The following is a 130,822-nucleotide window of genomic DNA, read 5'->3' as shown; positions in this document are numbered from 1 at the left end:
TACTGCTCTGTGTCTGAAGCAGTGCCCAGGCCACTCATTCCTGTGTCAACTGGAATTATTATTATTGTGAGATCTCTGCTTAAATGAGCCAGGGTTAGATTCTGTCAGTTTGCACCAAAAGAACTCTGAATCAGAGCCATTTCCTCCAAGTATCCATTCCAGATTTCCTGCAGAGAGAACCTGGCTTGATGTCACCACTGAAATGACTTTTTAATTATTTTTTCTTTACTTTTCTTTTATATATTTTTACATCATTTTTCATTTTTGCACAATGCATCCATTTTCATCTTGGTTATAGTCCCCATACAGTTCCCACCCCCCTTATTTTGACCCTAATCCCACCCCCCCAACTCCCCGCCACCCCCCCACCCCGGAGTGTCTCTGGTTTATAGTTGCTTGTTGATTTTGATTTTTACTTTATTATAATTAGTCTTTTTCCTGGTCCCTTATTTGGGTTTTCAAAGTTCCTGATATGAGTGAGACCATCGGGTATTTTTCTTTTTCTTTCTGGCTTATTTCACTGAGCATGATCCCTTCCAGTCCCATCCATGTTCCTGCAAATTGCATGACTTTTTCTGGCCATTAAGATCAGGCAGGGGAGGGGGAGCCAGGCATAAAGGAGATTGGAGGGAATCTAATCTGAAGGAAGGGCCTGCAGTGGACACCAGTGGCATTCAGCCTAAGCCTTAAGAAGTCTTCCTGAGACACAAGGAAAGGTTTCCCAGAGTCGCATCTCCAGCCAGCTCTGCAGAGCTTCTAACCTGGAGCCTGGTGTCTCGTGGGCTGCAGAGACACGTGGCTTAAGGTAAGAGAGCTGTGCAGACTAGTATGCTTCCACGAGAACTAACTTATTGGTTATTCAGAGATCTGTCCAAAGCTGCGAGTCTAATTAGCTGTAATATCCTCTTTGCAGCAAAACCTAATGTGAAAACACAGACACATGCGAGGAAAACACATTTGGTTAATTAGCCTTGTGAAAACAACGTTCCTCACTTCTGCTCCAGCTCCAGGTCTCTTCGCTAAGCAGCCAGAGCCAGGCTTCCTGGAGAGAGCCAGAGCTCTGTGTCTCTGATAACAAGAGTGGGCCCCAGGGAGCCCCACCCTGAGTTCCGAGGAGGTGCTGGCTGCTCTGCTCCTCTTTATCCTCCCAGAGCCACCTGGGTCTCACTGTAAAAGGCAGTGAGAGTGGTGGAGCCAGCCCTGGAAAAGTCACTGGGCTGCGCCCCTCACTTTATCATTTTCTCTGTTTATTTATTTAGTGGTGACTGTGCATAAACATAAAATCTACCACTTTAGCCATTGTTAAATGTGTAGTTAATTTGTATGAAGTACACTTACTCTGTTGTGCAAATGTCACTTCCTCATCAACTTTACCTTCATACCAAACAGAAACTATATCCATTAAACAATCCCCATTCCCAGGCGTCACAAGGGGATAAGTCTCAGCACTATCAAGCTATCTGCAGCCACTGTAGCAGGAGTTCAATCCCCCGCCAGGGAGCTACCCACGTGGCCTCATGGCACAGCAGGCCTCTCCTCTCTGCTGCTCCCTTCAGCAGTCTATTTCAGTAGATCCACCTGTTCTGCTCCCCGCTCTGTCTCTGGTGAATCCTTTCATCCCCCACACCTCTGGCCTGCACCCCAGCTCTTGTATGCACAAATAAATAAAAAAAAAATCTTAAAAAAAAAAACACAACCCTCATTCCCTTCTCCCCCAGCTCCTGGCAACTGCCACACTACTTCCTATCTCTAGGAACTTGATGACTGTAGGTGCCTTGTACCAGTGAGTCATACACTATTTGCCTTTTTATCACTGGCTGATTTCACTTCGCATGATGTCCTCACACTTTGTCCATGTTGTAGCAGGTGTCAGGATTGTCTTCCTTTTTAAGGCTGAAAAATATTTCATGGTGTAGATATACCATGCTTGCTTCATCCACCCACTCATCTGTGGGAGGACATTTGGGTCAATTCCTCCTTGGCTATTGTGAATAATGCTATTAACATTGGCTTACAAGTCTATTGAGTTCATTTTTTTTTTTTTAAGGTTAAGTTGGTTTATTTCATTGTATTTGTTTTACGGGTGCTAGATTCAAACCTCTACAGATGTATGTTTTCACACCAAAGCCGCAATAATCTCCACCATGCTCCCCCGCGCCCACCCTGCCATCCTCCCCTTCTGGTGCCTTAGTTTTCCAGTCAGATGTCAAGGGTTTGTTATCACTTTGTTTTTCTCAATCCTCTGTTTTTGTTTCTTTATATTTCACATAATTAAGTGAAACCATCTGGTATTTATCTTTCTCTTTCTGACTTATTTCCTTAGCACAAGTTTATTGTTTTTAAATTTTAATGTATTATTGAAACATTATTACTATTTATTATTACCTAGAGAACTTATGTTCATTGTCAAAATAATAGAAAATGCACTTAAATGAAAAAGCATATCAAAATAACCCTTAGCCTCAACATTGAGAGACTACCCTACGAACATTCAACATTTATTCTTCAATGTCATCTCTCTCACTCCTTCAGCTTCTTTCTCCTTCTGGCTATCCATTTAGATATATTTGCAAACAGATGGAAATTTATACTATAATGTTAGTCTATACACTTTTAAAGCTGATATTACCACGTACAGTATCTCCATTTCTCCCTCTCTTAATAGAATATTATTAGATAAAAGACAGACAGATAGTCTTACATAGACATGGGTACTGCTACCCAATTCTAAAGCCTACATTTAATACATACTATGGATGTGCCACTATATAATTTGTCAGCTTACCAGTATTGTTGCATGTTCAGATTATTTTCCATATTTTGCTGTTATAGGCAATGCTATGAAGTATCCTTGCAGCTGAGTCTTTGTGCACAGTCTTTAACTATTCTCTTAGGATAAGTTCCTTAGGCAGACTAATTAAGAAGTTTCTTATTTTATGAGTATGGAAACTGGGACCTAAAGAAGCAAAGTACTTCTCCAAACTTCACAGATATGACTTGGTCATTAACTGGAAAGCTCAGCAGTACTGGAAAGGGTGCAAGGTTTGTTTTCAGAGTCCCCTTTTGATCTACGAGGGGCACAAAAGGTTCACCTCTTATTGATCAGAGACCTCCACTGTGCTGACTTTCCTGACCTTGCCCTCCCCAAAGCCACCCATGAGCCTCTGGTCACCAGCCTCCCCTGTGCACCCCAGTCCCTTCGGAGCTGTGTGTGCCAGAGTTTATACATGCTGTGCTGATGTGTCTATGGTTAAGAGGGGCTAACTAGCTCTCAGCAGATGGTGTTGACTAAAGACTCCCGGGTGGTGCATGTGTGTAAGGATAGGAGAGGCAAACCCAGGTATTTGATACCTGGAGTTTCAGGTGTACTAATAGTCCTGCAGAGCATATGCTCAATAAATAATTGTGAATATTGAAGAAATAGGAAGGAAGTCACAAGTGAAGGAAGGCAGAAAGGAGAGGGAGGGAAGAAGGGAGACCTGGAAAGAAGGGAGCGGGAAGGAGGAAGACTTCTTGTTGTCAATTCCTAAAATACAAAACTAAAATATATTCTTTCCACCATGGATCTGGGGAGAGAAAACACACCAAACCAGTTCTCATCATGAGCTCAGATTGAGCTAATGTACCCATTAATAATGGTTAATCTAAAGGTCATAGTTGGCATGAACCTGAGCTCAGATTTCTTTCTTTTTCTTTCTTCTTCTTCTTTTTTTTTTTTTTTTTTGAGCTCAGATTTCTTCATGGAAGTCTTTGAAGGGGAGTCTCAATCCCTCCAAAATGGACTGATGACCCCCCTCTCTGTGTTCTTCAGAGAACATGGAAAATTAGGCCAAAAATTAAAATAAAATGGATGATTTCCTGATTGGACTTGGGACTTCTGAAATCTAGGGTGAGAGAGGAGAATGAGAATCTGGAGTTTAGTTCTGCCCCTCCCTAGTTTTATCCCCCATCCTTCACCCCACCCTTGCCCCATCCTTCTCCAGCATTTCGTTAAAGTGAGTTTTCCTACTGAAGAAACTGCCTAGGGAAGGAGAGATAAAGAATCGGCTCTGTCTCTCCCCAAGCTCCATATTCATTAGACCAGGAGCTGGGAAGTGCAGGGTGATTTATCGGGCTCGGAGCCACCATCATTTAAAGCAGCGTGATGAATTAGGGTGGTAATGCATTGAAGGCAAAGCTCTAATGCAGTGTGATGTTCCAGCTTAGAGAATTTATAGAGATAAAATTGTGAATATATAAGGGAAGTGGGGGAAATTGATCTGAACGTGGGAGAAACTGGGGAGAGAGAATAGCCTCCTGGGCTAGGCCTGCACACATACAGCTCCGCCTTCAGCCTTTCACTGATTTGATCTGATCCCCACCTGCCTGGCAATTCTGATCACACAGATCTAAATCTGATCACACAGATTCTAAATCACCTCTGTCCACAGTAGTGGCCTAGGGATAGCTAAGTGCTAACTCAGGGTCTGAATTCACGCAGAACCCCACCGACACCCCTTCAGGGTTGAGGGCAGAGACTGGATCTTAACTTTGTATCACCAGCATGTAGCCACCATGAATGGAACAGATCTGTGCTCTGTGTTTGCTAAAGGAATAAGTAATTCAAGTTTTATTTATTTACCCAAGAAATACAAATAAACACCACATACACAATATCCATGACTCAAACTGAACTGACAGTCCCACAGGAAGGTGCAAGGAGTTGTGCAAATTCAGAGCAGTAGGAAAATCATAGGAAGTGGCTCATGGGGACTTCACTGGCATTTGAGTGCAGCCTGAAAGGAGGAGTGGATATTTATTTGGTGGGTGTGAGGCTGGAGGACATTCTAAGGGAGGGGGGATCCCTTAATTTCCGAAGTTTGAAGAACAAGCACTGGCCAAAGGAAGGTAGCTCGGAGCAGAGCATGCTCTGGGGCGCTGGCGCACGATAAATGGGACAGAATGTGTGACAAGGAGACTGCCACCCCGACTGAGGAGTATGCGAGTCTACACAGACACAGGTGTGCTTACAGAGGTATACTGGCACTTAGGTGTGCATAGTCTTATACGTGTGTGTCACAGCTTACAAGAGTTCATGCAAAACTCTCTATCACATGATTGCTTCCATCGTACAGATGGGGAAATGAAGCACTGGCTAGACTAAATGAGTTGTACAAGAAGAACAAGCAGACCCAAATCTTCTGACACCAAGATGCTGGGGTGATCACACTACACAACAGTTAGCAAGCCCCAAATCAACCCAAAGCCCCGATGAATGGCTCGCCTCATCACCACACATGTGAGCCAGCCTGTGGCTACAGTGGGGTGCCATACCAGCTCTAGATGAAACATCACTGCCTCCAGCCCCCACTTTTTAATTCAAGTCCTCACTCTGTTATGTCTAGGAGCCTCCCAAGAATTTGCCCATCCGCCACCATTACCCTGTGGCAGGTCCGTTCATTCCTACACTCACCCTGTTGCAGTGCCTGCTCCCAACCCTTCCCCAATCTCAAACAAGGGTCCCTGGGACCCCACTCTGCTCTGTGCCTCACAAGCTCTCCTCCCTTGCAGCCCCTCCCCACAGCTCAGGTACAAGCCTTCAGGCCCTGGGCAGAGCCTTACCCTCCAAGATAGTCACAACTCTCCTCTCCTGCTTTTCTCTTCATCATCTCCATCCTCTTTCTCCTCCAGTGGCTCTTTACCCACAAATTATTGTCACAGAGAATCTGAGACTCAGTACCTTGTCACCAGACACACCTGAGTGTCTGAGGCCCTGTATTGGGCATACTTAGGCCTGAACTAGTGCTTCTGGGGGAAGTAGGCAGAGGGGAGATTATGCACTATGCTTGCAGGCACGTGCATTGGCTATTGGTTATTTAGGATACAATTTCCCCTAAGAACAATGCTATAGTTAACAGTCGGGTTTTTAGAAACCCACTTACCCCACAGCACTGAGCTCTAGTTTAGTGTTGTCTTAGTGGTATTAGTATTGATTCAGCATCAACTCCTGGAATCAGGGAGGCAGCAAAGAGGAGGAAGAAACCTTTCCTGGAAACTGAAAGCAATGCAAAAAATTATTAGCTGGACTTTGCCCCCAAATCATAAGGTAGACCTTCCAGAACCAGGAATGGTACAGTAAAGATTCCTTTTTCTTGAACAAAGGAGGCCTAGACAACTTCAAGTCAAACAACACAGAGTTAGTTGTCCACCTCCACCCCACACTCAGATTTGCCGTTCCTGTAGGAAGGAGACTCATGCTTGAGCCATGGGAAGAAGGGAGTGTGGACACGAGTCTGTGTCAGGTCTGGAGGTGAGAAGGCAGTGGAGAGACAGAGGAAGGGCAAAGACCCTTACTACCCCAACCTTGGAGGACAGGAGGACAGCAATCTGCCCCTGCATGTTCACCCTTAACCCCTGTCTGTGCTCCCCATGCCAGAGTTTTGAGCCCCTAAGAATGGGTCCACGCAGGTCAGCTCTCCTCTTATTTGGAGTGGAGTGACTTAGGAGAGGTGGGTGAGGCCCTTTTCCAGGCCAGGGGACCATCCCTTGGACTGAGGCAGCGTGCTGGGGTTCAGCTCATCCCATAGGTTACCCCAACAGTCCCTTCTGACAGCACTTTCTTTTCCTCCATTTCTGAGCCCACAGGGTTTCTAAGAACTCAGTCTTTCCCCATGACTCCCTGGTCACCTCCAGGCATCTTGCAGAACATACAGGTGTGGTGGGCTGGGGCTTCCATGTGTGTGATGTGTACACACACATGCGTGTGGTATGTGTTTGTGGGGTGTGTGTGAGGCTAACATTGTGGAGTCACATGGGGTGATAAATCCTGGGTGTGTGTGTGTGTGTGTGTGTGTCTTGGTTGGGATCTGCATGCATGGTAAGGGGGGGGGATTTGAGGAGGGACACAGGGACAAATACCAGGCAGTCAAGACAGGGAGACAGGGAGACAAGCACTAGATCAGTGATAACCTTTTGTATGTACCAGTCTCCTGTGATTATAGTCAGGTTTGTGAATCAGAAACTACTGGAAGAGAAAGAAGAGACAAGAGAAAGAAAAGAAAAATTAATGATACAAATATTTTACCTTAAACAGATCATTGCTTTGCTTGTTTGCACATTGTTTAGTCTTTACGAGCTCTGAAAAGTAAAACAAAAACAAAAGCATAGGATCAGGCTCAATTAGGTGCTTAATAAATATCTTTTGATGATGACAAATGGCAGTGATGATAATGAGGCTGCTCCCCACCACAGCTCCCTGCTCAGAGTGCCCTTGGCTCTTTAACACTTGGAGCACTTTGTAGTCACTGGCCAACCAGCTCAGCTTATTCTGCACATAGCAGCTGGTCCCGCACCTCTATCCTCAACCCAAGAGGGGTCACATCTCAAGGAAGCAGAAATGAAGTTACCCCCACCTTGGCCAGCCCTGCAGGTGCTCCCTTCTCCTCCAGGGATCTCAGAGGGCACATGCTGTGCACAGAGCCCGGAATTTCAAAGTGCGCTTCAGCAGAGTGTCCCTCTGCGCACATGTCCTTGGGATGTGTCCTAGACCCCAAGCTCCCTGCTGCCCACCACACCTAGAACACCCGGCTCATCTGCAAATCAGCTCCTGACTCCCAAACATAGGTACTAACAGAACACTCTCCCCAGACCTCCAGTGCGGCCTCTCCCTCACCGCATCCCAGCTGTTCTTGAATACAGATGCCGTGGCTGACACTGTGTCCAAAACAGTCTGTCCCCCTGCCTCATCAACTCACGATTCCTCTCCTTAGCTTTGTCGGGGAAGAGTGGAAGTTTCCCCCTACCTTTCTGGAACTATGGTGGGGGGGAAGTGGCCATGTTGTCCTCAAAATCATGAAAACAGGTGGGCCTCGCTCTAGTTTTTCTGGCTTTGACTCCCACCCAGTCTGACAGTTACGTGTTGGCCAATTAGTCTCCTTCTCTGTTCTCCTTTTTCTTACTCCCCTTGTAAATCAACCTCTTATTTCTCTCTGCGTGTCTGTTTTTGGGTCTTGTCCCTAGTTCTTAAGCACACAGGTGAGTACTACAAAACCAGGTCAGCTGTTACCCCCTCCCCACCTTGCCCGGTAACAAAGACAAGGTTCTCCTGTCCTGAAAGGGAATGCTTAGGCCTAAGGAGGCCTAAGGAGGGGGGTAAAGAGGTCTCCCCTTCTGTGCCAGGGGTGGCACCTACCAGACATTCATGCCCAGGAAGGCTGGGGCTCTTCGTTTGCATTTCAAAGATGATGAGGATTATTAATTGCACAGATGTTGTTCTCCTTCCCTGCCTTTCCAGTAGGGCTGCTAGCCCCCAGATGCCAGAAGCTGGAAGAACATGGATTCTTCATGATTGCTGACTCCCCAGACCCTGCTCCCTGTCATTCTTGGTTTGACTCCTGCACGGATTACCCTTTGGTCTTCTCTGGCAGGGAACTGCACAAAAGCAGCTCTCAAGCCCACACAGGCACAGGTCTCAGTGTGGCCCACGGCCACAGCCAAGTACAGGGGTGGCCTCAGAGGGCCCCCATCTCATCGGGAGAAAGCAGAACCCTCAGCTGCCTGTTACTGCAGCAAGAGATGCCACACACAGCACAGCACTGACTGCGGACACTCCCAATCAGCTGCAAGCCAGCCAGGCCCCACCTCAGGGCTCGTCCCCTCCACCCTTCCTCTCATTCCAATCCTTCTCCACATCTGTCAGGCCAGCACTGGCTTCTGTGCCCACCTCCTCTCACCATCTGCTCACTGTCTTCCTGCTCCCCAGACATTGCTCACCCTGTGCATCCCCTCCTTTTGCTCTGGCTCCTCATTTGCAGAAGTCCCCAGCTGGGTTCATTTCCCAGGGCTGCTAGAATAACAAAGCCCCACACAATGAATAGTTCAACAGCAGAACTCTATCGTCTTCCAGTTCTGGCTGCTAGAAGTCTGGGGTCAAGGTGTCAGCGGGTTGGTTCTTCCGAGGGCTGGGAGCTGGGAGGAGGATTCCAGGCTCCCCCTCACCCCTCACCACCACCGCCCACTGGTGTGTGGGGATCACTCTACTCTCTGCTGCGTCTGCACGTGGTGTTCTCTCTGTGTATCTGTCTCCAAATTTCGCTTTTCATAAAGACACCAGTCATATTGGATCAGGACCCCCTCCACTCCATTCTAACTACAACCTCTTCTACGTTAATTAATTGCAACATCTGCAACTAGCCTATTTCCAAAGAAGACTGCCTTCTCCTGTACTAGGAATTAGGCCTTCAACATAAGAATGTGGGGGAAGGGGAGGGGCCCAATTCAATCCAGAATGCCAGCTGTCCACAGAATAAAGGCAAATTCCTTAGGTGGCATTCAAGGTTTTCTGTAATCCAGTCCAGAATCTTGTTTCCAGCTGTTTCTCTCCTGCTTCTTCCCTACATGCCGCATGTACTATTCTCTTACAGGAAGGTGGGGTTTCTAAGATTAAGAAGAGCAGGGGGAGGGGTGGAAGGGAGGGTGCTATTTATGGGTGTTTATGAAACACCATGCTCTGACAGGCGTCTCGTCCACATCATTTCATATCATCCCCCAATAGTCCTGTGAGACAGGCATTATGCCCATTTTACCAGTGAGGAGGCTGAGGCTGCAGTGACTTGCTTGTGAGCACACCTGGGGTGAGAGGGGAGCCAAGAGCCACACGCAGGCTTGTGCCCCCAGCCCTGGCAAGGAAGGAAGAAGGAGGCCCGGAGAGAAGTGGAGAGAGGAAGACGAGGGAACAGAGGTAAGGGCGATGGAGTGTCTGGAGGTGGCTCCTTGGAGGAAAGGGATGGTCTGCCAGGAGCTTCTGAGTGCAGGTAGTTCTGAGGAGACACCTCTGTGGGGGAGCCCCGGGAGATGGCAGTGGAGGATTTTACTGCAGGGCAGGAAGTGTAGAAGCTCCTCTGTGGGTTCAGCAGGCTCCTGGGACCTGGATACTGGGAAGGACCTTCTGTCACGGGGCTGGGCTGTTGGCAGTTGAGCTGCCTCTCAGGAGGCCCGTTCTTGGTGAGCGCCTCACTCAAGACCATGCTCCCCAGGTTACAAACCCCTGGTGGCAGCGGCGGCAAAGGCTTCCCCACTAGCAGGAACCATAATCAGCTTAAACTAACAGCAGAACCACAGACGTTTTACTGCCAGATGTCTGGAGAGCTGGGAGGTTTCCAGGAGCCTTGGGTCCTATGGAAGGTCCTCAGGGACCCTGGGGACGGTGGAGAGCAACTGGGCCATGCTATGACCCCCACTCCTGCTATTTTCATTCCTGGAGCCCATAGAAAATTTTCTTTCAGGATAGGGTTTCTCTGCTAAAGAGAAGTTTAGAAACCACTGAACTGATCTTTTGCATTTTACAGATTATGAACGTAATCATGCAAGGGTACAAGGATCTCTTTCCAGGCCACAAGGAAGTAGAAACACAGACAGACCTAGAGCACAGGCACCCCCACCCCAGGACTCCCAGTCAGGAGTTCATTCTGTAATGGGAATGCTTTGGAGATTAAGAAGAGAATGAGTGATCACCTTCTCTATGAAGGAATAAGCCAGGCTTGAGGTATACAGCAGTTCCTCAGAATATACAACAAAAAAATTCCCATATAATCCAGTTTGAGTAAGAATCCTGCTAAGTTAGTTTAGTGAAAATTCCCCACCTGACCATTCTTCATAGCTGATCAAATTCCTTTTCCTCCTCCCTGGGCATCTCATCAGCCTTGGCTGCCTTCAGCAAGAATTTGTTGAGTTAGACTGCCAGGAATCCCCGTCCCCCTGGTGTCCCCTCTCAGTAATTCTCACACACCAACCTTGCTCCTCAGCTGTAAATCCCTGTTTGCCCTTGTAGGAGCCTCCCTTCCTACAAAACTTCACTGTTGAAGCCCCCCTTCAATAAAGTCTGCCTCATCATCTTTAACATCTGTCATGAATAATTTTTCCTTTGGTAACATTGGTGAAATATTATACAATCTTTAAAAAGGAGGAAATTCTGACACAGGCTACAAGAAGAATGAACATGAGACCATTATGCTAAATGAAGTAAGACAGACACAAAAGGACAAATACTCTGTGATTCTACTCAGAGGAGGTCCCTAGAGTGGTCACAGTCATAGAGACAGAAAGTAGAAGGGTGGATGCCAGAGGCTGGGAGTGGGCAACAACAGAGTGTTAAATAGCAAAAGGCATCCAAATAAATTTAGATCTCACTGGCTTTGTTAAAAGATTCATGAATTCATGAATTCATCCCATCTGCAAATTGTGTACCAAATGGCAGGTATTTACAGTCAGAAAGAGGCTAGGACAATGTTATTAGCAAAAGAAAGATTACTCCAGAGAAAGCCATCTTCCTAAGAGGGAAGGGGTGTGGTGTTCTTAACAGACCATCTCACTAGAGCTGATCAGGGAACGCCAGCTTGATTGGCACAGAATTCCACTTTGGGCAGTTTGGAACTGCAGTTAGATTACTTTGAAGTCTTGGTGGGACCTGGCATGAACGCCTCCATTTTGGGCCTGTTTTTTAATTTTGCCATGAGTTATTGATTAGTGGGTAGAGTTTCAGTTAGGAAGTGAGAAGTTCCTGGAGATGATGGTGCCTGCAGAGCTATGTGAATGTACTTAATGCCCCTGAACTGTGTGTTTAGACATGGTTCCAATGGTAGATCATTATGCATATATATATATATAAAATTAATTAAAAATGTAACAAATTTTTTTTTCTTACATCGCCGTAATCCCCATAGTTCTTCTGCCACCATATCACCCATGAATCACCACCATATTCCCTTGTGTTCAACCTGCCCCCCAACCATCTGGTCACCCAGCACAATCATCTCCAATTCTGTGATGCTTAGGGTCTCAGGAGTGCCGCCCCTAGAGGCCTGGAGTCTTCTCACAGCTAGGAGGAAGGTTGGGCTGGGAGGAGGGCAGCTCTGTGAGCTTTACCAGCTGCCCTGGGTAGAGCACAGGGACCCATGTGCAGCCTGGAGCCAGCCCCTGGGATGCAGGGGCTTTTCAGGGATAAGTTCCATGGGGTTGGAAGCTAACTTTTTGGAGCATGTGTGGGTAAAGGAGGGGTTTGGGGGAGGGTGGGAGAATGGGGACATTTTATGAATCATCCTGGTTCTCTAACCACTCTAAAGCTTGTATATCTCAATAGAAAAGGAGAAAGATGCCATCAGACAGGCTGATAGGGAGGTCACCTTAATCTTTCATATCCCACCAGACCCAATTCTAATACCTCTAACTTGAGACTTCTCCATTTCCCACCTCTGTCATTATTAAATGTCTGTCTTTGAACTCCCACAACATTTGGTCTGTAGCTCTCTCATGGCACACTGTAGTTATAGAGACTCCTGAAGGCAGGAGCCAGGTCTGAGACATCTTTGTATTCCCCTGCCTTGGCCCATGGAATATAGTAGGAACCATTTACTCTTGGCTGATTTGAAAGCTTACAATATTAACCCACACTTTCAACGTGGCAAGCATTTTGTGTGACCAGCTCATGTCTTCACAACACAGCCTCATAAGCAGGCACTCAGATTTATCCCCTAATGTCTTGGAGAAGGTAAGTGACTGCCCATGGCCTTTCTAGTGAGGGGTGCACTGAAGACTCACTCAGTTGGTCTGCCCCCTCCCACCCTCCACCCCGGTGCTGTGGATCAGCTAGTTCACACTCACCCCCACCACTGACTTGGGGAGCAGAGATTGGCAGGGGGAGCATGTCCCCTTGGCCTTTTTATGCCTTCTTGACCAATATAACAGTTCTGAAAATTCAGGATGCGAGTAGAGTTGAATCTAATCTATTTTTTACAAATAAAGCCAGCTCAAGTCCACATGCCTATCTGGTTAATGAGAAGTCCAGAATTTCTCCCCTGTTCCCCCCATGCCCCCTCCTGCTGCAGCTGTCCCAGGGACAGACTCTCTTGGCCCCTGGCAGGACTGTCCACTGTCTGGCACTCCCTGTGCTCAGCTCTTTCAGGCCACACTGGCCTCCTAGAAGTCCCAGGAGTCACTGCAGGGCTGGCTCAGGCCTCCTCCCTGTGCAACTCCACAGGGCTCCCCTCCCTGGAGAGCCACAGCTCAGGAGGTGGGGCAATGCTCCCCTTTCCAGGCCTTGGGACACAGAAGATGACAACCCCCTTCCCAGGAATGTGGTCACCCTAACATTTTCAGGGGCCCAACAGCCTCCAAACACAAAAACACCTCCAAAGATGAAGTCACTCACCCTTCTCTGCAGATACCCCAAGGCCCTCCTGGGGACCCCACACTCCTGTCCCTTTCAGGTGTGGGGGAGGCTGCCTTTAGTGTTTCAAAGATGACTTACCTGAGCAAGAAAAACCAACTAATTCCAAGATCAGGGCAAGAAAGAAGAAAAGGAAAAGGGGGGGAGCATGAGGGCCTCCTGCTACATTTTTTAACATTTTTCATTAAAGAGTAAATTCTTGGTGTTTCACTTGGGGTTTTCTTTAACTTTGTAGATGCTGCACATATTACAATCCCTCACAGATGGCATCTGCTTATTAGGGATCTGCTGAGGAGCGAGGAGAATGAACAGGGGAATTGCAGGGAAGAAACTAAGCTTCACCCAGGACTTCCTGCACAGCAGACACTCCCCTGGGTACTTTGTAGAGATGATTTCATTTAAACCTCCCAACAGACTTAGAAAGAAGATATTAGTATTGCTATTCCGATTTTACTGATTAAAAACATGAAGAAATAAATGAGATGAATGAATGTATGAATGACAATGCCATTTTCCTCTCCCTTTCTATCATGCAAAGATAGCTTACTGTTTCTGAATCAAAAATATTTTCCCAAAAGTCAGAGAACAAAAAAAAATATTAAAAAGTTTAAAGAAACGTAATTCCTCGATCATTCAGTAAAGGATGAAAATAGCTTTGTTAAACAGAGCCTGTCTTCATAAAGTCATTGTTTCCATGAGTCAAAACCACATTGACTCAGAAATTAAAACAATAGCCCAGTGGGGGACAAATTCTGAAGACAAACACTATGATTTTTCAGAGCTCCTATTGGTATTCTTCTGACCTTTTGGATCTGAATGGTTTACCCACAAGAGGATCCAGTTTAAATGTTCCTTTTCACAAAGAAAAAGTGAAAAGACGTTTGAATCTGAAAGGCGTCTGTTATATTCATTAGGAATAAAGTAGAGCTCTCACGTGATCAGTGAGTGCTGCCAGTTAGAAACAGGAGCAGAACCTCACACACACTCCTCAGAAGGTGTCTCTGCGGACAGTTCCAGAGCCCCTGAGGTGACAAGGAAGTCTCTGTGGGAGAAGGTTGTTCACAAGCCTGACTCTAGTGATGTAAACAGCAGCCACTGTGACAATTTTTAATCAAGTCTAAAGGCAGACTTATAAAGAAATAAATGTCATCGAATAAAACACACCATGCATTTTCTTGAAATATGTTATCATACTTTCTGGAAACTGGGATTATAAAACCAATGGAATTCTGGAGGTAAGTTACTGTGCCACCCTCTGAGTCAAAGCTGAAGGAGCAGCCTTGCCCTCCCCTCTGAGGCCTGCTGCACTGTGTGACACTCTCAGTTTCTGTCCTGGGGAGGCTCACTCTGGAGGGTCCCTTCAGAGTGGGAGTTTGTCACATGGTGAAAATATTTGGCCTTCAACTGAGAACTCTCAGACTTGAGCCCTTGTCTGAGTAGCTCAGCCCAGCCCTGTGAGAAGGACGGTCAGCTGCACTCCCTGACAGGTAGAGAGTAGATTTTGCATTATCTCAGACGGGTACTGAGGACAGACACCACCTGTGGAGAGTGCTCTGGCCCTGAAGGGGCTCATCCAGCATGCGGTACATTTGCTTTCTCTCCTGCCATTCAGAGGCCAGGGATGCTCCATCTGCTTTCATTGTGCTTTTAATATCACAGGCAAAGACAAGAAGGCTACAGATGAGCAAAGATTCTCCCACATTTGGCTTTAGACATGTCCTCCCCTGAGTTATCTGCAGATGGATTTCATTCCAGATCTCTCACAGCATGTACGACTGCACACAATGAAGTAAGATGGAAGGGAGGGAGGAGAAAAAGAGGAAAAGTCCAGGTTCTGAGAAGTGAGCTCTTTATAACCAGAGATCAAATACAAAACTAGAGGAGCAAAGAACTGATATTTCCTTCTTGTTTAACTCTCAAGGGAGATGGGAACACACATGTCCTAAAATATCCTTGCTGGCTTGAGAGCTCACATTGTCCCAATGTTGACCCAACAGGATTGTGCGATTGAGTAGATCCACAGATGGTTCATAAAAAGCTCCCCTCCACACACCCCAAAAAGCTAGTTTCCAACCCAATGGAACTTATCCCTGAAAAGCACCTGGGAGTCTGAAGGACCTTGTTGCCCAAATGTACCTGCGCCCCAGAGGCTGGCTCCAGGCTGCACATGGGGTCCCTATGCTCTCCCCAGGGCAGCTGGTAAAGCTCACAGAACTGCCCTCCTCCCAGCCCAGGTGTGAGGAGCCTCCAGGCCACTAGGGGCACCACTCCTCTGACCCTAAGCAGCACAGAATTGGAGGTGACCGTGCTGGGTGACCAGCTGGGAGGGGCAGGGTACAAGATTGGTTTTCTTTCAATGCTCCTGTTTGGTCCTTTATTCTCCTTGCATAAAATTTCATGATGGAGCAATCATCCCCCTCTTTAGGGGGATATTTGGTAATTTGAGCTTGTGGGGTGTGGGGGCCCTTATCTTCCTACTAACCCTTGTCTCAGGTAGCAGCCTGAGTTGCCCTATAGTTTAGAGCACAATGGAGCTGTCCCCTCTGGTCGCAGCATTCCATCTGTTCTGCTCTTCCTTCTCCAGGAAGAGGAAGTCCCATTGGGTCTGATGGCCATCGAGGTTTTTAGGTACCACCTGCAGACCTGGGTCTGAAAGCAGAAGCCTGAAATCTGCAGGGGTGGGAATGACTGGATCTCTGTCTGTCCCCGTTTCACACCCTAAGTCACAGAGAAGCCTGCTCGGAACAAGAAACAGTTCCATTCATTTTTCCTTTCCTTTTTTTTTAAACACTTATGTTCCATAGTAGCTAGTATTCCTCAATGTTTACTCTCATCATTATAAAGCCTCATTCCTTAAATGTTTGCTTAACATTTTGTAGAGGAAGCTCTATGGACCTCTGCAAACAAATGTTTCCCAAGGGCAAGAAAGGATATGTCCAAGAAATACTAAGTCCATGGGGTCTGTGGCCCCAGGGTCCTTGGATGAATCTTGGACACTCCCCAGGCAACCAGAGGGCCAAGGTTCATTGCAGAGGTTGTCACATGACTGCCTGAAGAACCCATAGGTTGACAAGTTGCTGAGGCTGGTGAAGGTCACAGAGGCTACTATAGAAAAGGTCATATCACCTCCCATCCAAAAGTACCTGGTGGAGAGAGCCCACAACAGTGGGACAGTTCAAATAATCCACACCCAGGGGGACACTATGCTCAGGGTTCAAAAAGCAAAAGGCTCTTTCAGGCCCTCTGAGAACAGGACTGGCTGAAGAGTAGCCAGATGCATCCCAAGCCAGGGATCCCCACATCTTCTACTTGTTGACTGTGGTGACTCTCGGATAAGACTACCTGATCCTGGCCTGGCCTCTACCACTTATTGAAGTGTTTCCTGGGGCCAATCCCATGTCCTCCCTGGTCCTTATTTTTCCTCTGTAAAGTGGTATTTTGGTATATACCTCAGAAAGTTCTTCTAGAAGATGCTGTTGAAGCCTCATCCAGATTCCCTTTGCCCAGCTAGGTAGTGAACAGCTCAATTCTGCAAAATTGTCTTTGTCCCCCTGAAGTCACCTCACCTGGAAGAGGCTACACCTCCCAAGCCCGACTCCAGGAAAGCAGGCTGAGGAGAACAAAAACACTTCCTCCATGCACAGCAAGTGTGTGGTCATCCAGGTCTGAGCCCCAGAATTCCCACAGGATCAGGCAGAGGCTAAACTCCAGCTACAATGCACTATGCTTAGCACACCCGCCCTGTCATGCCTCCCTCAGCACTACCACTTCTCCTGAGCGCACCCACGAATTAAACCACTTGCACAAGAATCCTCTCAAATCTTCTTCTAGAAAACTCAACCTCAAACCGTTGCGGTGAGGATTAGAGGGGACTGAGCAGGACAAACAGCATCTGACGTGTGGCAGGTGCTCAACAAGGGAGCCCGCTGGGGGCTGTTCCTTCAAGAGTACCTAGCACCTGGAGAACCCACCTGGTGTCCTCCAGCCTTGGCTGCATTGTCCACACAGGCAGATTGACAATTTATTTTTTTTAGAAAAAAGATTTATTACTTATGCATACAAGAACTGGGGGACAGGCCAGAGGTTTGGGTAGGGGGCGATGAGAGGATTCACCAGAGACAGAGCGGGGAACAGAACAGACAGACTGACAGAATACACTGCTGAGGGGAGCAGCGGATGAGAGAGGAGAGGTCTGTTGCACCATGTGGGTAGCTCCCTGCCCAGCCGGGGATCCAATTTGTGCTGCAGAGGCTGCGGATAGCTTCATAGTGCTGTGCTTAAACCTCTGCACCACCAGGGATGCCCCAATTTCAAGAGTTTGTTGAAGTAAAAATTTATTCAAATCCCACGGCATCCCATCTAGCAGATAGAAAGGAACACTGAGGAGCTGAAAGAATTTCATAGCCAGAGGGACCAGGAAAAATGTGGCCTGGTTACTGCAAGTTTCTTTCCTGAGGGGTCTCTCAGGCAGGTCGCCAGCCGAGTGCTAATCAGGTGATTAATTTCTAGGAAAGTCAAAACTATCATTATGTCTTCATTAAGTGACAGGGGACTGAACATAAGCTACTCCACTTTGGGGCTGTTTTCTTGTTGCTGTTGTTTTCAGCAGCACAAGGGGCTGAGGAAGCCGGGAGAGGGGAGGGAAGGACCAGCCTGTGCACCTGGAAAGGGCCACAAGGAAACTTTCCAGACCTGCCATGTTTCCAGATGAGATGGAGCCTTAGAAGCCAGGCACATGAGCTGGGGAATAAGAAGAAAGGACTTCATTTTCCTGGTTTTCTACAAGGACCTCTGAGCGCATCGCCTGTGGGTAGGTCTGTGTCAGGCCAGGCTCTGACAATCAGTCAACAAACAAGCATTTCCAAGTCTGTATGAGGTCCCTGGGGATACAAAGATGGGGCAGACCACCTGCCCCTGGATCCTGGCAGAAAGGCTGAAAGGTAAACGGATAGAGTCCTGTATGGTGGAAATTAGGGTGGATTAACCATGATGGGGTGTACTATGGGGAATTTTACCCAGAGGGGGTGATACTTTCACCTGAGGGGGGAATGCCTTCACTGAATGTTGAAGGGATTAGGGGCAGGAAGTTGGTTTCCTGGTGGTGGTGGGGATGTCTGTGGGGGCCTCTCACATTTCCTCTACCTCATTCTTTCTTTCTCTAGGATCCTGCTTGACCAACTACAGGCTACAAGGAAAATAGACACCCACCCCCCAGCAGGCCTTCACCTTGTCAGCCCACTCAGTTACCCACTTAAGAATTCAGCACATAATTACAAGACTAACTTGATGAGAACATGAAAGCTCTCTTGGGGAAGAACAGTCACCTGTGCGATGGAGGCACCCTCGCTGCAGTGGTGGGGCAGAGTGAACGGGCTGCACGTGTGCCTTTGTCTCCCCAGAGTATGGTCACCAGGGAGACCAGAGACTCGGCTTTCACTCCCCACATTGCTTAAGAACAGGACTGATGCTCCAAGCTGTCCCGCCAGAGTCCTCCACTCTTACACCCCTGATTACCTGAATTACCTGTTTCCCAAGGCCAGGTGGGGGGGGGGGGGGCGGATTTAAAGTGATGCTAAGACATCCAAGAGACAACAATGGAAATTTCCAGAGGTGAGGCGCTGCCTACCTGGTCATCCCGTGTCCTGCTTTGGACCTTGGTACTGGAAAAAAACTTCTCTCTTGGTGCGAGTCTAGGAGAGACTTGGCATGGTCATCTCATCGTCTCTCTCTGTCTCTCTCATTCCTTGTCTCTGACTTTGCCTCTCCTCCCTGTTTCTTGTTTCTGTCTCTCTCATTCCTTCTGTTTCTGTCTCTCTCCCCCATTCACTGTCCCTCCCCCTCTTCCTCTCTCTCTCTCTCTCTTCCCCCCCTCTCCTCCCCCTCCTACCCACTCACCTCTACTTCCCTATTCACCATTATCAAGTTTGATTTCCCCGACAGTCTTACAGCCATAATACAGTCCGTCTTTTGGAGCTTCAGGCACGCTTACATATCTCTAAGAGGAATACTTGATAGAAATAGTAAAACAAGAGGCAAGCACTATAGAAGAGCCTACGCGAGGTTCGGAGCCACAGAGGGAGGAGCTGGGGTCCAGGGAACTGATCTTTCCGAACAGAGGGGTTCGAACCATCGTCAGCCTGGAAAACCAGATGACAGTGGTGCAGAGTTGATGCGCCAGACTGGAGGGGCAAGGGGGGGGGCTGCTCTGAAGACCAATGTTTCTCTGGAGATGGTGAGAGTCTGAGCGCTGCCACCATCCTGAGGTGGGAGGAGGCAGGCCCCCCCGAGCTGCAGGGAGGCTCTCAGCTGGTTTCCTGACAGGTGAAACTGCTGAGGGGCGCATGGCAACTCACCTGGGCACCTGGGAGCTCCTGCTGCTGCAGCACCAGGTGGAGCTGGGACCGGTGCGTGTCCCTGGGAGGCCCAGATGTGAAGACAAGGGCAGGGCTGTGCTGGGGTTGCTGAGCAAAAATGGGGGTGAGGTTGGGGGAAGGTTAGGGTACGTGGGTAAGAGGGTCGTGGGTCACAAGTAACCAGAAAACCAGAGGGAGCGAGCAAGAGTAGGAGTGAAGCGAGAACGGCATGCACTGCCCGACCCTCTCCCTGCAGCCGTGACCTTGGACAGAGGAGCTCGCCCTTCCTACTCAGTGCCGTTTCCTCATTAGAAAGCCTGAAAAAACAATCATTATCTGCTTCACTTTCAGAAAGTCTTTAAATAATTAACATTTGTGGGATGGCTTTGAACTCAGATAGGAGCTGCTGTGAAAATATTATTATTGTTCAAAAAATAATACATCTCAAATCACTAGCAGTGGCTAAAGGGCTGTTATCTTATCCTAAGGGGTAGCTGTTTGCAAGCTCATTAATTAGAACTCCATTTTTCAGACTTTTTAATTTAGATGTTAATAAATTCAATAATTGTATCCATTTATTGTACTAGATAAGATCCTTTGGGAATAACTTCTCATTTATGATAGTGACCTGGGCAAGAAGTCTCATAAACTGTATTATAAATGTCTCCCATATGAAACGATGAAAATTGCCGTATGATACTGCAATCTTGCAGACCTCCAAATTACCAGACTCACTACCCAGCCTGAACACTGCTATTAAGTTGAATTAATATTCCTATAAGAACTGTAATGCTTGCATAGTTTGATTTTGTTTAATTTCTCAACTCAGTCCTACCGACTTTCTCATTTAATTGACTTTGCCTCAATCTTTACCCAAAGGAAAATGATATAGAAGCAGAGGGGAAAGGACTTCAATTGTGACCCTCTGTTCCTCTCCTTGGATTCTGTCTCCCTCCTACCTCCCCCCAAGCACACACTAAGAGGCAGGTCTTGGGAAGGAGAGACACAGCCCTCAGCCCTTAACCCTTAGCCCTCAGGGAAGCTCAGGTAGCACAGGAGGCAGTGAAAAGCATGCCTCACTCCCATGTGACTTGGGGGAACTTTTTTCTAATTGGAGGTATCTCAGAACAAACAGTGGTCAGAGATATGGGGACGGAGAGGCCAATGCCAGAGGCTTGGCACAAGCCAGCAGCCTCCCTGGACTAATCAGCCACACGGGACCAAACTGGGGAGTCGCCACAAGGTGTCACCTTTCTCAGTGAACCCAATGCCAGGCCTGTCTGGGTTTCTAAGCCCCTTTAAAGAGAACCCCAGCCCTCTAGCAGCTCTGCCCAGTCCCAAACTTCAGGGAACAGTCTGGTCTCATGCGCCATCACTACACCCCCTTCTTCCCTCCCACTCCACCACAGCCTTCCTCTCTGCTCTGCTCCTCCTTTTTGTCACTTGGCCTTGGCTTTCCTTCCTTCTCTCATCCTGCTCTCATTTGCCTGCAGGGTCTCCAAACTTCAGTTTTATTTCACGTTTCAAGTTGCACATATTCACCTAAAATATATAGTAAAGATTCACCTTTCTATACTTGGTTACAACCGCTGAAATGGGAGGCAACAGCACAGACCAAATAAAGCCAGGACCGCCCCAGCGATGTTTCCACCACAGATTTGCTTCAGGCTGGTTTTCTGGGCCCCATTCCCAACTCTGTTAGGTTACTATCCAAGTGAGCCTCATTCTGTAATCACAGGCCCCAGAGGTGGGTGTCCTATGTGTGTGAACAGACCCCCGCCCAAGTGCCCAGGACACAGCCGGGCCCTTGGGTCGACTCCGCTTCTAGGAGGTGCAAACAGCACCAGCAGACCCAGGATGGCCGATTGGAAGGATTTTCCTCTGATAGGGAGAGGAGTAATAAGGGCCTGGCCCCTAGAGAACTCCAGATTAATGGTGGCTGTAATCTTCGTTATTATTGTTGATGAATGAGGTGAGAGTGAGCAGCAGCCCCTCCAGGGCTGGGATTATATTAGTAAATCTTTAGGAAATCTGCATCCCCATGGACAGGTCTGGCTACATAAATTATGGAGGCTGGGGCAAAGTGAAAACTTAAAACTGCTTGTCCAAAAATTGTTCAGTGTTTCAAGATAACAACAGCAGAGCATCAAACTAGAGGCCCACTGTCCATGGGGCCAGAGCTGTGCTTGTTTCAGCTAAGGGCTGAGACTCTCATGTTTTGCAAGAGTCCCAACCTAGAGAAATCAGGAGGCTTGTGCCGCTTTTCTTTAGATCACTAGGCAGAGGGCTCTGGGAGCTTAGAACTCCTGAGGGCAGATCCATGTCCCAGTACTCCCTCCTGCTCGTCTGGGAACCCAGACACAAGAAGTACAGGTTCAGGCCATTCTTATCTTTGATTGAGTTTATTTATTTTTTAAAGATTTATTTATTTATGCATACAAGAGCTGGGGTACAGGCCAGAGGTGTGGGGGTGAGAGCATTCACCAGAGACAGAGTGGGGAGCAGAACAGGCAGCCTGACTGAAATACACTGCTGAGGGGAGCAGCAGGCGAGTCAGGAGAGGTCTGCTGTGCCATGTGGGTAGTGCCCTGGCCGGCCGGGGATCGAACTCATGCTGCAGTGGCTGTGGATAGCTTCATAGGATGTGTCTTAACCCCTTGTGCCACCAGGGAGGCCCGTCTTTGACTGAGTTTAGACCAAAAAATTGACATAGTGTCCATAGCCAATTGAAATATTGTTCCCAAGTCCTTACTCCTCTCTCAATCTGCGAGGCCTCCACCGTGAGCTGAGAGTACTTCACTGCCCTTGACTTTCAGCATGTCCACGTCACTTGCTTTGGCCGATGGCAGCAATGAGAATAGTCCTATAGCCTATATGCCCTTCACCATGGGAGAAACAGACCCTGTCCCAACAAGAAAGAGAGACAAGTGGAGCAGACCAGGCCCAACCTGCAGTCTACAGTCAAGGTCAGCTAGATTCAGTGAGACCAGCAGAACCCAGGCAACCTGCAGAACCTGGAGTGAGAAATAAATGTTCATTGTTTGGAGCCACCAAGTTTGGGATAGTTGATTAAGCAGAATTAATGTAGCAATAACTGATACAGTACCTTCCAACTCAAAGGGGCAACATTCATGCCCCAGAACTTACAAGATGGCTGAAATGTGTGTATAAACACACCCCTTCCCCCCATGCCCCTCTCCACCCCCACAGAGTCCACAATGAGTTAACTATTTAGAGGAGAAAGCAGACCTGCATAACCATGACATCAAAAGAGCAACTTTATTTTTGTCTCCCAGTTTTCTTTACATCGACTCCCAGAAGCCCATTTTCCCCTGCCCCTGGGTGAAAACACAGCTTGCCTCTTTTCTGGCCATTCTTGGGTAAAATGAATGGTTCTCCAGGGCTCACAATCACACTTCTCAGTCATTAAAATGCCAGTTCTGTGGAATAATCTAGACTAACCTTGAGGCTCAAGAACACACCCCTCTGCTCCTCCAGCCAGGAATGTGGAGGCGGGGAAGTGGCTGGGTGTACGTGGCCACCTTCCTCTCCAGTCTCCCCATCATGCGCTTCTACTCTTGGCATCTACTGGAGATGCCCTAAATCTGCAGCCCTCACGCCCCACTTCCCATGACCTGTGGGAAAGCACCTCTGTTCCATTGTTTCCTTGCCCTTTGCCCAACCTCTAAGCCACAAGTGACACTTCCAGCTCTTATTAGCTGTGCCACATCTGCCCCTTTTGGACAGGACCTAAGACAGCACCTCACTGCCCTCTGTCATACAAGGTCCAGTCTGGTCTTTGCTAATAACAGCCGTGATAGTGGAGTGCTATTCAGGTGGGACCAGGCAAACCACTCTTTAGACTCCTATTTCCAAAATCTGAAGTTACCAGAGAGCTAAATCAGGTGATGAATATTTATGTGATAGAAAGGATAGCTATTTACAGAATAATTCACTTTAATGATAGGAATTTCCAGATATATACCACTTGTCAAAACAGAAAAAAGGAATCCTAAAGTTTGAGAGTTATTGTGAGTTGGATACCAATTATTAATGCAGGAGAAATATTTCAGAAACAGGAAATCATCAAAGAATTATCTTTGGGATTATACATATTTTATGAATGTATCTTTTTAATAAAATAAGACCCAGCTGTATACACAGGTATGGCGTTAGTTGGTAAGTACTTTCCAGGTACCTAGTGGGTCCATTTCTTGTCTTCCAAGCATTCCACTGTCCTAAGGGGAAAGATTCTATTTTTCTTTTTTTTTTTTAGATTTTTTTTTTAGTTTATGTATACAAGAGCTGGGGAGTAGGCCAGAGGTGCGGGGGGGTGGGGGATGTGAGAGGATTCACCAGAGACAGAGAGGGGAGCAGAACAGGCAGATCTACTGAAATACACTGCTGAGGGCAGCAGTGGGCAAGATAGGAGAGGTCTGCTGTACCATGTGGGTTAGCTCCCTGGCTGGGTGTCAAACTCATGCTGCAGTGGCTGGCAATAGCTTGATACCATTGAGACTTTAACTCCTGTACCACCAGAGAAGCCCAAAAGATTCTATTTTCTGTGTGTTTTAATTAGGATACTCATGGCTGCAAGTAACAGAAAATCCCGACCAAAAATGGCTTAAACAATAAGGACATTTATTCTCTTACACATCAGAAAGTCTAGCCAGAGGAAGTTCTGGGGCTGGTTAATTCAGGGTGTGGAAGTCATCAAGGACCATTTGCTTTCCACCTTTACCTAGTGTCTGCCTGGTTGCCTCAAGGTGGCAAAATGGCTGCCAACCTCATGCAATTGCATCAGAAGGAAGGAGGAACAAGCTCTCGTCGCATTTCTATTTTTGACACAGAAAAATCTTTTCCAGAAGTTGCCTAGAGGACTTTTTTTGCTGACTCTTTTATCAAACCTGGGTCTCATGTGCACTTTCCATCGGTGAGGAGACCTGAAGAGTGAACAGACTGCATCTCAGTCTCTGAAGTGTGTAGTGTGCTCCACCAGAAAGGAAGCAGAAGGTTGGCAGATGTTATTGGTTCAGCAAGCACAAGTGATTCTGCTCTCTTAAAACCATAGCCCAGTTTTCTGCGCATAGTAGGTACTCAGTAAACACAGCTAAGAACTTAAACTTCCAAGAGCCAGCTGGGATTAGGACTCATTCAATTCAACCTCAGTGTCCAAAAGGCCATTTCCAGCCTCCCTCACAGGCTTCAAGAACTAGCCCTACTTTCCTAAATCCTGTCTGGGAAGAGGCTGGTAAGGGGGCCCAGGAAAGAAGGAAAAGGGCCAATTCTATATTTCATCATTATCTTTTTTATGCAAGAGACTCATTTGCCCAGGCAGTGGAAGCCTGGAGACTCCTCAGGAGAAGAAATACTGACAGGAACAAAATTGTCCCTGCAGAGATGAGAAAGCTTGTCCCAGGCTTGACTTCAGGAGGTCTGTCTTCAGATCTGGAAATAGAAGGCTGCTGTTCTCGTTTTTAGGGAAATTGAGGAGTTAAAGCAGATTCAGTAAAAACGAATGTTTCACACAGGGCTCTTCAGAAGAGCTAAAACCAAATGGCTTTCAAGATATGAGAACAGTAGTTCCGAGGCGAACAGTGTCAGACTGCCCGATTCCCCAGCAGGGACGGTGGACAGGTAGCTCCCTTTCACCACAAGATGCAAATGGACGCTCATCTGAAATGTCATGGCCTCGTCCACTTGCAGTTGTGACGGAAATCCCATTGATTTTAGTCGCGCCATGACCTCTTACCAGCATTCTCTCAGCTTTTTCCAGGGAACTAGAGACTTCACCAAATGTGAATAAAGTGAGGGGATAGGAACGGACTTGGCTGCAGCTCACGCTGCAGGAAGCCAGGGGAGGGCCAGAGGCCAGCAGACTCTTTGGGGCTGAAGCAGTATAAAACTGTTCATGTCATACCAGAGGATACTGAAAGCTCAGAGACAAACACAGGCACTGTGGCTCATTGGAGAGGTTAATGAGCCTATTCTCTGCTCCTAATTAATTGCATAATCTTGGACAAATCGCATAACTACTTTGAATATTGGTTTCTTCATCTGTAAAATGGAGTTAGTGCTGTTGGCTGCCCAGGGATGCAGGAGCTAAAATGGGATAAAACCTGTGGGGGCTATGCTTTCTAAACTTTGGAGTCTCTGTGACTATGTCCCTTCCCACCCCTCTCCCCGCTCTGCCTTGGGGTCTCTGTGGGCAGCACCAGGCTGGGCATCACAGACATGGAGTATCCCCAGTATGGACACTCTTCTCTCTGCCCAAGACAGCTGTGGGCCTACCTGCAGGGCACGATGGGGTAAGTAGGACCTGCCACCCATGAGTCCCCACTCTCAGAGCACCAGCAAGGAACTTCCTTGGTGAACCACAGTTGTGTCCCTGCCCCTCCTACCTGGCACCATCTCTTCTTTGCCCAGTCTCAAAACCTCAGAGATGTTGCTGTGAGGTCAGGACTCACTTCTCTTTTTTTCTCCCAAACCACCCACCTTGGGCCTACCATCAGGGGGTGCTGCTGTGCTGTTGCCAGCCTCAACCACCCACCAGAAAGTTTTTAAGGACCAAGGACACCAGCCATGCATCCCTCCTGTCTACCCCTGGGAGTGCCTGGCCAAGACCCCTATGTCCCAGTTGTGCTGAATGGGGACAACGGCCCACTTGGGTGATTCTGGAAGCATGTCCTCAGGGAAGTCCTTGCTCATAGGTTATGCTCTTCTGCCCCCAAAGCTCCTGACTCCTGCCATGGGCAATGTCCCTGGGTGTCCCAAGTACTGATTACTGTGTCCTGGCCAACACCAGCGACCCTGCTCCTTTGGTCCTTCTGATCACTCTGATTCTCCCATTTGAATTGGAAATTATCTTGCAGAGGAAGCTTCCAGCACAAATAGAGACATCCAGAGCTTGTGGGCAGTCCTGGGTGGCAGCCAGGATCTCTGCCAGTGACTTCCTGTGGGAACCGAGCAAGAAGCATGATGCCTCTGAATCCTCTAGAGCTTGATGTGTAGACATGCTTCCCTCACCAGGGAGCTATAAGGAATAACTGCACAGCAACTGTGTTTTTAAAGCACTTTGTAAAGCTCCACATAAATAACTCTTCCTGGAAGTGACTGTCATATATATAAAGTGCAATAGATGGGGGGGGGGGTGGTCACCTCTAGAGGCAGACACACACACACATTCATGTCAGGAAAGCAGATTTCTAGGAGGGTGGCCCCGGTGGTGTACTGAGAATTAAATGCCAGCACAGACACTGCTCCCACTGCCCATCACCAAGTACAGCCTTCAGGAGTTGTGTGTGTGTGCACTTTAAAAATTACCAGGAGTAAAATCCACTTAAATATTAAAACAGCCCTGATGTGGGCTACTTATGGTGACACTGATTCTACTGATGGTTGCCTTTAATTCTCTAAAAAGCATGAGATAATAAAACATAACCACTATTTTGCCATCTTATCTGTGGTTGCTAATTCTTTACTCCCTGGGTACCATGGAACATTCTAAAGGGAAATTTTCTTTCCCTCCACACTGTGGCATTAAGCATTGGAGGTTCACAGACAAGGGAAACTCAAGGACAAACTACCCTCCCCAAGCACATGGACACACAAGTTCCTCCACCGCTGATACTATAGTGCTGAGTCAGCGTCTGTTCTCAGAAGCAGAAGACGACTGTTGTCCAAGTTAACACACAGTCCTGAGTGGGCGACTTTGGTGTCCTAGCCCTGAGCTTGAAACAGACAAAAAGAGTCAAATTTTGGTAACAAGCCAATTCAGTTCCAAAATGGGACAAAGAATACGGACAGGCAAATGTTTTGAAACACTAAGAATAAAATAGACAAGACTAACAAGATTTGATCAAAGACAGAGAGGGTAAAAATAAAATATAATAGGAGTGAAACAGGATATAACTACAAACACGGCAGAGATTCAGACATTGTAAGAAACTGCATGAACAGTTTTGCACAAATCAAGATAAAGACTTAGGTAAAATAAACAATTTCCTAAGGAACGTAACTCACTAACTTAAAAATGGTGTAGGAGGAAGACTTCCGGGTAAAGGCAGTGGATCCTCTTGCATGGCCTTCTCATAATCTCCATTGAGCTCCTTATTTAAAAATTATGAAGATTTAATCTTGTTAGAGCAGACAAGATTGAGGGGAATGGACAGACATTTCCCATAAACCTCAAGTTCCCTCAAGAATTTTCTGTAGGAAGACAGGTTAAAATTTGGAAGCTGGAAATTAGACGATGTATGGTGAGTTAATGCAGTCTTAACAAAGTAGGGACTCACGAGGTGCTGGCCCAGACACCCTCCTTTTCTATGACCCCTGCCTGAAAGACACATGAAGGCAGCTTCTTGCTGTGGAACAGGCCCAACTATCCCTGGTGGGAAAGCCGGGGGAGTCCCCTTCATGCGCTCTCCAGATGCCCCAAAGCCAGGAAGACTCAGGTGCGGCAGAGATGCCATGTGGTCGCCATTCTCCCCAAACCATCTCTGGTGAGAAGACCCTCCTCTTGACATCTCACCCCTTGGCCCTCACCTCTATCTCCTCCTCTGATGTTGCCACAAGCTGGGGAGGGGACCAGAGCATAAGGCCAGCACCATCTGACATTCTCAATGCCGATGTCAAACTCAATGCCCCTCCATGTACACTTGTTCCCCTGAAAATGAAAAGGGCAGCTGTGGCACCCCAATCCCCACAACTCACAACACACACCTGACCCACTGCATCCCACAATTGAGCATTCCAGCCCCAGCGCCAGCCCCTGCTACTCAAGCAGGTTGTATTTTTCAATCTCCTGAGGTTTGGGGAAATAGAAAAATGGATTGTATCTAACTCATCTGGATTTAAAATGATCATATTTGTTGAATTAGATATCATGAATCCCTAGTCACATAATATTTTTCAATGCAGTAGAATTTACTTTTAAATGTTTTAAATCTTCATTTTAAATGGAGCTCATGGCATCTGAATTCTTCAGCAACCTGCTCTCTCCTGGCTTTTACTAGGTTATGAGAAACCAGCAAAAGTCAGAAGGTAATGAAGTCACCAACATTATTATAACAAAGGAAGTTATGTTTTCTGGACTAAGTGCCTTCCAATGTCAAAAGGGTAGGGGAAGAAAAGGTATTTTTAAGGAGTGTAAACATTTCTAAATTTCCTGAATGGGATTTTTGTTCTTAATAATGAGAAGAGCTAACATGGACAGTGTCTGCTCTTTACCTATCCTTAAACCCAAAGCCATTTGTGCATTAACTCACCCAAAGCTCACAGCAACTGCTATTAGCCCATTTCACAGATGAAGGGACTGAGGCTTGGGATTAAGTGACAATTGCAGAGTGTCTGGCACTTTATGGGTGTTCCCTTCCTCTGTCCCTAATGGGGTTCTGTTGTCTGCTTCCCACTCTAGGGGGGGAGGTTCCCCCTGCACAGCTTCAGGGGGACCCTGCCAGCTTGGGGAGGTGGGGGGAGAGAAGCCAATGAGCACACACAGGAAGAATCACAGGGATTCTGGGTTTGTCTTAGTCTGCATCCTCACCTTTTTCTAGAACTTTGCCTAAATTTTGTCTATTTTTGCTGCTTCTAAAATTTCATTTATATCAGATTTGAGAAAACCAAACTAGTGCTCAGAGAAAGCATCATCTCTCCATTCTGATGCTCATTTATTTCTTGGACCAGAATGCAAATTTCCAGAACTTAGTACTCTCTTGCAAGGAGAACTGAAGCCTGATGTCCCACTAGTGCATGTGGCTTGAGGACTGAAGGCCTGGTGTCACCTAACCTCACAGTTGGCTGTGTTTCCTGGAGATTCGTGCTGACATTGTTTGTTTGACCAGTGGTGATACTGAGGGAACTTGCTGAGCCTCAATTAGGCTGGTACCCTGGACTCTATCCAGAAAGCTTCTGAGATCTATCTGGACCCAGTCAATACCCCCTGATACTCCCACAACACCCTTCTCTCTTTCTTCCTGGGCACAGAGAAATCTCCCAGATTGTCTGTGCCCTGTAGTTACCAAGTGAGGTCTCAACTGGCTCCCTACTTTCAAGTGCCCTATTTACCCCATAAAAACAGGTGGCAGGGTGAGCACTTCAGAACTCATGCCACCCATGTTGGCCCTCCTGGTCACCCTAAACTTACCCATCTTCACTTCATATCTTGGCTCTGCCTCTTCCAGCCAGCTCCATGGTGACTCACATCTTGGACCATCCATTCAGCTCAGGCCTGGGACCCCTCAGCCTCTGCTTCCTGTGTGTGCTCATTGGCTTCTCTCCTCCACTCCACAAGCTGGCAGGGTCCCCCTGAAGCTGTGCAGGGAGAACCTCCCTCCCAGAGTGGGAAGCAGACAACCGAACCCCATCAGGAACAGAGGAAGGGAACACCCATAAAGTGCCAGACACTCTGCAATTGTCACTTAATCCTCACAAGTACTTGTCAATTACTTATCCTCCACTTTATTCCATAAATGGGTTAAGAAGCCTTATGAGACTACATCAAAGGCCGGCTAGCATGCATTGAAAGCAGAAGCAAAAGAAGAAAGAGAACAGAGCACACACACAGGGCACGACTGAAGCGCAAAGCGCGCATATGGTCTTTGCTCAGCAGAGTCCTGACTTGGTCTCTAATGTCCCCTGGAACCAATAAGAGATGGCAGGCCCGAGCAGGTCCTTAAGGCAGATATTGCCATATTGGGTTGACAGGTGAGGAAATAGATCATCAGGTTGTGTGACTTGTCCTAGGTCATGTGGCGGAGAGATTTAGATCAAGGCCTGCCCACAAGACACTTTCTCAGTCTAACTACAAGACTCCCCAAGTTCTCACCTGGGCCCAGCGCTGCTTCCTGAATGGGAAGTATCCTTGGTGGCCATGGCCCTTTCTCCAGCTACAGTGTTATCACCTGGGTGATTAGAGAAGATGACACTGGCTGTGATGGTGTGTCCTGCCAGGGGTGACCAGGGAAGAGGCCCCCACCACTGTCCTGTCCTAGTAGATGCAGAAACACACAGCCAGCAACACAACTAGAGGCCGGGGAGCCACGGGGGAAGCCTGCAAGGTGGTCCACGCATCTGTGTGACCCCTGCCTTCCCTACTTCATCCAAAGGCAGAATACAACTAATAGGCTTGTCATCTAGGGAGATAGCATTAGCCTCATTATTACCATTTTACTCAACGAGTGGCTTTAAATTAGTTAAATTAGTTACATTAGCTTTAAATTAGTTACATTGCACTCTGGAAAGAATTAGCTCTGGTTAACTATTCCCTTGCTGCTGATTATCGCATTGGCAGAATTCATTAGTCCTGTAGATAAGCCAGAGTGTTTGTGTGCACATCAGGTAGAGACAAGCTCACTGTCCCTATGCAGGTCAGGGCTGGACAGCCTGAGGGCATGAGGAAGGATGAGTCTATGGTTGGGCAGCTTGGCCTGGAGACCTCCAGCGACCGTTTCTCTTGGCCCCTCGACTCCTGTCATTACCCTTGAGAGTTGCAGGGCCTCCTCACTGGTTGATTTTGCCCTTGGCTGTCCTTGTAAAAGTCTGTGAATTAAGATGTCGGCTGCTTTCCTTTCAATGTAAAAGTCTCCAAGAAGAACTGGAGACATGTCCTGAGGGCAGAGGGAAGACACTCCTTGGGCCTGGACCCTGTGCAGAGCAGCAGGTTAGAGGGCTGTTCGGGGAGCACTCGGTGCCATGGAGTGGACTTGACGTCCACCTTGGCTACCACAATGGACTGAGTGTTGTGTGTTCCCAATGTTCATTATGTTGAAACTTGATGCCAGTGTGGTGGTATTAGGAGATGGGACGTCTGGATGTGATTATGTCCTGAGGATGGAACCTTCTTGAATGGGATTAGTACCTTAATAAAAGAGGCCTCAAACCAAATGGACAGTGGTGGAGGATTATGAGTGCTTTGGTGGTAGGTCTGGTGTGGTAACATATGCCTGAAGAGGTGTGTTCTTACAGCTCCGAATCACCTAGTGTTATATAACAACATGGCCTCAATAAAAAATAGAATTTTGTCTTTGGAAAAAAAAGGTAATAGATAAAAGAGGCCTCAGAGAGCTCCCTCACTCTCTTCCCACCATGGAAGTCTCCAAAGAGAAAGCAGCAATCTGTAACCTGGAAGAGGCCCTCCCAGGACTCATCCACCCTGGCACCCTGACCTTAGACTTCCAACTACCAGAACTGTGGGAAATAAAATCTGTTGTTTAGAAGCCACCCAGTCGGTGGTGCTTTGTTGCAGCAGCCCTATGAATAAGACAGCCCCTTCCTCTGAACTTGCTAAGCCTCAGCTTTCCCTGCTCTCAGAGGGGATAAGAGTGGTTACCTGGGAGACTGTCCTGAGGCCTGCCAGTAGTCATGTTAAAAGCCAGGTTTTAATGGAGTCTTTACCTTGAAATGGACATGGACCAATTCACTTAATCCTGATCATAACCCTCATATGAGTTAGCTCCATCATCACTCCCATTTTCGTATGAGAAAATGTAGGGACAAAAAAAGTAAATTATAACCAGGTGACCCAAGCTGCATAGTTGTTGTGCTACAGAATGGGCCTCCGGGGGCTATGGTCACCTCCACAGCCTTGCTCTTAGCAGCTGTGTCTTGTGAAATTCTGGCATTAAAAAAAAAACTCAGCTATGGTTAACTGCTGTTAATTTCACACCTTAGTGGGATGGAGAAGAAAGGCAAAAAGGAGGTATGGCCATGGAAATTTGATTGGAATGGACCTTGCTACCCTAACACATACCCAGATTATGTGTTTCCCACTTTAGCCCAAGAACACCCTCCTAAAAGGGGTTCATTTCAGAAGCCACTCCCCCCATAGACACTTTCATAATTTTCCAAACACAAAATGTTGAGTTGAAGACATAGAGAGGAAGCTGAGCAATATGCCAGCCCCAGTCCCTCACTGCAGATGAGGAAACTGAGCCCTGGAAAAGTCGCTGAGATGGCAGGACGCTGGGTCGCGACAGCCGGAGGCTTCGCCTCTACAGTCTGTCCTACACTCGTGTTTGCATATTACTTTCCATCATTTTACATACTGGGCTCCAGAGACCAAGCATGTCAAACAAAAGAAAAGAAATTGCAGGCACTTAATTCAAACTTAATATTTGACACACTTGAAATGCAGAACAGAGCCCCTAGCTGCAAGGAAGGGGCACCTTGGGGCCTGGCGAGGGAGGGCAAAGTGCAGGGAGCAGGGAGCTCCTCCGTGCACAGTCAGGTAGGTCTCCAGATGGAGGGATCCGATCCCCTGGTGACCAGAGGCCCCAGAGGCTGCTGTAAGGAGCCGCAGGAAGGGGCCCCTAAAATATCCCAGCAGAGCTAGGAAGAGATCCAGCTAGCAAGTACCCCTGTGGCAGCTTAGTCCCTCCCTAAAATAGTCCAACAGTTGACTCATGTCTTCTGACTTCAGGACTTATGGGAAGGCTACAGTAGGTCACCTTTGGGATGAAGCTACCTTGCATACCTGCTAAAGTGCAATGTTCCTTCCCTGAGGAAGCGGGGGAGCCCTGAGGGGCGGGGGAGCCTTGGAATTGCCACCAAGCCTCTCCTGTTTGCCCAGAGCTGTCCTGCCTTGGGAATTGTCCCCTTGGGAAACCCAAGGCATGAGCAAATGAGCCCAGGACAGACAGATAGGTGCTAGGGCTTTATGGGCCACGTACCAGCTGGTCTTCAGTCCTGGGGGCAGGCAGACTCAATTCTGGTGTGCTTGACCGGGGGGATGGTTAGAGATGGGAGTGGAATAAAAACACCCATAGAGCCCACTCAGGAAAGAAAAGCTAATTGAGCAGTTACCGCCAGGTTGGAAAGGACAACCAAGACTGATGGCCCGGAATACCTGCGCCATCACTCCTTTAGAGTCCAAGGAAAATCGAGGGTGACAGGTTAGCACAAGGTAGGGATAGGCCAGTCCCAGTAGGTGGAAGAGACCCTAGAAGTTTGCAGGAACTCAGTAGAGAGCTAAAGATGGGGTCAGACATAGCCTGAAAACCCTTCTCCAGTCAGCAGGTTTCCTTACAAAAACTTGGCTTATTACAGGGAATTGGCTGGTTAATTTCATGCAAGGATGTGCCCATTGAAGACTTCTCCAGAGAAGAAAAGACAGGGCTGAAACTACCTTTTGGAGTGGAATGAAACTGTGGAGTGGAATGAAACCGGGCAGGTGGGCTTTCAGCGGCTCAAGTTCAGACCGTCCCCCTCTGACCCATGTTCTGAGCCTGTTTTCTCTGGCTGGAAGGCTCAGACTAAATTGGATTTCTCTGTTTTGACATGTTAGAAAGCAGCAAAGAAAGTCTCCAGCCCCTTGGTCTCTTCGCTCTTCCTCAACCTTGTCATGTCTGCACTATTTTGCTTCATCTACTCAAAGTGGGGTTCCCCTGAGTATCCATTCAGCTCACCACCCCCCAAAATTTTCATATCCTTACTTCAAAGCCATCTTCTCAGAGGTCTTTCCAGACTTTGCTATTTAAAATAAAATTTAACACTTACTGCTCTACCTTTCTATCCATCTCTTTCTCTTTCTTGCCCTCTCTCTGAGAAAGATACTGTATCTATATATCTATATAATTTTATCATGTTTGTATTTATTGTCTAGTTGTTCTCAACTAGAATATAAATTGACAAAGACAAGGGGTTCAGACTACTTTGTTCACTGTTGTGTCCCCAAAGCCAGATAAGTGCTTGATATTTTGTGGGTACTCACAATCTATGTTGAATGAATGAGTGAGTATGTGCATCCAGATGGTCCCCCTGGACCTATGAATGATGATGGTAGGCTCCACAAACAGAGGGTGCTAGCAGCAGGGGCATCCACTTTGCCTTGACTCCCACAACAGTAGGACCTATCTCCTTGAGGCACAGCCTCCCCCTCCCAAGACACCAGCTCCCCAGGGGTCTGACTTTCAGTTCCATGTAGTCTCTCCTCTACATTTCTAAGTTTTAGTAATTCCAACCTCTTCCCTTTTCTCCCTCAGCCCTACGGGTAGTTACTTTCTACAGCTACTCCCTCCATGAAACCTATAGTTCTTTTCTTACATTCAATTACTAGTTACAACTCTACCTAGTTAGCAACTTGTTATATTTAATTCTTTCCATTCCAATAACTGGTGTGGGTTCCCTCTCCTGTGACAGACACCACCCACCACTCAGGATAACCACTATTACGAGTCTTCCTACTTGTCTTTCTACCCATAAGTCAGACACTGAATGGGGGTATGGGGAGCCTCCCGCCCTCACCATCTAAATAAGATTGGAGGGAACTCCTACTCCACACTCTCCTCTGTTCCACATAGCTTTGCCTGAACCCCAAGATGAGCTAGTGCCCTTGTGGCTCCCTATGGCTGGCTCCACCACTGCCTTATCACCTCATATTGAAGTGACTTATTTGTACCTGTCTCTCTCCTCAGACTGCAGTGACTTACCCAAAGGCAGGGATCAGATCTTAAGTCTGTAGCCCTACTACTGCTTAGCGTACTTCCCTACACATAGTAGGTGCTCAGGAATGTTTGAAGAACATCAAATATTTGATAATCCAGCTACTGGTCTTGGTCCTGATGACATGAATGAATGATATGAAAGCTACTCACTTTAATGTGCTACTCCACATTATATAAATATAAAAATCTGTGTGTCAGTGAAAACAAAACAAAGGAGGAAATGCAAGAGGCTGAAGTCTGCTTGAATCACAATGCAAAACGGGACTTTCAGACATGAAAACGTGTCCAGTCTGCAGTGAGTCCCTCTCCTCATAATGCTGGGCTATAATTATGTTTGCATCACATCTGCATGTTATTATTTACATTTCCATGTTGGTGTTTGCACAGTTGGCAGGGTTCCCAAGAAGTTACTCCTTCCGAGCACAGAGACCGCACGTCTCCTGGAAGGGCTGTTGGGGTCCGCAGACCGCTGAACCGCTCCAGATGACAGCCAGCTTCCCAGCCCAGGGGGGCCCTGCCAGCCAGGCTTCCTTCTCACTCTCAATCTATCCACCTCTCTCTATCTCCTTCCTCCTGTTCCCCTCCCCGGCCCCCTCCCTTCATCTCTCATTTCTGGGACAGCCTCTATTAGAATCACTTGTGCAATAGATAACGACCCCTTTATAGCTGCTAGTGCTTCCCCTGTGTAATTAGGAAGTGCATTGTTGTGTAATTCAGAAATTAATTAGTAGTAAACGTTTCAAAAACGCAGGTGGAAGTGGGAGGCCTACTGTGCTTTATCAACCATGTATCCGCACTGCAGCGCTGGGGTACATTCATGAGCTTATCCAGGACCTCACTCCATAAAGGCTCCTTCCTGGGACCTCTGTAGTTCTGGGGTAAGGACACCACTAGCCACATATCAAGGTACTTTGGCCAACTGCTAGGTGGCAGCCACAAAAGATGTCTCTCAGCTGCCCCAAGGGCTTTGGGGGGGGGGGTCCTTCCAGCCCAGAGAAGGGAGGGAGCAGGTGTTAGTTACCAAGCAACCTGAACCTTGGAAGGCTGTGGATGTTGCCTTATCAGGGGAACAGCCTGAAATTATTTCTCTCTGATCTAAAAAGGAAAAGTAGCATTGCAGGACCATGACCCAGAAGATGAAAATAAGCAAGAGGCTGCATCCTGGCCAGGGGGTCCTGCAGCAACAGCCTCTGAGTCAAGGCACAGCCCTAAATCCTCCAAAGAGCCCAGGTTTCTCCATGTAGCTTTGTCTTATGCTATTTGCTCCGTCTGTAATGCCTTTCCCTGTCATTTGCAGGTCTGCATAATACCTAGAACATAGCTGATGCTTAATAAATATTTACTGAATGAAGCTCCTCATATCCATCTTGCATGAAGTTTAATCAGCATTAAGAGCATATCTCTTCTCCTGACCTCTCTGTCCCTCTCTTTCAGCCCCGGTGTCACAGATTACTGTCACCTGTGACTGTGTCTCCCCTATTAAACTGCAGGCTTCTTGGATACAGGGACTGGCTTACTCATCTTTGTAGCCCTCCCAGCATCTCTCTGGGCAATTGTGTGGCTCTGCCCTCTGAGAGCCCACCCGCTGTTCTGGGGTGAGCTACTTCACAGGCTGTATTGAAATCCCCAGGACAACGCTTACCCGGGACTCAAGCTCCCCAAAGAAAATGCCATTTCATAATGATACTATATATTTTTGATAACCAGACTATCCGCTAAGGTAGTTGAAAGCCATAGGCCTTAAAAATAAAACTACTGTTACAAGTTGATTTTAACATAATTTAAATATAGGTAGCCATGCTACATTTGAAAAATAAAGGGGTGATTTATAGAATTTTCTTTTTAGAGATCAACAAAATTAAAAGGCAACCCCTTGAAATGGGGAAAAAAAGAATTGCAAACCACATGTCTAACAAGAGGTTAATATCCAAAATACATAAGGAACTCACACAACTCAATAGCAAAACAAATAATCTAATTTTTAAAAGGGCAAAGGACTGGCATAGACATTTTTTTCAAAGAAGATGTATGAATGGCCAACAAGTACATGAAAAGATGTTCAACAGCACTAAGTATCAAAACAACAATGAGATACGACCTCACATCTATTAGAATAATCATCATCAAAAAGACAACAGATGACAACTATTTTTGAGGATGTGGAGGAAAGGGAACCTTTGTGCACTGTTGGCAGCAGTGTAAATTGTTGCAGTCACAATGAAAACAGTATGAAGTTTCCTCAAAAAAATTAAAAAAAGAACCACCATCTGATCCAACAATTGCATTTCTGGGCACTTATCTGAAGGAATAAAATAACTACATTAAAGAGATATTTGCACCCCCATATTTATTACAGCATTATTTGAAATAGCCAAAACATGGAAGTAATCAAAGTGTGGACCAACAAATGAAGTTGTGGTATATAAATATACAATGAAATATTACTCAACTATGCAAAAGAAGGAACATTTGTCATTTGTGACAACATGGATGGGACTTAAGGGCATTATACTTAGTGAAATAAGTCAGAGCAAGACAAACACTGTATGATCTCACTTAAGAGTGCAACTACAGGGGAAAAATAGCTTAGAAAAAGAGATCAGATTTGTGGTTAGCAGAGGTGGGGTGGGGGAACTGGATGATAATAAAAAGTACAAACTTACAGTTATAAGGTAAATAAGTATTGGGGATATCTGTACAACACTATGATTACAGCTGATGCTGCTGGATATTTTTGTGAACGTCGTTAGAACATCCTAAGAGTAATCATCAACAAGGGGAAAAAACATTTTTCCCTTTTTTTTGTATCTATATGTGATCTTAAATGTTAACTAAACTTACTGTTTTGATCATTCCACAAGACATATCAAGTCATTATACATCTTACACAGTGCTATTATGTCCACTATCACTCAATAAAACTGGGGAGAGGGGAAGTGGGGGCAACAGGAAGGCAACTCAAGTTTTTTTAAACAGGGTAGTGATATGATCAATGAGAACAACAAATTTTAAAGGTTAAAAAGTAAAGAGGCATTAAAATTAGGTTTTATTTTCCAGAGCTGAGGGCTTATGGTGTTTTTAGATTGATTGTAAAGAAAGTTTCATTGCTAAAAAAAAAAAAAAAAAAAAAAAGGGAAACGGTAAGATGGGGGCTTGTAAGGGTCAGTAGGAGCAGAGGCTGGCCCCTGGTCCCTCCCCACGCAGCCAGGGGCAATGGAAGCTCTGGGGATGGAAGGTCCTTCAGACCCCCTTTTCTTCTGGAAGCCACAGGCTGCCAAAGTGAACAGACTTCCTTTGCCAGCATCACATGAACTGAATTCCCTGCACTGGCACAATCCCAGAGCCCGTCTCTAAGGGGTGAAACTCCACAGCTTTTACCTCCCCTTCTGTCAAGGGCCTGCCCTTATTCCCACCAGGCCCTGGGAGAACAGAAGGCAGCATTCAAGCTGCCTAGTGATATTCCATATTTCTGAGTGTGCTCCCAGCAGGAAGGCTCATCTAACTGTAGTTCCAGAAGCAAAAAGTTAATCTTTCATGAGACTAAAACAGTGACCAAGGCCTGTACATCTGTTTTCTAATAGTTCACCATTATGGTGGCCCCACGAAATTCGTATGGCAGAACCCTTCCCCTACATTACATGATGGTGTTAAGAGGTGGGGTCTTTGGGAGGTAATTAGGATTAGGAGAGGCCATGAGGGTGGGGCCTTCACTTAGGGGACCCATATCCTTTAAGAGACCTGGGAGGGCTTACTTCCCTTCTTCCTGGTCTACTTTATGAAGATACAAGAAGAAATCCACAGACTGTGACCTAGAAGAGGGCTGGTTCTCCCCTGAACCCAACCATACTGGCACCCTGGTCTTGAACTTCCAGCCTCCAGAACCATAGGAAATAAATTTCTATTGTTTATAAGCCACCCAGTCTGTGGTGCTTTGTTATGGCAGGACAACGACTAAGGACTACATTTCATTTCCAAAGTATGCTTATAAGAACCAACTCCCTCCCCATGCACCCATTACAATACTAGGCTGTGGCACCTGTTTTCTGACCTCAGCAAAGATCCTTGTGCTCAGCTGTGAGTCAAACTCACCTGAATTGCATTTTTCCTTAGTTTGTGTCTGGTAAAAATTCCCCTCAGCAGTAGCTCCTTTCCACAACCTCTCCCAAGTGCAAGTGAGAAAAAAAGCTGATTCTCCCAACTGCCCATGCCCACACCCTACTCCGGAGGGCCCAGCCAGCAGGTACCCTTTCCTGCAGGTAGCCCTGAGGCATTCCCATCTATAGTGGGCTGTTTCTCTGAAACTCACCCAGTGTCTACCTTTCAGCAGCTTTGAGCCATGTCACTTGCCAAGAACATCTTTTCCTAAAGCATGAAAGGCTGGGGCAAGGCATGCCCCAGGTGGCATCACTAGAGAGAGGGGCAGAAACCATTTTGGCCACAACTTTAATTAATTCTTTCCCCCACTGTCAGTTTAAATACTTCTGGAGAGATTCAAGGTTCCCCAGACTCTGGTAGGACAGGCTGGGATCTCAGGGAGGGAAGATATGATAACCAACAACTGCCACTTGAGGGTAAATGTTCACACAACTGCAAGGAAGCAGAGAAGAGAGAAAGGCAGACTGTCAGGAAGCATCTCGATGTCCAAAACCGTGGGTCAGACCAACACACAGCACAGCCACTGCAAGAGAAGGAGAAAGGTGAACGCTGGCTTCCCGGGAGCAGGTGCGACTTTGCCAGAGGCGCGCTTCTGCCTCACAAGGTGTGACCTTTTCATCTTTCCCTCCTCTGGTAGCGGCCGTGCCCAATAGCAGGAGGCAAGGAAACCCTTAACTAAGTCCTTAACCCCTAAGCCAGAACACCGTAGAAGTGTGACTTAGGAAATGCTAGAACTAAGAGGACTTCCAAAAATAGGGGTGTGTGTGTGTGTGTGTAATATATATACACACATGCACTCCATTTCAGTTTCAACACTATTGTCCAGGTGTGTGTAGGCATCCACAGATACATTTCTAGGAATGCCTTCCCCAGATCACTGAAATGCAGTGAGTGACATTCCTGTTGTAGAGAAGAGAAGAAAGGGGTGAACCCAGGCAATTTAGGAGGGACATGAATAACCTGGTGCTTTACTACCACTGCCTCAGAAGCAGATGGAGGGCAATGCCTCCTTCCTGGCATGGAGCCTGGGGACATTTCCAGACCTGTGTCCCCACAGACCTGTGCAGGCTCCTGGGAGGCTGCTTTGTGGCAGTCTCCACAGGGAAAGAGCCATGGTGTCTTCTGCATAAGACCTCGTGTGCCTTGTACACAGTGAAACACTCATATATTTTGCATTTTGATTCTACCTTGTTGCAATTTAATTTTTGTTTCTGCTATCCTTTTATGTCTATCTAAGACATTTGATCTTAGAAGTCAGATACTTTAAATTGTAACTACCACCCACAATTCCACTCAAATTAAAGTTTGTATCTTTGGCATGGTTTGATACTAAGCTACATTTTTTATTTTTAAGATAATAATAAATTAAATTGTTTGAGTGACTGCATAATGATCACATTCCTCTCCCTAATGCTTATCACAGAATGTGCATTGTATTCACATGGAAATAAGACAGGTGAATATGAATAAACACCACTGGGTACCTAGACTGTCCAAGAATTTCAAGTACCATCATCAAGCAGTTCATCAAAATGCAAGCCATTTACCTCTGCCAAGGAGAGATGGACAACACCATCCTGGTCCTTGTCCAGAAGCTTGAACATTTCTAAAATGCCAGAGAGAATGAAATTATATAGAGGTGTTTCTGGACTTTAGAACAGCAGACAGCTGCCTCTGTCCACCCACTCCTACCTGGCACCCTTCCCCTTCCCTGCACTGCCCTGCCAAGTGCCCACCTAATTGCGGGGCCCTGAGCAGTTAGCTCAGGATCCAGCATCCAGGTTGAGTTGTAGGACAGACAGAGGTTGCACTATTTGTGGGTAACCCTGTCCTTTCACTTCCTCTCTAGGTCTGCCTGACCTTCTCCATTAGAACTTAATATTCCTGACCCTTAGTGGAAGGAAATCTTCTCCCTTAATAGAATATTCAAGTAGGTGCCAAAGCCCAAGGGGGCTCCACGAGAGGACATATGCTCTCAATATGATCCCCCTGGAGCATAGATGTGAAGAGACACTAAAAGGCATTTGGGGCCAGTTGCTGTGCCACAGAGTAAGAATACAGCACTGGGTGTTGGTTTCTGAAGACTCCCAAGAAAGCAGTGTCTGACTTTGGGCATGACCAGCTTGAACTTCCTTCAGCCCCTGCTGCTTCTGCTTTGTCTCTTCCAAGGGTGCCACAGTTACACAAGTCTGTATCTATGGTTTCTTTAACCCCCTGACCTCCCAAAGGCACTATCTGCCTGCTGGCCCTGCCACTCCCTGCATCTTGGGAGAGACGGGGTGAGATTAAAGGAGAAAGTGACTCACTGAAGAGGGTCTCCAGGCGGATCATGCAGGCCACAAAGCTGTTGAAGTCCACACCTTGTTTGCTGCAGGCATATCGCATGGCGATGGTCTGCTGCACCTGGTTGTTGAGGGTGAAACCTGAGAACAGAGGGGCTGGCATCACAGGTGGCATGGAAGGCTCCCCACTGTCTCCAACAGAACTCAGGGGCTGCCTATGCAGGGACCAGGCCTGACCATGCCTCCTCCCAGGAGTACTAGAAGTGTTTGGCTATCCAATAGGTCGGGTTTAGCCTCTGCTCTTGTCCTAAATTAAGCCTCAGTTAGCTCCAACTCTAACTCAGCTATGCGTCATATTAGCCACAGCGAGAAAGCAGGGAAGGTGCCTATCTCCTGCCGATCTCCTTGATGGCTGCACCCTCGGTGATTGCTCTCCCCTTGACAGTTACAGGTCAAGTCCTTGGGAAAAGTCTTGTTATACTGTACAGCCTGCTCCTCCTGGGCAGGGAGGGTGTTCAACAACTTCTTGTCATATGGATATCTGACGGCAGAGAGCGGCATTGCTATGCTCAGCAGTCATCAGAGCTATTCAGAATGAGTACGTCTGCATCCTCACCTGCCTTCTTGAGGGCTGTCCTCATCTCGTGGACATCGATGGTCCCCAGGTGGTCATCATCAGCTTCCCGATAGATCTCCTAAAGCAAGAGAGAAATTTCACATGAAAAACAATTAATGCGGTCCTGCCAGGACCCTCCCCCGCCTCTCCACAGCTTCCTTAGAGCTGGGGCAGCCTGAAAGGAGACCACACTGACGTCTCCCAAGAAGTTTTAGAACAAAGAAAAGAGCTTGGACTGAGGGCCTAGGCCAGCCCCTCTGCCCTCTGCATGGCAGGGCTTTCCGGCACTGGGCATTGGTACAGAGGCTCTCATTGCCTTCTCAATGCTCCTGAGACAATGTGTCCAGGTTTTCTGTGGTTTTGACCATGGTTTTGACCATGGTGAAGGATCTGGTCAGACTAGGGTGTGGACTAGACTAGGAATGAGTATCAGAGAGGGTGAAGGGCTAGAAACAGAACAGAGGAGAGGGAGCAGCGTCCAGGAGATGCCCAGGAGAGAGAGAAGCGTTACCAGATACTTCCGAATCTTCAACCAGAGTATCTTGAATTCCACCAGCCCCAAGGTGCCTGTGCCATCGCTCTAGACATGTTAAGGACCAACACGCTCAGGCCCAGTTCTGCATGTGCCCATGCACTGCATCCCTGTGAGATCGTGCACTGAGCTCCCAAGACCTAAGTGAGCATGCAGAACTGCAGCAAGCAAGACCCTGGGGTCATAGTTGGATGTGTTGGTGGGAAGCAAATTCAAATAAATATTAAAAGTCAAAACACACACTAATGCCCTCCTTGGAGGTCAGGCACAGCCCTAAAAACAAAGGACCAGTCATGACCCTAAAGACCTCCAACAAACATCATTGATAAGGATCTAACAGCGTAGTCCTCCCAGGTTGGAGTGAGGGTTGAGCTGTGTGGCCTGTTACTGCACTTCCAGATTTAAATCTCAATGGTTGATAATTAAAATAGGTACAGCCGGTTAGAAGGTCAAGGGACAATTACCACAATCATCAGGGGCACATAACTGGGGGTCTCAGCCACAAGGTCAGCACACGCTGTCAGTACACCTTGAACATCAGTGGTCCTCAAGTCGGGAAGGAATTGCCTACAGATGCCCAGGCACCCCATCCAGGATCCACTAAATCACACCTTCAGGAGCGACACTCAGACAACTGTTTTGAAAGATGGTGGATAATGAAGCATGATATCTGCTACAGCAGGCATCATCCAAAGTGGAAGAATCCACTTACATAATGTATGATTCCATTTACATAAAATGTTCAGAATAGACAGTTCTACAGAAACAGTGCTTGTAATGCCGGGAGTTGGGAGAGCTGAAGGAACTGGGGATGCCTACTAATACAGATTCACAGTTTCTCTGTGATATGATGAAAATGCTCTAAGATGTATGGTGATATCAGCACAACACTGTGAATATACTAAAAACCATTGAATTATATCCTTTCAGCAAGCACTTTTATAATATGTGAATTTTAGCTCAGCCTTTTGTAAAAGGCTCCATGGATGGTCCTGTGGCCTGCCCTGGCTCAGAACCAGGGCCCCAAGCCACCCAAACCAGGGAACAGAAACACTCCAAGAGTGATGGGCCACAGTCCTCTTGCAGCCCTTCGGGGTGCCAGGACCACTGGGAACAAAGCATGGGCTCATGTAAGGCAACTCTCAAATCTAAATGGAAGTCAGTAGACAAGTTCAGAAGAATGATTCAACACTTAAATTTGTGGCCCAGGGTTTGTACTGTGACCCACACAGGCCTAACAGACACTGGCTGAAGAGCCCCCCCACATCTGAGCTCTGGGACCACAAGGATCGCACTGTCTCCCCATGACTGACCACCCTAACAGAGGTCGGGCCCCCTCAGCATGACCACAACGCAAATAAAAACCCTTCTTCCCACCCCAAATTCATCAAATATCACCATGGATCCAATCCTCAGAACTGCGGAGAAACTTCCAAGGCTCCAATGTTAAAGAAACCACCTTTGTGATCCTTACTAAGGAAAACAGTAACCTGGCCACGCCGTAGGCCAGGTTTAAGAAAATGCTGTTTCTCCATTAGCCCTCTGTGCCTTCAGGAAGCTGTCCCTTCCATGAGGAATGGCCCACCCTCTCCCACTGCTCCCCAAAGCCCGTCTGCACTCTTCAGTATGGACTGGAGTTAACCTCTCTCTAACTTGGGTCAAAGAGAAAAAACAGGTTTATCTCAGGGGATAATCTCAACTCTTGGCAGTGGCTGCCTGAGGCTGTGCACACACTCAGGGACAGAGCCGAGAAGTGGTGGGAAGAGCGGAGGCGAGGCGGGGTGCAGAGGGGCAGGGCAGGAGAGGAGCCTGAAGGGAGGAGCGCGGTGATGAACAAATGACACATGTTCTCTGCCTCTGAATTCAAGGACATTAAACCAGTCACTTAAGTGCTGCCTCCTCGGTTTCTTCACCCATAACATGATCATCTCAAGCGTACTGAGGAGCAAAAAAATGAGATGACAATTTTCTTTCCAGCTCAAGCAGGACCCTGACATGTGCTCAGCCAATGCTTGATTTTTCCATTTTCAATCCTTCCCTCCCTCCTCACTGGGAAATGTGGTGTTATTCAAATCACGGGGGAAAGCTAAGAATGAAGTGACATGTAAAGGATACGTCCATCAGGCTGATCATCTCCCTGCAAGTGTTGATATCGAATCCACTGAATTTCATGTCTGTTCCTGAAGATTTAAATAGAAATGGGCATGAAAATCAGGGTCATGTGAACACAGGCAGGATCTGCAGCAGCGTGGTGGGTGGGAGGCCCATGGATGGTGTCTTTGGTCCCCACAAAAATGGGAGAGCAAGATGGTGGCTCCCCAGCAGATTCCTAGCCTCTTGACATCCCAGGAGGCAGCACAGATGGACACTGACGTTGGATTCAGTGTCTGAACCTCCATTCTTACTCACAGGTCATTGTTCACTGCTAATATTTCTGAACTTTGGTTTCCTCCTTCAACCAGGGGGAACAGCAAAAATAACTTCCCATCTCTGAACTAGCTATTAAATAGAAGACATCACCTGGCCCATCCCAGACCAAATGAGGAGCCAGCTTCATGCCAGTTCAGGTGGGACTGAGGCCCAGCTGGGCAGATGTGTCACTTTGACCTCTGAGAGCCCCCAGGTCTTGCTAACATCTGCAGATGGGGCTCTAAGGTGGTCCAGGACATCAGATAAATCCCTTCCATGTGCCTTTTCCAAAGAGCTTCAATCTGCAGTTTTCCAAGCTATCAAAGGGATTCATTTTGTAGGATATTTTTGGTCAAGTCATAGGACACTGGACTCCATCCTCCAGGGCCCACCTGTACCCCCAGCACCCTCTCTTCTCCAGCCTCTCCTACCTGTCAGATACTCTCTCAGCCCAGAGGAAATCAGGACCCCTCAGGCGAGAGGCCAAAGGTCCCTCCATCCTACCTGCTGTGCTCCTGGCCCAATACCTGCCCCCACTCCACCCTCACCTCTACTCTCTCTTTCTGAAAGACCCCCCAGGAGACACTCACGTTTGGAAAACACTCCATTCAGGGCCATCTTGAGTTCACTGGCACTGATCTCAGAATCCTAGAAAGAGCAGCCCAAATGCAGTCACGTCAGGTCCTGACGGGTGTTTCAAGACGTTAAATTAATGTGGAGTCTGACCCCAGACCTACAGACTTTGTGATATTAAAAGGTTGTGACATCTTTAAAAACTCAAGTTTCCAATTTCTCTAGAGTTCCCCACAGTTTGGAGAGGCGTGTGCATTAAAGAGGTGAGCACATACACGGAACACCCCAAAGCAGAGGGCTGCAACACTGGGGCATGAGCCAGGGAGCTTGCTTTAAGAACAAAGTGTGGAGAGTAGAGAAGAAATAGAGGCTAAAGTGGCCTGAGCTTCTCCAGACTCCCTGCCCTTCACTCACCTTCCCTGCAAGCTTCTCAAACAGGCTCCTGAACTGGCTGTCTTCTTGATCCAGCTCACTGGGGTGTGGCTAAAAAGGAAGGATAACTACCAAGTTCAGATGGGAATCATGGAGGAGAATTAAAGGCAAAGAGTTTTCATTCATTCATTCATCATTCACTATATCTATGCACACCAATTACATGCCAGGCCTTGGCTAGGTAGGGGACACTGCGGTAAATAAGAGATGCAGGGTGGTGGCCCCAGGGGGATCCCATAGTCCAGCCAGGATGTAGGACAGAGATCAAGGTCCTCTGGAGAGATGTGGGGAAGTGATCCCCACCATTTACACTGAATTTCTAGTTTCAACACTGAATTGCTCTCAGAGAATAGCAGAAACAGAGGATGTCATTCTGGGTCTGTGGGCTCCTAAGGGTTTCTCTTCCTGGAGATTGTGAACTTCAGAAACTGCATGAAAATTTGGGGACACATTGACATATATTTTCATAGCTTTCATCAGATTCTCAAATAGCAACACACAATTAGAAAGTATCTAAAATACAACAGAGTAGAAATAGCAGAACAGGGAGCCAGAGACTGAGGTTCAGATGCTAGCTTGGTTACTTAACAGATTCCATCGCAGCGTCCTGGACAGTCATTTCCTAACTCAAACATTCAATTACCTAGGCTTGTGGCATGGGGTCATTTTGAGAATCAAATGAGAGCTAGTGTGTGTCAAAGTCCTTTTGAAAATGACAAATCACTAAGTGAATGACTGTCCAGAGACTCTCTGATAGGACAATGGGCTCCATCCCAAACAGAATGGCCTCCCCTACTGTCACCACCAGACAGAACAGGAAAAACTTGAAGAGTTTCCAGAAAGACAGATTAAGGCCTCCCAAAACCATCATGCAGAAAAGTATAAAAGGCCTGATAGGGCCTTATGTTACTGGATCAGTAAGAGTATAACAACTGTAGTGATAATATTTACCTTTGTCGGTACTTACTGCCTATCGGGTACTTTATATGGATTATTTTGGGGGTTTTTAAAGATCTTTTTTATTAGAACTGGGGTATAGGTCAGAGGCATGGGAGGGTGAGAGAATTCTCCAGAGACAGAACAGGGAGCAGAAAAGGCAGCCGGACCGAAGACACTGTTGAGGGGAGCAGTAGCCAAGGCAGGAGAGGTCTGCCGCGCCATGTGGCTATCTCCCTGGCCTGCCGGGATGGAACCTGTGCTGCAGAGGCTGCGGACAGCTTCACAGCGCAGCACAACCTGCTCTGCCACCTGGGAGACCCTATATGGATTATTTTGTTACTCAAGACTACACTGTGAGGGTCTCCCCTGGTGGCGCAGCAGTTGAGCACTGGGCTGCGAAGCTGCCCGCAGCCTCTGCAGCACTGATTCGATCCCCAGCCACCTGAGAGGGTCCCACATGGCACGTAGACCTCTCCTGCCACCCGCTGCTCCCCTCAGCAGTGTATCTCGTCGGTCTGTCTGTTTTGTTCCCTGCTCTGGCTCTGGTGAACTCTCTCACCCTCCCGTGCTTCTGACTGTACCCAGTGCTTGTATAAATAAATAAATAAATATTAAAAAAAAAAAAGACTACACTATGAGATCAGTCACATCGCAATCCACGTTCCACCTCCCCCTAGCATGACAGCCAGAGAGGATACCCTCATAATCCTACTGACCCTCAATTCATCCTTTCCGTCTATAATGTGGGGATGTTAATGACTACCCCACTATTTACATATATGATGCTCATTTAATACAATGAATTATACTCTGAAATCTAATGGGGAGCCCATAAATTCTGGACATGGAGTGATATTCTAATCTGGAAAAAAAGTGTAAAATTGCATGCCAAAAATAGTACCCAAACCAGTATATGAATATGGACACATCATGGTAAATAGTAGGTATTTTGCCACTGGCAGTGTCTTTGGACATGGGGTGACAGTGAGCAGGCTGAGCGGGCACCCATCTACAAAGAGGAGAAGGGGGCAGGAGGGAGAGTTCTGAGCAGCTTCCATCACAGAGAACCACAAGCACAGAAAGGGTCTCCAGTGCCAGGTAGCCTGGCCAAGCAGAGGCAGACGGTGTATCGATTACGGGCTTGACTATAAGCTTAGTTCAGGGGCTACGGGATGAAACTGATAAAGGGGCAAGCACTTCTATAGCATAACCACCCCCCCAGGCAAGATGAATCTGTATTTGGGACCTTCTCATGCATTTGCAAAAATATGATCTCACCCATTTAATATATGGCAAATAATAGAAAATATCCCCCCAAACCACCATTCAGCCAATGACTCAAACTCAGCAGCTGCAGGATGCTCAGTGTGGTATCTGCAGAGACACCTGCAGAGAATGGCGTGATGAAGGCAAGGCTGTACCCCCCAAGATAGCACTATCCACTCCTGGCCATGGACACAGTGTGGCCCCTGGACACAAGCCCACACAGAGCAGCAGCACGGGATGTGCTGCCTCCACACCCATCATTTGAGGAAATGCATAGTAAACTGAATTCATGAGGGAGGAGTAGAGGAGTGAGGCAGATTAAGTCACTCTTAAAACCCTGTACATTTATTCCTCCAAAGTCAGTTTTGATCTCACCTCCTCCATGGAGCCTTCTCAGGATGGACAGTCACTCTAGGACCCCTGGACTTCTCACAGATGCAGATTTAGACCCATTCTTGGCATGAGTCTCCTTTTTTCTTCTTTTCATATGCTTCCACCATTTGACCCCAACAAGACTGGTGTCTAGCTAAGAACGGGACTGGATCTTTCTCCTGCTGCCTTCTCTATCCTGCACCAAACTGCTTAAGCACACAGAGGGTATTCTAGCTGACTGAATGTGGGAGATACTCAGATTCCCCTACCCCGCAGGGAGAAGAGCTATGTCACAAAGCCTGAACTCCTAACGCTGCTTCTATCTCATCTTTATTTGATAAAAACTATGACTTAGAAGATGTGATCCTGATAAACAAAAAGTTACCATCTTCAATATATAAAGAGCCCTCAAATCAGTAACAAACCCCAAATGACTGCCATGCAACAGTGTCAGAATTTGCCATCCTAAAAGTTTACATACCTCATATGGGTTTCCAACTACCACATCCCCAATCTCCCTGAAACACAAAGAAAGAAAGGAAGAAATCAATGTAAGTAAAAAGTAAAGCTAATGACTAGATTTTAGGAAGTTTTTAAGCCTTCTAAGAGGGATTGACTTTCATTGAAGACCTTTAGTTCCTACTAGCACCAAACTGCATAAGCTGAATCTTAACCAGAATCTCTCCCCTTCATGGCCCCCACCCCCGATGCCCCCCCTGACTTTTTCACCAAAGACAAGAGCTGCTCAGTTCACTTGACCTTTCATGGAATCTAGAATGTTCACTGATGGACCACTCTTCTGGGAAATTTTCTCCCCACTTAGCCCCAATTACTACTATTCTCCTTCATTGGAACCCAGCTATGGAAATCCCTGCTGCAATGGCCTCTGGTGAATAAGCCAGCAAGCTCAAAGCCCATGTGTGCTGCATGCATGTACATGCCATGTGGTATAGTATGTGCATTGGGGTGTGGTGTGTGCATATAGTGTGCATCTGTGATGCATGTATCTATATAAGGTGCTTGTGTGTGCTTTGCATGTAGTATTTATGTGGGGCATGTGTATGGATGTGGTCTATATGTATAGTGTATGTGGCATGTGTGTGGTATGTTTGTGAAGAATGTAAGTGGTCTGTATATGGTGTGTGTGTATGGTGCATAAGTCGTCTGATGCAGTGTTTGTGTGTATGTGGTATGTGTATGCTGTGTGACATTTATGTGGTATGTGGCTTATATGCTGCCTGTGATGCATATAAAAATACATCCGTGATGTATTTTATATGTGTGGTGGTGTATTTGTGTGGTGTATGTATGTGGTGTGTGCATGGTGTGTGCTGTGTGAAGTGTGTATGTAGTATGTCTGCTGTGTTGGTGGTTTGCATGTGTGTATGATGTGTGTGTGTGGTGTGTATATAAGAGCAAGAGGAGGTCTCATCTAGATCCCACTCTCTACCCCTCAAGGCCCATCCCTGCTGGAAGGAAAATCCTTTAACCAGGCTGTTATCAGGGCCCTTTCTTTGCACGCTTGAGCTGCTTTTATTAAAGAAAACTCCCCCAGTGTCCTATAGACCAAAGTGGAGGGGGCAGGAGAGGAACCCCAAGTGCAGGACCCTTGGGTGTTTTACCAATTGGTGTTTTACCAATTTCTGCCGGGATGCATCAGCTGGGGGCTATCACCCACAGTGACAGGGTCCCTGAACTTGGTCCAGCCAGCCCCGTGGCTGTCCTGGGCACTCAGACCCCTGATCCCCCCACCACGGAGGCCAAGGGCACGCACAGAGCCTTGGCCTTCTTCTCCGAGAACACCCTCAGGCAGAAGTCGCCGTCCTCGAAGGGCTTGAAGGTAGATGGCACCACCAGGTACTCCCCCGGGGGGAGCCGCAGCCGGCCCGAGACCTCCCGCAGGTTGATGTAGGTGCTGGAGCGGGCCGAGGGCTGGTGGCCCAGGAAGAAGTCCCGGCCCAGGTGCACATCTGTGTGACTCTCCAACTACACAAAGTAAGAGTCAGAATCAATTTCTTCTGAAATCCTGAGAGATGAGGCTATATATAGTTCAGTTTTTCACACATTGATTTGGGGATTGTGGATTTTTAACGCTAGCCTAAGGGTCAGAGTCCTGGGTTCTGTCATGACTCAAATGTGTTATCAACAAGTGTATTTTGAGCACCTCCTGGGTGCCAGGACCTGTTTGACTCACTGACCTTGACCAGACTCTCTGCTCTCTTCCAGGTAAATGAAGGGCTAAACACTAGAGTCTCTTGTGTGTCCTCAGCTTCTCTCTGGATATCCATCTCCATCAATCACCTACCACTGAGTGCAACAGACTAACTCTGGGATGGTACCCGGAGAGTGGCATTAAGCTCCCTGGAACAGGCTTGTGGCTAGAGAAGCGAGCTTCAATCCTGATCCTCAGCAAAAGCAGCCAGAAAACCTGCTCACCTTTGCCTCTCTGGGAAAATCGCTTTATAAAGCAATGAGGTCAGTCAGGCTGGGAGGCAAGGCGGCCGCTGCTAAGGAGGCTGACAGAGCAAGTGGTCATAGCCAAGTCTGGTGTGGGATCCCCGGCCTCCCTCAGGGCCTCGGCTCACCTCAGAGAGGGGACAGCACCCCTGTGACCCATCTGTTTGTTGGAGGGAGAGAGAGGCTGTTGGGTGTGACACAGATTAATTAGTGACTGCAGAGTGCTTTGAAAACACAGGTGCTGGCGTTATCATTGCTGTAATTAAAGCTCTACGCAGCACCGTATCTTACAATCCATCTTCATCAAGGTGCCTATGACACAGGCCAGGTGTGCAGAAGCTGCCAGGCTGTGACTGGTGTGCAACCCAGAGCTACGATACCCACCCCAGAGTGGACAGTGTCCAGTAATGGTCACCAGAACCTCTTTGAATCACAGGTCTACTGAGTAAGGGATGAAAGCAGTGCCACCTGCCCCAATGCTCTGACCAGGTTCTCACAGGGACCACCCCCTCTCAGTGCTCTCTGCCCTGGTCATGTCTGCATGAAGATACCCAGTTGGTTCTTGCTCACCTGGACACCAGGGCGGCCACAGCCCATGGGATGTTTAGACTGGGGGTGGGAGAATACGGGGGCCAGGCCAGTGAGGCCATGGCTACAGCCTATAAATTTGCAGCTCACTGGCACATGCCCCATAGCTGGCCACGCATGAGAACCCAAGAGTCAGGGTAAGGCTGCAGCAGGGACATAAGTTTTATATGTTGAGTGCAACTGATTCCAGCTGGGGAGCCCCAGAGAGAAAAGAGGTTCTTAACTCAACTGCCCATTGGAATCACCCAGAAATTCTGATATAATTGGTCTGGGGTACAGCTTGGGCATCGGGCCCTCTGTCCTTCAGACTCTAAAAGTATGTGTTTGGTAAAGCTCCCCAGGTATCTCCAGCATGCAACCAGGGGCCAGGAGGAATTGGGCATGTGTGCAGGCTGCCTTCCAGGATGTGCTCTCACTCCAACCGGTGGCAGCCCCTCCCCAGGAGAGCTGCCCGGGGCTCCTCTCTTTCACTGACTGAGGCAGACAGGACAGCTGGGAGGAACCCCAGGTGTCAGTATGAAAGAGAGGGCATGTTGTAAATCACTGCAGAGGTGCAGGAAAAGCCAGGAGCCAAAAAGATAAAGTCGATGCTTCCTCTTCTCAGAGATCAGGGAACTGATTCCGCTGGCTAGGTAGCTAGGGACCAAGAGTGTGCTATAGGCATTCCACTCAGATCGGACCACCCGGCACCAGAGGCAAAGGTTACCATGTCCTCTTCCACAGGGTCCCAGCAGGTGGGACTCAGGATCATCCTTACCAAGTCTTGGGATTACCAGCTCACCAGATGCTGTGGGAGTCTGAACGCGAGACCGTGTGTGACCGAGGAAGCATGTGGTATGGTGCACCCCCCAGTGCAGTGCCATGCTCTTTCTTACCAAAGGGAGAACATCTCTGTGGGCACTCACATACCTCTTTGGGAACCTATAGGCAGGAGAAAAGAGCAGGTCACCCAGGAATGCTGAGGTTTTTCTCCCTCTGAGCCTCTGCCTCCCCCTCCACACCTTGCTGACTGGCTGTGCAATCCCAAACCATTCCTAAGTGCAATTCCTTGGGGAGGAAGCTCATGCTAACGTGAGAGACTAATCAGCACCCCAAACTGGTAAGTCACGGATGAATTTCAAAGCCATCTGTAGCCTACTAAGCTCTAGAAATCTGAAAGGAAAAAAAAAAAAAAAAAGGCTCCATTTTCTTTTACTTTTTTTTCCTGGTTGTATAATCTATACCAAGATCCTTAGTTCTTCAGGGGGGTAACCTTAGGGTTTACAGGAGAGCTAATACCTCACAGAACTATAGGCCTGACCTCAGCGATTGGTCCAAGAATAGACACATGAGCCAAGCTGAGTCCATCACAGACTTCAGCAGAATTTTTGAATGGAACTAAAAGAGGGGGCCTCTTCTTTTCAGCTGTGATATTAGGAAGACTAAAGAAAGCTGGACTGGGAGGATGGCACTGACACCAGGGAGCTGCAGAGAGAAAGGCCCTGATAACATGCCTGTCCCATGTCCCAGGCGTCCCTGACCTTCCCTTCGTTTGGTGACATGAGCAGCTAAATTCCTTTTTCACTGGTCTCGGTTCTATTATTTGCAACTAGAAATTCTGACTCTCACAAGAAACCAGCTCTCAGACCTAGCGAGAGAACCCTCCCTGCCGGGGCAGAGCCGAGGGTTCAAGCCCCCTTTGTCCTTCCCCTGCCACACAGTCTCTTTTGACTGGAAGAGCCGGAAGGACACTGTTTGTGGCTTAGGTCTTTGTGGAAAAAATTAGGGAAAATTTGCAGTCCACTCCTCTCAGGCGCCCCCTGATAATTGGCAGCAAGAGGTAGAAAAGCCCAAGGTCACTGCTGTTCCTCTAATTTTGAGTTTAAACCCTAAATCACCCATGCAGAGGCTGTGGCTATCCGGGAGAGCAGAGGTCTGCATGGGTGGGTGAAAGCCTTCACCCACCCAGGTCTAACCAACCTCTGTGTAACATGCCCACCGCCCACAGCAATGTGCTCTGAGTCCACCCTGCCAAGAGTCAGCAGGCAGGAGCTGAGCCAGCCAGGTGGGGCCACTGGGTGGCACAAATCCGGAGCAGCAAGCCAGGGGAGCAGGCCTTAGCCCTCGCCCACTGATGGATGGAAAGGGACAGCCACCTTTGAAAGGCAGGATACTGAATGCAAATGGCAGGCCTGCCTGGAGTGAGCCTGTTGTAGAATGTGTAGGAAGATAACAGGAGAGAGAGAGGGGACCAGACAAGAGGGGTTCTCCAGCCTCCAGGGGATCCCGACTGCTTTTCAATCAGCGTTGGATTTTCAATCTCAATGGAGACTTCAGTTTGCAGTTAAAGTCAGAGAAGGCAGATACAGGGGTCAGAGAATGGTACCCCTCCACAACCCCATATCCCTCATTACTACCCAAGAATCCCGTCCTTCAACCCCAGGGATGCCCCTTCAACCTTTAAGCCCCCCCCCCCCCCCACAATCCCAAGTACACCCTGTAAACAATATATACACCCTCTTCCTATGATACCCATACCCTTCCATACCACCCGAGGAACTCCCTACACTCTCCCTATAACCCTAGTTACTCCCTGCAACCTCCCCTACAATCTCTGTACCCCCCCCCAACAATCTGTACTCCCCTTTTCAACAACCCCAGGAACTCCCAACAATCCCTACACTGCTCCCACCTCCATAACCTAACTTTAAAACTGCTTGTGTTCACAGATGTCATGTTCTAAATGATATGCCTCTGGCTATAAGAAGGAGATCTGTGAATCACATACATAGGGTTATTTTACAAGCAACTGTAATTTGATGTCTAAAAAATTGACAAGCTTTTTATATTATTTATGAGAGCAAATGCCAAGCTAGTGTTAGCTCATGTCCCTTTGAAAAAAACGCTCTGCTGGTCTGGTTATAAAAGCCAGGGTTAGGACATCAGAACTGGGGGCCTACTCCCCATGGAGCCCACCCCTCAGCCATGCCCGCCTACTGCCAGCTGTTAACAGGCATATGACGATGCCTCTGCTGGCTGCAACGTTCTCTCTTTTCTACCTTTGAAATCCAGCTCATCTCCTGAAGTCCTGATGAAGTTTCCTCCATGCTGCTGTTCCTTTCCAAGGAGACCTCAGCCCACCACAGCAGACCTGCCCTGTCATTAATTGAGGGTGTGCCTGGTTTCCCCTTTTGCCCGTGAGTACCCTGAAGACAGTAACCATGTGCCAGGACTCTGTGTCTCCATTTTCAACATAGCCCTTGGCATGGCATGTAGCAGCTGCGCACTACAGTGTGTTGAGTTGATGTACACGCAACAGGTACCTCCTCAGGTTCTTACCCTAATAAGCAAAGAACTGGTCTGTTGCTATTTACATTCTAGGTGGAGATGGAAGGGTCCAGCTGGAGTAAAGTAAGGCTGATTTATTTGAAATTCTTTTGTCCTGCCATTAAGCAGCAGATATTTTCCAACTCCCATTTGTCCAACAAAAAAATGTGTACCTATATACACACCCTAAACTCTAAAGTCCTAAGTTCAGAATAGGCAGAAGAAAGGGCGGAGGTAGAGATCTTACTGGTTTCTTATTACAGTACTTCCTTGTCACACAGTAATTTATACTGAGTATTGGGCCTCCAGACAGCTCTTAGTCTTCCTGATTAGAATTGTATTTTTCCCAGGAAATTCATTTTTAACGAAACTGTATAAAAGCATCCACCACAAATCCCTCCAGAATTTGTTATAAGGCATCTTTTCCCATATAAAAATGTGGATTCCAATTTGTTCCTAGCTAGGCCTGTCAAAACGGGTGTGTTGAGCCAGGCACTGCAGCCTGAGACCAGTGTCACTTGGGGACCCCAGTCCAGAGAACCTAGAACAAAATAGGTGCAGCCCCATACCGCAGCCCATACTCTGTATGTTCCAACAAGTATCTCAAGGTTACCCAGAGAGGGAGAGGGGATTGGTATATGGATTCCATATCCAGTCTTTCTTCCCCCACTCTGTAATGTCCCTTACATCCCTTGGGTCACCTCAATTGCCTATGCCCCCCCATGTTCTTGTCCCTATCCAAGTATAATAAGCACTGAGGGGGGGATAAGAGTGTTTACACTGAGCCCTCAGTGGCAGGCAAAGTGTCATGAGCTACAGGTCTCAATGTTAACAGCAGGGACTAAGCCAGAGGAACGAATCTTTCATTGTGGAATTCCAGCCTCGGGAAGGGAGAAACATTTCAGGGAGCAAACAGAATGCTTGATTAGGAATACTCAAACAATAGGAAATATGTGTCCCCATCACTGGCCAAAATATTCCATCCAAAGCAGGTATGCAGTAAGGGACACCATGGTGCTCGGGTACCTTGTAGACAGCATAGCCGATGCTCAGCATGCCTTGGCCGACCCTCCTCTGTCGCCTGCGATTCTTCTGCATCAAACCCAGCAGCACGGTGCAGCAGGGCTCCCTGCCATTCTCCTCCTGGTCGTCATCCACCTCATCCAAGCAGATTTTGAACTGGGGATTGGTCCAGTAAGTGGCTGGTAGTCACCCAGGAGATGGTGGTTCCCCCCGTCATAGGGGGTGAGGAAATGGGGAAGAATAAAATGAAAGGGAAGAGCCTTGGTCATCCCAATGAAAGCATAACTCTGGGCCAACTGTGTCTGGGAAGCAGCTCAGCAAGTTTTCCTTCTATCCGCCTCCCTTCCACACACACCCGCAGACACATCGCACAGCAGGGGGAACTCAGCACATGTCCACTTGATCACCCAGACAAGCTTGACTGAGCATATGCAGGGTCCCTTGGCCCCAGGGCTACACTGAGAAGTGGGCTCCAAGTCTTCCTGGGGAAATGCCTAGCATCTTGTTCTCAGCTCCTGGCCTGCGAAGACAGACCTACCTCCTGGAGGAAGGCAGACGTCTGAGTAAACAAATCTGTCCCTGGGCCAGATGAGGACAAAGTTCAGAGGGGGTAGACTGCCTAGGAGGCCTCTGCCACAGACAAGAAGGTTAAAAAGATGATTCTTGGCCCCTGGAAAGTCCCTTCTGCTCAGAGAGGCCCTGGTTCAGATCCAAACTGAGACCGTCAGTCCCGGGGCCTCACTTGATAGCCTCGGTGTTGCCTCCCACTGATGAGACACACTCTTTCAAGAATAACACATTTAATAATGCAGGAAGAAGAATAATTGGCAATTAAGAAGCATGCCTGCCACACCACCTATAGAGACTTAAAAGACTTTCATTTCAAAGATGAATTTTTAGATGACCTCTCAAAATAGTGACTACATAAGCCAAGGCACGGAGAGGTTAAATGAATCCTCTAAGGTGCACAGCAATTCTGTAAGAGTCAAGCAGCAGAGGTGAATAGAGGAAGGTGGTCCCACAGGCATCTCTATGCCAGACCTCTGCAATTTCAATAATGATGATACCCTGGGGAAAGAAAGGCACTGGGGGGAGGGCAGTTTCTTCAAGCTCTAAAGATCCAACTTGAAATAACAAGGCATACATGTGACCACCAGCCACTGATGATTACATTTTCTTGACAATAAGATTACTTATCCAGTTCCACCTTCCCAGAATCTTTTTTTCCAGGTTCTTTTATTTGGGGCACAAGTGTGTGGACTTGAAAGCCAAATGTTTGTAGATTCCAGAGGAGGCAGAAAGTTCTGTAATCACCTATTCCTGTCTCATTACCAAAGAAGAAGATCGACCCATCTCTTCCCAACAGCTAGTTGGCAGCACAGATGGGATAGCGATTTCGGCATACCGATACCTTAGGCACCCCCTACAGTTCTGAGCTCCCAAAATGATCCATGCAAATTTCCTACTCATTTTCTAAGAGCTTGCTAATGGTGAGCATATTTTAATTTCTCCCAAATGCAACATTACTGCAATCTCTACTTTTTCTGTTTACTCCGTAACAGAACCGGAGAAAGAGAATGGGTCATAAAAATAATACATCCATTTGCACAGCATTACACAGTTTACAAAGCCCTTCCAGAGGTAGGTATTATCCCTCCACTTTGAGGATTAAGAAACTGAATAGAAAAGGGAAGGGCCCTTCCAGGACCCCTCAGCATTATCTCTGTCGCCAGAAATGGGAGCTCTGGGTTGAATGGAGGTGAAGGAGGAGAGAACTGGTCAAACCCAGGCCTGCACGTAGGTGGGATTTCAGTGCAAGCCCCACTTTCTCGGCACTGAGCACAGCCCTGCCAGAGCTCTGCCCTGAGAAGAAAGCCCTGCCTGCCTGCTTCCAGTCTAAATCTGAACCTGTCAACCTGGCAACATCAAACCCGGAGGTAGTTCGAGGCCTGGGGAGTGGGAGTGGAAAGAACAGGTTTTGCTTCCTTCATTTCTCGTTAGAGATGCAGGGTCTTTTTTTTTCCTTTGGAGTTTCTTCCTCCGGTGTTTTCTCAGCTGATTCACCTAGGAGGAGCCTACATACATACACATTAGTGATCTGCAGGGAGCCAGGAAAGGCGTCCCAACTTCAAAAGATGAAGGGTTAGTGCAGAGCCAAGAGTTGCACCAGACTATCCGATGAGTCCCATGGGAGCAATTCGTGGGCATCCGGCACCCGCACACTCAGACCCCTCCACCTCCGACTCAGGCGCAATGGCAAAGCAAAACCGCCACTCTGGTGGAAGGCCCGTGTTCCTCCAGCACACCATTAGCCACCCTGTCTCCGAGTTCAGTGGGGTGGATATCAGTCATCTGGGTTGAGTGGGGATGGATGAAACCCAAGAGAAGACCAAGAGGCCTTGACACCAGCTGCCAAGAACATGGTTAGTACATGAAACATATCCTTGTGAGCAGGGGGGCAGGTGGGTGAAGCAGGATCAGTCAGAACCCACAGAAGCTGAAGAATGCAGTGACCTGAGATGAGACTTCAGGTGGGGGCCGGCAGAGCCACTGCTGCCCCTCCTAGCGTCCAAGTCCGTGGAGACGCAACACTTCCCCAGATGCGCAGGAGCCAGGGACAGAGTGCAAAGGCACTGCCCAAAGATGCACATGTAAAGACACCCAGCCCAGGAGGCTAAGCCAGGAGAGGTGGGGCCTGTCATCCCTGTGCCTTACCTGGGTAGTTCTGGCAGCCCCCAGCGGTGGAGCCTCGTGACCAGCGGCCGTTGAACAGGACCAAGTCCCACTTCTGCACCTCCTCGCTGCTCAGAGAGTCGGGAGACAGGTTGCAGATCTCTAGCCGAGAGAACTGCCTCAAGAAATCCAGAAAAGACATCCTGGGGGCCAAGGGAGCAAGGGCTTTTGGTCAAGAGAGGTGGGCTGGGAAGGAGACCTGAGGTTTGCCTACTGGGCACAGGCAAGGGACAGGCCATGGCTAGCTCCAGTCTTGGCTGTGGCCCACTGTCCAAAAGTTCCTGGTATTGTTAGTGTCTCCATTCTTACTGGAGCATCCTCCCCTAACCCACCTACAAAGGGATGAACCATAAACTGCATGAGACCTCAAGAAATAATCCCAACAAAACCCTACCACCAGGTTGATGACATCCCAAGCCTACAAAAGGTTTTCTCCTATTTCATTCAGACCGATGGTCAGCATCGAGATGTGCTCTAAGCCATATATGCAAGGGTGTCCTTAACCAACCAAGGGAGCAAGTTACCTTATTTCAATGATAAGTTAAATCTTAGACTTAAAGAGATAGAGGTAGAATTCTCATTTCATGGAAAAGATACAAACAGCGAGGCCAGAGAGCTGTCCCATGCAGAGGGTCCAAATAGCATGGTTTCAGTGCTTTAGACAGGGGCACAGAAACAAATTTATACCAGGGCAAAAAGAAGGGGAAGAATGAAGCTGCCTCCTGTTGGGTACCATGTTGAATTCCACAAGAGCCAGAATTACCCCTCATCAGATCTGAATGAGCCCCCAGAGTCGGGGGCAGCTAGTGCACAACTCTCTCACCAAAACTCTCCATCCTCAGCTCTCTTGACCAGCTCTTCTTTCTGCCTCGGATCTATGTAACTCCACTCTGGTGCACTGGGGAAAAGAAATAAAATAAAATAAAAAAATTAAACGAAGTAGAGGTGGCCAATAATGAAGGGTTTGCAGCACGGCAAATGATTGGCTGCACCTAAATGCCCCCAAGGCACAGATGTGGGATACACAAACACCACAGCAGGCAAAAAGGCAGGACAGACACCAGGGAGCATGCCGCCTGGGGAGGTCCATGGGCTGAGGGCACAGGCAGGTGCTACACGGTGGCTTTGCTCTCCTCTCACTCTCCACAAAAGTTTTGATTTAGTGGAGACTCCCAGGCCCCAACCACAGGGAGAAGGGAGGAGGTCCAAGAAAGGGGGTGCGAGAATGCGGGCACCCCGGGGTCATTCATGAGTCCTCCTTCTGGCATTCCCATTAGTCTGGGGTGAAGACAGTGAGAGAGGGACCCTCTGTGGTCACATGGACACATCCATTTCCTGACAACTGGCTCAGTATTCTGGCAATTTCCCTAAGTATGTTAATTTTGAGGTCTCCTGCTGGTGGCCTTTTCCTGGCCACACCCACATATTCCGTTCAAATGCCATCTCCACCTACCTGACCTTTACAAAGTTAGGTTTTCCTCAAATGTGTGTGCAACATCTAAATAACAGCAGTTTCAAGAAAATCTCTTCTCTGGATGGTTTCAGCAAAACACAAAAACCCCCCTTCCCAGCATGAAAGTTGGGGAGCCCAAAGCCCAAAGTCTCTCCTGCAATTGGCTTCTTGAAGGCCAGAGGGATCAGACATGAGAGCATCCAGAGCCTCTTTAATTCACTGGAACATTTGAATCAAAACTAAATCTGAGGATGTGCTTGTTATAAACAATGGTTAGGATACAACTTAGAGAATCCTAGATCTGACTTAAACCTCCCAGCTGGTTTTTTGAAACTAAAAAATTATGCCAAAATAATTTTTTTTTATTAACTGAACATTGGACTGAGCTGAGATGTCACCTCGGAGGGCATCAGTAGATCCATACCCGACTGCTCTCCAGATGCTGGAGCCTGTGGCTTTCCAGTCACCACGTATGACCTTTGGGCCTGTCCCAGCCTGTTAGAGACTGGGTGGCACCAAAGGACATAAACGTAAATATACTCTTTCAGCAGCTTGGTGAATAGCTGTTGATTAAAACAGCCAAAACACAGTGTTTCAATTTCATTCAGCCTTGAGAGCAGTTGGCAGAATTCAAGTTTGGGGATTTTGCTCACTCTTAGGCAGGAGAATGAAAAAATCTTTAATACAGGAAGCCAATCCACGGTCCTAGGGATAAGTGTTTCTTCATGACACAAGCCTGAAGGGAAGGACTGCTGTTAGGAACAGAACAGGTATGTGAGTAAGTGCAGTATAGTGCCCTTCTAAAGTGCCTGTGGCACCACTGAATGTCGACAGCATGCAGAGGCACACTCAGAGATGTTCTGGAAAGGGGGGCTGATATTTTGACATTCCCATTTCAGGCAGCTCTTCGTCAATGACACCTGCCAATTCCATTTCCTTCCCCAGCCCCATCCTGCCTCTCCATGGCAGCACTGCTAACTAGATCCCTCCATGCTTTCTCCAGCCTCCGCACCTTGAGACAAAACCAAGACGCAGCTGCCCTCAACATCTTTGGGGGCCTCAACATCAGTCACCATCTCTGATGACTTCCTCTCTCTGCTGTCCAAGAAGAGGCTCTCTAGTCATTAATAACTTTGTCAGGAAAGATCAATACCCTCCTGGTAATGAGCTCACGGATAGCGAGTGCCTTCCCCATTCATCACTGCCTGCTGTGCCAGTTGACTCCTAGGATGGAGTTCCACTTTCTAAGTATCATTTCCTCTTGGCACTGAGGGGTTTGGCCTTTGTCAAAGTGTCCAGGGTTTGTGGAGTGGAAAGAATCTGATTGCAAGTGATTGATCTCACCTTTGGAATCACCATGGTGTGGTGGGCAGAAAACAAGCAATCCCTTCGGTGCTAAGCAACGTTCTGCTGAGCTGCCAAACTTTCAAATGCCAGAGCAGAGCTCCAGAATCAAAGACCACAATAAGTGGGTTTGGTTTTGCTTTTCCAAGCCTGGAACCATTTAAGACTGTTCTGTGCAAGTGTGGACAGAAAGTATGGCAGAACTCACTCTACTGTCTATCTCACAGCTGGGTTTTTTTGTTTTGTTTTGTTTTTGTTTTATGTTTTTTTGCAGATGTCTTTCAGCAGAGAGAGGCGAGGACTCAGTGAGAGAGAGGGAAGAACCTACTCATCACTCCAGGCTCCTGTCCACTCCACTTCACCCCACGGATTCCTAAGTCTGATCAGCTTCTCTGGGTGGCCATGGAAATCCACCTGCAAAATGCACACACAAAATTACAAGTGAATTGCTGCACTCTGACTACCCCGCATACAGGTCTGCACCCCACAGGATTTGCATTCCACAGTTTTCCTTTAATGCATGTTTTTAGGCATTGGCCAACTGCTCTATTTTTCACAATTCAATTGAATAAATAGGGAGTCTAGCATAAATACAAATTTATATCTGCTTTAACTTGGTTTTAGATTTTTATAGTCAACTCAAAATAGTAAATACCTTCCAAACAAATGCTAGTGTTGACAGCTCAACAGTTAGCATTTATTGAGCATATATTATTGACTATGCATAATGATAAGCATTTCAAATGCACAATTGCCTCATTCAAACCTCAGGGTAATCCCTTGAGCTGGGTATTGTTATTATCTTTATTTTATAGCTCAAAAACCTCAAACTAAGATAGGTTAAGTTATCTGAGAATAATGGGTAGATGGAAGATGGGCACTAGGTCTATCGCCAAACTCATACATATATACCACCTTCCCCACAGATTCTTGAACACTCTCCATGAGCCTCCGTGCTCACCTCTGCACCTAAGCACACAGTCATGAATTGTTAGGGCTCTGCACTTCCCTTTGTATCTCCCATCATGGCCTAGTCCAGTATTTACACATGTGTACTTAATCTGTACTTGGGACTTGAATTGATGAACAGCATATTCATGAAACACAAATATATCTAAGACAAGCTACATCTTTTTAATGAATAACAAGAACTGAGGCAACACACACATACTGCATTTCCCTTTTTGCCTTGGTCATCGGGAAACCCCAAAGTAAAATTAATTTCTCAATTGTAGCATAATCTTTAGCCTAAATGATCTGGTGTATTTCACTTTAGTTGTCTGGTTTTATTGTGTATATGCTTTTCCTTATAAACCACCACAAATCCTGTCTGGAAGTAGGTCTAATATAGTCAATAAAAATAATGAAAATTATAGCCTATGTTTTTTCCTTGAGAGTGAGGAATACCTGTGTTCCTTCCCATGATTATATACTACCCTGAAAGTTGGGGCAAATATTACTGCCCTTTTCCCCCTTTGAGGATCCTAGGATTTCCACAGCTTTACCTACATAAACATACTTCTTGGAACAAGCATAAAATCAAGTTGATAGTTTCTACAATTCTCCTCCATAACCTTCCTCTTCCTCCTGGCCACACCTCAGAGGAAGCCTGCATTAGTTAGAACCTTAGGGATGTAGCTTGGAGAGGTTGTCATCCATCGCCAAGTGGTGAGGGTCAGAGGGCCCTTGTAGTGAACAAGTGCTAACACAGATGCTTGGTGTCAGGGCTCTGGCAGCCAGGGAGAACCTGAACCTCAGCAGGGCAGGGAAGCTGTGGGGGCGATCCCCTCCCTCTTTATCTCAGGGCGCCCTAGATTTATGGCAATATCATGACATACTATCCCTCCCCCACTTTACCTCTTCGACTCCAGTGATAGAGTAAGCATGACTCTTTACCAGCTTCTGAGTGGTGATGGCTTCTGCTTCAGCTGCGCTGGAGATCTGGGGTGAGAATAAAGTCTACTCAGGGTGGCTGACCCTGACCTTGTTGGGTCCAGCCCTACAAAGCTTTCCAAGGACAGACTACAGTCACTGGGGGCCCAGTGCAGGACTAGGGGTGCAGGTATAGCAACGAGCCTCAGGTAAATGGAGCCCTCTCCATTCTAACCCTTTGGCATCAGGCACATAGATCCAGGCCTGCCAGCCTTTAAAATGCCACAGGAAACTGGGAAGTTATTTATTCTCCAAGAGGGACCCAATGCTACTAGAGAGGGCCATTTACCCATGCACTGCCCCGGACAAGTCCTTGTGTCTCCTGTTCTCACTGAGCAGGTTGCCAAAAGCCCTTCTTCTTTCATAGCCCCCCCCCCCACTTCCCAGCATGTGCCCCACATCATGTACCCACCCAAAACACACATCCCCTCCTAGGTTCTCTATAGAGAGAAGTAAAGAGGAAAGTTCTAAAGGGCAAGAGAGGGAGGAAGCACAGGCAGAGGGGCAGGTGGTAACAGATTCAGTCTGGAGGCCTCCAAGCTCTGGTCTCCAAGCCACCTTGGCACCCCACACTCTTCAGTCAGGCCATGACGCCTAGTTCCAAATCCCAACCCTTTTCTTCTCAAAGTCTATCAAGTGTTGTCAATCATCAGATCTGTTTTTTCTAAAATCCCAGGATTATTTAGCAAAAGGGCAGTGGCAATGATAACGCCTAGCATCCAAGGATCAATGTTATGTTCTTAGGGCAATTCTGGCAGAAATAAGGGGCTCTGGCACTAACAGAACTTGGGGCTTCTACAGTGGTACCCCCAGTTTTATCCTTTAGTTAGGGCATAACCAGTTATGATGTGATGGGGACCAATAGGTCACTGGATTTGCGCCATAAGTCCCAGACTCTGTTCTGGCCCAAAGCCTTCCCACACCTCTTGCCACCTGTCCCATCCTCCCCTACCACATATTGGGGGAAGGAGCAAAGAGAAGCCATCCTGGCTCACATCAATGGAGCAGGCCAACAGAGACCCTGCGCGGAGGGCCTTCCGGATGATCTGATACAGGTTAGGTGGTGGCTTCCTCAGGTCAAAAAACTCAGAGATGCCACCAGTGAAATCCTCAAATCCTTCCACTGTGGACCCTCCAGACAGAGCCTCGTATGAACCATTGAGCCTATTGGAAAAGAAGGAAAATGGGCATCACCCACAGCCATTACCAACCCCAGTGAGGGAAGCACGCAGGTGGGGTGGGGGTAGCACTAGGACATGGACAAGGAGGACCCTGCAGGAATGAATCTCAGGCAATTTTTCCCAAAGCCACCAACTCCTCTTGGGAATTTGGGGGTGGCAGCATGAACAGGGTTGAAAGGGATTCTGTCTCCAGTCTGAGAGGCATTCTGGGGCCTTCTTTGGGAGCAGGACTGGAAAGGATCTGAGGTTGCTAGAAAAGGTACCAGTAAATGAAATGGCTTATAAGGATCCAATAGCAGCTTAGAACATCAAATGCAAGTGAGGAGGACAACTCCTCATCATTCTTTTAAAGATTCATGTTAACCTAAGAATTGACTTTGGGTTTAAGGGAGGAGAAAGTTAAGGCGCTGAGAGGCTAAGCGACTTGCCCCTGATTCACATGTTCATGTGGGACAGAGCTGAGCTTAACCCCCGGGCCCAAATGTCTATCGGTTACTGAAGGAGAAAGTACTGGGATGTCCAGGTGCTGGGAGGGGTTGGGGCATGAGTTTGGGAATGGGGTAGGGGAGACCCTTCAGGGAGACCGTAGAGCTGCAAGGCCTCACTGCCCCCACTTACTTAGCGTAGGCTTTCTCCAGCAGGGCGCTCCAGAATTCATCCCTTTCTTCCGAATGGAGGAAGAGCAGCTTCCCGTTCTTGGTGGGCAGCCTGTCGTCTACGACCACCTCCACCCACTCTCCATACTGCCAGAACTGGGGGTGGGAAAACACAGCAGCTGCACCTGGAGTGAGCACCTAGCAGAGCGAGTCTCTCTGCAGGGCTCCCCGGGAACCTCCGCTGAGCAGGGTTCAAGTCTCCCAGCTTTAGTGAATGCGGAGCTCCTGAAAAGCAGGGTCTATCCTGCTATCCATGCACACAGGAGGGGCCAGAGGCAGCAGGAGAGCCAGTGTCTGAATTGAGAAAACTTGCCCAGCATCACACACTGGCAACTTCGAGGAATAGAGAACCCCATCTCCTGACCCTCATTCCCAAGCACCTTCCTCAGTGGGAGCTAGAGGAGGAGCCATGTCATAATTGGGTGGATGCATTAAAGTAGCACCTCCCAAACTCATGTGCATCCGAATCACCTGGTGGGATTATTAACACAGAGGTCCTGGGTCCCAAGCCAGGGCTGCTGATTCAGTGGATCTGGAACGGAGCTTAAGTGGGTGGAAAGCAGCAACCTCCATACCTGAAACCGAAATATTCCCGCGTAGTTCTTCTGGAAGTTCTGGTCCCTGGGGACCACACGGTAAAGCAGCTCTTCATTCAGGGTGAGGGAGGCAATGGCAGCCAGCAGCCAGCAGTCACCTGTATACATCATGGGGGGTGCACACTGGTCAGGCCTGGCCGGCTGTCTCTGACCCTGGCTGTCCTCAGAGCCCACCTCACACACCCCTTCTCCTAAGGAGTCAGCTATCAGACTCCTCTTCCAGAGTCCAGAGTCCAGGGGCAGCAGTGGATGCCTGGCGCCTCATACAAGTTCTCTGTTCCTCCCCTCCCAGCGCTGACCCATTCACATCTCCTAAGTACTCAGGCAGTGGTGCAGAAAATGGAAAGGAAGAAAAAAAGAAACAAAAATCTGTCTCTTTGGTCCCTTATTGACAACTCTGAAAAAGCATTAGGTTGGGGGAACATTAAAACTATCTGGCCAGCCCAGGATATGTGCATGTGGGAGTGTGTAAGTATGTGAGCATGAGTGTGAGTGTGTGAGCATGAGTGCATGTGTAAGCTTGAGTGTGAGTGTGTCTAGTCCACATGGCCTTGGGTGACACAAAGCTGGCTCTACATGTCTGTTTAGAGAAGTGACCTCTATGACTCATGAATCATGATGGCCTTAAGGCCTCCTTGCTTATAATCCTCTTGAGATATTGCTACACATTAAATCATCATAACTTGAGGCAGAAGAAATAAAAGTCAAGAGAGGTTAAAAATTCTAGGGATTGGGGCCTCCCCTGGTGGCACAGGCAGTTGAGCACCACACTGTGAAGCTGTCCACAGCTTCTGCAGTGCCGGTTCGATCCTGGCCAGCTGGCAAGGGTCCCACATGGTGCAGCAGACCTCTCCTGTCTCGCTCACTGCTCCCCTCAGCAGTGTATTTCATCAGTCTGCCTATTCTGTTTCCCACTCTGTCTCTGGTGAACACTCACCTTCCCGTGCATGTGGCCTGTACCCCGCTTCTTGTATAAATAAATAAATAAATCTTTAAAAAAAATTCTAGGTTCTGGTGATAGTCACTGTGGAGATTCAGGTAAATGCAGGAGAGGAGAGGAGAGGAGGCATCCTCCATGTAACTGGGGTCTCATGCCACTTTCTTGGAGACACTGGTTGGTTCCCTCAGGGTTTGATGTCAAAAGATTAAGCAAAGCCCCAGAGACCTCTTTTTTTTTTTTTTTGTGGGATCCTCATTGGCGGCTGGGGAACGAACCAATGCTGCAGAGGCTGTGGGCAGCCTCGCAGCCCAGAGCTCAACCTCCCACCAGGGGAGGCCCCCCAGAGGCTTCTTGCTTAACACCCCCGGGCTCTATCATCTCAGAATTGATGTAAACTTTGCTCATGTCCACATATATTTATTCTACACCCACCTCTGGGGTCTCGTTGTCCTTGTGTGCTGCTTACTGTGTGAGTACGACTTCATTTACTTGGCACCGTAGTTGTCTCTTTCCAGTTCCACAACAGAGCCCTGCCCTGGAGTCCAGGTCAAAAAGTTTTCTGACTTTTATTCCATTCAAATGGTTCCACAATCCTGCCTGTGTGTCAACCTTCATTTTCTCCATATAAAAAATCTGAGTCTTCTTAATGTATTTTCAGATGGAATCCCCTTTACTCTTTTAGAGCCCCTCTGAGGACCTTGTCTGTCCTTAGTTTTCCTCTCCATAGTCAAAGTTGGGTACAGATTCCAGGAGTTTTTCTCACCTGAAACCATGGTTTTCTCAGACTCAGAGTTCACAAGTGGTAACAAAAGTATGACCCAACAACCCGCCTCTGAGTTTCCCTCATCGCTCAGAATGGCTCCATCACCAGGTCACCCTAGAAAGGCCTTTGCTCTATTTACCTTATCTCTCTCAACAAAGAGGTTCATGATTTGTTCCCAACTTAATTGCTTTCTCCAACCAATATCATACTCATTTTCATTCTCTCTCTTTTTCTCTCCCTTTTTGAAATTTTCCTAATCCAGGAGGCAGCCCTGCTTCCCACTCCACCCTCTTCCCAGACTCCCCTTCACGGACAAACACCATCCTCCTTCCCAATTACCAAGTGAGACCAGGCCAGGCAGCCAAGGCAGCCAGAGTTGGTATGGACTGTTCTGGGTTATGTTGCTTTACACTCAGCGGGGCAGTTTCTCACTAAAAGGCAGTTTACAAAGAATGAGACAACAGAATTTCCTCCTTCTGATGGAAGAAAGAATAGAAAATCTAAAGAAAGCATCACAAGACTAAAATCTGACTTACACAAGGAGGTAGGGGTATAGGAGATTAATGTGACCATTAACCCAGTGTAGGGTAAACAATTGTCAGGCTTTTCTGCCCTCCCACCATTAGGATTGATGATGGATCCCTGTGGTCCTGAATGCATGCCTGATGGCGAGCACCTGGAGTGGGGTGTGGACATACATAGGTGAGTACAGAGGGGCTGAGACTGGCTTATAAGAGCAGTGTAATGGGACCAGAAGGAGAACAAACAGAGAAGCAGAGGCCATGAGAGAACACCAGAGAGCCCAGAAAGAGTAAAAACTCGCGGGGGGGCTGGAAGGCCTGCCAGCCTCCTGGCCCCCGGGCCCCCCTGCCTGGCGTGTACCTGGTAAACTCAATAAAAGCCGCCGAGGGCTCCAGGACTCTACCTTCAACCGTCTGCTCAGATCATAGAAAACCTGCTCTGTGTCCATCCTGCCACTACACCCGGCTATAGAAATCAAGATCCTTAGGGCCAGTGCCTTATCACAAGGCATAAGGCCCAAGCAGGTATCAGGCGCTGTAGGGAGTGTCCAAAGCACATACTTGAGGGTAAAGATAATACAGATTGGGCCCATGCTGGAATCTCCAGTTCCTTTTGGATTCTGCAGTTATCCAAAATCAGCAGCAAACAGGTCACTCCATAAAGAAGTGACCCTGCCCACAGAGAAAAAGTCTGTATCAATCTCTGCACTGGCTCGAGGCAGCAGTCCGTCTGTCCACCTGTGACTATACAGGTGCTTCCAACTCTCTCCCTCCACAGGGCGGCAGCCTTCCTGCCTGCCCCCGACCTGTACCATGCCAGGACTTTTCCTCACTGACCTCCCCCTGCGGAGGCTGCTCTCCTCAAGGCCACCCACCTGCACCCATGCAGGCCTCTCAGCAAACCTGTCCCTTTCGGGGAAGCTCTTCCTGCCCACTTGTGTCTATGCAAGTGTCTTTTATTTCTCCGTCCCTTTCCCTAATAAGCCTGCCCTTTAAATATAACTGTAGAGGCAGGACAGGCCACAGTGCAGGTTTTCTGATCCCATGCAGACCGGGTAAAGGAGGAGTCAGAGTCCTCAGTGGCTTTTTTGCAGGTCTTTTATTGGGGTTCACCAGTCGTATGGCAGGCAGGGGTGCTGGCTGGGGGGCTGGGAGGCTGGCAGCCCCCAGCAAGTCTTCACTCTATCTGAGCTCTCTGGAGTTCGTTTTGCTGCTTCTCGGCTTCTCTTTTCGGCTTCGGCTTCCACTGCTGCTGTTGGCGTCCCCTTGACGCCGCCCTTAAAAGCACAGTCTTAGCTCAGCTGAATCCCATCTACCTATGCCCACACCCTACTCCAGGTGCCCGCCATCAGGCATGCATTCAGGACAAGGATCCATCATCTATCCTGATGGCAGGAGGGCAGAAAAGCCTGATATTTTCTTTACCCTACAATAACTAACGTCTCTGTCTCGTGGAGAAACTCGCCTGGGAAACTCGCTGCGTGCTGCTGAAACGGGAGCTCTGGTGAAACCTTTCCCAGATTGAACCCAAGGACCCCGCACTCCAAACCCAATGACTCCAAAAAACATCACTTCCAAGCCATTCTTCTCCCTTTGCTCAAAAACTTTCAACTTCCTTCAGTTGCAACAAGAAAATAAAAGCTCTTCCCAGGACATCAAAACCCTTCACAGTCTGACCCCAACCTACTCCTCCAGTCCTTCCCCCATTAGCCTCCAGCAGTGAATCCAATCTCTAGTCAAACAAGGACATACACAAAACACCGCCAGCTTTTCCTCTGCTTTTCTCACTTGTTTCCTCTACTTGCAAAGTCCTTGCTGTGACATCACAGGTAGAATCTTTCTCCACCAAGACTTCCCTGATACCTCCCACATCACCTGTTTTCTTTGTGTTTTCTATTTGTCCATCTTTGTATGCTGATCACAAGCCACCTTCGCTCACAGCCATCACCGGGGCTGGACTCAGAATCTCCATTTCACATGGACTACTTGGCAGAGCTTTCCTGACCCAATCCCCAAGCTGCCTCGGTGCCCAGTGGAGTCCTCAGAGCCCCCAGCCCCTTCCTGAGCCACTGGAACACAACCAACTCCAGGCCCCATTCCTCTCTCGGCTTTCCCAGCAGAGCAGCGAAGTGAATGCCTTGGTCCTTGGTCATGGAGTTCCCAGAGGTGGCTGATTCACAGGAGAGGCTCCAAGAATGCTTGATGAATAAAAATAAATAAGCATTGAATCACTGAGTCACATTTGTTTTCTTGTGCAAATCCCCAGGAGCACCTAGCCCAGGTTTGCACTTGAATATCCTTAGTGTGTGGTGAAGGGGATCGAATTACACCTGACAGATTCCACCTCCACCTGCAGCGACGGAACAGGGGAAGCACACAAGGGGAGAGGACCCCAGAGCTCGGCCTCTGGAGGTGCAGGGTCCACAGTTCTACAACCTCCTCTGGGGCAGGTGGCCTCTCACAGAGACCCCACCCGCGGCCCTCCTGGCTGGGTGCAGCAGCCCCCACTCTCTTCAAAGCCAGGCTGAGCGGCTTCAACAGCCCACCTAGGACATTTCTCAGACATTACAATTCCAGGCACAGAAACAAAATATCCCTCAGCTGCTGACATCAAACAGGGCTGCCCAGCTGGAGGAGAGTTTAATTTTCTCTTCATCTGCCTTACTCCTGACATTTCACAGAGTCCACCTGGCTCTCACTGCAGGCACAGAGCTCCGAGGAGACATGGTGGGCACCAGCTTTTGGATTCCTGCCAGTGACTATATAAGGTGTGACTGGATTGCTGTGACAAAGACGCTTTTCTAAGCAACATCTCCAAATCAGTGTGTTTCCCTTCAGAGTCCTCGAGATGGTAGCCATTGATTCTGGTGCTCAAAATAATTCAGCAAATTGTTTGGGGGGGGCTGCCTTGATGCCTGTGGCATGTTTGTAGGGTTCTTCTCAGTGGGGATGCAGTTTTTTCTTTCTTTCTTTATATTAACTTGTTTAATTTTTTACATCATTGTTCATTTTTTGAACAATATTTTCTTCCCTCCACCCCCTCAGGTGTAGTCCCCATATACTTTCCTTCACCAATGCACCTGTGCACCATCACCTCAGTCCCCTGTGCTCCTCCCTGCCTCCCTCTCATCCCTCTCCCTCCTCCTCCCCTGCAGGATGTCTCTGGTTTATCATTGTCTGTTTTTGCTTTGTTGTATTTTGTACTGTTATTATTTTTATACACTGATGTCTTATTGTGTTCTCCTATATTCCTGCTGTAAGTGAAACCATCCGACATTTTCCTTTTTCCTTCTGGCTTATTTCACTGAGCATAATTATTTCTAGTTCCATCCACATTGCTGCAAATGGCCTGAGTTTATCTTTTTTGATTGCTGAGTAATATTCCATTGTGTATTTATGCCATATCTTCTTGATCCAGTCATCTATTTTTGGGCATTTGGGTTGTTTCCAGATTTTACCTATTGTAAATAGTGCTGCAATAAACATAGGGGTACAGGTGATCTTTTGAATCAATGTTTTTATGTCCTTTGGGTAGATTCCTAGGAGTGGAATTCCGGGTTATGTGGTAGCTCCATTTTTAGTAGACTGAGGAACCTCCAGACAGCTTTCCATAGTGGTTGGACCAGTTTGCATTCGCACCAGCAATGTAGGAGAGTGCTTTTTTCACCACATTCTCGCCAACATTTTTTGTTGCTTATTTTTTTGATATGTGCCTTTCTTACTGGTATAAGGTGGTATCTCAGTGTGGTTTTGATTTGCATTTCCCTGATGATAAAGGATGTTGAACATTTTTTCATATGCCTGTTGGCCATTTGCATTTCCACTTTGGAGAAATGTCTTTTAAGTTCTTCTGCCCATTTCTTGACTGGATTGTTTATTTTGATTTTGTTGAGCCATGTGAGTTCTTTGTATATCTTTGTGATCAGTCCCTTATCAGTTGACTGGAGTGCAAAGATTTTTTTCCCAGTCAGTGGGGTGTCTCTCTGTTTTGGTTAATGTCTCTTTTGCTGTGCAGAAACTTTTCAGTTTGATGTAATTCCAGGTGTTTATCTTTTCCTTGACTTTCTTTGCTTTGGGTGACAAGTCTTTAAAGATGTTATTGTTATGTATGTCTTGTAGTGTTTTACCTATATTTTCTTCTATACATTTTATGGTTTTGAACTTATGTCCAGTTCTTTTATCCATTTTGAGTTGATTTTTGTGCACGGTGAAAGGTAGGGGTCTAGTTTCTTTTTCTTGCCTGTGGTGGTCCAGTTTTCCCAGCACCATTTATTGAACAAACTGTCCATGTCCCATAGCATATTCCTTGTTCCTTTGTCAAAGATCAGTTGTCCATATAAGTGTGGTTTTATTTCTGGGCTCTCTATTTGGTTCCATTGGTCTGTGTGTCTGTTTATTTTCCAATACCAAACTGTTTTAATTATTATGGCTTTGTGGTATAGCTTGAAGTTTGGAAGTGTGATACCTCCTTTCTCCTTTGTTTTCATCAGTAGGGCTGTGGCTATTCATGATTTTTTGTGGTTCCATATGAATTTCATCAGTATTTGTTCTATTTCATTGAAGAATGTCATTGAGATTTTTATTAGAATAGCATTGAATCTGTATATTGCTTTTGGGAGGATGGCCATTTTAATAATGTTAATTCTTCCGATGCATGAGCAGAGGATGTCTTTCCATTTCTTTGTGTCTTCTTCTATTTCTTTTAACAGTGTTTTATAATTTTCTTTGTATAGGTATTTCACCTCTTTCGTTAGGTTTATTCCCAAGTATTTGATTTTTTTGGTTTCAATTATAAAAGGGATGGTTTTCTTGATTTCTTCTTCTTCAGACTGATTGTGTATAGGAAGGCTACTGATTTTTGCATGTTGATTTTGTATCCTGCTACTTTACTGGACTGGTTGATTATTTTGAGTAGTTTTTCTGTAGAGTTTTTAGGGTTCTCTATGTATATTATCATATTGTCTGCAAATAGTGATAGTTTTACTTCTTCTTTCCCTATCTGGATTCCTTGTATGTCTTTCCCTTGTCTTATTGCCCTGGCTAGGACCTCCACTATTATACTGAAGAGCAGTGGTGAGAGAGGACATCCTTGTCTTGTTCCTGATCTTAAAGGAAAGGTCTTCAGCTTTTCACCATTGAGAATAATATTGGCAGTGGGTTTGTCAGATATGGCTTTTATCATGTTAAGGTATATTCCTTCTATCCTGAGAATTTCAAGGGCCTTCATCATATATGGATGTTGGACTTTGTCAAATGCTTTCTCAGCATCTATTGATATGATCATATGGTTTTTATTTTTCTTTTTGTTGATGTGTTGGATTACACTGATCTGTTTTTGTATGTTGAATCATCCTTGTGCAGGGACACAGTTTTGAACTTAGTTTTAATTTCCGAAAACAGCCAGAATATTTGGGATCCAAGATCAGCAGTGAATACGGTGGATGAAGAAGCTGAGAGATGATTATGATGGACAACGGCCTGGTCCCGGCCTCCTTCAGCCGAGGACTGGTCACGGGCCACAGGTTGAGCCCCAGGGTGTTAGAGCAGGGTCTTCTGGGTCACTGACCTCCTGGGAAGTCTGGGAACCACCTGGGTTTGTCCTTCCTTCTCCTTGTCCAGGTTACATATGTATTGGTTTAACAGTTTTTAACATAATAAGCTGATTTATTTCCACTCAAATAATGATCCCTTAGAACCTGCCCATCTCATTGCCTCAGTTAACAGCAGGCAGACCCCAACTAGAACCATGAAGCATCATTCTGCTCTGTCAAAAAAAAAGTTTAAGTTGTAAAGATGACTAAGAAACCAAAATTGATGAAGGAACATCCAGTATGGAGCAGAATGGCCATCAGGAGGCCAGACTGACCTGCGTCCACCACACAGACCACTTCAGAACCTGCGCTTGCCGCAATAGCATCGCCACCACTGGGCCAGGATCTGACAGCTAGAGGGTAGCAAGCTTGGAGAAAATGACTTCTCAGAGGAATCGGCAGGGCCATAAGACTCTGTCTTGACACGATCCCTGAGCTGAGTGCAGCACCCCTTCCTCTTGCAGGCATTTCTTCCTCTTTTTAAACAGTCTTATTATATTCCCTGTAGGAGCAGCTCTGCGCCCACCCTCCCGTGTCCAAGCACTTCCACAGCTTGCTGGAGCTAGTGGCTCCCTGAATGGAATTCTCCTGAAAACCCCACTTTGTTCTCACTTGCAGATAAAGCTCTGGTTTGTTGCTGGATTACTGTTGTCAGAGTTCACCAAGAGACAACAACCTTGAGGCAGTCTCAGTTAAAAAAACAACCTCTAAGTTTCAAAATTCCCTTTACAGACAGATGTTGATTTATTATAATGAACACCTGAAACTTATATAATACAATGTTATGTCAATAAAAAAATATTTTTTAAATTCCCTTTACATGTTAAAATCCAGGTTTGAAGGTCTGAACACCTAGAGTTATGATAAGCCACAGGTGGCAAGAACTCAGGCTCTAGGTGAGTTTTCACCATAGGTGGAAGTGAAGATGCTTCTGGGCAACAGGTAGAAAGAAAGGAGGGGAAGAGAAAAGGTCAGACTTGGGAACCCTTGCTGTACCTACCCCCACCCTGAGGCTGAACAATGACTGGAGCTGGAACAACAGCAAAAGCCCAAAAAGTCAAAGCAGAAAGGATTATAGAGGCTTCTCACAGGAAACTCTGGGAGGGAAATTAAAAAAGCAACATGGAGTATCTAGGTGGAGAGGAGGTGAGATGAGAGAAGGTGGCAAAGAGTGCCCTCAAGTTTCCCCATGCAGTCAGGTGGTGACTGGGCTGAGGACAGAAAAAGATGGATCCTACTGTACAGGCTATGGCTCCTACTGCACAGGTCAGGGACTGGGTAGAGGGCCAGTGCACGGAGGTGGCCCAGTCAGCCAAGGAACTGATGGTGCCAGGAGACTAGGCCACAACATAGGCCAGTCACATCTCCTGGAGACCAGCCAGGTCACAGACACCAGGACAATACCAAAGACATTAGACCTTCTTTAGAACCAGGCGCCATCCTGGGGAGGCCAGTGAGGGGCTAGCCTTTAAGAAAGACATAAGATAGCTCCCGAAAAAAGTGACTGAGTGAGGAACATTTATCCAAAAGAGATGAGCTCCTGGAACCTGCAAGGTGGAAATACTTTTAAATGGTACATTTCCCTCCCACTCACCTCTGTGGACATGAGGGCTCCCAGCAAGCTGAGAACAGTTGAGCAAAATAAAGAATGCTAAGCTGATTTCACATTTGAATGCAATGCAAAGATTCTGACCCTACTAATGTGTGCTTGTTTTGTAAAAATCCATCTTCAATTTTGGATCACAGCTGAGGCACACTCTGACTGCTCTTCAGTATGACGCTGTTCCCAGCGTTTTATGCACGGTTACTATTTTAGCTCTGTACATTCCTGCTAAGTATACAATCCACAATCACACAGTCCACCCCCCTTTGCCTTCCCACTGGTGAGCATGCCTTTTCCACACCTTAGCATTTAACTCTTGCCTTCTTAAAAACATTAGCTCGCGCACACACACACACACACAAAACACACACACACACACACACACACAAACTACTTTTCTAGCCATTCCCATCTCTCTCACTAGACTAAAAGCTCCCTGGAGGTGGGCAATGGGCCTCGTACGTCTCATAAATCCCAGCATAAAACTCTTACTGCGTGTAACCATGTTGAACCACATCAGTATGAAATTGTCAGAAGTGATCTAAAAATTCATGCCCAATTATCTGCAAGAAATCTTCTGACTTAGCCCACTGTGCTGCTGATAAACAGGGAGAGATAAAAAAGCATATATTAATACTGTCTAGGACCAGATTTAGAACTTAATTTAACAAAGCTCCTATAACATTAGCCAGTCCAGCTGGAATAGGATTTCTTTTACTCGCCACTATTGATACTTTGAGCTGGGTAATTCTGTGCTACGTGGATGTCCCGTGCATTATAGGTTTCTTTGCTAGATACCAGTAGTACCTCTGGGGTGGGGATCATCCCCCACATTGAGAATTAATGACCCACAGCAAAATAAGGGGTTGAGGAAAGTCTTTCTGCAGTTGGAGGGAGTTGGACAAAATGACTTTGCATAAACCTGCCCTTCTAAATGATTGCTCAGTATTACAAATATCGTGATGATGATGATGGCGCCCTCTCTTTAGCCTACCACTAGTAGTTTTCTGGTAGCCACTTCCTCCCACTTCCCCCTTTCTTCTCTCACTCTCTCTTCTCTGGTTCATGAAATTGTAACAGTCAAAAGAGTCTCTCACTTGCTCCTCAAGTATGGCCCCAGCCCAGAGGTAGGGTCTCATTCCACCCAGTACCCAGTATTTGTGCCTCTGAAGACTTCTGGCATAGCATGATTAGAGTCAAGCTTACCTGGATTTGGGAGAGTGGCCACTGGACCTCCTCCAGGTCTTCCAAGTCATGTAATCTTACCATCTTCTTTTCCTCCAAATTATATAAATGCCAGCCCTCACCTCTATAACCAGAAGCAAAGCTAGCCATTTCTAAGCTTGGAAGACATCATCCCTGCTAGCTCCTTGGTGGCCCCACCCTGCAGCCTTGGCCTCTATGGCCAGCCCCCATCCTGCAGAAAGCCCTCTGCCTTCCTTTCAGCTTAGCCTGACAGCACAGGTGCCTGCCAGCCCTAGCTCTGCCATGGCCCTTTGTCATCCTCAGGGCTTCTGTTTACTTGAGATCATTGTTACCTGCTCCATATCACCTCATGGTAGCTAGCCAGGGAAGTGACTGATTCAGTCACCTTGGCACCCCCTGAGCATCCTCAGGAAGAACCTTTTTCCTTTGAATTACATAGTAAATGTCCCCCATTTGTCAGAGCCTTCAATCTTTCTTGAAAAACATGCCTGAGAGAGTAGTTCTTGCATGTCATCATCACTCACCAGTACTTGGCAAGCATCGCCATGTTATGGGTTGGTGTGTAGGGCAATGGGAGGAAGACTGGAGAAGCTTCTAAGCTTAGGAGAGTTAAAATAACATGGGCTTTAGGCTCAGAAAGCCTGGGTTTAAATCCTTAGGACCCTACTTATTGCTGACCTGCAGCAACCACTGAACCCCTACAATCCTCAGTTTTCTAATCTGTAAAGTGGGTTTGTGCCTTACATTTTATTGTACAAGATCACTTGATACTAAGCAAAAAGGACTTACGTGTAACAAAAGGGGTATTTAAGAATAAAAGAGGACATTAAGACATAAAAAACATATGAGTGTACAAGCATCAACAGACATAACATATCTGGAGCACCTCTTGAGTAACTTGATTAACGTTTCCCTGTGGGTAGAGGTCAGCTCCTCTCTATCCCAACCCTACTTGCTATCACAACTTCAGGATAGAGAGATAGGAGGGCAGTAAGTGGTGGGTTTCAAATCTCCAGAGTAGGGAGTAGGTACCCAAATATTGGAAGTGAGCACAGAGGACCAAAAGCCTCTTGGATCCTCTCCAGTTGGGACTCAGAGAAAATCAGGTGGAGAAAGTCAGGCACCAACCTCGACAACCTCCACAGAATTAAGAGAGAGTGGTGAGTGCCAGAGTCCTCAGAGAAGAACCCCAGACTTATTCACTGACCATGGCCCTGTGGTATAGTCTGTCACCACGTTGGTGGCATGATAAAAAAGAAAAAAGATTGGGTTCCTGGATGTTCCCGTTGGAAGTTGCCCACAAACCCTGAGAACGTGGTCAAGATGTTTACCTGCTCCAGTGCCCTGTGTGAAGTGTGATTTACTAAGACATTTAGGAAAATGAAAGAACCTCTGCAAAATTGCAAAAAAGACAAGAGAAGAGAAGAGAAGAGAAGAGAAGAGAAGAGAAGAGAAGAGAAGAGAAGAGAAGAGAAGAGAAGAGAAGAGAAGAGAAGAGAAGAGAAGAGAAGAGAAGAGAAGAGAAAAAGGAGAGGGGAGAGGAGGGGAGGGGAGGGGAGGAGAGGAGAGGAAAGCAGTGAGCCAAGAACGGACAGAGATGCCTAGTTGGCTTTCGAGAAAGTCCCTCAGTTCTTCTGAGGGACAAGAGGACACCAGCATGATGCCAGCAGTGACAGAGCAGAAGGCCAGGGCAAGGACCAGGCCTTAGCTGGGCCAGTCCTCCAGCACCAGCTTGGAAAGGAGAAGGGCTGAGGAGCAGAGTCTAGAAGACTCAATAGTTACCTAAAAGGGACTGAGTTATGACCAAAAATAGACTTACAATTACTGGATTGGACAACTTTTTAAACTGAATGGGATTAAATGTAAAGTTTCCCACTTCTCTAGACAGGTTGCTGAGAATGTCAACGGCAGTTTAGTTCTTAGAAATTTGCTAAGTGCCAAATTCAGACTGAGGAGCGGCTGAGGTGAGCCTCTGTTAAGTCTCCCACAGTGAGGGCCATCTCTGCTGATAAGGGACAATCCCAACAGCCTTCCTTTATCCAGAGCAAAACTGGAGTTTCAGTGTCTCCTGGAATAACAAGTGGATTTCCTGGGCTCACCTGCGGCGGTCATGCTCACATCCCCTAACATTGTAAGCAAGAGCCTCATTTGACATTCTGGTACCCTAGAACCCTTTTTCAGTAAATCTCCCCACTTGCATCAGCCTCCAATCGTCCTTGAAAAACATATCTTTGGGAGGTTGCCTTCCTTCAGGCCTACGAGTGTTCTTGCATGCATCATCACTCAGCAAGACTAAAAGGGAACCTCTTTCTGCGAATGTCCAGGAGCTGTCATTTGAGATTGCAGAAAGAAGCAAACTTGTCATGACCTGAAAATATTCACACACTTGCACTTAAACATCCTCCTCACTTCACACCAGCGGCTGTGCCCACCAACCATGCCAGTCTCGCGGGCAAATTACAATGCAAAGTGCTTGCCAAGTGGCAGTGATGTTTTGTTAAATTTACAAGATTTCATGAAGTTGATGAAAGTGACATTGGAGACCTGCTCCTGAGTCTGCCCAAAGAGAACCTGGCAGTTAAGGTAGTTACAGCTGAGAAAGAGAAAACCGATTCAACTCAAGGCAGGATTGGCACTTCAAAAGGGGAAGTCTGAGCATCAAAGGACTGAAAGAGGACCTGAGAAAACGGATGAAGTCTTTGAATGTTCTTAGGATTCTGCTTCGAAACTCAAGTAGGAAACATCTTGCTGACTTACAATTTTTTCAAAAACCGTACACCCCTCAAAAAGTCAACAGTGGGTTCATTCCTTGTTCTAAAATTTACCAGAAACTGCAATTATAAGTATTGTGAAATTGATGCAGTTGCAAATGACTGGTCTCTCAGATAAGCATTCACAAGTTTGTCTTTCCTAGATTTCTTGCTATTTCCTACTTGTTTGACAGGTTTGTCTTCTTGCACTGCAAGGAAAAGGGAGTTAAACAGCAGTTGCAGAAAAAAGCAAGCGGGTGCCCACCCATCTCCAGGCTGAGCCCTTCCCCTCCCCTTTGCAGCCTTGCCCATCTTCCCTTTTTTTCCCCTTTGTATAAATACCCCTGCCCTCTGCCAAAGAGCAGGACGGTAGTCTTTCAGACAGGAGTCTGCTACCTTCCTTATCTGTCGACAAATTAAATCACTTACCTTTTCCTCAAACTCTGCTTTCTTTTATTGGCTGAGGGAAACTGAGGCCAGCATTTGATATCAAAATCTAAGGGCAAAAGTTACATCATTTCTTCAAAGTCATACACTAATCAAACCTTTCTGGCACTGTCAATGAAGAACGTGGGCTTCTCTTTTACTTTTAGTGGCCGCTTCCCATACAGTTATCCTCAAATAGCAGGGATTCTTGCATCGCAGTGTGTCCTGCCTGTTGTTTTCTTTCTCCCACTACAGCAAATCACTGTGCTGGGAACACACTCCAAAATCCTTCACTAGCATCCAGAACACCCCCCATCTGACCACACCCCCCTTCCACCCTCAGCTTCTGCACTCCCTGTTCCACCTCTGCCACTTTCTTGCAAGTCCTCCCCAGAGTCACTGCCACTCTTTCTAGCCAAAGGAACTTTGTTCATTTTCTTTCTGCTGCCTGGCTCCTTCTTCCCCTCCCTGTTTACCAGGAGAGGAGAGACAGCACAGGCCCGGTTTGTTTGAAGAAGGCGCTTAATAGACATTTATAAAACAAATGAATAAACTGTGAAAATTCTCCCTGATTCTGACAAATTAGTATGTCTGAGAAACCACATGCCCCTTCACTCTTGTAAGCATCCTGCCACTCACCATCCCTGCCTCTTCCACATGGTCCCCACCTCCTGATGGATTTGTAAATTAAGAATCTAGCACACCTCAGTGGAAAATTGTCGTCACTTTATGGGTGCAAGAGTGCAAGCAGCCCTTGTTCTGGAAGCAGAACTCCAGAGAGCTTCAACCCCTGGCACTGCAAATATCCGGGAACTCTAAGAAAGCTTAGGAGGGCCATGTGCTCAGCAGGGATTGTTGGGGCTCTGCTGGGAGTGTCACCAGTACAGCTTCGAAGATTAGCCCCCAAATCTTACTGCTATTTTTCTGAGCAATTGTGGTGCGACTCCTTATGGCAACTATAATTTTGATATCCTCAAAATCACTCCTTTCAAGCCCTACTATATATAATAAAGTGCACTGAATAATCACTTCTGCAGCCCCCGCAGGTAGACTCACACAGCCACGTCCTGGTTCCCATGGCTACCCAGAAGGCGCTTCTCAGACCTGACAATACAGTGAGGGCAGCTGTGCTAGGGGGGCGGCTGTAACACAGCACAGCACTTGGCCAAGGACAATTCTGGCCCAGGGGGGTCTTTGGTTTCCAGGAGCTGCAGAGCACCCCAGAGAGTTAATGTAGTTCAAAAAGGAGGAAAAAATCAGGAAAGGTTGGCGGGCCATCTTTTGAATCAGAGGCCATCTTGCTTTACCTTCTAACTTATCAGCGGGTAAGAAAAGAAAGAAAGAAAACCCTTCACAGCTGAAAGACTTTATTCAATTTATTTCAGGGTTTCTTCTAGATGTTCAGGAAGCCCTCCAGGCTAACGTTCCTCTCATTTCTGCTATTGTTGAAGGAATAAGGTTCAATGGCATGAAACTGCTTCAGGACTTCCCACCCTTCCCCACCCTCCCACCCCCACTCTAAATCCAACCTTTATAGATTATAAAAATGGAATTGATCACCAGAGGGGAAAAATCGGTAGGCAAATACATTTTGGACTTAATGTAAATACATCTCAGAAACAGTTTATGGATGTGGTTTGCTTGCTGAGTTTAATTACAATTCCCTTTGAATTAAAAAATCAGGCAAAATGCTAGAAGCCAGGTCAAATGGAGAGAGAAAATAAAAGATGAGTGCTGAGATTCATCATGAGCTCCGGCAAGACTTAAGTGCATACACATGGGGAGATCACAAGTAATGCCTCACTTTTGGTGCCAGGACAGTCTGACTACAGGTTAAACGCCCCCCTCCAAAAACAATTATAAATGATTTGGCACCCACAAATCAGTGCTGGGTATCCTGAGGCGTCCAGACGTATGTGTGGGTCCTTAAAGTGCATCAGATCTCAGATACAGGGTAATGTGTCTGAGACATAAAGGGTAACTAGCTCTCTTGCACTAATGCGGCAAGAGGAGGATGGTCTTCCAGTCTCAAACATACTAAGAATGAGATGGTGTGAACTCAGTTGTAAAAATTCCCAGGAGCCCAGTGGGGAGTTGGGAATAGAAAACAAGATAATTTTAGGCTGAGGAAATGGCCTGAGTAACAGTGCCTAAGAGCAAAATGATACAAAGAGAATCAGGAAAGAAACAACATGGGGGGGAGGGGTGGAAAGGGGGTGGGGCACAGGAGCTTTTGGGACTAAGGGGACCAGGTCAGGCAACCACAGAGAAAGCAATTTCAACCAGCAGCCAGTGCAGGCATGCCTGGATCTCATCTCTAAAAGAACAGTGATTCTCCAAACACCAAAGTAAGGAGGGCTAGCTGTGGGCCAGCACAGATCAGAGGGTGCAAGCCAAGTGGAAGGCACAAAGTCCAAAGGGGCAGTACCATCATTCAGGCCCAGCAGGGCCTTGTGTGGACTTGTGGATGAATCAGTCATAATTGGCTTGCAGAGCTATTCTGCTCGGCTTGTACAGTGCTGGCCTGCGTTGTGATTGATATACTTGAATTGGGAGGCTTAAAAAGCTAGATTTCTGGCTTCTCTTAAAAACTGAAAGATTGGCCAGAATTCTAGCTATTCATTTTAACAGTAATTATTGAGCATCTACACTGTGCCAAGTAGTATCCTCTGCCTAAGGATGATGTTTCTAAATGCACAAAATTAAAAATAGGACCATAAAGGATACATTCACACAGTTACCAGTATGTGTTTAAAATTATAGTAAAGTTTTGACTACTACTTCACACCATGCACAAAACCCAACTCAAAATGGATTAAAGAACTAGACATAAGACCTGAAACCATAAAATATATAGAAGGAAATATAGGCGAAACACCACATGACATGCACCTCAAAGACATCTTTACAGACACATCACCCAAAGCAGTGATAGTGAAGGCAAAGATAAACAGCTGGGACTACATCAAATTAAAGAGCTTCTGCACAGCAAAAGAGACAATAACCAAAACAAAGAGAAACCCCACCGACTGGGAGAACATTTTTGCATCCAACACTAATGATAAAGGAATGATCACAAAAATCTACAAAGAGCTGATGAGACTCAACAAAAACAAAGAAAATAATCCAGTCAAAAAATGGGCAGAAGAGCTAAAAAGAAACTTCTCCGAAGAGGAAATGCAAATGGCCAACAGGCATATGAAAAAATGTTCAACATCACTTGTAATCAGGGAAATGCAAATCAAAACTACAATGAGATACCATCTCACACCAGTGAGAATGGCACATATTAAAAAAACTAGCAACAACAAATGTTGGCAAGGATGTGGAGAAAAAGGAACTCTCCTGCACTGTTGGTGGGAGTGCAAACTAATCCAATCACTATGGAAAGCTGTGTGGATATTCCTCAACCTACTAAAGATAGAGCTCCCAGCAATTCCACTCCTAAGTATTTACCCAAAGGACACAGAAACATCAATTCCAAAGAGCACTTGCACCCCTATGTTTATAGCAGCACTGTTTACAATAGCTAAGCATTGGAAACAACCCAAATGCCCAAAAATAGATGCCTGGGTCAAGAAAATGTGGTACATATACACCATGGAATATTACTCAGCATTCAAAAAAGATAAACACATGCAATTTGCAGCAACATGGATGGCGCTGGAAGGGATCATGCTCAGTGAAATAAGCCAGAAAGAAAAAGAAAAATACCGGATGGTCTCACACATAACAGGAATCTAGAAAACCTAAATAAGGGACCAGGAAAAAGAATAACTATAAGAAAGAAAAAAGTCAAAATCAACAAACAACTATGAACCAGAGACACTTTATGGGGGTTTGGGGGTCGGGGAAAGGAGGGGTTGGGGTCAAAATAAGGGGGTTGCAATTGTATGGGGAATATAAAAATAAAATTTAAAAAAAATTATAGTAAAGTTTGCATTTCTTCATGTTCTATATAAAAGATTTGGAGTGGGGCCTAGTCAATGGCATAATTATGAGGTGATGGTAAGTAAAAGTATTTTGAGGTATTTGCAACAACTGTAATGGGATAGGAAAATAATCTGATTTCTGTTACTGTGCTCCATTGCCTGCGTTCAAACTGAAAAGAAACAAGTTAGTAAGGAATTAATATAATTAAAGATGTAACAGTAGAATTCTTTCATGCTCTGGAAAAGAATCTCAATATGCAAATCCTCCTATAACTCGCTCACTCAAATGTTCTATGCCACTATTGGAACAACCAATTTTTTACTAAAGGGTAAATGGTTGTCCCAGACTGTTTCTTCAGAATAGACAGGATAGTGGCACTAATGAGGGCACTAAGTACTCAGAATCAAGAGGGAAGGAACAGATAGGCCAACAAAATGGGAAACCATCTTTGGGAAGTAAAGTAAGACCCTGTTAGCAAAAGTGAACTTCCTCCATATTACATATGACTGGGCTCTAAGGTGCAGTCACTGGCAGTTTTTCTGCCTCCATGGAGGTTGATTCTGTGTTTTTCAGAATCAATGAGGAGGTCTGACTCTTTAAGTTCTGTGAGGCTTCCTCTGATTGCTCATTAAATGTAACTATTCACTCCTAGTGAATTGATTTACTTCACCCCAGTCCTCCAAGGATGCTTCAGATCAAAAGATGTCTAGCAAAGTGTTTTTAAGATGCTGACACCAGTCCCAACTGCTGAGCCCGAAGCCCTGGTACCTGTTCCAGGAAGGTAGTCCCCCTTCAGTGGGGAACCCTGACTCATGGAGCGAAATCAGTGTGAATGATGCATCAAAGAGGATACTTGCATTTACATAGTGCTGTTCATGCTTTCTTTTAGAGACATGTGACACATAACAGTCATTCACCTCTCAAAACAAGAAACACAACAAAGATATATATATATATATAAAACAAAGATATATATATATATCTCCATAGAGGTATATATATACACACACCATATACATCCATAGAGGTATATATATACCATATATATATCCATAGAGGTGTGTGTATATATACTTATATATAACAAAGATATATATATATATATATATATACACACCATAATGTGGTGTGTGTGTATGTATATATCCATAGAGATAGAGGTGAAGAAAAGACAAAGAGTAGTAGAAGAAATAAGCACACACCAGCACAGACACACAGAGTGTAGAGTGTAAGACTGAGTGAAGCATAGTCAGGAAGGCAGGAAAAAAAGGGAAACCCTGGAACTCCCAAATCCTTCAAAGGAAAATATCTCATTTGCTGATCCTGCTTTGTATGGAAAAAAAATCACCCACTTGATCAAAAATTTGGATAAACAATATAGCATTTGTTATTCAGAAAGCATTATAATTCTCTTTATTCAGGCAAGTCTCTATCCCTCATCTGTCAAAGAAGATAATCTCCTGTTCCCTGTTCCTGAAAGGAGCAACTGTTAAATTTCATTTTTCAGAGATCAAGGTGTTAGACTAGTTCAGGGTAACATCCCACGTGTGGCCTATTAATCCACTTATGCCAAAAAGGTGTTTCAAAGTCTGTTGCATTTTCACAACCAGAGGCGTAAGTGATGCCAGATCTGTGTTCTCCTGCGTGTGGATGCGCTAAGGTAGGACCGATGGGCCATGAGGACCCAGTTAGCAGGCCCTACTGAGTGTGTGAGAGGCATGAGAACAGAGCCTCCTGGGAATCACAAGATCTAGTGATCAGGACACAGAGGTGTCCCATGTATCCCCTTAGCCACTGCCACCAGCAGGGCCCTGGGGCACTGTCCTCCGTGGCCTGTCCCTGGGACATGCTTCCACTGCCAAGGGTCAACACTTCAAACATCTTTGTGTTCCTACACAGCAGCATCAGCGAGCTGAGAACACATAAGCAAAGTGGTTTGACTGTCTCCCCACTTTACAACTGTGAAAACTGAGCTGGTAAGGCCATAGGCACGAAGATCCAGGTCTCCCCACATGTGGGTTTTTTCCTTATAGTCCAGGTATTGAGTTAGCCACTGCTAGTGGGAGATTCCCAGAGCGAGAGGAGAGGGGCCTAGGGGATGGGCATTTCCAGAAGCATTGTAGGCTGATGGATTTAGGGGTCAGAGGAGTTGACAGGGTCATTAAGATCAAAGGTCAGAGGGCCTGGGGTGGGGAAAGCACAGGCTATCCAGTGCTCCTTCACCCTTACTCACACATTGAGGTATATTCTTTGCTTCACCCACGCCACTTCCCTCTTCTCTTGGAGAACGCCCCACGTGTTTTGGAGGCATATTTGCAGTCATAACGGGCTCCCAAACACAAGAGCAGGCTCATGACCCAGGCTGAGTCAACAAGATGCTACCTGATCCCTCTTGCTAACATAGTCCTTTCCTGAGATTAATAAAACCAAAGCTGCTTTATGATATAACCAGATTGAAGTTTGGGACACTAGAGGCCCTACCTCCTGCTACAGGGGCCTGACTACATGGAAGAAAGTGAAACCAACCCCCAGAGACCAACAGCAATGACAGACAGGCAGAAAGAGCTCCAGGACATTGAGATCCCTGGATCCAATCCCCCAACCCCAATCCACCACCCCCAACCAGAGCTGCCTTTCCCTTTCTGGAGTTGAGTTGAATGAGCCGATAAATTTCCCCCTTTGTCCTTAAGTCAGTTGGGCTGGTCTTCTAAAAGATCAGAGGAGCTCTGACCGAAGCACAAACGTGACTTACTGTTTGGGTGATGCAAAGCCAGAAATGGATGTTCCATGTGTAGGATAGAGTATATTTCAGTGACTGCAGAGGCCTCTGATGCTCGGGAACACATATCAGCCAGCATGGGAGAGACAAACTGTCCTGGGACAGAGAGCAAATGGGCCAGCAAGGCCTCTGCAGTTCCCCAAGTGATAGGCCAACCACGAGCCTGCTCTGGAAATGAGTTTGACCCATAGAGAGCAACGCACTTCCAGCTTGCTCTCCCACAAGATCGCAGGGCCCTGAGGCTTCCTCATATTCCAGGGGGACACTGCCCTCGCTACATCAGGTGACTACAGCCTCCACGAAAGATGGAGTCGGAAATGCTGGGAATGCAAGTGACACCCCTCCCCACCGTGCCAGGGTGAGGAGAGCCAGGACTGAGAAGCCAGGGAGTCCTTCTGTTTGGGAGTTGTTTCACCTGAAGATACCCACTGAATTATGTGTATAGAGGCAAACCCACATGGTGCTACTGTGGAGACTGAACTACCCAACCAAGAGTCATACTCCACCAAAATGAAAATGCATACATTGTGCAAAATGAAAAATGATGTAAGAATTATATAAAATAAAACATTAAAAAATAATAAAATGCCCCAGTTCTTGTATGCATAAATAAATAAAATGAATCTTTAAAAAAATTTAAAAAAATTATTTTGAGCTACTGGATCTTCAGCATTACAGAATCCCTAATCCCTAATCTTTATTTTCCTATTATTATGTCCACAATAAGAACAGGAAAACCAGCTCCTGGGCTCTAAATGGGCACCCACTCTGATCTGGCCAAGATGAAGTCTGGTTTAGCAGACAACAGTAGGGAAGGAGAGAGACTCACCCACCATGAAAACATTCAGAACTGGGGCTTTTACTACAGCAACACAGAGGAGTCACCCCAAATGTCTGCAAACAGGACATGGGGTGAGTCCATGGTACATCCACGCTGTGACCTGCATTACTCCAAGAGGTTAAAGGAAGAATGACATTCTTTATTCATTGAACTGGAAATAACACCAAGGTATTTTATTAAGTGATATAATAGCAAATAATGGCAAAGTTCCAACCTTGTTTGCAGTGTGTTGCCTTCAATGCAAGGAAGGGATAAAAATTAGAACATGTATTCGGATTTGCTTGAATTTGGATAAATACTGAAAGGACTAAAAAAGCAGCTTCCAGGCTGTGAGCAATGAGTTGATGGAAACAGGTGGGAAGTTGACTTTTCAGTTGTTTTAATTTTGAAATGTGTATATTCAAAATGGTACTACAATAGTAGTAACACAAAACTATGAATAAGACATGATTTTTACCTATGTAGATCAACTAATTTTTAAAATGACAATTTTTTTTTTTTTTGTAAACTGGAGACCTCACTGCATAGTATTGGGCTCTGAAAAGTCAACATAGTATTGACCAAACATTAACCATATCACGCCCTGACCCAACAGGTGTCACATGACACTGCCTTGTTCTTTGTGTGCGCTGGGTGAGGAACTCTCCTCTCAGCCTCGCTACCATCCACCCATGTTTAGGGCCACCCTTGGTGCAAATCTCACAGGCCACAGAGGTCACTGTGACTCAGCCACCAGATGCCACCTTGGCACTGAGGTGCAAGCCCAGCCCTAGAGGCGTCCACTTTTCTCCTTGCTGAGACTCCATCTGACCAGCAGTACCTGGGGCCCCATACCAAGTGCCTGGCCCCTTCCAAAAGTTGGTCTCCACAGCCCCTTTTGCTCTGTTCATTAAAACCACCACAGCAGCTGGGCTAGCCCAGCTGCCATCCTGGGCATGGCCACACTAGCTGATGTGAGCTGGATCCTGAGAGGTAGCTAGGTTCATTGCCTGCACTTCCAGCCGCCGGCTCCATGGGCAGTGCACACTCACCATGGTAACACGCAACCTCTATGGAAACCCTCATCTCCTTGCTTAAAACTACTCAAAGGAAGATCTATCCCAGTTGATCCATTAAAAGGCGCTTATTAAATACCTTTTGCCAAAGTTAAAACATGTCTAACAAGAAGCTGTTAAAGGCAGAGATTCATGGTTGTGGTTCCCTAAGACGAGTGATCAGTGAGGTCAAACGTCTCACACCAGGGCCGCCCAGACACTATCCCTTGACGAACCTTCCCACAAAGGCTTAGCACACGAGGCTGTGTTTTCAGGTAGTGGGGCACCCTTTTGTATGTGGTAACCCCAAATTGTTCTCACTGCTCCACTGTTCCACTCCATGAGCTCTGCTGAGGGATATTTGCCTTATTCATTAAAGGGGAGAACATTGGAAGCACTTAAAATAAAATGCTCTGAGTTTCAAAACCGTGAAGATTTCCAGCAGGCTAAAGAGAAGAGACGTTCTTGGCTGGAACAAGAGGAAAAATGAGAGGAAACCCCGTGAAACATGAAAGGTTAGCTGGTCTGAATGGATGCTAAGATCTTGTGTTGCTGATTTTCACCAAGCAGGATTTATTTGTTCCCTCCTTGCCTTCATTTCTAATTCGATATTTTGTAGTTGTCACTGGATGGCAGCTTGGAATCCAATTCAGGGCCACATTGTCCCATAAAATGTAAGTGTTGTCCAATTCAAGGCAGAAACTCCCCCTGTGAGGCCCTGGATCGGGAGGGCTTATGAGATCAACAAGACTAATCTGCTATCAAGGAGAACCTCAGCCTCTGACACTTGAGGCTAGAACTTACAAAACCAAATAAAATCAATTATTTCCTAAGCTTAACTGCACCCGATTTAAAAGGAATAGGGAAGGTTGGTTCTTAATTCCAGGATTCCAGGTCCATGGTGGAAAACTTGGCTAGAATGATAGAATTCTTGTTTTCTTATGAATTATAAAAGCAGCTATTAGGAGAGCTCATAATTGTATAGGCATGGCCTTTTTTTTTTTTTAAGATTTATTTATTTATTTTATACAAGAACAGGGGCACAGGCCAGATGCACGGGAGGGTGAGAGGATTCACCAGAGACACAGCAGGGAACAGAACAGGCAGACTGAAGAAATACACTGCTAAGGGGAGCAGCCGGCAAGACAGGAGAGGTCTGCTGCCGCCATGTGGGACCCTCACCGGTCAGCAAGGATTGATCCAGCGCTACAGAGGCTGCGGACAGCTTCACAGCATGGCGCTCAACCACCTGCGCCACCAGGGGAGGCCCTAGGCATGGCCTTTGCAGAGGGCAAATTATGTCTGCTGAAAGGTTGGTACTGTCAAATATAGCACTCAAGCTTATCTCCTCTACGCCTGCAATCCTGGCTCATCACTCTACCTTATAGGGTAAACGAGCCTGTTGAAAACCTCTTAGGGAGTGCTAAAAGGAATTCCCACATTCCAGATCCACAGTGAAGAACAGAGTTTCAAAAACACAAATCTGTATGGACAAAGCATGGACATAATTTAGTCAGTCAAATCTAACTTAATCTATGTTACTCATTACACACACACACACACACACACACACCCTCTCCCAATACAAATAGGAATCTCCCCAATTACTCACCTAGTCCACCCTGACAAATGTCTGTGCGCGTGGCTCCACCAATGATAAACTGGGGACTGGGACACAATTCCTGAAAGTAATTTGCGACAAAACACAAGTCACAAGATGCCCATGGACCATGGCGACATGGGGGAACGAACTTTAGAGTCATAGAATTCAGACCTGGGAGAAACCTAGCAGATGGTTATTGCATATACCTAACCTTATTGCTGCAAACTCTGAAGGCCAGAAAGGTAAGAGACCAGCTCACAGTCACATAGCCATGGGTGGTAGAGTGGGGGCTACAGCCCACTGCCACCTGCAACCACCGTTTTTATTACTATGCATGCTGTGTGAATGTGAAAAATGGGGGATTGGTTTCAGGGAGTCAGGAGAAAGGCAAAGGCTGAGATAATAATGTCATAAAATGGGATCTCACCCATTCAGACAACACCCCTATTTACAGAGTGGACTGGAATAATGTTTAGCTCTAACAAGATACCATGTGCTCTGTGGACACTCATTAAATCCTTGACTAAATGATGATGGGCCTAGGGGCTGATGAAACCCTGAGGTGTCAAGAAGAGCCACACCTGGGAGGAGAACTCATACCTGACACTCCCTCCACTACTATCTCGAGCTGGCAATCTGCCCCTGGCAATCGCAGCCCCTAGAGCTCCATTAGGGCACCTTGAAGTCTTCTGTGGGCATTTGTTTCCTTGCTGTGTACCTAGCAAGGGGTTGACTGAGTGCCCATTCTGTAAGAGTACTATCTGTGCAATACAGGCAGAGGAAATAGGGGAACATGGCAAACACAAGGCTCTGGGCCTCGAGTGCCTTTGGTCTATGTGGGAAACCAAACTGACATTCAGAACAAAATCAAGAAAGGTATAGTGCCTAATAATGGAATGAGGACCAGACTGACTTAGGGAGAAAGATGGAAAATGCCCAAAAAGTATAATGTCGGAAAGACTGACTAGAGGGGAGATGATGTGTCCCCTAGAAGGGCAGGATTTAGGAGTAGGCTACAGCCTGGTTTCCAAAGGAAAGGTGGGTCTGCCCAGCCACCAGGCAAAGTTCTGGGGAGGATGGGTAGACTCAAAGGATACAAAAGGTCAGTCCACATGTAACCATAGGCCCCCTGGTTTGCACAACATCAGGACTATCTGGCCCCAAAGAGTGAGAAGCATTCCCACCTACACCACAGAGATGAGAAATGGCAGATCACAAAGGACAAGAAAGCAAGAGGCTGAAGGCAGACATGGGGAGGGGGGAAGGCAGGAGGGCCTGAACTGGGTTTCTGGGGTTGTGTTGGATTATTTGGAGCCTGCCCACCAAGCGGTAGCCCTATAACCCTGTGTAACATTGCCAGCTTCTGGGCAAAAATGAGCAGAAATATCACCTTTAGGTTGACCTTTTTTTCTCCCCAGTATTAAAAACTTTTTCATCAATTTTTTTTTAAGTAATGTATGCCCACTGGTAAAAAAATAAATAAATAAAATCTGATAGCAATTAATACTTTTGCTTTAGATTTCTGTTAACATTCTTACTTAAACTTCTGCAAAGCACTTTATATATATATATATATATACATACACACACACACACACACACACACATACTTGTATTGCATGTCTTAGACATCTTTTCTTAGCACATACAGAGCTTTATAATTTTATTATAAAAGCACCGTGAGTTATTTGGTTAATCTTTTAGTGATAGCCCTTTCCTCTTGTTTATTTTTGTTTATTCACTTTCAATCTTTTGCCATCTCTAGTGGCAATTTAAAGAGAAGTGGCAGTCTAACCCCAGGTGCTGAAGTGCCCCAAATATCCAGACTGTCATCTCCTGATAAACAATAGCTAAGTGAAAAGGGGGAGACAAAATAATTGATTTAAATTATGTTTTTAAAAAGGAAGGAAAAAATAAAAGGAAGGAAGTGGTTGCTTCATTAAAAAGAGAAAGAGAACAAGGGTTTGGCAGAATCTCTCTCCCTTACAATCCTCCTAAAATACACTTTTCTATTCCTTACCACCCATTCATCCATCAGTCTCCTGAAATCAGCTGCTCCATGAAACCCTCTCTCCAACTGACCAACAGTCCCAGCATAGGCTGTTACTCCCCACCCTCTGCCAGCCACCTGACTCCCTGAGCCCAAGCTCACTGGCTGCCTTGACATTTGATACTGTTGCCTCTTCCCTCTTCTGAAAATTCTCTTTTGGCTTCTGTATCCTTAGTCACACCTGACTTTCTCTTCTGCTCTCTAAATCCTCCCTCTCAGTCTCCTTCAAGAGCATCTCTGTTCTGCTCACCCCTAAGAACTAGGAAACCCCTGGGTCCAGTTCTTAGCAACGATCGCCCTTCACACAGCAGTAATGAGCCCAAGGCATTCCCTCTTGGTGACATCAGTCAAACCCATACGGGCTACTGAATATGCTGGTGCCTCCCAGATCACCCCCCCCCCCGAACTCTATTCAACTACCTATACCCCACTGTTCACATAATATGAGCTTACATATTACATATCATATCTAACAGGTTCACCAAGTTCTGCTAAAATTATTGGTTTGGTATGGAAGACAGAGTAGTTTGCAAAGGCTAGAGACAATTTAAGGTGCTATGACCATAACTGTGCCAACTGTACCAACTGTGCCAACTGTGCCAACTGTGTAAGTGGAATGTTCATTTTACTGTATGTTATTCATCTGAAATTTAAAATTCCCCCTCTGGGGAAAAAAAAAAACAAGAAATGCCGTGGCTAACATGGTATATGAATTATGTAGAGGCCACAGAGAGTCCTCAGCTTTTCCAGGAGATTGCATCTCAGCTTTACGCCTGAAGTCTTCTCTCCATTGCTAATTTCCTATTGGAACTCAAAGCAGAATACAAAGTAATTGACAACCAAAGAAGTTTCAAAGAGGCTGTACTCTATGAAGTGGTAGGATCCTGCCTCCCCACACTCTGGACACAACTCTTTTCTATATATAAATACACACACACACACACACATATATTCACAAACACACGTATGTACATATACGTATTTATATACACACACACACATATGTGTGTGTGTATATATATAAGGGCAGGTTTGTTATTAAAAGGGAAGAGAAGGGAAGTCAGGGGTTCTTGCACTGACACAAGCCGGCAGAAAGAACTGCCCCTGAAAGGGACAGATTTGTTAAAAGAGAGGCCTATATAGGTGCTGGCTCCCTGCTGAGTTCTACAGGTGATGGCTCCCTGCTATGCTGTATAAGCTCTGACTCCCTCCGAACTGTATAGGTGCTGGCTCCCTGCTGAGCTCCATAGGGTCTGTCTCCCTGTTGAGCTCTATAGGTGTTGGCTCCCTGCTGCATTCTAAAGGTGCAGGGTCCTGGCTGTGCTCTATAGGTGCTGGCTGTTTCTGAGCTCTATAGATTCTTAATCCCTCCTCAGCCCTATAGATGTTAGCTAACTCCTGAGCTCTGTAGATGCTGAATCCCTGCTGGGCCCTATAATTGCTGTTTCCTGCTGAGCTGTATTGCTGCTGGCTCCCTGCTGAGCTCCATAGGTCTGTCTCCCTACTGATCTCTATAGATGCTGGCTCCCTGCTGAGCTCTGTAGGCACTAGTCCCCTGCTGACCTCTATAGGTGCTGGCCCCCAGCAGAGCTCTATAGGCCCTGCCCCATGCTGAGCTCCATAGGGTCTGTCTCCCTGTAGAGCTCTATAGGGTCTGTCTTCCTGTTGAGCTCTATAGGCACTGGCTCCCTGCTGGGCTCTAAGGTGCAGGGTCTTGGCTGTGCTGTTTCTGAGCTCTACAGATCAGAACAAGAGCTCTATAGATTCTGAATCCTTCCTTGGTCCTATAGATGCTAGCTAACTCCCAAGCAATGTAGATGCTGAATCCCTACTGGATCATAAAATCACTGTTGCCTGCTGAGCTGTATAGGTGCTGGCTACATGCTCAACTCTATATGCTCTGAATCCCTGCTGAGCTCCATAGGCACTGGCTCCTCAATCAGCTCTATAGGTGCGGTTCAGCTCTCTACTGAGCTCTATAGGCACTGCCTCCCTACTGAGCTCTAACCGTGTAGGGTCATTACTGTGCTCTACAGGTGCTGGTTGTTTCTGAGAATTGTTGAATGGGCAGAAAGAACTGCCCCTGAGAGAGACAGGTTTGTTAAAAGTGAGGCCTGCATAGTCCCAGGTGGGCAGTCTTGGGAGGACGCTGCCTATGCTGCTTTGCAAAGGGAGAAGGTAGGGACGAAAAGCACCTGCACGGTCACCGGTGAACAGGGGAACTGCTGCTGGACACAACTCTTTTCTTCCATAATAACAATCAGGTCATTTTGGTAATAATGTTTACTATTACTCAGGTAAGAATCTCAAAACAATCCATAAACACCAATTACTTAAGCCTCAGATGAATGGGCACAAGGGAAACGCAATTGTCAGTAAGGAATCCAAAGCATGAAATGACTCAAACTGCACATTCTCAGTGACAAAGGCACCTTGGAGACATTGCTTCCCAGAACATCAGGCCATGTCCAGTAGTTTGGCACTTTGGAAGCTCTGGCTGTGCACTTTCAGGAAATCCAGTGAGGCCAACGTCTTTATCACCAGCACCATCAGCATGGCTTCTTGCTTAGCTCACAGGGACTCCAGCACCTCTAGGATTTGGCCCCGCAAATGATTCCAGCCTCATTCCTTTTTCCTACAATGTTCTTTCTCTAATTATGACAGATGATACTGCCTTCCTCTGAATCTACTTCTTTGAATCCTCTGCTCAACCAGTGCCTTTCTTACACTGTGCCTTCTTGGTCATGTCCCTCTTCTTTTAACAAGCCCAGCTCCAATGTCTGTAGTCAAATTTAACTGCTTCTTCCCCTGAACTCCCATATATTTTATATTTACCCTTTGGACACTCTGTCTTAAAGTAATAGCTCAAGATAACTCACAGAAGGTACTTATTATGTGCAGACACTGAGCTTTTTTCAAACCTCTCAATAACCCAAAGAGATAAGTAATATTATTATTCCCACTTCATAGATGAGGAAACTGAGTCCCGTGATGTTAGTAACTCACCCATTATAATACAGCTTGTAAATGGTAGAAAGGCAACCAGAATCCCAATCCACCTGGCACCCGAACCCAAGCACTCAACCATTCTGCTACCTGTGAATTATCCAATGGTCTCTCTCCCTGACTAGCTAAAGCCTCAAAAGACTCCTCCCTAGCATTTGCTCCTGACCAGTGCTCAGCAAATCAAGGCTGAATTGAAAATTCCAAATTTATTAGCTCAAGAGATAGTGTCTGAAACTCCCAAGAGTGGAGACCCAAAACAAGGCCTCTCCCTTCATCTTATTTTATTTTTATTTTTTAAAGATTTATTCATGCATACAAGAACTGGGGTACAGACCAGATGTGCAGGAGGGTGAGAGGATTCTGCAGAGACAGAGTGAGGAACAGAACAGACAGACTGACTGAAATACATTGCTGACGGGAGCAGAGGGCGAGACAGGAGAGGTCTGCCGTGCCATGTGGGTAGCTCCCTAGCCAGCCGGGATTGAACCCATGCTGCAGACGCTGTGGACAGCTTCACAGCACTGTGCTCAACCCCCTATGCCACCAGGGAGGCCCCACTCTTATTTTAACCTCTCAACAATCCAACCCCTCAATGTTTGTCTTAACGGGGTTGGCCTTTTCATGGGTCGTTACTATGCACCTGGCAGCACCACACTCCTCTCTCTGCATTTTCCCTTAAGATCAATAAGCTACTAACAGGCCTAAAATGGACAGAGAAGAAGGTCACTGACTGGGCTGCACGACGCAAGTGCACACAGGGCATCCCTCAATCCATGGGGCTGAACTGAGCACCAACCCAGTGTGGTGGGGAAGCAGGGAGTTAAGGGTGGAGAAACAGCTGCTGAGAACACAGCTGGATCTCATGAGATAAGCCATTATTTGATGGCTGAATTTTTGCTCTGACCCAACACTAGTGTGGAAAATGTTTTAGGATCATGACTAGCCAAAAATTTATCCTGAGAACCCAAACTTCTTGATAATTAAGATCTTCAATCTAAACAAACTTTTTTTTCCAACCCTTAAACACATGCTCCAGCAAACGTTTTGCTCAGAAGCTTAAAAATAGCAAAAACACCTGGAAGGGGAAGGTTGTCAAATTTCATGATTTCAGGAAACATCTACATCTCAGACTTTATTACTAAGAGGATAAAAACATATGTATATATTTAACATACCTCATCTGCTTTCCCCCCAAGGCAGATAAAAATTAACAGCTCTATGGAACCAGGATCATAAGAGGCACATCTGGGCAGCTGACTTAAAGCTGACTGAAGTAAAGGAGTCACCTCAAAAGCAACATGTGGGTCACAAAAGCAAGCAGCCCAATTTAAAAGGTGCAAAGAACTTGAATAGACATTTCTACACAGAAGGCATCCAAATACAACAATCACATGAAAAGATGTTAAGCATCACTAAACACTAGGGAAATGCAAGTCAAAACACAATGATATACCAACTCATACCCATTAGAATGGTTACTGCCAAAAAAAAAGCAGGCAATAACAAAAGTTGGCAGGATGTGGAGAAACTGGATGCTTTGGGCACTGTAGGTGGGAATGTGAAATGGGCTGCAGCTATGGCAAACAGTATGGTGGTTCCTCAATTAATGGAAACAGAATTACCAAATGATCCAGCAATTCCATCTCTGGGTATAGACTCAAAATGAACTGAATTCAATGTCTCAGTTAGGTCTCAGGTATAGCTGTATACCCGTGTTCATAGAAACACGATCCACAGTAGCCAAAAAGTAAAAGCAATGCAAGTATCCATTGACAGGTGAAAGGATTTTTAAAATGTGGTGTATCCATAAAATGGAATATTATTCAGCCTTAAAAAGGAAGGAAATTTTGACATGTGTTACAACATGGATAAATCTTGAGGACATTATGTCAAGTGAAATAAGTTAGTTATAAAAAGACAAATATTGTATGATTCCACTTACATAAGGTGCTCAGAGTTTTCAAATTCATAGACAGAAAACAGAAGGGTGGTTGCCAGGAGCTGGGAGGAAGAAGGAATGGGGAGTTGTGTTTAATGGATGCAGTTTTAGTTTTGCAAGAACTGCATTCCTATCAAAAAAGTTCTGCAGCGAGATGGTAGCTGTAGTTGCACAATATAAATGTACCTAATGCCCCTGAACTGTACACTTTAAAATGATGGAAATGGCAATTTTTCTGTTATGTGTATTTTACAGCAATCTAAGAAAGAATGGGAGGAAGGGAAGTAGGGAGAGAAGGGGAAAGCACCAAGTGAACTCATTAATGCATCTCATTTCTGGACACCCCAGCTTTTTTGTAGGCCCCCAGGAGCTCTCTTGGGAAGAAACAAATGAAGCATTTAGGACTAAGCTATTTTCCCAGATTTAAGGCTCCTCCCCAATAGAGATAGAATCAGGATCATTACAGACTCAGGAGTCTATCTAATAATCTGAAAGATCTTAGAAGATAAAACTGTGTCCTACAATGTATTTTGTGATGTGTGAGCACAAGTGGCCAAACCAGAGTGATATTTTTTCATTGATGATTGAGGATAAAGAGGGTAAATTTGACTCCAAACAACAGGAATACTTCAATTCTACATTAATCAGGTTCTGCTGCCTCATCCTCCAGATTTTGCAAAATTCAACTGTCAGACACAAACCAATACATCTGTCTAAAACTACCATATTTGTCTGGATAGACAGGTAAAAACAAGATTTGGGGGAGAACAGGCAATGTGGGTGAGGATGTAAGGGCTTTAAGAATTTCAAGAGAAGGAAAAAAACCTAGGCAAAGGTTAACTCATAGCTCACTTTAGTCACAAAATGAAAGCCTCTCCCAAACCAAGCCCTCTTCCACCTTCCCTGGTCCCACCCACCAAGCCCATTGGTGTCCTTGAATGCCACTGAAATGTGTCCACTTCCCTGGGCTCCCCATCATTTGATCCTAATGTTCCAGGTCCCCATGGTCTCTGCCTCTGTGCGTTTCCTTCATTCTTCCCAGGGTGCCAATCCTTTATCCTCAAGTCTGTCTCCCCATCATCTCCATCAGAGCCAAGACCACACTTCATCCCTAGGGCCACTTCATGCAATTCTCGCAATCCTCACCACCTCTCTGTGCAAACTCAAGGCATTGCAAACTCAAGGATTTCACTTGTGGCCGAGGTGAAATCACTTAGTAAAGGTCACATTGTAGTAGGTCATGGGCTAGGCTTGGGGATGAGGCTACTCTCCAACCCTCATGGGGCAATGACAATTCGTGACCGTACCTTTCAGCAATGATGTCACCACTTACCCCAGGACTGATTACATGCAGCATTGATTTTTTCTACTGTGTGCTGGCCCAGGGCCTATACAATAACTACCATGTGCTGTGTGTGTTACGTACCGGGCACTATGCTCTGAGTTTTATCTCCAGCCTTATTAACAGCTCTGAAAAATAAGGTGCTGGTGGCACCATTTTACAAATGAGAAAACTGAGGCTCACAGAGGTAATTTCCCCAAGACCACCCAGGCAGAGCCAGGATTCAAATCCAACCAGTCTTGTTCCAAAGTCAATTCATGCCCTACCTTCCATACCTCATTCTCTCGGAAAATGATTTTTAAAAAGAAAGAGGCATTTTGAAATATGGGATCCAAGAATTTAGGATCCAGAACCATCACTTCTTTCTCAGTGACTTCTGACTGGAAATGAGGACCTGCCACCTGTCTGATCTTGACAACAAGCGCGTCTCCTTACCGTGGGCCGCTTCCAGACAATGCCTTGAGTTTGGGGGGAGCGTGGTCCAAGATCCTTGTAGCCCAAGGCTGATGGGCATGCTGGGAACTCTGGGTCCTTAAATAGGACTCCTGAATCCAAGCACTCTTGCCTTAGGGTCTCGTAGTCCTGACCCAAGTACTTCACAGCTTTCTGGCTGGAGCCAAGACCTTCAGCAGCCGCCTGTTTCTTGGATACACTGGCTGCCAGGGCTGCCATGGCCTTGGGTTCCTCAGGCTAGACAGGAGGACAGGGCTTCTGTGTACTCTCAGAGACCTACCCCTGGGACAGGAGCTATAAGGCAGCATGGAAGGGAGGTGGCGCAGGTAAACATTTCATCGGAGGCCCTGTTCCAGAGGGTTGTGAGTCACGCCAAGAACAAATATGTACTAAAGGTGCAAATGAATCTGCCCCACCTCCTTGTCTGCCTTTTAGCAGACAATTTGGAGGCTGGAAACCTTCCAGGGCTCCTCCCAGACCATTAACCTAAGTAATACATTAGGATCACAGTCATCACACTTCCTTGCAGGACCTGCTTGCCTCCCATAGGGTCCTTTGGCTGAGCGATTGAGCGTGAAGGCCTGTCTTGCAACTTGAGGCAAGTGTTTACCAAGGAATTGGAGAAGGGGTAAGTAGTTCTCAGCAGGAGGAAAGCTGTGGGGTTAGAGGAGATCCTATCCTTCCAGAAAAGTTTGGCTCCATATTCTAGGACAAAACTATCAGAAAGGGGTGACCCATGGAGAACCCAACTGGAGCCTGTGATACCTATGAGGGAAGGTTGTGGTCACTGCCTGGATTTCCATCCCAGCTTCACCAACCATTAGTTCCTTCACCTCCTGCAAGTTATTGGACCTTTCTTCCCCATGATCTCCATCTGTAAAATGAAGATAGCAGTAGGACCTCCCTCACAGGATTGTTTGGGAGAGTGATGAGATGGTATATGGTATTTACATGAGAAGTCCTCAGTAGAATGTGGCCATCATTATTATCAGGAACTGGGGCTGGAAAGAGAAGGTGTTGGAATGAGGACCTTCTTGGAATTCTGGGTTCTAATCTCAAGTGAATTGTGGACTCTGTGACCTTGGATTAATTCCTTTGCCATGGGCTTGAATTTCCTAGACCTGATGTAGGTGGACCCTGGGAATGTGGACCATACTGGTGATTTTTGAACCTTAGTTTATGCGTAGCAAGCTAGAAAATGGTCCCCCAAATATATCAGATCTTCATTTGTAGAACCTGTAAATAGTGTCTTGTTTGGAAAAAAGGATATTTTAGAGTGATTAAAGTTAAAGATCTTGAATTGGGGAAATTGCTGTGACTCTAAATGTAACCACAAGCATTCTCATAAGAGGGAGGCAGAAGGAGATTTGACAACAGACACAAAAAGAGAAGGTGAAGTGTCCACGAGGCAGAGACGGGAGTGATGCAGCCACAGGCCAAACAATGCCAGCAGCCACCAAAGCTGGAAGAGGCAAGGGACAAACTGTCCTCACAGCTTCTGCAGGTAGTGAGGCCTTGCCAGCACTTTCATTTCAGTCCAGTGAGATTGGGTTTGGACTTCTGGTCTCCTAAACTGTGAGAAAATAAATTTCTGTGGTTTTAGGTCACCAACGTGATGGCGATTTGTTACAGCAGCCACAGGAAGCTAACATGGTATGTGTAAGAGTCCCCTAGAGCACTAGCCTACAATGCTGATTCCCTAAGCATTAGCACTGCGCTCGCTCCCTAAAATGTGCCGACTCAGTGGGCCTGGTATAAGACCCACGACCATGCAGTTTTTAAACTATTGTGGCAGAGATGATGTCCTCTGTCACTAAGATGATGTCAGTGCAGACCACATTCAGGATCTCTGGGTCAGCTGAGCCCCACAGCCAGCTCTGACCTAAATCACAGAGAAACTGTTGTGTCAAGTGCTTAGCTGTGTAAGCAGGTGTGGCCAGCAGAAAGAAGGGTCTGCCTCCTGATGACCAGCATAAAATGTGGTTTCCTAGGTTTCAGCAGAAATTCAAGGCCAAAATGACCTCCAAAGGCACAAGCTAGCCTCAGAAGGACATGGCTACGACCTTGGCCCATCTGGGGCCCACCTTGATATCCTTCGTACCACTTTCCCTTGATTTGTTGTCTGCCTCCACTATTAAGCTCATCCAGTAGTCAATTATAATTTACCAGTCCCCCAGCCAGCCCTCATCTCCCTTGGATAACCCATCTCCTCCAGAAGCCGACCCACAGATCCACCCAATCAGCACAGAATCTTCCCAAGTACGCCAGACTCCAGAGGAAATCTGAAACCTCAGTGTGGGAAAGGAAAAGAAATGAAAGAAAATATGTATTTATGCTTTTGAATCTACTGCCTAATTATCAGAAGCTTGTGATTGATATACACGCACAATATTAATCTAGAATGATCATTTTCAAACACAAATCTGACCATGTCACTTCCAAGATGAAAATCTCCCAATGGCTGCATAACATTCTGGGGGGAAGAACAGGGGCGTGAGAGCTGCCCGACCTGTAAGACCCTAACCTTTCCTGCCTCCATCCTCCCCTGCTCTCCCCCTGGCCTTTTTTCAGACCCTGGAAGGCCCAGCTTTGAGCTACACCAGGATGTGCCACCTGCTGTGCCCTCTACCAGAAACCCTCTTCTCCAGACTCCTGCTTGTCCCTCAGAACCTGTGTGCCTCAGGGAAGTGGTTCCCCTCTTACACATTCTCACTGCAGCCAGCTCTGCCTGACCACTCATCATTAATTACTCCTCCTTTCCCCCACAGGCTCTGATTCCAGAAGGACAATTGTCTGTTTGTTTTGTTCACTGCTAAATCAGTATAGCCTAAACAGCTTCTGGCACATAGTAGGGACTGAATAAATATTTGCTGAATGAATCAACCCTCACCAGTATGAAACGCCCAGTGGCTGGATAGATGCATGCTGGGTACAAAGGGCCTAATACCTTCAGGCAGGGTCATTAGTTAATCTGCGTGGATCTCAGGAGATTTTTTTCCCTGGCACTGTTCTCCTCTATACCTCCCCGAAGCACTCCCTTTAGACTAACTAAAATGAACAAGCCCATCCTCTGTTCAATCACAGGATAAGTGCAGATGGTAATTTTCCTCCGGCATAAGGGACTTCTTTTGGGTTAGCAATTTCCTTCCCATCCCACCTGCCTAAGTCACCTCACTCATCTCCTCCAGATGCACAAATAAACCCTTCCTCTTCCAGAAAGATAGAGTAGTGTGCAAACAGCCCAGATGCACCACTCATGAAAAGAAAAGCAAGTGAAGACAGGGACCATCTCTGCTCACCAGAGCCTCCTGAACTGACAACCAGCATCTCTCTTTTATCCAGCAGGGCACCCCAGAAGGAGCAGCCTGCACCAGCAGGCGCTGTCAGCCTGGGCAGCCGTCTCCCCAGCTCACAGCCCTCTGCAAATGCCAATGTCAGCTTCCTTCTAGGAAACCTCAGGATTCATTACAAACCCTGAAAGGGCTGAACAGAAACACACCTGGTGGCACCTACGTAATAAAGAACTCTTCCCAGCAAATACCCCAAGTGAACACTCTCCCTTGGCACGCACTCCAGCCAAGCCCAAGCTTGGCTTTAGCCACAGATAGCACTGAGCTTTAGCCACAGACAGCAGTTTCTCAGCAAGAAGAACCTGCATGGTCCCCTCAGCAAGGAAGACAATTACTCAAAAGTCAAAGTTTGCTGGTAACATAGTTTGCAAGGTGTGCTAACTTGCATAGTCTAGCCTGGGAATGGGAAGAGTGAAAATTGTCAACTGCATCCTCTGCTTAGCCTTTCCACTTTGGAATTCTAAGGCAAGCAGGGAGGAATCCAATGTCAGGGGTATTATAGAGGTCGCAGACATTGTGGTAGGAATGTGAAATGGTACAGTCGCTTCAAAGTTCCGCAAATATCAAGCACAGAGTTAGAGTAACTCCAAGTAACATTCCACTCCAGGGAAATAAAAAGAATGGAAAACAGAAGTCCACACAAAAATGTGAACTGGAATGCTATACCAGCATTAATTCACAATAACCGAAAAGTGGAAACCCAAATGCTGGACAGTGGATAAATGGATAAAGAGAACATGTTGGGCCTATACCATGGACTGTGATTCAGCCCTCAGAAGGAATGGTGCTGCCTCATGCAAGACCGGGACGAACGCTGAGCTGCGTGAACGAGGCCAGTCACAAAGGCCCTGGAACATGTGGTTATGAAATATCCAGTGTAGACAAATCCTATGAGATGCCTAAAAGGAAGAAGACCTCCACCCCCGCAGCACCATCTGTGAGAACACTATGCTGAGCAAAAGCTTAAAAGGACACATTAACACCACTCCAGCCCCCAAGAAACTTTGACGCCACAGGAAAGAGAGAGCAACACTGGAAGAAAGGAGTGGACACATCCGAGGGGGGAAGCAACGAATGCTCCGTGGTGGAGGCGATCCAGTTGGATCCTGAAGACTAAGGCACCCTGGCTGGAAGGGTGATTAGGATTTTGAAAAGAGGGCAGTGAGAAAAAAGGCATTTTCTAGACTACAGGAGTCACACAAGTAATGGGGGAAGGAATGGACACCAATAATGCAGAGTGGCTAGAGTGAGGGGTGAGAGCATGAACAGGATGAAAGGGCACTTAGGGGCTTTGCGTGTGGGGTTTTCTCTGTAAGAGGCAGTTGCTGTCAACCAGGAAAGACTTGATGGTTTTAATAGGGTAGTGGGTGTGGGGTTTGGCAGGTGGGGAGGTGAATCCCCAAGGTCCCCCCAGGAGTTCAGGAGTGGCTGAAGAGGGAACACACCGCCAGGACGCCCCCCAGTGTGGGCACACAGGACCCTCTCCCAGCAAACCGCTCAGGACTAATGTTTTGGTTACATATAGAGGGAAGATTTGTGATTTTCTCCAAATAGAAACTACTTTTTAGAAAAGGAAAAGCTGGGGAACCAAGCTGGGAACTCTCCTGAGCTGCTCTGTGTAAGAAACAAAACCAGGGAAGGCAGCAGTTAAATACATCTGAAGCTCACTAGGCGATCCTTTACAGCTGGCCATGTGGAGTTGGGGAGTTTCGAGCTTGAGGCCACTCTTACTGGGCACATCACTGTGTCACACCTTCCTGGACCTCAGACCCTGCTGCCAAGTGGCCATGGATATACCTGTATCATCAGTTTTCTCCTTCCCTTTGAGATCATGCCCTGCAGCATACAAACTTGCTTTTGTTTTTCCTGTTCCAGCCTTTCTTGACCCTATTTCTCTGCTCCATTTCTCCCTTTATTTCTTTTTACAACAAAATTTCATCAAAGACACTATCTCTAATCTCTCCTGTCATTCCTTGTTACTATCCCTCCAGCCAGATTTTCAAGGGTAAACCTTTGGTCAACGATCCTCAGGACCGTGATGTAGCTAAAAACCAATGGTTATTTATAAGCCCTCTTCTTGCTTGACCTAACGAGTAGCAAGTGGACAGGTCATGCTCTTTTCCTCCTAGAGAACAGAGGGTGGAAGAATGCCTTGTGGGATGTCCTCGACTTGGATAATATGGCATCAGATTTAGAGGCCAAGGAGAGAGGCTGGCCTTAGCTAGCAGCACATAAAGTCCATCTCTCATCACAGAAGAGATGGCACACTCAGATGTGAAGATAGATGTAGCAATGGGACCTTGGGAAGTTCTCCTTGGGTTGCATTAATTTTTACTCATGGAAATAGAAATTAGGGACATTAGTGAGAATAAGAATAGGGTGGAAGTACTGGAGATTTGAAAGAGACAGCCCATGAAATAGTGATCTAATGGGAGAATAAATGGATGAGAGATGTAACAGCATGGTTGTCAAGCAGCATTAAGAGTCCAATCAAGTTAGTGATCATCAATTGAATGAGGCAAATCAGCATAAATATGTTAACTATTGCTGCTAACGAATTATCCCAAACTGAGCAGCCTAGAACAGCAAATATTATTATCTCACAATTTCTGTGGGTAAGGAGGCGGCTTCAAGGATTATTATTAATCCAATTTTGAACATTGACAGTAAAAAAAAAAAAATGCCACAGAAGGCAAAGAGGAGATATTTATGGATCAGAATCCTGCCCTAAGTGCCTCGAATCAAATCCTGGTGCCACAGCAGAGCTTGGCATGAAATTGAATAGAAGAAAGGTGTCCAAGCTCCTCAAGCATTTCTCCCTTGCAGGCCAGAGTTTGCACTGGGAACCAGCCAGGCTTCTCATCTCCAGCCTCCCACATCACCAGAGTAAAGAGAACACTGAATTGTCTACTGAGTTTGTCAAAGGAAAAGCAAAGAAAAAAAAAAATTCATAGATTCTTATCAGACTTCCAGATTCCTGCAAATTTTAGAATACTCCAAACTGAAGGTGTAAAAGTCAAATGGACACATTGTAGCAATATCTCAAGGTTGATTCTGAAACACTGACTTAGATCTTTCCATGATTAATGTTTGAACACATCTGGCCCAGTTTTTCTCCTAACTATCCCTTGAGTTATGTTCCTCCTCTCCATCCTCACAGTCATGGCTCAAATACAAGTCTTTATCCCTTCTAGCCTGGATCATGATAATAGCTTTACAAATGTCTCAAATCTTTCCAATCTCTAGTTTGATTCTGTTGACATATTTCAAGGCCCCTCATCTTGCCTTGAAGTTCATATCCCAGGCCCCTGGCAAGGCACCCTGACTGTCACCACCTGTAGGGGCAGGATGGTCACAGTGCAGGTTTTCTATGAACTGAGCAGATAAGACTGGTAAAGAAAAGTCCTGGATCCCTCGGTGGCATTCTCAGGCTTTTATTGAGCTTTTACATGTAGTGCAGCAACCAGTTACACAGCAGGCGGGGGTGCGGGAGGCCAGTAGGCCTCCAAGTCCCCTGGCAAGTCTTCACTCTGGGCTTCTCTGGCTTCTTTCTCCCCTTCTCTCCATGCTTCTCTCTCTCCTGCCTCTGCTTCTCTTTGTGGATCTGAACACTGCTGCTATGGCCCACAGAAATAAATAATATAACTTTAAACAATGTAGCAAAATGTAGGTGCCCCATCAGGGAGGGTGATCCTAATGGCAGAGAGCAGAAAAGCCTGAAAACCATTTACCCTACAATTCACCCCCTCAGGGTTTTCTGCCATACAGCCTACATATAAGTTACATACAATTTTCCCTTAACAAATATAAACGTTGCAGCCATGGCCCACAAAAGAAAATAGTAATGGCATAATACAACAGAACACAAATAATTCCAGGCTGGGCACCAACCGAGTGGCATAAAACGATTATTGGCCCCAGCAGATAATCCACCACTTCAGCTGCTGAAGGCACTGCTCACTGAAAGGAGGAAACCACCCAGCTCTGGTCTCACCACAAGCTGCATCCACCCCCAGGATGCACTCACTCTGGGATTGGCAATTCTGTACTTTGGGGGTAATCGCCCAATCCTCAGGGTTTCTGTCTGTGGTTGCTCCATCACTCAGTTTTCATAGCCACCAATGCGACACACAGACCCCTGCACTCAGGCCAACCCATTGCACAAGCACATGGGTCAGGGATCCATGGATACAAGCTCCACATGCGGCCTCTCTTGGGTCCCCTCTTTGGCTGTGGGCTCCACCACAAGCCACGTTCCTCACCCGTCCCCTAAGGCTGGGTTCCTCAACTTGCCCTCACTCAACAATGAGCAAGGCATCACCCACCAGTGATTTTAAGAGACTCACTGGCCTTCTTTAGCATACTTAGGCTGCATAACAGCCACTCAGGGCTTCCCAATCTCAGCACCAGCTTTTGCCTTTCTAAGTTGGCTTTTCCTCTGCCTGGCTGCAAAGAACTTGGCAAGGGCTTCCTCCCTCAGCCTCTTGGGCTCTTCTCATGCCTGCCCCTTCCTCCACTCTGGCCACTGCCTCACCAGGTTGTGGCCCTAGGATTGCTGGGCAGTACACAAGCTGCTTTTACACACCGAGGCCTACTGGCCACCCCCAAGTTCCCATCTCTTGGGGTGTACAAACAACACCATCCTCCCCCAGGGTTCTCAAAACATAAAATTACCCTGCCAAAGTTCCTCCAACTTCTGGTGGGATTGTCAGTCCAAGTCCATCCATTGCCTTTTTTCCCTGCATCAGCATTGGTGAGTTCCAAATCGTGGTCCTTTCTTCCCCCAATTATTCTGCTGCCTCAGAGGTGGTGAGCTGGTCCTCGCGGGCCATCTCCTCCTCCACTTTAAGTCTCATCCTATAGCTCCCGGACCTCGTCCACCTCCTGTGCTGCCATGACACCTCCTGTGCTGCCATGACGCTTCCAGCATTGTCACAGGCTCAGTCTGCTACTCCTCAGTCCCTCCTGAGGTCTTCAGAGGGCTCCATACCCATCTGCTTCAAATTATGTTGCTGACTTAACACCAACTGTAGTGACAGGAAGGCCACAGAGCAGGACATCTATGATTTGAGCAGACCAGACAGGTAAAGGAAAGTCCTGGAGCCCTCGGCAGCTTTCTCAGGCTTTTATACGTAGTGCAGCAACCAGGTACATGGCAGGCACGGGTGCCAGGGGGCCAGAAGGCCGTTAGGCCTCCAAGCCCCCAGCAAGTCTTCGCTGTGGGCTTCTCTGGCCCTCTTTCTCCCCTTCTCTCCCTGCTTTTCTCTCTCCTGCCTCTGCTTTTCTTGGTGGATATCTCAATACTGCTGCTATGGCCCAAGGAAGTAAATAATATAACTTATAACAATGTAACAAAATGCAGGTGCCCCATCAGGCTTGGCAATCCTAATGGCAGAGGGCAGAAAAGCCTGAAAATCATTTACCCTATACCACCCCACGATTGCCCTAGCCCCATCACAACTTTGTCCATCTGCCCATGCAGAACTATGAGAAACTCCCCCAAGTCTAGCATACCTCATTAGACCCACATGTTCCTTCTAACTGAAATGGCAGTTGCTTGGTTCTCTCCCTGCTTTGCCTTGACTCAAATTTCTAGACTAAACTCTGGTATCAATCTTCCAGAAAGCCTCTCAAGGTAAATGCCTTCCAGTGCATCCCACTGAATTATAATCATTGGCTTGCTTCTTGGTTCCATATCTCCATATCTCCACTCTTCCCATTAGCATTGAGAGTCATAGCATGAAAGGGCTGCATTTTCCATCCCAGTGTCTCTCTTTTATCTCAATGCTCTTTCCTACCACCTAGTACATGACACATAATAGATGCTCAATACATGTTTGATGAATGAATAACAGTTAAATATACACATTATATTCAAGCTTTATTTCTCATATCTTTGAATTGTCAAGAGACAGACTATAATAAAGCCCAAGATGGTTACAATTATAGGGATTTTAATACCCATATATTCTGAGGGCTCTGGTTACATGCATGATTCTCTAAACAGCTTAGCAATGTGAGCCAACTGAGCCTCATCACAAAATTCATAAGCAGCAGAGCCAAGATCTGAACCCAGGAATGTCCAGGATGCTAAATTGACACTGTAAAAGGGAGGCCACTTTCTGCTCACAGGCAGACCCGACAGGGCTGCAGGGTTCCTACTGGTAGGCTGAGGTGAGAGACTTCCTTTCAGCAGCAGGCATAAGGGCCCCTGCTCCCCCCTGCTGCCATCACCATGACAGGGCCTAGCTGAGATTTCATCAGGCTGAAAATAGACCTGCAAGCAGCAACCAGCAGGGGTAAGGAATTTGTAGAAGTAAAAAGGCAAGGTATGCTGGCTTCAGCAGCTGGTGGTCTCTGCTGCCCCCTAGGCTTCTGTTTCATGCCAACAGGCCTCATGGATTCGTTTAAAACCTAGTGCTGGGTGTTAACATTATTGGTAGTATCCTTATCCTGTTTCACCCCGCAGAGGGTGGTTGCTAGCTGGTTTTTTCCAAAAATAATTATAAAGAATATTTTAAACTTCTTTTTAAATGACCAAGTGTAGGGTAAATGGTTTTTCAGGCTTTTCTGCCCTCCGACCATTAGGATTGCCCTGCCTGATGGGGGCACCTGTAGTTGTTACATTGTTGTAAGCTGTCTTTACTTCTGTGGGCCATGGGAGGAGTATTGAGATACTCACCAAGAGAAGCAGAAGCAGGAGAGAGGCAGGAGAGAGAAGGGGAGAAAGAAGCCAGAGAAGCCCAGAGTGAAGACTTGCCAGGGGGCTTAGAGGCCTCCTGCCCCCCCCAACCCCTGCCCACTGTGTACCTGGTTGCTGCTCTATATGTAATGGCTCAATAAAAGCCTGAGAAAGCCACCAAGGGCTCCAGGACTCTTCCTTTACCCGTCTGCTGGATCATAGATAACCTGCTCAGTGCCCTTCCTGCCTCTATACCAAGGTATTCTGAAAACTGATAAATGGAAAGAATAATGCATTTATTCTGGTTTTCCTATATGCACTGTATTTCAGGGTAAATAGCTGATAAAGCAATACTTTTCTTTATACAACCAATAGGGGAATGAGAGCTAGCAGTAGAAGAGTCACTGCAACCCTTAATGAAATAATGGACCGAAGCAGCCATCACTAATGGATGTAAAGCTACTAGATGAAAAGCTAATGAAGAATTTCATAATGGAGAATCAGTCTGGGCAGCACCTAAACTCACCAATCTGTGCATCACTAAAGTAGGGGACATTATTGCTTTCTTATATGGTGTCATAGGATATAGAACATAGGTCCACCTGTGAAGAACTTTTATCTTCTCTCCAAAATGAACTCCAAGTTTTTCGAACTTCAAGTTCATTAGCTTGAACCTCAGTTTCAATCTAATCAAACCTCTAGATATAATTGCCTTTTTAGAGAAAGCAAAAGGTTATGCACGGTTTCTCCATATCTGCACTATTGACATTTCGGACAGCTAATTCTCTGCTGGGCAAGATGTGCTGTGCATTATAGGATGTTTAGCAGCATCCCTGGCCCCAACTAACTCGATGACTGCACCCCTGTAGTCATGACAACCAAAATGTGCAGACATTGCCATATGTCCCCTGGCTGACAAAACCACCCGTTATGCACCATTTAGTAAGAGACACATGTTAAATGACACCATGAGGATACAATCAGCCAGTTCAGAAAGTGGGAAAGTCTATAGGACAAATGACATACTTTGACAAATAAATGCCAGGTGGGGCCCAAGGGGGCAATATAAAGATGTTATAAATCTAAGGGTGGTTTAGAAAACTACCAAGCTTATGCAATGCATACGCTTTCTTTGGATCCCAGTTTGAACAATGTATAAAGACATTTTAGAGATAATTGGGGAAAACTGAACATAAGATGGTTGTTAAATGATACTTTAGAAATTACTGTTTATTTTGCTGGATGGGATATGTTATATATATTGTATCTATATATTTATATATTTTAATCCATATCCGATAAATACACTAAAGTATTTCCAATTGAAGTACTTGTCTGTCTTACCAAAACAGGGATGGGAAGAGCACAAGGAACTATGGTGATGGTGCAGGGGTGAATTGGTGGTGGGAATTTCATGAGAAAATGGCTGCTTAACTTCCGCCCTTAGGTCCTCGCAACTTTCCTTTGGGGCTAAGGGGATTTGTAGTTCCCAGTGTCTTGATAGAGTGGGGTGGCATCCATAAAGCGTGTTTGGAATTTGCTCATGACATCCTTTCCCCCTAACATGGTGACTACACCTGAGAGGAGAAAGCATACATTGTAAAAAAAGGAAGAATGATGTAAAAAAATATATAAAATTAAAAAAAAAAATTCTGTCTTATTATTTAAAATAGTCAAACAAAAAAGGAAAATGCAAAGGTAAATAGATGAGAATTTGCAAAAAAAAAAAAATATATATATATATATCACCTGGGGAGTGAGTACCACGAGTCCATTCTGTTCCTCTCTTTATTTTTATGTATGTTTTACATTTTCCATAACAAGGTCTTTCCATAACAAAAAGGTCTTTCACTTCTGAGGGAAAGGTCCCATTTTGGGAACAACAAAAATGCTCGATGAAAATACTTACATTTTAAAAGCATCAAAGTTAAAAAACTTAGTGAGGACTGACCAGATCAAAATCTAGGAAAGCAAGAACCAGGAAAGTAAAGTCAGTCATGCAAAGCTACTTTTGCCCCATGGGTGGCTATTGTATATCTGTTTTGTTGCTCGTGAAAGAACAACTGAGAAAAACTTTGAAAGTCACTGAGGTTTCAGCAGCCCTGTGGGAAGAAAGAAACAATAGTCACAAAGACCCAGGGAAGGTGAGAAGTCTAATACCCTCCCATGCTTTAAATTGGACTCTGAAGGTAGAGGGAAAGCAGAAATAAACTTTCATCTAGAATGGCAACATGGTGGCCTCCCCTGGTGGCACAGAGGTTGAGCGCTGGACTACAAAGCTGCCCGCAGCCTCTGCAGCACTGGTTCGATCCTCGGCAGCGAGGGTCCCACATGGCTCGACAGACCTCTCCTGCCACCCGCTGCTCCCCTCAGCAGTGTATTTCGTCAGTCTGCATGTTCTGCTCCCCTCTTTGGTTCTGGTGAATTCTCTCACCCTCCCGCACTTCTGACTATACCCAGTACTTTGTATAAATAAATCTGAAAAAAAAAAAAAAAAAATAGAATGGCAATCTGAATGTGAGTGACTTATCTTCAGAACCTCAAGTCTTGAATAATGTGGTCCTGGACTAGACCAGAAGCTTAACTAATGGAAATCCTCCCTGGAGGAGACTATCTTGGTGTAGGGTAGATGATTCTCAGGCTTCTCTGCCCTCCTGCCATTAGGATTGCCCTGCCTGATGGGGCATCTGCATTTGTTACATTCTTATAAGTTATTCTTATAAGTTACATTCTTATAAGTTATGTTACATTCTTATAAGTTATGTTATTTGTTACATTCTTATAAGTTATGTTTCTTATAAGTTATGTTTAGGAGGCCTTGTGGCCTCCTAGCCCCCCAGCACCCCTGCCTGCATGTACCTGGTTGCTGCACTACATGTGAAAGCTCAATAAAGGCCTGAGAAAGCCACCCAGGGCTTGTAAGATAAATGATTTCAGGTTTTTTTGCCCACCTGCCATTAGGATCTGCCCTGCCTGATGGGGTACCTGCATTCGTTACATTGTCGTAAGTTATGTTGTTTACTTCTGTAGGCCATAGCTCAGTATTGAGTGTTCGCCAAGATGAGCAGAGGCAGGAGAGAGAAGGGGAGAAAGAAGGCTAGAGAAACCCAGAGTGAAGATTTGCAGGGAGCCTGGGAGTCTGGGGGCTTGGAGGCCTCCTGGCCTCCTGGCCCCTGGGCACCCCTTCCTGCCATGTACCTGGTTGCTGCACTACATGTAAAAGCTCAATAAAAGCTGAGAAAGACACTGAGGGCTCCAGGACTCTCCTTTACCCATCTGGTCTGCTTGAATCATAGAAACCTGCTCTGTGCTCATCCTGGCACTACTGGACTCCACAACTCTTCTTCTTTACCCACCTGTCTGCTCTAATCATAGAAAACCTGCCCTGTGCCCTTCCTGCCACTACTACACCTAGGTCTCTTAATATTCCAATAATAATTTTTGAAAGCAATATTTATCAAGATCCATACAGAACAACAGAAAATAGAAAGATCCATTCAGTTTTGGGAATTTTCATATATTGACTGTAAACTAAGATTAATATAATTAAAACAATGCAAACTTTAAAATATTTATATTAACAGAAATCTACAAAAATGTATGCAATGGCTTGAAAAAGAGTCAGAAAGAACTAGAACTGAAGAATTCAATAACCCAAATCCAGAACTCACTGTATATGTAATCCCCCTGTCCGACAAGGTGAAACAGGGCTTTCTCATTCTTAGCAGAGTTTTTCATTTGCTTAATCCAAGGGTACACAGAAAATAGTTTTCCTTTGATAACCCACACTTATGTGAAAATCAAAACTAGTAACCAGTGTTCAATATTTACAGTTTTTTTCATCTTTACTGAAGATAAATGCAATGGGCAGAGTCTCTTGGATTAGTTCTTTTTTTTTTTTTTTTTTTTTTTGGCTTTTGCAGGTTATTTTTTTTTTTTAAAGTTTGCACAGGATGATTCCATTTTTATTCCTTTTTTTAAATAAATTTTATTTTTCTATTCCCCATACAATTGCAACCCCCTTATTTTGACCTCAATCCTCCCTGCCCCCCACCCCCCACAGAGTGTCTCTGGTTCATAGTTGTTTGTTGATTTTGATTTTCACTTTCTTATAGTTATTCATTTTCCTGGTCCCTTATTTAAGTTTTCTAGATTCCTGCTATGAGTGAGGCCATCCGATATTTTTCTTTTTCTTTCTGGCTTATTTCGCTGAGCATGATCCCTTCCAGCGCCATCCATGTTGCTGCAAACTGCATGTGTTTATCTTTTTTGAATGCTGAGTAATATTCCTTGGTGTATATGTACCACATCTTCTTGATCCAGTCATCTATTTTGGGGCATTTGGGCTGTTTCCAAAGCTTAGCTATTGTAAACAGTGCTGCTATAAACATAGGGGTGCAAGTGCTCTTTGGAATTGATGTTTCTGTGTCCTTTGGGTAAATACCTAGGAGTGAAATTGCTGGGAGCTCTATCTTTAGTAGGTGGAGGAATGTCCAGACAGCTTTCCATAGTGATTGGATTAGTTTGCACTCCCACCAGCAGTGCAGAAGAGTTCCTTTTTCTCCACATCCTTGCCAACATTTGTTGTTGCTAGTTTTTTTAATATGTGCCATTCTCACTGGTGTAAGATGGTATCTCATTGTAGTTTTGATTTGCATTTCCCTGATGACAAGTGATGTTGAACATTTTTTCATATGCCTGTTGGCCATTTGCATTTCCTCTTCGGAGAAGTTTCTTTTTAGCTCTTCTGCCCATTTTTTGACTGGATTATTTTCTTTGTTGTTGTTGCGTCTCATCAGCTCTTTGCAGATTTTTGTGATCAGTCCTTTATCATTAGTGTTGTGTGCAAAAATGTTCTCCCAGTTGGTGGGGTTTCTCTTTGTTTTTGTTATTGTCTCTTTTGCTGTACAGAAGCTCTTTAATTTGATGTATCCCAGCTGTTTATCTTTGCCTTCACTATCACTGCTTTGGGTGATGTGTCTGTAAAGATGTCTTTGATATGCTTATCACATAGTGTTTTGCCTATATTTCCTTCTATGTATTTTATGGTTTCAGGTCTTATGTCTAGTTCTTTAATCCATTTTGAGTTGATTTTTGTGTATGGTGTGAGGTAGTGGTCAAGCTTCATTCTTTTGCATGTAGCAACCCAGTTTTCCCAGCACCATTTATTGAACAAACTTTCTTTGCTCCAATGCATATTCTTTGCTCCTTTGTCAAAGATTAGTTGACCATAAATCTGTGGGTTTATTTCTGGATTTTCTATTCGATTCCATTGGTCTGTGTGTCTGTTCTTGTTCCAATACCATGAAGTTTTGATAATTATGGCTTTGTAGTATAGTTTGAAGTCTGGGAGTGTGAAGCCTCCATTCCCTTCTTTTTTTTTCAGGAGAGCTTTGGCTATTTGGGGTTTTTGATGATTCCATATGAATTTCATCAATAATTGTTCTATTTCTTTGAAGAATGACATTGAAATTTTTATTGGAATAGCATTGAATCTGTATATTGCTTTTGGGAGGATGGCCATTTTAATAATGTTTATTCTTCCAATCCATGAGCAGGGGATGTCTTTCCATTTCCTTGTGTCTTCTTCTATTTCTTTTAACAGTGCTTTATAGTTTTCTTTTATATAGGTCCTTTACCTCTTTTGTTAGATTTATTCCCCAGTATTTGTTTTTTTGTTTGTTTGTTTGTTTGTTTCGATAATAAAAGGGATGGCTTTTTTGATTTCTTCTTCTTCAGATTTTTTGTTTGTGTATAGGAAGGCTACTGACTTTTGCGTGTTGATTTTGTATCCTGCCACTTTACTGAACTGATTGATAAGTTGAATTAGTTTTTCTGTGGAGTTTTTGGGGTTCTCTATGTACATTATCATATCATCTGCAAATAGTGATAGTTTGACTTCTTCTTTTCCTATTTGGATTACTTATATGTCTTTCTTTTGTCTTATTTCTCTGGCTAGGACTTCCAGTATTATATTGAAAAGCAGTGGTGAGAGTGCACATCCTTGTCTTGTTCCAGATCTAAATGGAAATGCTTTCAGCTTTTCACCATTGAGAATGACACTGGCTGTTGGCTTGTCATAGATGGCCTTTATGATGTTGAGGTATGTTCCTTGTATCCCAAGAATTTCAAGCGCTCTTATCATGAGCTTTCTCAGCATCTATTGATATTATCATATGGTTTTTATATTTCTTTTTGTTGATTGTTGGATAACGTTGATTGATTTTCGGATGTTGAACCATTCTTGTGTTCCTGGAATGAATCCTACTTGGTCGTGGTGAATTATCTTATGGATACATTGTTGGATTCTGGTAGCTAAAATTTTATTGAGCATTTTTACATCAGTGTTCATTAGGGAGATTGGCCTGTAGTTTTCCTTTTTTGTGTTGTCCTTGTTTGGTTTTGGTATTAGTGTAATGTTGGCTTCATAGAACGTGTTTGGTATTGTCCCTTCCTTCTCAATTTTTTGGAAGAGTTTGTGAAGGATAGGCACTAATTCGTCTCTGAATGTTTGGTAGAATTCATTTGTAAATCCATCAGGCCCTAGGCTTTTGTTTTGGGGGAGGTTTTTGATTACCATGTCAATTTCACCACTTGTAATTGGTCTGTTTAGGTGTTCTATTTCTTCTTTATCTAGCTTTGGGTGATTGTAGAGTTGTAGGAATTTGTCCATCTCCTCTAGTTTGTTGAATTTGTTTCCATATTTGTTGAATTTGTTTCCATAGTAGTTACTGATAATTCTTTTGATTTCAGCTGTGTCTGTTGTGATTTCTCCTCTTTCATTTATGATCCTGTTTATTTGTGTTTTCTCCCTTTTTTCCTTTGTGAGCCTGGCTAGGGGTTTGTCTATTTTATTCATTTTTTTTTTGAAGAACCAGCTCTTGGTTTCATTGATCCTTTGAATTGTTTTTTTTAGTTTCAATTTCATTTATTTGTGCTTTGGTTTTTATTATTTCTTTTCTTCTACTGATTTTGGGGTTTCTTTGTTGTTTTTTTTCTAGATCTTTGAGCTTCGAGATTAGGTTGTTTCTTTGAGTTCTTTCTTGTTTCTTTATGTGAGACTCTATTGCTATTTATTTTCCTCTTATTACTGCTTTTGCTGCATCCCATACATTTAGGAAATTGGTGTCCTCATTGTCATTCTATTCAAAGAATTTTTTAATTTCTTCTTTGGTCTCCTCATTAGCCCAGTGGTCTTCCAGTAGTGTGGTTTTCAATCTCCATGAGGTAGGAGAGTTCCTTGCCTTCTTTTTATGGCTTATTTCTAGTTTCATGCCTTCATGGTCAGAAAAGATAGTTGGTATGATTTCAATCTTGGTGTATCTGTTGATGTTTGTCTTGTGTCCCAGTATGTGATCAATCCTGGAGAATGATCCGTGTGCACTTGAGAAAAATGTGTACTCCATTTTTTTGGGTTTAGTGTTTTATAGATGTCTGTTAAGCCCAAGCGCTCTAGATACTTATTTAGAGCTTTAGTGTCTTTACTTATTTTTTGTCTCGTTGATCTATCCATTGTTGATAGTGGTGTGTTGAAATCTCCCACTACGTATGTGTTTTCTCTGATGTCTGTTTTCAGAGATGACAATAGTTGTCTGATATATTTTGGTGCTCTTTCGTTTGGTGAATATGTTAATGAGTGTTATTTCTTCTTGAAGTATTGTCCCCTGATCATAATGTAGTGACTGTTGGGGTCTCTTTTTATCTTTTTGAGTTTGAAATCTGTTTTATCTATATAAGTATAGCTGTCCCTGCTTTCTTTTTTGGTCCAATTGCTTGTAGGATTGTTTTCCATCCTCTAACTTTGAGTCTATTTTTATCTTTTGTAGCTAAATGTGTTTCCTGGAGACAGCAAAAGGTTGGGTTTTGTTTCTTAATCCAGCCTGCGACTCTGTGTCTTTTTATTGAAGATTTTAGTCCATTTATATTTAGAGTTAATATTGATATGTTAGCATCTGTATTTGCCATTGTGTTTGTCTTTCCTTTGATTTTATTTATTTATTCTTTTAATAACTTTTTTTTGGCCTTCTTTCGTTGTTATTCATCCCTCTGAGCTTTTGGCTTTAGGACTCCTTGTAGTATTTTTTGGAGTGGGGGTTTAGTCATCATGAAATTCCAGAGTTTCTGTTTGTCTGGGAAGGTCCTTATTCTTTCTTCATAGAGGAAGGAGAGCTTTGCAGGATAGAGTATTCTTGGTTGGCATCTGTTTTCTTGGAATCTGTTGAGTATGTCCCTCCAATCTCTCCTTGCCCGTAGTGTTTCTTCGGAGAAGTCTGATGTCAGCCTGATTGGTTTCCCTTTGAATGTTATCTGTTTCTTCCCTCTTGTCAGCTTCATTATTTTTTCCTTGTCCTGGATTCTTGGGAGCTTTACTATTATGTGTCTTGCTGTATTTTTCCTTTCATCATGGAAGTTTGGTGTTCTTCTTGCTTCTTGTATATCAATTTTCAGCTCCTTCTTCACATTTGGGAAGTTCTCTTCAATTATCTCCTTGAATATTCTCTCTGTTCCTACATCTCTCTCCTCTTCTTCTGGTATTCCTATAACTCTTTTATTTCCTTTCCTCATGGAGTCAGATAGTTCCCGAAGTCTTTCTTTGATCTTTTTCCTTCTTACTTCTCTTTCCTTTTCTGTTTTGGTCCTTTTTATTTCTGTGTCTTCAAGAGTACTTATTCGTTCTTCCATTTCATCTATTCTGCTTTCATTGCTTTTCCCAGAGTTCTTTAGTTCCTCCATTAATTCTTTGATCTCCTGCATTTCTTTTACTTCCCTCTTTAGGGACTCAGTTTCATTCTTCTGATTGTTGATTATTTTTCCCTTATCATTGTTTTCCTTTATGACTTCTGTCTTTTTTTTAATCATGGCAATTTTAAATTCTCTTTCTAGAAGGCTCAGAAGTTTGTCCAAGTTACTGTCGTTGCAATCTAGGGGGTGATTTTCTTTTTGTGGTGTGCTTTTTTCCTGAGGACTTGCTAGGTTGTGTGTGGTTCTTCTACTCCCTACTGTCTGTTTTCTAATTTGCCGTATGCATTGGGACACTGTGTTGCTGGGACTGGCCGGCATCTTGGGTGAACTTCTCCACTCCCCTCTGGCTCCTCTGGGAGCCATCTGTTGGTTTCAAGCAGTCTTTACTGAAGAAAGTTCCCTGTTCCCTGACATGCTCCCCTGTGCACCTGGTCTGCCCCAGCAGTGGGTTCCCGCTCCTCCTCTGGGCTTGGACTGCAGGCCCGAAGGGGCCTGGTGTGGGCGAACTTCCCAGCTCACCTCTGGCTCCTCCGGGAGCCTTCTGCTGGTTTCAGGTAGTCTTTATTGAAGAAATGTCCCTGTTCTAAAATAGGGATGCGAGATGCACTCCCTGCATTCCTGGTCTGCCCCGGCGGTGGGTTCCTGCTCCCCCTCTGGGCTGGGACTCTTGGATTAGTTCTTTTTCCCATCAGTGAGACTGAGTCTCAAATTTGTTTAGAATGGGAGTAGAGTGGTGGTTTATTCCACTACACTTAGGTAGAATGTTGCTAACTGTGGACATTTCTTCTCAGTGAAAAGAGATACTCACTTTTTGCACAGTATGGTCTTGTAAATAGAAATATCAGCCATTTATATACAAAATATTAGAAAAGTTGCATTTTCGTCACCTCCCAGGAGTCATGCATCCAATTTACCAGTGACATATTTTTACTAGCTTTTTGTTGCTCTACTAACTTCCTATTAGTTCTTTCCACCCCACAAGGAAAATGAGTGTTGGTACATTTTAATTAAATCCAGATATTTTTCTCTATTTAGAACTCTGAGAAATTGATATCCTCCTAGAGGACCCCAGATAATATAAAGCAGCTCCAATTCTCTAGAGCTGGGCCATTCAAAGCCAGTTTTAAACCACCGGTTGAATGACATGCCTGAATTTTCATTTTCTATATGGTGTTGGAATACTTCTGGTGGTAAGGGAATTTTTTTATGACTCAAGTAAATGACATCTTAATTTTCGTTTTTAATACTGTATTTTTTTAATAGCGTGCTTTTTTCACATTAGTGTCAGGAACAATATTCCAACAAAGCCTAACCCTGGGCAAATTGGGAATTTATCTTTTGGTCCCAGTCCCTCTATCACTGCCGCTTCCTATCTGAATTAAAGGTGGTATCACATTTCCAGGCTTCAAACTATACTACAAAGCCATAAAAATCAAAATTCTATTATACTAGATAAAAATAGTTTCAGAGACCAGCATTATAGAACAGAGTCCAGGAATAAATCCACACTTACATGGACAGTTAATCTCCAATAAAGAGCCAAGAGTATACACTAAAAGAAGTAGTCTCTTCAACAAATGGTGTTGGGAGAACTGGAAAGCCACATGCAGAAAAATTAAACTAGATCACTCTCTCACACCATACACAAAAATTAATTCAAAATGGATTAAAGGGCCTCCTCGGTGGCGTAGCAGTTGAGCACTGGCTTGCGAAGCTGCCCGCAGCCTCTGCAACGCCGGTTCGATCCCTGGCTGCTCCCTGGCCACAGGAGGAGGGTCCCACATGGTGCACAGATCTCTCCTGCCGCCTGCTGCTCCCCTCAGCAGTGTACTTCGGTCCTTCTGCCTGCTCTGCTCCCCGCTCTGGCTCTGGTGAATTCTCTCACCCTCCCGCACTTCTGACTATACCCAGTGCTTTTATAAATAAATTAATTAATTAAAAAAATGGATTAAAGACTTTGCTATAAAACCTGAAACCATAAAACAGGTAGAAGAAAACATAAGCAAAATACTCTGCTGGCATCAGGAATGTCTTTAGTGACTTGACTCCAACCTCACGGGAAACAACAGCAAAAACAAACAAATGGGACTACATCAAGCTAAACAGTTTCTATGCAGTGAAAGGAACTATCATTATTACAACAAAAAGACACCCCACTGAATGTAAGAAAATATTTACATATCACCCATCTAACAAGGGGCTAATATCCAAGATCTACAAAGAACTCATGCAACTCAGTAGATAGCCAGATGATAGGGAAAGAGACACAAATACACAGAGAAGAGAGACAGGAGAGATAAATGAGCAACTCAGTATAAGACTCCAGGGAGCTCTGGAACCTTGAGTCAGGACTGCCTGAAATACACAACAATATATTTTACCAATTTAAGTTGTTTATGATGAAATTATATTGAAAAGCCCATTGAGGCAGATTTCTTTTGCCATAACTAGAGTTTTTCTAGCTTTGAAATAATGATACTGAATTTTGCCACGTGGTGGAGCCAATGTAACACTAAAGGGCCTTCAGAGGAGCCATTTCACCCTGATCTGACTGGCATGATCCCACCCACCATGATTCACAATGGAGTTTATTTTTGTGTAAAGAATTTACTGCAGGCTTACATTTGATTTTCAGGAAATCTTGGTGATCTTTTAGACTCTCTGAGACTCAAAGAAATCCCAGCTCCCCAAAGGGTAGAAAGGCTTATTTTCTCTCCAAGGAGAATCTGTCTGCCTATTGGTACAGAAAGAAGCAAGCAGACTTTCATTGTGAGGCTAGACATGGAGAAATAACAGAAAACTCTAGTTTCTAAAATATCAAGTCTGTCAACAGGCAACTATAAATCAGAGACACACTACGGGGGGTGGGGGAGAAGGGAGTAGGATCAAAACAAGGGTGGTAGGAATTTTACGGGGACTATAAAAAAGATGAAAATGCATACATTGTACAAAAATGAAAAATGATGTAAAAAATATCTAAAATAAAAAATAAAATAAATAAAATATCAAGTCCTTTTCCAGCAGGGCCCACAGCCACTGGGAATAAGTCACCTCTGAGATCTGAGGAGGGGGAGTAAAGGTGGAACCCTGGCCATGGTTCTGTTCCTAGGGAAGAACCACCAGGGCCTGACATACCTCCTAGAGAAACCTCTCCACCAGTTACCCAGAGCCCTCCTCTGCCCTGCCCTGCCCTGCCCTGCACGACACCTCCTCAACACTTCAATGGCACCCCCCCATAAAGCCCTACAGGATCTGGCCCCTTCCTCCTCTGTGTCTCAACTCTGGCCTCCCTCAGGCATTGCCACCACCACCCAATCCTCATGCATGCATTCCAAGGCCCACAAGTTCCCCTTTGTCCATGGTTTCCAGTACTTTGTAGTTGGCCTAGATATGCCCCCTAGTGTTAGAAACAGGGTGGAGAGACTGGGTTGTGGATGTTGATAGCCAGTGTAATGCCTAACAGAACCCCTGAAGATTTCCTGGACTCCCAGCCCCTTCCATACCTGCAGCAGCATCACACCTGGGGGGATAGGCCAGTCCAGTTACAGAGAGTAAGGGGAGGAGAAAGACAGCAGGAAGTGCTTACAGGGCTTTATCAAGACATCCTCACCTTCCTCCTCGAATAGACTCCACAAGTACCCCACTCTCGGAGAAGAATCTTCTAGTTCTCTTGTAAAAGACAGGTGCTGCACCCCATCCCACTCCAAATGCAGACCTCTGAAGCAATCCTGGTAGATATTAAATCTAGGTTCCTCAAAGCTCTCGTTCCAAGGATCCCTTTAATAGACACAGGACCCCAAGCAACATTTCCCTCAACCTACGTCAATGACATGTACATTGATGATACAAGCTTTGCCTTGGGTCATCATGGTTTCATGAGCCTTCAATTCAATAAATCTTACCAGGACCCACTAGGTGTTGGTAACTGGCAAGGATCACAAGGTGAAAAATCATGGTCTCTCCATTTCAGGAACTACAGGATGGCAGGGTACTGTACACATAAATATTTGTAGCAACTGGTGATAAGTGCTGTAACAAAAGTCATATAAAAATTGCTTAGGTGATATCTCTAATTATTCATTATTGGGTTTTTCATTTCTATTCAAATCTGTATCACAGAACATGTTAGAGAGCACTTGTATCTTGATGTGACTTGCATTTTTTGATCAGTCCCTAGACTACTCGGGTAAAAAGAAATTCTTCAAAGACACTCCTTTCTGAATATGAGTCAGGAAGCCAAGGCCACCCCAGCATAACCCAGCCAGAGGCCGAGCGATGGGGTGTGGCATGTTCTGCATCCAAGTAGAGGCTAAACACTGTAGGACAGGCAGCAGGGGGAGCCCAGCTCTCAGTCAAGGCCCTAGTGCTGGCCTCAGCCTTCCCTTATGGCCACCGACCCTTCTGCTGCCACTAAGGCTGTTGCCTTTGCGATTCTCATTCTTGACTCTCCACACTCTGAGTCAGACCCTGTGTGGCCACATGGCTAAGGCGTGAGTCAGCTGCAGCCTCAGCCTGACGCCCCATTTGTAATATTCCCTTATTTGGCCCTGGGCAGGGTCTCTATTCTGTCTTGGGAGCTGCTGGCTGGAGCCTCTTTTGGAGCCAAGGCAGAACCTTGGTGCCCAATACAGACCCGTAGATTAGGCTGGGCTCTGCAGCTGGCCCTATCATCCTCAGAAGAGACAGATGCAAAGGAATGTCCTTCCAGGCTTTAAATCACATGAAGATCTAAGTCATAAATCATGTGGAGATTGACTTGGGCACCATGAAGCTTCCACTGGCTGCCAATGGAAGCCCAAATTAATATTCTAAAACAAAATCTCTAAGTCCTGAGAAAATCCTCCTGGAAGAAAAGAAATAAAGCCAACATCTCCCAGAGGAGGAAGTTTTAGTCAATAGAAATATCCTAGCTGTTCCACTCCCAGCACGGGGGGCATTTACAGAAGGCCCCTGACTGGACTGTGGAAGTGACTGTAGTTGGAAGCAGAGATGTTGAACCACACAGGTCTTGAGACCTAATCAACCCACCAAAGTATAGGACACTAAAGAGGTACTGGTGATGGAGACTAAGAAGAGCATCCTGAGCTGGGAGAGCAAGCAGGAAGGGAAGCGGCCTGGACGCAGAGGGAAGGCTCTCTCAGAGGAGGGAAGGGCCTCAATGGCAGAGGTACAGAAGGGAGTGTAGGGGCAGGAAGGGCACTGAGCAGGTTATCTATGATCCAGCAGACGGGTAAAGGAAAGTCCTGGAGCCCTCGGTGGCTTTCTCAGGCTTTTATTGGGCTTTACATGCATTGCAGCAACCAGGTACACAGCAGGCAGGGGTGCCGGGGGGCCAGAAGGCCAGGAGGCCTCCAAGCCTGCAGCAAGTCTTCACTCTGGGCTTCTCTGGCTTCTTCTTCTCCTTCTCTCTCCTGCTTCTCTCCTGCTTCTGCTTCTCTCCTGCTTCTCTTGGTGACTCTCTCTCAATAGTCCTCCCATGGCCACAGAAGTAAACAAGTCAGTTAGCCACAATGTAACAACTGCAGGTGCCCCACCAGGCAGGGCAATCCAAATGATGGGAGGGCAGAAAAGCCTGAAAACCATTTACCCTACAGGGAGGAACTGGGAAGCCTGGGCTCAGTTGAGGACCAGGGAAGTCATCGGCAGTGGCCATTGCAGTTTGCCACGTACTAATGAATAAGAGTCAGAATGTTCATTTTCTCCCCCTTCACTCTGCGAATCACACTGTCCCGCGTCTAGGGCTGAGCTTTCCAAATGTGGCCTCATGTTCAAATTCCAACTCCACACCTCACTGGCTAAACAATCTTGTGCAAGACATTTGAACCCAGTGCCTCAGCTTCCTTATCTATAAATGTGAAAAGAACACAAATAGCAAGGACCACGGATCTGGTCAGCTCATTGTGAGAATTAAATTAACAATTGTGTGCAAAGCAAGAGACAAAGGTGGGTGCTTCACGGGTGATGTGGTGGTGGGAATTTTATGGGGACTACACCTGAGGGAAGAAATCAAACACTGAACAAAAATGAACGATGTAAAAAAATAAGAATATATATATATATATATATATATATGTGTGTGCAAAGTCAAGTGAGGACACTCTCCCCAGGCCTCTTCAGCCAATGACAACACAGCAGAAGTCTTAAGCCAACCCTTAGGCCCATGCAGACCTCTAACAGGCCGGCTTTGCTCTGCGGTTCCCAGTGGGTCAGCAGAGGCTCTACCTACCTCATCATCTTTTTCTCTCTCTTCTCAGGTATCAGACCTGCCTGGTGATATAAAGAACTCTCACCACTGCCTCCTCTGCCCTCTCTACTTTATTCACAGGCCTTACCCCCAATCAATCTCCTGTACTTCTAACTTTGACATTAGCTTCCTGGAGGGTACCTGACCCCAGAATATAACATTGCATAGAGGAGAAACTACTGAAATGTGTCTACCTTGCCATAAACAAATGCAACAGAGTGTAGGGATGTGTGGAAATTCAAAGTGATGAGGGGACAGAGTTGGGTGGCTCTCCCACATAACAGCCGGATTGGTATTTGTCAGTCTCAGCCCCATACATGCCCCTCACTGTTCTAGCACCTTGCCTCTCTTCTCTGCAATCCACACCCCATCCCCAGATACCCATTAAAGGATTAGGGTCTAACAGCAGAGGCTTCCCATCCCTTCCAAGGGTGGGTTTCTGGGGCCACAGAGGTTACTGAGTATTTTCAATTTCATTCCTTGGTAATAAGGCTGCTAATTGATTTGGCTGAGGAAGGTGATGGAATTGGCTGAATGAAACAGAGCAACTAGACAGAGTCATATACTCCAAGTCCAGTTACACAATGTACATGAGTACCTGTAAGTCTTACTATTGTTGAACTGCTGCTGAACAGCACTAGGAAATTGGTTCCCAGGATGTTGGGGGCAAAATCATGCAGAGACCACCAAGACTGCAGGCTTGGGAGGCTAGTGTGAGCACAGTGGCAACTCTACCTTCTTACCAGGTGAATTTGAGCATCTATCTGAGGCAGTTTTAGAATTTCAATGTAAGAAGGACTTAAGAGATGAGTATGTGCATGGTAGATGAAGTGTATGTGTGAGGGACGACTTGGAGCTTGTCTTGAAATTGTTTTTTGCTGCAGGGGGCCTTGCTGCCCCAGCCAGACAAGACACTGGCAAGCAGCTAAGAAAAGGGCTTCACACCGTGGGGCCAAAGCTCAAAAAGCCTCACACCATGGGGCTGAAGAAAAAGGGCCTCACATGGTGGGGCTGAAGATTCCTTGTCACTCACACCGTGAGACTGAAGATTAATCTATAACCTATATATATCCCTTTGTTTTTTGTTCTTGGTCATAAAAAGAGAAAAACCTCTCAGAAAATACATTGGGCAATAAAGTATGTGTATCAGAATATTGTAAGCACATGGCATGGAAAACTACCTGCTTAACAATTAGAACACTAAACAATTTGGCCCACCAGACAATGGGAAATAATTGTTATACATAGACATGCCTAACAAGCAATCCAGGACAACGATTATAGTAAGTCTTTCTTTTTCTTTTTTTTAGAAGTTTCTTAGGAAAGTTTTTAAAAGAAGTTAATTGTGTCAAAAAGTTTCTAGGTAGAAAACCCTGTTAACTGATAACCAGAAAGCAGCTGGTCTCCAGCTTAAGGCCATGCCTGCTGCAGGAGGCCTTGATGCCCCAGCCAGATAAGACACTGGCAAGCAGCGAAAGTAAAGGGCCTCACACCGTGGGGCTGAAGATTCCTTGTGCCTCACACCGTGGGGCTGAAGATCTAACATTCCTTCATTTTTTGTTCTTGGTCATAAAGAGAGACAAAATTTCCCAAAAAGTACATTAGGCTATAAATTATATGTATCAGCAGACTGCAAGCAGTTGGCATGGAAATTACCTGTTTAGAAATTAGTTACTACACAATTCAGCCCAATTAACAATGGGAGACAATTTATTGTATATATCTGACAAGCAATCCAGCATAACAATTATAGTAAATCCTTCTTTTGTTTTTTTAGAAGTTTCCTTTTTATTTAGAAGTTTCTTAGGAAAGTTTTTAAATGAAGTTAACTGTGTAAAGAAGTTTGTAGGTAGAAAAAGTTCTGATAGCTGAGTAATAGCTGGTCTCTGACTGAAGGCCATGTGAATAAAATAGTCTTTTGATGCTTAGGCTTTAGCTGATAGGGATGCACTGGCGGCTATCCACTGTCTTAGATAATTGTCTAGCTGAAAAAATAAGTTTTAGTGTTAGGTCTGGTTTTTTATCTATTAACCTTGAAGGCTACTGTCTAGCTGGGACCCGTAGGAGCCAGTAGTCCATGGGAATAAAATACACTAATTGTTTCTGCTTTACACATGACAATGTATTTTTTTTTTCTGCTTACTAAAATTGAATAAATAAAGACCTGCTGAGTCTCTCGGCAGAAGATCCTTGCACCTCATCCAAGTGTTAGTGTCTCCTCACTACCTCATCCCCTTCCCTTCAGCCCTTAAGTTTCAGCCCCTTACAGGTCGCCGAGGCCGTCTCATCCTTTCAGGAACCCCTGACACGACATTTTGCTGGAGGCTGGCCCCCGGCACATGCCAATAAGAAAAATCTTTTGATGCTTAGGCTTTAGCTGATAGGAGTATACCGACCGCTATCAATTGTCTTAGGTAATTGTCTAAGCTGAAATAATGAGATTTAGTGTAAGATTTAATTTTTTATCTATTAACCTTGAAGGCTACCATCTTGCTGAGACCCGCAGCAGCCAAAAGTCTATGGGAAAAGAATGCACTGATTGTTTCTGCTTTGCTTCTATGCATATGATGATTTCATCTCACTGCTTGCAAAAAATGAATAAATAAAGAACTGCTGAGTCCCTCAGTAGAATACACTTGCACCTCATCTAGTGTCAGTGTCTCCTCACTACCTCATCCCCTTCCCCTTAGCCCTTAAGTTTTGCCAACGCCGTCTCATCCTATCAGGGACTCCTGATATGACATTTTGCCGAGGCTGGTCTTTGGCAGTTTTTGCTTATTAAGTCCCCTGTTCTGACTTAGAAATATATTTTTGGTGTTGGGGACGTGAGTGGACTGCTGGTTGAAATTAGGATGGACTCCCACCTCTCCCAGCACCCCTTGGTGCTGGCACTTGAGCTCACTCACTTGGTGCCGGCACTCCCGTCCAGAGGAGAATAGCATGCTCCCTGTGGTTGTCCTTTCGGTGGGCACCACATGTCAAGGATTCGTGTGCCTTGATTTTGTTCTACCACACACTGGATGCAGCTTTGCTGGGTCTCTGTTTCCTCAATTATGAAATAAGGAAATAAAATCTGACGGTGAAGCTTAAAGGGGCAAATGTTCATAAAGCCTGGAGCTAAGTGCTTAGCACAAGGAGATGCTCAATTAAAAAGAAAGCATCCAGTGGAACCTCAGAACCTACAGATGCGCCTCTGATGCCTCAGACATCTAGAGCAATGGAGTAGGTGTGGCTAGATGTTTTCTTTCCTTACCTTTTGGAGAAAATCCTGTAAAGAAAAATGCTACAAGAAGAGATCCCCTTGCTATGGCCTGCCAAGACACACTCTAATTCACTCTTGCTTCCCCTCCTACACACACACACACACACAGAGAGAGAGAGAGAGAGAGAGAGAGAGAGAGAGAGAGAGAGAGAGAGAGAGAGCTGCTTCTGACTCACTTACTGTCCTTAGGGCTGGGTGACTCACTCTGGGCAGATTCACCCACTGAAGCCTGTGGCATGCTGTCTGCATTCTGCCTATCTGTGCTGTGTGGTCTGTGAAAGGGACTGTGTGGCCAGAGAAAGATGAGATGTTGTCCAGTCCGGTGAGCTAGCATTGTGTGGGAAGCTTTGAAAAGCATAAAGAACAGTGTTTATTCAGTTTTAAGAACTGGACCTTGTCCAAAGGTGGTGATGATCACTGTGTGTATGAGGGTGAGCCAGGAAGCTCTTCTGCCCCAGGGTTGCATGAAGCTTCTGATATGACTGCTATGATAGGGCTGCTTGTCTAGTCCTTTGCAGCTAAGAGGGGAATTTCATTCGCCTGCCTGGAAGGAGGTACTTCCCTCAGGGATGTGCTGCTCTTAAATACACTGGCAGAAGTCTGAGCACTCCTAGCTGCTCTGCCACACTGGGCAGGTAGACAAGCTTTCTACCAAGAGCGCAGAGCCCAGAAGAGATTGGGATGAGCTCAGTGGAAAAATGGCAGGAAAATTAGCAGCTTCCAGAAAGGCCTCTTCTTCCTCTGTTCTTAGTTGTGATGGTTTCATGAAACCCTTGCACCAGAAAATGAATCCCCATTTTATCCAAGGATGCAGGAAGCAGAGCCTGGTGGTGGACACAGGCCCATCAGGCAGCATACCCAGGCTTGGTATGGAGATGGAGATGGAAGATGTCAATAAAAACAAATCTAGACTTAGGTAAGGAAGACTTTGCAGGCACACGTTGGAGAGATTGCAGGTTTGGTTCCAGACCATTGCAATAAAGCAAATATTGTAGTTAAGTGAATCGTGAATTTTTGGTTTCCTAGTGTATATATTAGTTATGTATACATTACTAAGTGTGCAATAGAATTATGTGGTGGGGAGCAATGTATATATCTTAATTTTAAAATACTTTATTGCTGAAAAATGTTAACCATCATCTGAGCCTTCAACAAATCATAGTATTTTTGCTAGTGAAGGGTTTGACCTCAATAATAATGGCTGCTGATTGATCAGGGTGGTGGCTGTTGAGGGTTCAATTGACTGTGACCGTTTCTTAAAATTAGGTAATAATGAAGTTTGTTGCACTGATCTTTTTCCTCTCATGAAAGTGGTATATTATCAAAGAGCATTAATATTTTGAATGGAATAATTTTTTTTCTGGCACAGAGGCAAAGGTGACTTAGCATCAGACTGAAGGATCCTAAGATTTGGGGGATGGTCAATGAATATTGGCTTAATTAAAATTATCAGGTGCATTAGCCCCTAACAAAGCCTGTCCTTTGACGCTTTGAAGCAGGCATTGACTTCTCTTTAGCTATGAAAATCCTGTACTTCTTCCAATAGAAGACTATCTTGTCTGTGTTGAAAACCTGTTGTTTAGTGTAGCCGTCTTCCTCAATGATCTCAGCTAGAGCCCTTCTGGATAACTTGCTACAGTCTCTATCAGCACTTGCTGCTTCACTTTATACTTTTTTGTTATGGAGATGGTTTCTTTCCTTTCGCCAATCTCTGCTAGCTTCAAACTTTTCTTTTGCAGCTTCCTCACCTCTCTTAGTCTTCATAGAACTAAAAAGAGTTAGGGCCTTGCTCTGGATTAGGTTTTGGCTTAAGGGAATGCTGGAGCGGCTTGATCTTCTATTCAGACCACTCAAGCTTTTTCCATATCCGTAACAAGGCTGTTTTGCTTCCTTATCATTCAGGTGTTGTTGAAGTAGGTCTTTTAGATTTCATCAAACCGCTTCTTTCCCTTGGGTTTGCATCAATTAACAAATTCAATCCCTTATTCTAATAGGCTGCTCTTTTGGATAACCTTTGAACAATACTTGTTGATTCTCTCATTCATAAATGAGCTAAATAGAATATGTGACATATATTTATACTTACATGAGAGATTATTTTACTCTTTCAAAAAGTAACTTTTAGTAGTGGACAGCCTTAGCCTTTTTTATGTCATTTGCACATTATAGGCTCTTAATGGGTGATGGTAAAATAAATAACATGGTTGAGAAGTATTTATAGAAAATGGAGATACTTTTCTTGGGATTTTGTGCACTTGGTGCTAACCTGACTGTTTACAGATTGTCGTGAAGAATGGAGAGTGTCTTCAATTCTGGGTTGCGCCAGAAGGAAAACTGGGACTAATAATGAACTTAAAGGGGTACAGATTTTAATTTAACATAAAAAATATTTGTATGGTCATTCTAGCTGGGCCATATGGATTACTGCCCTTTGTGACACTGACAGCACAACATCACTAGTTGTAGTTAAGAGGTCAGGTGTTCTCCAACTTGACTGAGTTTCAGAACCACTTGACGAGTGTGTTAAACATACTCTAGTTGTGTTCAGAGAAGGGGAGAAAGTAAGGTGGCCTCTATCTCATGGCTCATACAAAGCAGACTGCCAGCAAATCCATCAGGAAAAGCACCAGGAAGCAACTGGCTACAGAAGCTGCAAGCAAGAGCTGCCTTCTACTGGAGGGGTGGAGAAATATTACCTTAACATGCCAAATGCAATTCACATATCCTCACTCCCTCCTAGCAGCCAAGATATTTAGGATCTGGGGAGCAACAGGCAGTAAGGGTGCAACAGCCCTCCCATGCAACAGTCACCAGAGAAAATCCATTTGCATATATTTGGGCAAGAATTATTTGCATTGCTATCAATTTTCTGCAACTTACATAGGTTGTTAAATAGCTCAAAGGCACAAATAGCTCAAATAGCACAAAGGCATTGCTCAAAGGCACAAACCACTACAGATCTCTGATACCCTGGCCATGTGACTGAGCTTCACCTAGCATTTCTTAGGACACCCGGGATTTTTTTTTTTTAATTCCAAAGACTTTTAAGTTTTTTGTGACAGGTCATTGTTTCACAGAAAAATCCTGAATATTCAAATTTCAAATTACCTTTAAGATCAATAAATGCCACTTTCTCTGCAATCCATACCTATAATATTATGACATTCACACTATAAAATACACATTTAAAATTTTTCATTTAATTCATTAATTAAATGAGGCAACTAAGCAGATGCTATAACTGGTTCAAAGAAGAAGTCAAAGGCGGCCAGAGTTAATGAAGCAAAGAATATTGAAATGAAGGTGGCAAAAACTGGCCTCTGGTGTGGGGAGAGAAGTCCCTCTGTTGAACAGAATTCATTTGCATACCTACAGGAAAATTATTGAAAAGCAAGTGCGAGAATTAGACAACTTGAAGGAGGAACTCTAAACCAGGGTTTCTTTAACCTGGGTACTATGCACATCTTGGACCAGATCATCTTGTGTTGCTGGGACTGTCCCTGGTACTGTTAGAGACTTAGAAGCATAACTGACTTCTACCCAGTGGAGGCCAGGAGCACTCTATTCCCCAGTCACAACAACAAAAAATGTCTTGAGATATTGTCAAGTATCCTGTGGAGAAGGCACATTCATTAAGATTCAGTACTCTAAGCAATGCATAGTTTTCCACCGAAACACAAATTCTTCCATGTAGTATGGGGAAGGAAGGAAGGCTGAGTCCTTCAATCTAATTGGAATTTCATGCATCACTCTAACAGAGTAGTCACAGTGACAACTAACACAGACACTTTTCTAAGTGTTTCACCAATATTGACTCACTCCTCCAAGTTAAGTGCAAGTTTCAGATAAACAAGGACTAATATTTTTAGTGTAAGTATGTCCCCATGCAACATTTGGGACCTGCTTTTGCTGCAAGAAAATTA

The 130,822-nt window shown here is 45.8% G+C and overlaps 1 protein-coding gene across 1 annotated transcript; it reads right to left on the bottom strand.

Annotated features, from left to right (window-relative positions):
- Nucleotides 1-39,648: 39,648 nt before the first annotated feature.
- Nucleotides 39,649-98,838, bottom strand: CAPN8 (calpain 8; the record flags this gene model as incomplete). The annotated part of the gene is made up of 21 exons (XM_084254263.1): nucleotides 39,649-39,672; nucleotides 40,697-40,755; nucleotides 41,456-41,572; nucleotides 42,048-42,126; nucleotides 42,559-42,627; nucleotides 44,695-44,759; nucleotides 45,579-45,636; nucleotides 45,976-46,044; nucleotides 49,052-49,088; nucleotides 50,345-50,556; nucleotides 52,525-52,536; nucleotides 55,948-56,123; nucleotides 58,660-58,820; nucleotides 59,501-59,575; nucleotides 61,803-61,888; nucleotides 63,332-63,415; nucleotides 64,402-64,570; nucleotides 65,206-65,339; nucleotides 65,819-65,937; nucleotides 89,839-89,908; nucleotides 98,602-98,838. 21 exons carry the CDS (start codon nucleotides 98,836-98,838, stop codon nucleotides 39,649-39,651), a joined length of 2,112 nt encoding a protein of 703 aa, XP_084110389.1.
- Between the last annotated feature and the right edge of the window lie 31,984 nt (nucleotides 98,839-130,822).

This window comes from Talpa europaea (genome assembly GCF_964194135.1).
Source record: "Talpa europaea genome assembly, chromosome: 14".
Taxonomy (NCBI): Eukaryota; Metazoa; Chordata; class Mammalia; order Eulipotyphla; family Talpidae; genus Talpa; species Talpa europaea.
The sequence above is the reverse complement of the archived record's forward strand: the minus strand, read 5'-3'. Positions and strand labels throughout refer to the sequence as shown.